The sequence below is a fragment of the Molothrus aeneus genome, chromosome 1 (assembly GCF_037042795.1).
Source record: "Molothrus aeneus isolate 106 chromosome 1, BPBGC_Maene_1.0, whole genome shotgun sequence".
Classification (NCBI taxonomy): Eukaryota; Metazoa; Chordata; class Aves; order Passeriformes; family Icteridae; genus Molothrus; species Molothrus aeneus.
In genome coordinates this window covers 50146766-50261169 of record NC_089646.1, presented here as the reverse complement: position 1 = coordinate 50261169, position 114404 = coordinate 50146766, and the positions used below count along the sequence as shown (strand labels likewise).

At 40.1% G+C, this 114404-nt stretch overlaps 2 protein-coding genes across 5 annotated transcripts; both read right to left on the bottom strand.

Annotated features, from left to right (window-relative positions):
* Positions 1-1806: 1806 nt before the first annotated feature.
* EZH2 (enhancer of zeste 2 polycomb repressive complex 2 subunit) lies at positions 1807-52317 on the bottom strand. 4 transcript variants are annotated; one of them, XM_066572272.1, is made up of 20 exons: positions 52241-52317; positions 31381-31504; positions 30764-30892; positions 27865-27981; positions 26334-26472; positions 23934-24077; positions 23282-23384; positions 22517-22680; positions 15885-15976; positions 14700-14940; positions 13440-13609; positions 12967-13061; positions 7298-7338; positions 6002-6127; positions 5471-5649; positions 4521-4616; positions 3810-3891; positions 3093-3173; positions 2896-2980; positions 1807-2135 (listed from the first exon to the last, which is right to left on the bottom strand). In XM_066572272.1, exons 2-20 carry the CDS (start codon positions 31495-31497, stop codon positions 2075-2077), a joined length of 2262 nt encoding a protein of 753 aa, XP_066428369.1. In that variant the 5' UTR covers positions 31498-31504; positions 52241-52317; the 3' UTR covers positions 1807-2074. The 4 variants fall into 4 exon arrangements, with proteins under 4 accessions (XP_066428369.1, XP_066428378.1, XP_066428385.1 ...); XM_066572281.1 differs by having other exon boundaries at positions 26352-26472; XM_066572288.1 differs by having other exon boundaries at positions 30791-30892.
* Positions 52318-99740: 47423 nt separating this feature from the next.
* Positions 99741-112723, bottom strand: PDIA4 (protein disulfide isomerase family A member 4). The gene is made up of 10 exons (XM_066557078.1): positions 112550-112723; positions 106922-107099; positions 105039-105244; positions 104267-104405; positions 103618-103823; positions 102786-102944; positions 101725-101876; positions 101186-101342; positions 100858-101091; positions 99741-100414 (listed from the first exon to the last, which is right to left on the bottom strand). The coding sequence occupies exons 1-10, from the start codon at positions 112650-112652 to the stop codon at positions 99999-100001; spliced, it is 1950 nt and encodes a 649-aa protein (XP_066413175.1). The 5' UTR covers positions 112653-112723; the 3' UTR covers positions 99741-99998.
* Between the last annotated feature and the right edge of the window lie 1681 nt (positions 112724-114404).

Below are 114404 nucleotides of genomic sequence, written 5' to 3'. Positions count from 1 at the left end.
GAGGAAATGTCTGCACTTTGAAAATAAAAGAAATTTGTGATGATTTCACAAGATATGCAGAACAGAAAAATGCTCAAAATATATGTGGCAATGCTTGGTCATCTGAACTTGGAGCTGGTTTTAATATTGCTCATTGTGCTATAAAGTGCATCACCCTTGCATAAATGCTGCCTAGAACAAAGGAGGTTTAGGCTGCCCATTTCTTTGACTGGAACAGAAAATTGAGTGTGTTCTTGAAGAACAAATCCCATTAAATGCAACCTTTGATGGGAATTAAAATACTTTAAAGTGTTACTAGACATACCTTGATTGACCAGGCCTCATTCCATTCTTCTCACAACATTTTATGAAATGAGTATTGGCGTTCATATGCTACAAGCACAATGCTGCCATCCTCACAGCTCTCACTATTGGTAATCTATATTTTCTAATCTTGATCATGAAAAGAACTTCTGTAGTCATTTTACCCTTTATGCAAACTGTGCTTTTGTTCAGTGTTTCTTCTCGCAGGAAAGGAGCCAGGCTTCGTGTTTGCTAATGTTTCTCTCTTGAGGGAAATGGTAACAGTTGAACTCTGGGTTAAAAAAAACCTGAGCAGTGCTAGAAGAGAGGGGTGTCATCATTTTGTACGCTTGCTATTTCTGTTCTGAAAGAGCTAAAGATTGCCATTAGGGGAAATAGAAGCATCTTGCTGCTCAAAGTTGCTTTTGGAAATTTAGAAGAATGGAACTAGTGATGCCTCTTAATTTTTTCTTTTCCTAAGATGCTGTTTTGTTTTTGTAAACCCCTTCTTGCAGAAAGTTCAGGGCTAATAAGATTTCTTTAGCAGGATGTGTGTGCTATGATGACAAAGAGGCAACCTGAACTCCTTTCTTAGTTGGAAGGCCAGAAATCACCTGCTCCGAGCTGCCTTTCAAAGCCCTCGGCCGGTTAAAGCAGTGCTTTGTGTACTGTGCATCCTTCAGACCAGGAGCTGTGCTCTTCCTTAGGAGGGAGAAAATCAGGCTTATACTTTTGGACTGTTCTTTTCCTCATGAACTCTTAGTTCTTACTTGGGCCACCACCAAGGTGGAGGGCATGTGATAGCTGCCTGCTGTACATGGAGTGTGAAAGCAGAAGAGATGAACTCAGCTTGGATCCCCCTCAGTGCAGCAGATAACTGGTCACCATGGACAGGATTTCATGGACTCAGTGTGATAATAATGCCACCCTGTGCCCTCCCACTCCAACTGGTTTGACCAGAGCATTGTGTTCTACTTCACAAAAGGCTGCAGAGTTCACATCCACTAGCAAGTAAGAAATAGATGTGGTAGCCCTGTACAATCTAACTGCAGTGTAAATGTTTCTGGATGAAAACTATGCATTTCTCTTCTGCATCTCTTAACTTTTTAACACAGGTGTAGTTACTGTTGTATTTATCATTCAGTTTGGTGCTTCAGAGAAGCCACAGTGAGGGCACCTTGTACCACAGCTTTGTCTTGAAAGTAGTGTTTGTCACAGAAATCACAGCTACTCTGGCACTTGCAGAAGTTTCTGGGCTGCAGCCCTTACTCCACAGAACTTGGATGTAGCTGCATCCAAGGGAAGCTGAGAAACTGCAAGACCACCCCTGTCTCACCTAGGCACTGCAGCACCAATCACCTGACTGCCATCTACACTGTTTCCATCTTCACACTGATCTTAAACCTGACCCAGAGTAACAGAAGGAGACAAATATGGAGCTGCCTTTGCACAGAAGTTACAGGTTAAATTCACATTGCTTTCTCAAGGGGCTGACACAAAATTCCAACTCAATGCCAGTAAAAATGAAGAAGTTCAAGTATCCTTTATTCAAGGTTGAAAAATGTACCACACCACATTATTGCAAAAGTTCCTAGGTACAAAACACTTTGCAGCTGGTGAGAAGGCAATAAAAAGTTGTTTTCTTTAAAATCATTACTATAAATTACTGTTACAGTACTTTGCAAATACAGAATTTCAAATTGCATCATTTGTATTTTTCTAAAATTGCCCACAGTACTAGAAATTCCTGAAGATAAGGCAGCTGTTTGTTTAAAAGAAGAGGTAGCTGGTGTCAAGGGATTTCCATTTCTCTTTCAATGCCCACATACTTAAGGGCATCAGCTTGGCTATATCTGAAATAAAGAAATAAAAAAATAAAAAAAAAAAATCACAAAAAGCCAGTATCATGGAACATTTCAGCTTCATTATTCTGACAGAAAGGCACCACAGCCTGGAATACTCTTATCCTTAGATTTCCCATTATCTCCTCACCAGCTGGGGTGTTTCCTCCTTGTGTGAATTTGCAGGTGCATAACGCTGCTGACCCACAAGAAACTACTTTCAGAGGTGTTTGATCAAGAGGAGACAAATCACTAAAATTCCATACTTTTTCACCTTGGCTCTCACAGTCCTGAAGTTCATTTTCAGTACTGGAAAGCAACCACATTTCTCCAGGTTGACCTACACAGTATTGCCAGTGGACAGCTTACTTTTTGCCAAGTAAGATGATTGTAGGGGACAGTAAGGACACATTCTTATGAAGCATTTGTCTGTAGGAATTCTGAAATTTCATTCTCTGAAATTCTTGCCTATTTCTGAATGATGGGGGAGTTAACTTGTACTGCTACCAAGGTAACCCAACCAGAGAAAGTCTGTCCCCATTTGTCACTACACTTTGCTCTATGAGAACTGCTTTTCCAAGTTTGCAGGCTCTTAACCAGCTGCATTGCTCAAATCAGTCTTGCTATGGCATCTGCCTTAACAAAAGCAGTGTGGGGAGTGCTGCTTCTCAGCTGCTGAAACCTGAGGCTGCAGGGGCCAGGCAGGCACAGGCATTAACTCTGAGCTGCACAGATACTGGAAGCTAATCCCACCTGAAATCCATCTACCCACCTGTAGTCAAAGAACAGTTCTTCACCAGTCTGAATGGCTCTTTTAGCAAATATTCCTATTCTGTGATCACCATTAACCATCATAACTGTTTTAAAAGAAATTAGCTATGTTAGTACAAATACTGATAAAATGCATGTTAAAGAAATATCTCACAGTATTTCATACGTTGATGAAAAGCAAGTAAATGTGAAACTTACCTTTTGCATAGCAGTTGGGATTTACTGAATGGTTTGCAAATCTAATTTTGTTGCCCTTGCGTGTTGCATCAACCACAAAATCTAGGGGGCAGAAAAAAACAACAAACCCCACAAATGTTGGAAGGGGTACCTACAAACACATTTTTGAGTTTATTACCTAGTGTGCTTGGATCTTAGCAGCTGGAGAAGATAACTGCACATCTTCCCCATGGAAGAGCAGGCCCACCACCTTACAACAGCTGAACTCTGCTGTTCCACACGGTGCTTTTCCTTTACCTCCTGCCACAGTGGCACCACCTGAGCTCCTCACTGAAGCTTCTCTACCTTTATTCCACAAGGACAAGCTCCACAAATATGCTAAGTCAACACTGACATAAAGCAGCAGGTTTTTTTCCCCATTTCAACTATTTTCCAGTATTTTATGCTTGACACAGTGCAGTCTGTATTTTTTAAGTGGCAGTAGTTACATCATACCACATGTGGCTTTTTTCCCCCAACACAATTACCATCATAAATTACTGATTATTGAATTCAGTAAAATTACTTCAGACAACACTTTTTACATTCAGCAGGATGAATCCACACACTGATAGAGAAAGATGTGTGGAAATAAGTTCTCATTGTTACCTGCTGTCTGCAGAAGAACAGGGCTGAACAAAATGCCAAGCATACATACTTTACTTATGCTGCCAAGGGTTGCAACTGATGCATACATACCATTATTCAAGTTAAACAGAAAGCTGCACATGTATTTGTCGTACACTTTTCCTCTTCTGTCTGCCTCATCCTGAGAGATAATCTGAAAGAAACACCACTTGTAAAAGAGAGAAGCACTCCTCCACTGTGTAACCACAGCAGCTTAATGTCAACCCCTCCCCAGCCTTCTGAAAGACAGGTGGCAGTGTTTTTTATTCTCTGGGATTCAAAGTATTTCCAAACAAAGTGTTGTTTTCAGGAAGCTTTTTGCACTTAGCAAACATCCATGCTTTGCTTTTAGCATACATAAACTCTTTCAGAGCAGAAGAAAAGCAAGAATTGCTTCTCCTCTCAAAATCAGGGCTGCATACCGGACTCGGGGTTTTATTGCTACAGAATACAGCTTAGCAAAAGCTCCTACTGACTTTCAGTACTATACTAAATAATTTGCCACCAAATTCCAAGCATGTCTGAACTGAAATTCCATCTGAGATAAAAAGGACATTCCAGCCTCTCCTTCTCACAAGAACCTGTTTCAAAATTTTTGTGACATTTCAATTGTGTAGCTCCTGGGGTCTGGGGAGTGACAGCAGTCACAGCCTGTGACACTGAGGCAGCCACATGGCTCTGTCTGAACGAGGTACCCGGTCACAGACAATGGCACCCATGCTCAGTCCCTGTCAGTGCATAACTTTACCAAGTAAGCTCATATCCAGTGTTCTCCATCCTTACCTCACCACAGTATTCAGAGATGAATTCATTCTTCTGTACAGGATCTTTGATAAAAATTCCCCAGCCTGCCACATCTGAAGGTGCCAATAGTAAGTGCTGTGGAATAGAAAAACCAAGAAGTTTTGATATGCCTGGCTTAGATTTGAGTTCAGGATTTTTTTTCCATTTTGTTTTGTATCACTTAGCGAAATGTATATGTTGGGACTCCACAAGTGCAGACAAATCCAGAGTCTTCTAATGATCAACACACACTAAAATTACAGCTTGTGCATCAGAAGATGTATGCAAAAGAAAAATGACCAAGTATTTGAAAACTACTAAAAATTTTAGTTTAACCACCCCAAGACATCTTGAAATGACGGGATTACATAAAAATTCATTTACTAAAGACTTCAACCTCAAAAGGTCTGCAGACAGGAGCCCACTACTCATTAGCTCAGTAATCAACTATTTTGTGAGAAAACATGCCAGAGTAGAAATAAACTTTGGCTTATTGATTTATTTGCCAGAACTGAATGGGCTTTCAGGACTTTAGTAGACTGTATACAAGTTTATACCTTTGAATCAACAACTGAAAAAAGAAATAGCTTCTAGACTCTGGGATAAACTTCTTTATGCTGATCTGGGAAAAGACTGCTGAGCTCTTTAAAACAGCAGCCTATTTGCAATTAAGAAGCAAAGCCTGAACAGGGAAAAAGAGATATTCTGCTGCTCTCCTGCACAGAACACACTAATTGGTACATGACAAAATGTAGATAGACTTAACAGCAGCACACGAGCAAGCTAACAAGTGACAACTCCTTTCCTTGCTGTTTGGTTTGTTGTTTTTTTTTTTTTTCTTTTCCAGTTTGACAGTATGAAGGCAAAGAAATTCCATTCTCTGGCTTGAAAATATAAGAAAACCTCTAGACCCAGGCAACAGGCCTGCAGTTGTATAACTCTGGACGTACTTTTTTGGATCCTCTCTGAATGCTGCAGTTCTTGCAAGAAACATTTTTGCTGTCCCAGTGGTCAGCTGCTCCACAGGTCAGGCAGAGGTCAGGGTCACACTCACGGACAGCCAGGTAACAGGGGCACTGCTTGGTGTTGCACTGTGCTTTACAACGACACCCAGGAAAACGATTTTGGCCTACAAAGGAATGTGTGGAAAAGAAAAACAGCAAATATGAAAATATACCGTGTAAAATTAAGACTGCGGAGATTATAGTGTATCAGAATATTGGTAACACAGCCACTGACATCTGCATTCAGGAGTACTGCAAATTCTTCCCTTCCCTGATTTTAATAACTCTTCCTTAATTTTAGGTCTGAAGGCTGCTTCTGACTTCATGCAATGGCCAATTACAAGGACCAAATTAAACTGAACGTGCTCACACTGTTGGACACAATTTGCTGCTCCTGCGGCACAGACAGACTGGTAGTACAGAGCTCGTGGTGGACAGTGAGAGAAGTTTATGGATAACTTTAAATGTTTTACTTACATTCTGAGCTGCACTGACAAAACTTCTCACAGAAGTTTTGAGCAATTACACATGGGCATGAGCTATCACAAGGCTGACGTGGGTGATCACATGGCTGATAGTTGTAAACGTGATTCGATGACCCATCTGAATAAAAATAGCAACATTTTGTAAAGTTGAAAGTTGCAGACAAACAACATACAGTTCCCCTCACTCTAAAGCAGAAATTCCCTTTTAGTCATTTAACTAAGAAAGCCCAAACATGAACAAAAAACCCAAACCCACAACAAGTGGGGTTGAAAACCCAAAAGACACAAAACCAGAACTGCAACATTAGTGAGGTGTTTTACACCATTAGCTCCCTTCCTAGTGCACCTCATTCTGCCACTGCTCAGCTGCTTTGAGTATTCAGAGCTGAAAGCTGTTTATGTGGAAAACTGAGAAACGAAACTACAATGGTATCATTTCCTGTCTGAACATGTTTTGGAATAGCACTGATATTATTCAGCAAAGTAAATTTGCTTAAATACTGAAAGCAATTTTTAATGTGGAATAACAGTCAACTTTCAAACAGGTAACACTGGTAATGTAATTCCATTATTATCATTATAATTATTATTATTATTATTACTATACCACTGTGCTTTCCCAAGTCAATTTTCCAGTACAGACAATGCTGAAGTCTTCTAGGCAAGAAAGGAACTACCAGGGACAAGTCTAGAGCTTTACCTATACAGAAGCTAGGAGAATTTGATGCTATATAAATTATTTTTTCTATTAATACTCTTGAGCTTGTTTTGGGTTTGCATGAATTTGTAAATTTATAAAAATGCTCAAGCTAGCAATCAGCAACAAAAAATGAGAGAGACAAACAGATCAATTATTTATGTTGCTACAAGTCCCAACTATTCTTAACAACTTTTCAGAGAACTATTTCTAAATTAAACTGACTTACAAAAAAAAAAAAAAGGCACTTTTTACTGCACCTCTTATCCTTAATACCAATTTTATCTGTGCTTCAATGAAGCCATACTGGAAAGACAGCAAACTCAGCCTCCTTTCCTTTTTATGTAATTATACAGAGCTCTTCCAGCTATGTAAACCAGAGAGTACCCTTTGTCCCTACAATACATGTAAGCGAGAGTTTACGTTTTTAATTTTCATTCCCCTAAAATCTCTAGCTCCCCACAGAACATACATAATGGCCTTACATTAAAAAAACAAATAACCAGGCCCCCCCACAAACAACCAAAACAAAAAAAAGCAATAGTAGAATCTTAAAAGTTCAGGACATAAATTGAATGGAAAGATGCTAACCCTTTTTCAGCTGTATCTTTCTGCAATGAGCAGCCCACAACCTGCAAAAACACAAAACAAACAAGAAGGTTGACAGGAACTCCTCCTGCAGTGGGCTGGGAAAGGCAGCTGAATCTTGCTTAGGATGGGAAAGTTTCTGGAGACATGAACACCTGCTAACTGCACACAAGTGAGAGGGGCTGCAGCAGAACCACCCTGTCCCAGTCTAGGGCTGGCCAAGACCAGAGCTCTGCAGGCTGCTCCCCCCGCTCCCCACACCATTCCTCCAGTCCCAGCATTGCACAGAGGAGCTGTCCCCACCCAGCCCAACCTAGAGATGCTTAAACTCAGATGCCCTTGAAGGAAGCCCTGCCAAGAGCAGCTGCTGGAGCTGCTTCTGGCAGGCAGGAGCAGCAGTGAGGGAAGGGAACGAAGGTGCAGATCTGGAGGGTCATGCCTGAACAGGGGCACAGAAATGGGGCAGCTGTTTGCTGCACAGGACTTGGCCCCAGCACCACTCTGGTTGTCCCCTACAGACCACAGCCAGGTCCTACCCTTCACCAGAGGAGCTCCAAGTACCTGACAGGAGACAGTGCCTGCCTGCCACAGCCACACTGATGGGACCTCAGTATTCCTTCTGGCTGGACATGTTTCCCCAGTTGTCCTGGCTGGTGGTGCTGCACTGAGCCTTTCCCCTTCTGCCTCACAGCCCACACTCCTTTCTCTTATGTCCTTACAGTTTTCCTTCAGTGTCCCTTTCTCAGGCAGCTCAGCCAAGCACACCCTTGGCCAGAAGTGGTGTTCTTGTTGTGTAGTGGATTTTATTGTTTGTGTTTGTTGCTTTGCTGTGTTTTTTTAAGAGTAACGTGCTTTTTGGTTAGCATTCACTATACTTCAAAGTTCTTGCATGTTACATTTACCCCTTTATTTTGTATCCATTTCAGATTACAAGCTCTTCGGCCAGGGAATGTCAGCTATTCCATAAACGGTGTGTCAGAAACAATCAAGCAAAAACACCTGTCTGGACCTTTAGTACCAAAAGGAAAACCAGACTTTTAATTTCAGTAGCCTTAAAATTAAAGGAGAAATCAGTTGTTTTATTTTTCCTTCAATTCTATGCATTTTAATTACTACTTGTATATAGTAAACACACATAACAAAAAAATTAGATTAAGAATTTTCAAAGTTTATACTTCTTGGACTTCCATAGTATATCATGTAACAACATGAAGACAATATGGGAGAAGCCTCACTCCCTGGCCAAATAATACATTGCCAGCTGCGTCAAGCAACCTCACTTTCTCTGCAGATTTACCAAGCTGCCCAAAACACTCATGAGCACAGGTACTAAAAGATCCCCAGCACAGAACACCTACAAAAGCTATTCTGCCTTTCAGTGAATGCAACACTCCTCAGAAGTCTGCACTCTGAAAAAATATCTCCCACTGTAACTTCTTAAATAGGACTTTTTAGCTGCTACTTCTTTCATAAAAGCATAGCAGCTTTTACTTCAACTAAATGGTGTGCAGTGCCCTCCAACAGCTTCAGATAAATAAGATTCTCTATAAAATTGCCCTTCTAAAGCATTACTATGAGATTTAACTCAATAACCAATTTTCTTACAAGCACTGAAGGAACCCATACAAGTTAGAAACCCACAAAGGCAGACTTGTCCAAGTAACTAAGGCTGAGAGGAAAGAAGAAGCCCAGAATTACAGAGTAGTGTAATAAATAGATGACATTCCTATTAAGAGTGATTCATGCTAGAAGAAAAGGCTACCAACATATATTTATGAATTATGAGACATTGACTCTGCAAGAGGACACTTCCCATATGCCTGAAAGGAGTGCAATTTTGACTTAAATTACTCTTATGCACACCAAACTACTTTCTTTCTTGTCTACCTGGTATTTGGAAAATGTAACACGCCATATTTTTGAACCAGTCTTTCACAGAAACTTGTCTGTCACTCCAAGATAATAAGAACCTACCAGCACAGCAAACTCTTAAAAGCATTCTGTGGCCAGACTTGTTAAAATACTCTTTCATTAGCAATTAGCAGCTTCACATTTTCTCCTAAGGTAAGCACTCTCCTAATACGTTAGAAGCACACAAATGTGCATACACATCAAGAAAGCATTAATAGTAACAAGGCAAAGCAGAAGGAAAACTACAGGTGGCAGTCACAATGGGAAAGGCATCCATGTGCTCTGCCCCTCTTTCTTTTGGAGAGATTTTTGTCACAGGAGAGAGAGGGGAGCTGGAGACACAGTGGCAGCAGGAACTGTGGGCAATGACAAGACAACAAGGAGCAGGCTGCCAACACTGACCAACAGGAGTTTTGACTGGCACAATCCAAGAGTATTCACTGCCTTGTAACTTCCAAAAAATTGCCACAAAGCGCTCAAGTTCCCCCAGTTAGTGCACAAAGCTGGAGCCTGAGCAAGCACTACACTAAAGGCAGAGTCATTTTTGTATCTGCTCTATATAAATCTGCCATCTCAAACAGAAGCAAAAGGCAAGACCTGGTCCCACACAGCAGGAAGCAAAGGCAAGGAAAAGACAAAGTTGAGAAAGCACTCACAACTTGAAGCTTCATTACAAAAAGCCAACTGGAAACTGCATAGCAAGTTTCCAAACAAGCCAGTGGATTTGTACATCTGGTTGCTGACATCTGCAGGAGAGCCAGCTTAGAAAACAAGTGTTTCCAGAAGCATCATGACAGCAGCTGTCAAAGATATCATTCTTCTCTCCTGACAACCTACTAGACCTCTAAACTTTTGCCAGTGGTTCTGGGCAGCAGCAGCGTCAGCCAAGACAGCACTAAAAGCACCCTTTGGAAGAAGCTGCTCCAGGATTTCTTGCTTTGCACAGGGATATTCTGCTATCAGAAAGAGCACTAAAAATTCAAAATACATGCCAATTATGTCAAATATGTAGTTGAGTCTTTGCAGTGTTTGATTTTCTGGCATCACTCAAAGACTTCAGTCTCCCAGATCATCTTACCCACAGCCTCCCCACCACTCCAAGACTCAGCCTTCCAACCAGGTAGCACATCAGAATATCTGTACCAATGCCTCAGCTGCACCTTTTGCCTGATAACAGTGAGACTTTAAATCCCTACAAAAAGGCATCCTGAACTCTTGGCAGAACTACAAAAGCTATTCAAACACATACAGTGAACAGCAGCCCAGCAGAAGGAGGAGGAAAATGAGAAAGTGGGGGGAAAATAAATTATTTTCAAATAAAATTACTAAGTGGCCTCTGAGTAGGGGATGAGGGAGAAGAGGAAAACCAAAATAATAAAGAAGCAGCTTTAAAATCAGTAGCAAAATAGAGGAAGGAATGCTGATTAGTTAAAGCAAATTCAACTCAGCTCCCAGCAATGGAAGAAAAATATACACATGAAAGAATGAACAGTACTGAAGTACACTCTCCCTCCAGCATACACCCATGCTTTTCAAAATTCTTTCTTCATTCAGGTTTTTTACTGGCTTCTATGCAAAGTACTCCCTTCTCATCAAGGCAGAGTTTTCTCAAAGTAACAGGTAAATCTGATACACAGGCCAGGCTCTGACACTTACTGGCTCTCCAAAAAGCAACTATATTAGAAGTCTTCTCCCACTGATCAGCCTTATTACAGCTATCTCAACAAAAATGTCACAGGAAGGAGGCAGACAAGACATTTCATTATCCAAGAGGGATGCAGCCTTGCCAGCTAGTTGCTCAGTATGCTCATAGGGCACCAAGATGATATGGGAAATAGGCAAAGTTGTGCAAGAAAAGACTTTATCTGCCCTCAAATTGGTTACAAGAGGCCAGCAAAAGCAGCTTTTTGCTGTTGCTTTTCTCTCTGGTGTTGCTGCTTTAGCTCAAAGCCACATGCACACATGGACAACCTGCAGACAGGTAAGAGCCCTGCAAGGGAAAAGGGAAAAGGGAAAAGCCTTCCTGGCTCTAGGACTGGATTTACTCTAAGAGTGAGTAAACTCAACTAAAAGAAAGGTAAGAAACAGAGAAAGTTTTCCAGATGGTTGTCCCAATTGCTGATTGTGGGAGAACTTCAACAGCAGGATGTAGGCAGGCTAAACTGCTTTCCTTTTTAAAAAGGCTACTGCCATAGAAGAATGGAGACAGCTTGATTGCCACATATTCTGGGACATTATATTTGTAAAATTATCTCCTTCCTTAAATATGAGTTTAAAGAATTAAAGGGCATTTCAAAACTAAATTGCTACCAATAAAGTTTTTAAATTGGCAACTAATAAAAAAGCAAATAAAGTCAAGAAACTCCATGCAATGGAGAGTGCTTTCATTTACTTGGGGGGAAAAAAAAACTCCTAAACTAAAAAAAGTCTGAGAATTCTTCCAAAACAATGTCAGCCTGGTAATCATACAATCCATTTCAGCTGCAAAAATACGTTTGAACCTTTTAGCTGTTCTTTTAAGTAGATGTAGTGCACCATTTTTATAGCAATTTGTGTAAATCTGACAGCAAGCTAATTCTCAGCTACATATTCCAAACTTGCACCATGGCTAATAACCTAAATTTAAACAGCCAAGCCCACCAAATGCCCAAACACTTGAAAACTGTGCCAAGAGCATTAAAATCAATAGCTTTTGCTGAGAACAAAATCTTTTCCAGATGCTCACTCAATCTTTTCCCAGCTCACGTTGCCTGCCTCTATGCTACTACAAAGCAGAAATATTCTACTCCACGTCAACAGGATCTTTGAACCAGTTCAGGAATTTCACTAGGCCTGGAAATAATAAATAGACAAGCTAAGACAGCAGCAAGAAGAATTGATGGGAGAAGAACTGGAAGGACAAACTTGTGGGAAAATAAAGCAAGTTAAAGGGAGAAATAGGAAATTACATGGGAAAAAGTGTACTTATTGCTTGCTAAAGAAATGTTTTTGCTAATTTTCAGTCAGCTTTTATTGCTCCTATGTTCTTATCTCTCAGAATAAAAATAATCAATGCAGAGCTGCATTCTCCAAACCTCAGAATTCTAAAAGAAAAATGCATTTCACTGACAGACAGCAGCCACAAAGTTTTGCAATTTCAACAGAAATTGTGTCAAATAATCGTTTGTTCTTCATTGCAGCTTCACTTCAAGTAACAACCTGTTAACCTAGTTCTTTAGTTGGTGTTCTAGGTGCTGATGAAACTGGGGTGCCACAAAGGAATAGTCTCTCCTAGAGAAAAAGAAGGCAATCCTACTAGCTTGCTATCTGAAGCTTGCTAGAACACATTTCATCATTAAAAAACATCAGTTTTAATTTTAAAATATCATATAATCATTACTCAATCCTATTGAAACACTCCTGAATTTAATGTTTATTGTTGTAAAAAATAATTATTCTACACTATCTTAAATGTTGCAACAAGCTGCATAGGTGATTTCTAATCTAAACAGAGTTTTGACAACTTGCATCAATACACCTACAAGAACCTGGCTGTTAAAGAACTTAAAAAGAAAGGAAAGGGAAAGAGAAGAGGAAGGTTATAGTTGCCAGTGCAGTAAAATTTTGTCAAAAACTAAAACATCATTTTGTTTTATTGCTGCAACTTTTGGTTTTGGAAGCAAAAGAAGAGTTGCACAACTTTTCTTTCAAAATACTTTCTGTTCTGATCCCCTATATCTCCAATTTATTGTTATGCTAAGGGTATTTAGTAACAGATTTACCTGTGTTTCCTTTTCTTCTTTCTGGGAGGAGTATCAACATCTTCAGCAGGGACTGGTGCAATAATACTAGATTCCTTTACTCTAAACTCATACACCTAACAAGAGATACCATAACACATCCACGATAAATCTCTCACTAGTACAAAGTTGCTCATATTCTAAGTTAGTATGATTTCCTCCAACCAACAACTTACAGATTATATCCAGTCATAGTCTCTTTTCAATACATTTAAAGTTGATTATTTTTGTCATTTAAGAATTGATACTCTAATTTAAACCTCCTGTAAATTTAATTTTAAAATAGTTTTAAAACTAACTTCTATGTATTTGTGGTATGAATTCTGGACCATAGCATTCTTGGGAAAACCAAGAAAATTAATTATTTTCCCTTTTAGTAATCAATACTAGTATTTGTATACTTTAGCTTTAAAAGTAAATCACTTTGACCCTTAGCAAGTATCTTCCCTGCTTACCTGTCTGCACGTTTTGGTCCCAATCAGTCTGGCAATTGCACAGAAGTTGTCATAGTAGGTGCCAATAAGAACTCTAAACATTGAAGCTTCTGCACCACTCCATTCCACGTTCTCTGGAGGCTCAATATTTGGCTTCATCTTTATTGGTGTTTGACACCTAGAATTTGCTTCTGTAACAAATAATTGAGAGTAAGGCTATGTATCAAAATTTACTTTGCCCTTCACATTATGATTAACTGCAGTTAAAAAATATCCCAGGGTTTTTGCTGTTTCCCAAGTGCCAGAAAAAACAAACATTTTCACATGCCTCTTACAGAAGCTAACAGCAGCTACTCAAATTAATGGCCTACATGTAAATTGAGACAATGCAGACATTCTCTTACAGTTTGACTAAACTCATTGTTCCAGATTGCAAGGCAAGATGTATTCTATTACCATCTGTATGGCAGTTGTCTTTTGTCAAGTGGACAGTTTGCCTTATCTCTCTCTCTCAGTGATCATAATCACCCCTCCTTCAGGAGGGGACATCTGCTGATAACAGGCTATTGAATGTCACTGCATGGCTGATAAGAACTATAGCATCCCATTGGGAGATGCTTCACCCAGAGGGAGGAGCCAAGCATTCCTACCTGGATATAATCTGGAGGTTCTGGAACACCAGCACAGCTTCTCCACTGGATTTCCCAGAGGAACAGCAGCTGACTCTTCTTCCACTGGATCTTCAGAGGAAAACTACACCCCTTCTACAGGATCGCTGCTCCAACAGAACCATACCTGACACTCCAGGAGGACTGCAGCCACAATTCCAATTGGACTGCTACCAACACCCTGACCAACAGGGTGTCAGGTGTTTCTGACTATATCAGTGTTGTTTTGGTTTTACTGCACTGTTTATTTTATTCTTTTATTTTCTTCCCTATTAAAGAAGTGTTATTTCCTGCTCCCATAATTTTTGTTGCCTGAGAGCCTCTTAATTTAAAATTTATAGCAATTTGGAGGAGGGGGGGTTCATTTTCTCCATTTCAGGGGAGGCTCCTGCCTTCCTTAGCAGGCACCTGTCTTTCCAAGCCAAGACACTCATATTATTATTCTGTCTTTTCACTCAGTTCCATACATTCCAAAAACACATTTTCTAGGATTGCACAGCTTGACTTGTTTTGGCTTTGTTATTTTTGTAGCATTGGTTTTTTTGTAGTTTTGGTTCTGTTCACCCTCCAAGCACCGCCGCTCTTTGAAGGAAGCAGCACTGACCATCCTTACCCGAGGAACTGGATGTTTCATCTTTCTTTTCTTCCTCCTCCTTGTCGTTGTTCTCCCCGCCGGTTTCGGTGCCGGCCTCGCGGTCGCTATCGGTGTCCTTGGACTCCAGGACGTTGATGGTGGGCGTGCTGGGCCTGCTGGTGTTGTTGGGCAGCCGGCCCCGCCGCCGCCCGCCAGGGCGCTTTGGCGGCGTCTTGATGCGCTCCGCCGTCAGGGCAGCCGCAAACTCCTTCGCACCCTCCTGGACACAAAACAGCACAGTTTACAGCACAGAAATCCAGAAGTGGTTCCACTTGTGGGTCAGCACCTTCTGCTTGCATCCTGAGGAACTTCCCACTGTTCTACAAAATAATCACGTGCACCAAAGTTCCAGTTAAAGGCACACCAACCATGAACACAAGTACTTTTGATGCTACCATGAAAAACATCTACACTTACAAAGTACTCATGTCAATATTTCAGTTCCCCTTTTAATTTGGCTGCCAAGAGAAAAATAATTCAGCAGTAAATTGCTATTTTCCCAGATGACAGAAATAAATAAGAATTTCCCCACAGGAAACACCCATAAAAATACGAGAACTCTTCTTGCACATGGCACTTAGACAATATGTGTTCTACATTTTTTAAAATACAAGCATTGGTAACTTGTTTTCTAGTGAAAAGGGGAATGATATAGTGTAGCAAGTTTTCAGATGGGGAAAATTGCATAGTTTCTCATAGTAAAACATTTAGGGGCATTATGAGAGAGATTTGAAATTATATTACTAAAGATTTCACTTTATTAATTTCCATCCTATTACTTCTTAAGAGCAGAAGTCCCAGATGGACTCAGCCTTTGGCAAATTAAAAAAAACCCTTATAAGTAAGTTTTAGTTGTAATATAATTTACAAGAGCAAAGTCTGCAGTTCCTTGACTAGATTGGACAGAATAGCAGCAACACCATTATTAGGGGATAGTAATATTTCTTCCCTACAAATATCTCAGGCTACATCTACAAGTATTCCTACTTAAGATGATTGAAAGTTACTTCTTCTCTTGCAGCAGCTGAAGGTAACATACTTGACTGCAAATGGCCCACAAGCAGATGCACTATCCTAGACACAGCATGCCCTTAGTTTAAGTATCCCCCTATACTGCAGCCAGCACTAACACTCAGCAAATTGTGACATATAAAATTATCTTACCAGATGCTGATAACAGTGAGGTCCACAAGGCTTATTATCTAATGCTGTTTCTGTATTCTTTCGCTTATAAGTATTGGGAGTTGCATGGAATGCTGTTGAATCAAAACATCACATTTTTTAGTTTTCATATAAAATACATTAAATATGTAACCTCAAACTCTACCCAAAGCACAAGGTTACCAAGACTTTACTAAAACCAGAATAAAATACTAATAAAGGGAATAAACAAATAAATAAATAATAAAAGAAACCCCATGTAGTGACATATGACTTACCACTTAAATACACAAAGACAGCACATAGGTAAGTTTCACATATCATGGAATGGTTTGGGTTGGAAGGGACCTTAAAAATCAACTCCTCTCTGCCATGGGCAGGGACACCTTCCACTAGACCAGGCTGACTAAACCCCATCTAGCCTAGCCTTGAACATTGTCAGGGATGAGGCAGCCACAGCTTCTCTGGGCAACCAGTTCCAGTGTCTCACTTCCCTCATGGTGAAGAATGTCTTCCTTACATCAAATGTAAATCTATCCTCTTCCACTTAAAAGCCATTCTGCCCTTTTACAACAACAAAGGCAATCACATTTGCTTCATGTATCAAGGAAGATTTGGTGTATCACCCTTTCCAACAAAAGAACAGATTTTACTTTGTTGTCATGTTAAACAGAATTATTCAGGGCTTCTCCTATTAACGATCATCACTTCAATGTGTAAAATTCAGTTGTTAAATTTCTATCTTGTCAAAAAATCCGACCTCATGCATGCTTTGCAAAGGTAATAGGACTCACTTTACATTTTCATCAGTGAGAAGGACACATAAGCATTTTTGCTCTATTAGTTTACCAGCACTCCAGCTAAGCTGGCAGGATATAAGAATTCAGTTCCTGTATCCCAGCTGCAGGGTAAAAACAAGTTAACATTGCACAGTCACTGGATAAGTGAGCCAAGTCTGCACCTTGCAGAGAAGTGTCTGCTCCTGTACCTGAGGGACTCTGTACAGCTCTGAAAAAGCTGCAGAACAGTGACTCAAAAAGGAGCAGAGCTGGGTATGTTACACATGCAACATGAGCACCTTGGTAACTGGAGGGCAGAGTTTCCTACCTACTGTCTTTGCCAGAGCCAGCTCTCCTCACAGACAACCCCTGTCTCCCAGCAGGGTGTTCTCAGGGAGACTGACTTCTCACAGCTTTCTGGAAGTCTCAGCAACTACTCTGTACCCTTTACAGAGCTTTTCTGAAGCCTGGAAAACCTGCCATTAGACTCTCACCAAAACTCATACATTCATCCACATTATATTCAGAGCTTTTTGAGATACTATCATTATTGTCTTTTTAAAAACAACTTGTCTGTGCTCAAGGAAAAAAATACTTTGTTTTTTAGAGACAGAGGGAGAGAGAGAGATAGATATCAATAAATACTTTTCCCTCTAAATGTGTAAACAGTGGCATACAGAACTGCAAGGAACAGAAATGAAGAATGGACTGAAATTTAAAAAAGAAGAACAGTGCTAGCTGTCTGTTTGCTAATGCTCCACAAAGGCCCAGAAAAGATGCTCAACTTAAAATGTGCAATTTCCAAACTATGCAGAAGCACTTATGCTGCAGTTTTACAGCAGCTGTAGTTGGGTAACTGTAACTTACAGTGAAGGTTATAAGAATTCAGTGAATAAAAAGCGCAAATATGTTCAAAATTAAAGAAGAAATCCCTCCCCTCCTCCCCATATTAATCTAAAAGGGCTGTTCCACACCACCACTTCACACATCTCCTTCATTAAGCCATTTGCTATTCATTTTATTTCCAGATGAGGCTCAAGGCTTCTCTCTCTGTGTCCACTAAGCCTTAAAGACTCAAATTTTAAATGCACTTCCATCCCTGTTAAAGCATGTGGGCAGAGCTCATGTCTTCCCAGACAAGGCTATCAAAAGCAAACTTCATTTCAGTGGTCTGGTGTGCAGCATAGCTCTGCAAACACCTGCTTTGGCAGCAGTTGGGAGGGTGACCAGTTCCATCTTGGAACTTTGGAAACACTTCATGTTTCCCTCCTATAAAGGGGGGTGAGTTGAAAAATCAAATAATAATTTCTATAATATTGTGCCTGTATTAATGATAGCAGCAGGTGGGAACCCCACAGGAAAGTGCACTCTTTCAAGGCTTTCTTAAAATGGTACAAATAAAATAAAAGTAACAATAAGTAAATATTGCATCCCATTCTCCAGACAAATATGTTATATTTTATAAATCTGGAAACACAAAAAAGCTTTAATTTGCTATATATGGGCATATAGATATGGGAAAATTATTTACAAGCAAGTTTGGGAATGTAATTTATGTATATTGTTGCCATTAGTGCTCTTTCTTCCCCCAGATTAGTTAAAAGCTTTCATTGCTATGCCACTTCTCATGTTTCACATATCCTTCAAGTGTTCATGTATTCGGTAGGTAAAATATGTTACACTTTGTTACAGTAACAAGAAACCATGCAATTTAATGCCAAGTTATTTCACTTTTTTCCATCTTTTAAGAAACAATGAGATGATGGGAGCCATTTACCCGAAAGTGAAGGGGAAAACTCCCATGTTTTTCAACACTGCATCTTTAAATTTGCACAGTATACCATTTCATTCAAGATTTTTTCCCACTTAACTGTTTTACCTTCTCTTCATACCACAAAGAAAATAATTTTCCAGCAATGCAAAAGAACACTTAGACATTTGCAAGCCATGATCTATACCAGACTGCTGCAATGTACAGAAATCAAAGCTATTCTTCTTACATGTCACTTGCAGATGCAATCATTTCTCTCACAAATTAATTTGTGCAAGGTCCTAAAATGAGTGTTTTTTTAAAAAGTGTTTTCCTTCAGAAAATGAAGAAATGCTTAACTTGTAATAGAATGAAACAAACCAACCTTTATTTTTATTTTTTATTTTTAAACTGATGAGACCTCAAAAATAGACTATATATGATACTTAAAATTAGAATCATATCTTTGTTCAACTATTTTAAAAACACCCAACATGGTACAGTAAAGACAACTACAGTCAAAATCTACCACCTCTATTGTGAGGTATTTTTTGGGGAGGGTTGTTATAACAAAATGACCCAGAACAAGAATAAAACTATTTGTATTGCTGTATTATGATTTTTTTAAATATCAGTAGTAATCTTTTTCAAAAGAAAAAATCACAGAAAACTTTGTAGAATTTCCTAACACCTAAAGTCTGTATTTCTTTAATGATTTCCTTAAGAGAAATCATTCTAAAATGGTGTCTCTGAGCATGTTTTCTGTCTTTGAGATTTATTATCTGCCTCATCCCCAATAGGCTCAACTCTCATTTTCAATAATGTGAAAGTACACAGGCAACAGTTTAGCCTGAAATGTACATTTGCTTCATAGTCAAGCTATTTGGGAAATTCTCCCTACCTGATATTTTTCCTTCTTCTAAATTCTTTGTTAGTCCAGACATTTAGGCATAATTCCTTGCTGTCAGCAAATGAAGTCCACAAGTACACAAGTTTTTTCAGTTATGTCATCACCTGCACATAAAGGGATTGCCAGGTCGTCAAGGGGACTTGACACGTTAAAAATCTAATGATAACTTTTCCTATATTTAACTCAAATGCTCTAGAACAAAGATTGGAAACTCCACAAAATAACTAATTGTTAACTAATCTTAACAAAAATGGAATCTAAGAGGGGGAAATATAAAAAGCAAAAACAGACCTAATAGAATTCCTGTTGTTTTTTTTTAGTTCTCTGTTCCTTCTCCAGAGATTTACACCTTTCAAAGTACCAATGTGATCACTGTAGCCCACCACATTACCAAAGTAATTCATCAAAAATGTCATCTGCAGAAGCCAGGACATCATCCCACAGCACTTGGCAAGTGCATGAAACAGAACATAGAGGCAACTGTAGAAATGTAATAAAAGTTAAATTGTTGCAGAGACACTGAAAATTGCTACTGCAGCGTTCCAATAACCAAAGCATTCTTTATAAATTTTTTTTTTTGATGAGTTACTTATTCCAAGCTATGAGCTGGGTGAATTTTGACCAACAGTCTAAAGATTTCACAGAAAACAAAGAGACCAAACAACTGACTCTCTCCGTTTTTAACAAAAAAATTCCGTGCTCTAGACAGACACGCAGACAGACAGACACGCAGACAGAAAACAATCCTCTTTCCTTGGTGTAACTACAAACAAAAGGAAAAGGAAGCAATGCATCCAAAGCAGCGAGCAGTCATTGTTGCAGTGGAATTTGGGTATGTTTTCAGGGAGTGGCAACTAAAGCATCAGTTTATGACATTCAGGGTCCAGCGTTGAGCCCACACAGCGAAGGTCAGAGATCTCTTTGCAGTGATTATGTATCAAACACATCATCATCAGTGACAACTGCTAAATTATCATCAGTGACAACTAATGAGCTGCACAGGCTGTCACAAAGAGCACTGTCATAGCCACTCATTGCACCCTCCACCTGACACAAAGTCCTAAATGCTACCACACTGAAAGTGCTACACATCCCTCTTTCTGTCATGGCTCTGAAATCCTGAAGGGATGATTTAAAGTTTGGGCACTTTTAAGCATGAGGGACAGTTTAAATAAAGCCTTGGACATACACTGCTTTGGAAAGAACTGCAGTTTGCTTAAGGGACATATCAAAAGTCACCAGTAACAAGAACTTAGGCAATCTTTTAGTATAAACACTTTGTCTTCTATCTCAAGATTATGAACACAGAGAAAGAAGGCACAGAGCTTCTGGCTTTAAGGATGCTGCTGGTATGAGAGCTGAGGTCCTTCAAGCAGTGACATGGCTCTAGACATTCTCACCCAAGAACATGAGAAAAAGTCCAAGACTGTGAACCCATTCTTCACAGCACTTTTATAAAAAAAGTCTCTCAGAATTGGCGTCTGAAAACTGTGGTCTGGTAATGTAGAAGGTACCCAACAGGTAGTCACAGCAAAACTTTTCAGGTGTCCTTCTATCAGTCTGCAAAAAGGACCATGAAAGGCAAATCTACATAGACTAACGAAATAGAGCAGTGAAATATATGTGTGTTTTTGAGGAGCAACCCTCTCGACTGACAACTAAAAATTTATAAAATCATTCAGAAAAATGCCTAAAATCACTGCAGCAGAAACATCTCAAGTCTTCAGAGGTGCTGCTAGAGAAAGCCTGTCCTCACTATGTCCAGACAATGCTTTTTGGTTGACTTAATCAAAATTGGCATTCAATATCTCTGCTAGATACTATTGAGAGTGTCAAGAACTCCTAAAACCCCTGCCAGACAAATGGATTGCCAACAATCAGCATACAGCTTCATTTACCTGTCCTACAAACTACACACAGCACTTCTGGAATGAGTGTCCAGGCAACTAAGACACCACAAGCCCTACAGCTTTGCAGAACACACTGTGTTGAAGCTGGCTGGTCAAGGCAGCAGCTTACTCCAGAAACTTACTGTTCTTGAATATTATGCAGAAGTAACAGCTTCCTTTTATTTTTTATTTTGCATTTTCTAGCAAGGCCTGCCAACAGAATATAAGGAGAAAGTGAAACTAACAGACCTAACTCCAAAATGCTCAAGTACTAAAGGAACCAGGAACATGAAAAGCTTCCCCCCTCCCCACCATCTGAGAACAACTCCAATTCCTCCTCAAACTGAAAGGCAACCAAGGGATATGAAAAAGCAGCAGCACTGTGCAAAGCCTTCAGTGTGGAGTACAAACACAGGCAGATTGCATGTGTGCTGGATGGGGAGCTGCTGACAAAGCACAAGGATTCCCAAATGAACATGCATGAGCACTTACAGTGGAACATGCAAATGAACAGCTAAGTCAAAAGCAAAAATTAATTTGGTATATCACAGTATACGGCTACAAGTTGAAACCACTTCATATTTGGCTGTTAGTTTTCCCTTTACATTTAACTCTCTGTCCAGAATAATTGTATCAAGTAGCACTTCAGAATCTCTTCACACTTTGCAAGTGAAAGCCAACATCACTGCTAAGTTCTTGTCAGCTTGTTGGCCCAAAAAAACGGGGCAACATGAAAGCAGTTATGGAGAATAGACATCACAATTTCTAAAACTCAACTCTGAAACAATTCTTCAAATAACCAAGTAGAACTAATGTGGCTAGAAAGTAACATGGCAGAAAAAAAAAGAAAACCGTTCATGAGTGCTCATTCTCCCTAGTGGAAAATGAAGCAAGTCTGATAAATAACCAGGATTTTTTTATAGAAAAATACATCCCATTCTCCATGCACAAACTGAGAAAGTGTAACACAAACAATAGTAGAAAACAAAGTCGTTTTCTTGCAGACTGTATAAAAAGAGAAGTGATGTTACAGATTTGGTCCAAGTCAGGAATTCTATACAAAGTCCTAAATGCAGAAAGGATAACAAACTACCCACACAGGTACATTCAGTTTTCTGAGGTAAATTTCCACTGCAAAATAATGTCAACATGTACGAGCTGTTTTCATAAACTTTAGGGATGTTCCTGGTTTTATTTTTCTTCTCTTTTCCTTCCTTCTGCATTGGATCCTATGGTACTTCTAAGTCTCCTGACTTACAAAAAAAAAAAAAGTAAGACATTTAGGAGCACACTTTAATGGTACTTACGATGTAAGAAGCAATCATATTTAAAACAGCGCCTACAGAAGAGTGTGTGAAAGGAGTGCAGGCTTTGCTCCCTCTGAACAGATTTAGCATTTGGTCCATCTATGTTCGGTGTGCACTCAGGAGGAAGAGCTCCAGGAAGCTGCTGCTCAGTGAGTTCTTTGTATCTTTACAGCAAAATAATAGAAATCATTTATTGAATATAATTTTTTTTAAATGAAAGTGGTTTTTATTCCAGTACTACTCTGCATTTTGAATGACAACTTTAAAAAATCCCTAAGAAATATGTGTCAGCTAAAAATGCCAATCTGTTAGTGAAATGACAAATTATTAATTCCATACTCATTAATACAAATTGACTAGGAAATAATGCATTTGTTTTCAAGACCATCACAACCCCGTACATAGTATCATTAAAAAGGAGTAGTATCATCATCATAGTATCATCCAAAATGGAGATAAGATTTTTTTTTTTAGCAGTAGCTTTTATTTTGCAACCTCAAAAAATAACAGATTATTAGAGATATATAAGCACCCACTTTTCAATATTTTAAAGGGAAGGCTAATAAACACTTCTGTATTGTTTGACCTGGGGGAAAGAGCCAAGTCCCTTTCAGTGTCACTTGCAGAAGTTACACAAATGCCACAGAACTAGCTGCAAGGGGAACCATTCCTAATCAACCAATATTTACTGAAGGATTTATTTTATAGAGAAATCTTTGTTTCATAAAGCAACACAGCAATATACTGTAAGAAATACATTCTTACTTCTCTTTCAATTCTTCTGCTGTACCCTTGTCTGGAAACATTGAGGAAATGGCTTCAAATATCTTGTCAGAAGGAAATCTCCGAGGTGGGTGAGTTTCTTTCTCTGTCAAGGAAGCAAAAACATTTGGAAAACAAAAAAAATATATTTCTGCTTCTTTGCTACCTCAAGAAGGTGTTCAGAGAAAGGAGGTGTTCACCAAAATTCTAATGTAAAAAAGAAGTAAAGATTTTTATTTACAAATCACTTACAATTTTAACTGTGTTAAGTGATCTTTCCTGATGAGAAAAATCTACTAGTAAAATTTGGAGAAACCATTATTTCACCAGCAGATGGAGATGGAAATTCAGAACTCTGCCTGCTTTAGAATAATGATACATCATTTTCTGAGGAGTACCAAATCATTTATTAGACAGATACCTGACTGATTTTGGGTGTATTTGACTGTCTCAGTATGCCAATGAACAAAAATTGGCAAAAGTGCCTTTCATGGTGTTCTCAATAGAAATCTTGAACTAAATGACAAAGGAAATTATGAAAATTATGCTACTCTAGACCTTAAAACTATCACATAGGAAGACGGGTTTACAAACTTATTGAGTGGTTAAACAAAATGTTTTGGGTTTCATTTCTAAAGTCTGCAGATAGACGTACCTATCCTGTTACCTTCCCGATCTTTTTGCTTGTCATCTCTTTCATCAGGATTGTCATCTCCATCATCATCATCTTCATCATCACTATATTGACCAAGGGCATTGACCAACTCAACAAATATTTCATCATTGATAAATCCACATTCTGAAATCCAGCAAAAGTGGGAATAAACAAAAAAACACAAGGTGTATATCAGGTATTTTTAATCCTCCCTACATTTTAATTAAACTAAGGCAAAGGCTGTCATTTATGAAAAGCAATTTCATAGTTTTCCCCTCTTAAATAGCAGTGTATAAACCAAGACCAGTTAAAAAAAGCTCATTATTCATTTCTTAGACTAAGAACAGGGAATGAAAGAAGAAAAATTACCACAATTTTTTTCCCAACTCCATGTGCTACATACATATATAAAGCTCTCTTCCTTGTAAGATAAATAAATACTACCAGCTATATTATTTAAGAGATTTTATGCCAGAATCCCAGTTCCAACATGGTTAGGGTCAAGCCAGTCTGGAAATGCATGCTAACAGTCTATAAACTAATCCTTAGCCAGCTAAGGAATCTCTAGAGAGATTTTTGGTTGATTGTTCCTTAGCATCTACTTCCCACAATAGACCCCCACCTGGCTGAGTGATAAAAAATGAATACATGTATATACAAAAAATTCAAGAGAAAACTGAATTTTATATAAATATATTTATATTTATTATATATAAATATATAATAAATCTATTTATTAGATTATATTCTGCATATATCTATTTATAAGATTATATTCTGTTTTGACATTCAGATTGCAAAACAGATTAAACAATAAGGCACTTCTGCACAAAGGAAAAATCATAGTTAGTGCTGACAAGAGACTATTTTTACAAAAAAAAAACCAAAACAAACAAACAAAAAAACAAACATGATGAACTGTGTGGGAACTGTAGTGCTTATTACCATCCTTTTGAACCTGGACTGGGTTTGCATGTCAAAATAACTTGACAGAAAATAAAGACTTTTATTACTATGAAGACAATGAAAATACCACTCGGATGTTTTAAATAGACTCTTAATATACAGACACAGGTTAGTATAAATTGTCTCCCAAAAGTGCAATTACAGAGCTAGTTTAGAATTCTGACTCTTACATGGGAATGCCTCTGGATTACAGATTCCCACAGTATTTACATTTAATTACAGTCACACAATAGTTTTTATTGGGAGACTTCTTTTAGTCTCTTTACCTCTAATATATTTTACATATTATGGAGAACCCATAGGAACAGTAATTGCCACCATAAACTTGCATCTCAGGATGCTCAAACAGGATTAATTTTAAAGCTAAACTCCTTTAATAATAAATTAAGTCAATAATAGAAGACATTTAGTAGTAACGTCATCATTTTGACATAACCAGTTTTCTGACAGGGAAATCAGCAATCAGGAAATGTTTAAAAATATCCAAAGGCCAAAGCCCATGAAACATTACATGTTTCTTATGAAACACAAAGGCACTAGCTATACTGAGGACATTAACAAGTCTCGTAGGGCTGAGTAGCATTTATTATTGAATCACAGGTTTAACTTCATGAATGGTACACGGTGAACTCAAAGTGTGGTTCTCTTTCTCAAATGCATCAGCATTAACAGGAATATGACTCATTTTAAGAAGCTATTCTCTGTTTCAGAGAAGGGTGGAGTGTGTGGGTAATATCTCTGAGAAGGGGGAATCACAGTAGTCAATAGAAGGCTCTACAAGGGAAGTTGAGGCTTGTGTAAGCCAGTTCTGAGGGAGCCCAGAGCAAGTGTAAAGTCACCACTTCACTGAGACTTTAGCAAAGTAAGGGACAGATATTACACTGCAGGTAGCCCAGCTCCCACACAGGAGAACAGACAAACTACACCTCAGAATAAATACATGTAATGCTTCTGTACCAATAGAAGGATACAACTTTGCTCTATAAGCTGATTTGCAGAGAGGGGGTTTTTAAATAGCTGGCAAGTTCCTTAAAGAAAAGAAGGAAATAAAACCCCACAAACCTACAAGAGGTTATTCTGTTGAATCACATTTGCAAATGTCATTATCAGAGTTTTGCATAATCATCCTGCCACTTTCTGCTAAGCAGGATACATACACACATCACAATATCATATTCCAATGCTCTGAGCACAAAATTGAATACAATCACTGTATGGCATAAGGAAAAAGTTAATGTGCTTAATTTCTCCACACTACTGCTTAAAACTTTTCAGCCTAATGAAAATGCAGAACAATACCTTTAAATAAGAAATCCTGTTATACCCAATGTTTACACAAAACAGTAGTATCTCTACAACTTCTGCAACAATCACACATCAGGCCTTAAGTAACATTACAACAATAATTTATATAGGAAAAAATGATTAGTATACCTGAGTGTTTGGGCTCACCTCTGTCTCCATGCACTTTCCCATCATAATTCTTGATTAGTTCTTCAATAAAAGTACCATCCTGGTCAAGCACTTCATCTCCCATATATGGAATGTTATGTAAAACAGTTTCATCCTCTACCTAGGAACAACAGTGATAATCAAATCACTTTAAATTGTGCTGCCAAGTGACCATTTCTGCATTATTTTTCACTATCTAGAGGAATCTGCCTACAACAGTAAATTAACTAGCTTCACTACTTTAGCACATTTACCATTAACTAGAAAAACAAAACAAAACCCTCAATGACTTTCAACAATTTTTTGCATTCTCGGTAGCTGGCTCAAAATATTAACACCAGCTCCTAATCTTAAGGTTAGCAGAGCATTTCCAAGAAGTTTCTAATATGGAAACTCATTAAGTTATCTGGCTTTGGGAAGCTTGCATTTGGAAAATTCATTTGTCCTCCCTCAGTTCTCTCTTACAGTATTGTAGGAAAGCACAATGGGAACCACCCTTTCATTGTTTGGCCAGAGATAAGAAAATATGCTACAAAAAGACTCTAAATTAAAGTTGTCTAAAGAGCAAACAGAGAAACATGCCTGAAAATTTAATCTGAACTCCACTGTTCTTTTTTTTTGACTGTATATAGACTAAATGCATTAATACTCCCATGTTTTATCAATAGAATTTACGGACTTTGATACTCAGCTCCATCTTCCAATACTACAAAAGAACCTTCTCTTGTTAAAAAATTAAACTTTCCTCCTGATCATGATTCTGTACCCACCCAGAATATCCAAACACTCTTGAATTGAAAGCAAGGAGAAAAAGGTGTGAAAAAACTGTGTATGTATACAGATAAAAAAACTGTTGTTTAAACCACTTCATAGTAATTATTACCAAAATAACTAGTCAGCAAAGGTGGTCATATACAAAATGATGTGATAAAGATTTGCAATAAGCTAAGATTTTCAGAAAGTCAAATACCTATATCAGAAATATAATGCTATGGCTTCTGCACACAGTGAAATTAATCTGAAAAAAAAAAGCATACTCAGATATGAGAATGACCAAGATGTGGGGGAACTATTTCAGGATTTAGTGCCCTTTATTCCACAAGAATTACTATTCTGTTACAAATATGTTGGTTGATTGTCTTATAGTAAAGCATTCATATCCCTCAGAAAACATTTCTCACTACACTAATTTGATACTTTCAAATAAAACTACATTTGTTAACGGCCACAAAAGACAATAGGTCACCTGAATTAAATAAACTTTACAGCAAAGATAATAAACTTTAAAGCAAGATTTTGAAGATACTTAGGTACATTGAGGACAGAGATTCAGTTTGCAAAGTTACCTTTCTATTTATTTTATTTGGAGGAGCTTATTTCTGATGATTACTGCCCTATTACCAACACCTAAAGTAGGGAGGGTAATTGGCAATAGATTTTGCTGGCATACATCTAAAATCAACACTTCCCTTTTCTCCAAACCTTTCTTCTCCCTACACTTGTTTAAACTTACCATAAAATTCTGTTGAAGGGGAGACCAAGAGTACATTATAGGCACAGAAGCAACAGCATTGAGAGTCTTCAGTGGGATGACTTGTTTTGGAAAATCAATATCACTGGTAACAGAGCACTGAAATAAGAAGTTGAAGTTACACTTACATAGCAACATCAGGAAAAAACCAAATAAAAATAAATCAGAGAACACTCTACAATGTACAAAATTCAAAGAGTTTCTCAAAATTAGCCATATCAACCTTTGAAAAATACATCCATTTTTCAAGGCATAATAGGAAAAAATAGTTTTAGCAAGAGAAAAGAACCTCAAGAATTATTTCTATGTCAATATATTCATTCATAGATCATGATGGCATTCTTCCACTTATTATTAAGTGGTTGTGATAGTATTTTACTCAGACTATTCAACCTACAATACAAATTAGGTTTGGTATCTCAAAACTGATTTAGTACCTGTTGCTGCTGCTACACTGATGTTAGTGTATTCACTCAGGCCATCTGAGGGGCAAGTGAATTCCCCTGGCTTCAGATCAATACACTGCAGAAATCATGTATTATTTATGTTATAAAAATAAATAAAATTTTACTTTAATGCTAGCTAGACACCTTATAGAAATAAAAACTCCATATGTCTTTTTAATTCCTGTCTTCTTTCCCAATTATTGTCTGTTTATCCTATCCTCAAGCCTTTCATTATGCTCACTGCTTGCAAAGGAAAAATGAAAATTAATTCTTAGTATGGATACATCAATGAATTTTTCAGCTACAGGACTTCTGTTTTGGATAGTCAGAGATTTATGTAGCCTTCAAAGGATAAACAATCCATAGAAATACAGACAACAATTAGGTTATTCTTGCATTTAATAATCAACGGTTAACAAACATAGATCAACTTTTCTCAAATACTTGGACTGCAGTATGAAGAACTCTGGGAAAAAAGTTACAAGTTAAAAGCAGACAGGAACAGAAAAAGCTTGGGGAAGTACAACAGAGAAGATTTGGAGGTAGGTAAAACAAAGTTTAGAACAGCTATCATAGCTACCTGAAAGGAAAAAAGGAAGTGGAGACAAAAGATCTTTCTCCTTTCCAGAAGGGAAAGATGAACAGAGCTTCACATTTCTAAAGAAATACACAAAGTAATGTAACAAACAATATACAGAAACAGTACCCCGGCAGAATGACACAAGCCAGATTTATTTCTTTTCTTTTTAATCTGCAGCAAATGAAATTAGATTTTTGCTGTGTATATTAATATTCTAGACACCATCCTATGCTACTGCTTCATTCCCATTTCAGGTTAATGTTTAATTTTCTAGCTAGCAGCCACCTAGCATATTTTTCATGTATTTTTAAAGCAAAATACAAAAGTAAAAGAATTAATTACTTTTATCTTTGGAACTAGAAGTCTCAGGCTGACAAGTGGGCTACGTCAAAGTGCCTCAGTTTGGTACTAAGCCTCAGTTACACTGCTCTGTTGTCCTGCTATGGAACTCAGGTTGATGTCTGGGGGGCCTGCACAGGGCATGCGATGGTCTCCACTTGATGCTGACTGTGACCAGCAATGCCCTGCACTCTTCACCAAACACAGGGAGGCTCTCACACAACCTTTATATTTCTAGCCAGTGTCTTATGGAACTCTGAAGAAATTCAGTATATTAAGAAAAGAAGATTTTAAAGTAATATTTTAAAGTCCCCAGCATTTTTTCATCTCACTTCTCTCACTATAAATTATGGCAACCTTAAATGAAGCACTAGAGTTCTGATTCATGAGACAGAGACTGGATTGAATGTAGTAATTAGTGTGCTCTATCAATACAGGCAGGAAATTAACATAAAGAATAGTGAACACCACGCTTGAAAGAAAAAAGAAAGAGGAACAATCTTCTACTAACAAAAAAAAGTGAAAATTGGATGTGTACCTGTGTCAATTATTATCAGTTCTGATCCCACACAATAGCTATAGAGCTGTACATGAGTAATTGCATATTCAAGCACATTTAAAAGGTAACACATGAAGGTCCTCTCCTCCTTGCATTTGAACATGCATGCACACAAATGCACCTCTGTGACACACTCCCACTCCCCAGTTCTCCACTGAAATTTTAAGGAAAAGAAACTCTGCAAATTTATTTGCAGATGAAGTTCTTTGGTTTGCTTTTTTTAACCTATTCACAGTAAAGTCTTTTCATTCTCACCCTACTGAAAAGAGTTCGCTTTTCAGATCATTACAAACATCTTTAAACTTCTTAAGTGTGAAGAAGTACCTAAAGAGCAACTTAAAAATAAGGTAAATTAAGCTGGGATGAATATAGAGAGCTGGAATGGGCTTAAATCACTGTTGAAGCTACCACAACACAGAACGCAAGCTCTAGGACGACCCTGCTTGACCAGGAAAGCTGCGCTAGATGACATCCAGTGGTCCCTTTCAACCTTACCGATTCTGTAGAAACCATTTTAGGTTTAGGCATTTAGCTCAAATTATGCCACAACTATGGAAATGTTTTTCCCAAATTTAGCATCCAGTCTGCTTGTGCAACACAAGAATTCATTAATGTAACTCCAACAGGAGCAGGAGTAAACTCCCAGTACCACAGAGACAGACCAGTTTTATTAAAGGATGCTGAGGTATGGTCCAGTCATTATCAGAAATAAAGAAGTTTCACTTTTTTGTGTCATTCAAAGCCAGGTAGCCTGCTACATATTTATTCCTTTGCAGAAGTCATATGATCAAAGTACACAATAAATAAATCCTTTAAGACACTCATACAAAACACATTGGGCTGCCAAGTCATATCATGCTGAAAAAAAAATATAAAGAACAGCCAACTTTACAGCAATAAAATGAAAACGTGCTAACAACCTTGTAAGTGGAATTACCACAACACATGTTAACCAACCTCCCTGGTCCCGCGCAATGAGCTCACAGAAGTCATGATGTGGACAGGCTGTATCCTACGTTGTTTCCATTCTTGATTTAAGATTTCAGTTCTTTCCAGTATCTTCTGACGATTAGAATTAAACATACTCTAAAAATTAACCACAACATTATAAATAAATGAAAGACTCTAAATTCATCTGCTAGCATCTTAAGGCATTCTAACATTTAACCAGACATGTTATAATGAAGAAAAGTGCTCAAAACATACAAATTTAGTTTAAACGTCAGCGAGGTACAATATAGTTCATTGTCTCTTTCTTCAATTCATACCATGTTCTCACATTTAGTCACACATTTAGCATGGAACTAAATTCTAAATTGAATTTGAAAAAATATGCAGCTAAAGTTGCCATATTAGCTCTCCACAACCTCTTCTGATACTTAACATTCTTGACCCAATCACATATAAATGTATCATACGTGTTTATAAGACCACAGAGTGAAGACAAGTTCTCAGTAGGTTGACAACTTATTCAATGAAATTGTTATAGCAAGTGTTAACTGTAGGACACATACTACAGAAAATAATCAATACTTGTAAAATTTAATAAGCAATAGAAGCAAAAGATAAAGTACCTTTACTTCATCAGCACGTCGGAACCTCTTGAGCTGCCTCAGTCTCATATATTCTGATTTTACACGTTTTCTCCAACAAATTGGTCCCTTCTCAGATTTTTTTCCGGTTTGACCCATGATTATCCTACAAGAGACAACAGCATGTTTGTATTACCAAATCTGACACCACTGCTTACAGAAATTAGATAGGAAAGCAACATTCCTTTAATATCTTTCATATCTAATTCCTTTCAATCACACACTTGCAATACCATCCCAATCCAAGAGAAAAAAAAGAAAAACATATTTAAGCGATAGGCACCAGAAAACAGTAATTTTATTTGCAAATTAGTGGACCCTTCACATTTGCACTTCTAATGCCTCGATACAAAAAGGTATCTGATGGATTTAAAAGGGTGAAGAGGAACGAATCCAGATTCCAAGAAGCCTTGTAAATTAACTTCTAGAGAACTATGTTCACAGCAGACAAACCTTTTCCTCCTTGCAGGCAGGGTCTTCTTCACTAAGACACCAACTCCTACAACAGACTTCTGCAGTTGACCTCAAGTACAGAGGTACCCCAAGGAGTACTCAGTCTCCCCCAGTCAGCCACTCAAGCATGAAAAAATTGTAGAAATTCAGGCAACAAGTTTTGAAACAGCCAAACACTTGAGAAAAGAGACTTTGCTCTTTTCTCAAGTATTCTATAAGACCACAAGCTGCCCACTGATTCCACTTTACTGATCACCCTCCTAGTGCCAAGTGGTTCATTTTTACATTACAGGACTGTTGGCAATGAAGTTGTATTTTTATGTTATAATCCAAATGCCTTGCTAGAATATGCCAATCTGCTCCGTATTTTTCAAAATCAAGGACCGTATGCTACAGCTATGCTGGCAATGACTATTTTGACAGCATCCTGAAACCAAACCACTACATCAAAGACTGGCTTCTTCTCAAGAGCTGCATTGTAAAACCTACAATATTTCACTGAATAGCTCAAAATATCATTCACATGGACTGAAAGGCTGAAACATCCAGTTACCCAGGGCTAAAACATTCTCATGCAAGCATAATCAGTTTGAGCAGAAACAATTCCAGCCCTTCTAATTATCAAGGCGGGTCAACATGAACACAGGTGTCATCTTTGGCCTCAAATGCAATGCCCAGTGCTACCTTCATGGCACACACTAGAGCTCCCCTAACAGTCATAAGCACAGCTTTATCCAAGTTACTGGAAACTTACTGCTCTATCTTCAGCAGTTCTGTAGAGGTCAGATTTGAGTTCTACCAGACTTCATGATGATGATGAGAGGTAGAAATCAATACAGAACCTGTTTATTCTCAAGACTATGCATTCATTTACAGTGAACAAAAAGGTAGTAAGTCTATAAAAGCCTGAACCCATTTTCATGCAAGACTTAGTAAGATTTAAAATAATATTTTGCAAGAAAAAATGCTGGGGTTTTAGATTTAGGATGAAAAAATAATTGACAAACAGATAGCAGAATTTCCAACCCAAATCATGGAAAACATCCTATGAGGAAAAAAGACGCAGGATACAAATAACTACATGATGCACCTGACTAGACAGAGGGTGAGGACATTTATCTCACCATGGGGAGATAAATCTAGAACAAAGCATCAAACACAGTTACCTTGCTTCCATGCACAAGACAGCAAGTAAAAACCACCTGTACCTCATTCACCACAACCCTAGCGGTTACAAAAGATAAAAAAATAAAATTATACTTAAAAAAATAATCCTAGGCCATTCATGTTTGAACACAGACAAGACAATCAGTGATTCAAAGTGCACTATGATACTGATTAAAGAGCAGCATAAAAGCATTATGAAGTATAGAAAAAACACTATCATATACTAAACTAGGCAAAGTAAAAATACTGAAAAACAACCCGTTAACTGGAAATAAATTAGACATAGAATAACTACCATTAAATAACAGACAACCTCAATTTGTAACAGTACAGAACATCAAAATTGCTTCAGTTACGATTTAGCCAAAAGACATGGAAAAAACATCAATGCACTCAAAAGATAAATGAAAGCTCAACTGATGATACTGAAATAATATAGCCCATAAAACTGAAACACAAATTACATTTACTTACTCTAATATTGCCCCAACCACAGCTCTTCTTATTCTAGTTTCCTGGATAATAACAAATGACTCCAGCTTTAAAAAAAAGCTTTCTTAACTGAAATTAAATTGCCAGATACGCCCTGCTCATCAGAAGTAGATCTATACAGAAGTCACATATAATTGGATTAAAAAGCAATAAACAGACAAACCCAACAGAATTTCCATCTTTCTTTCACACAACTTAAGTACAGTCCCAAGAAGACCTGAGAGAAATACAACCCCATTAAAAAAAAACAAAACCAATCTATTCAATTTCCCAGTAATGAACATCATTGCTACCTGTTGTATTAAAATGGTAACAAAATAATATTCTTAAGATTAGTAGTTCCTTTCAAAACAGCCTAACTTACACTTGGTTATTCATCTGAAAACAAACATAACTTTTAAGAATACTCTCCTCTTGCACTAGTTTCAAGTTGCTATCTGGGGTGCAGCAGAGACAACCTAATGGTCAAGGCACCAAAACATGTGATAGAATATGAAAAAATCTGTGCTGTTGCTTACGTCAAGTTACAGGAAGAAAAAGTTCTCCTACATAAAGCCAAAATGTTAATGTGCAACAGTCAGTGGGATATACATCATACATTCAGTCCAATGTGCATAAACTACAGAAACTACATCTTAAATGGTAAATCCATATTAAGAGACAAAGCACTTAGTGGAAAGGAAGTATATGCACAGAAAAAAATTATAGCTAGGGAAAAAAAAGTGTCTTGGATGCATGTTTGTAAAAAATTTTCAGAGATTGTCAAAATTAATATATTACTGGTCTCTGAGCAGAGCCAAGTGAACCGTGTTTGTATGTTTTTGGCAGTCTAACATAACCAAAGTAGAATTACTGTGTTGCTAACACATGTACTGTGGTAGGAGACAATTAATTGGTTTTGTGTCCCAAATCTCAGAAGAAAGTACAGAATAAAAATAAACCAAGGCAGGGGGCAGGGCAGGAAAAGCATATTCACAGAGTTAATACTCATACTGCTATTGATAATCTTCACATTAGGACTACAGATAAATGCCATCGATGATTTCTCATGTCAGTTCAAAGGTCATCCCCAAAACTTTAAATTTAAGAAGCTAGACCTGAGAAACAGGGATAAGAAGTTTCGCAGGCAAAGACAGCCAGTGTTGGGGAGCAAAAAACAACTATGAAAGCAGGGTGCTGTACTATACTTCCCATCCCTGAAAGCAAAAGAAATTTGGAGAATTAAAAGACTTCAGGGAAACATCAACATAATCTCTGGGGCAAGTTCAGGGTTGTAGAAGCTGTCTCAAGCCTACTAGTGGTCTACTTGCCTAGAGCCTGTGTGTAAGACAAACCTCTCCCAAATCACTTTCTTGTGCACGTAAACAGTAGAACTGGTGAAAGTACTCGGAACTGTAACAGACTATACTGTTCCCACTTTGCTAGGTAAGACAGAAAAATTGCACATTTTCCTTAAACTGTATTGTATGGGAGTCACAGCTAGGACTGCAGAGCAGAGAAGCTTGTCAATGTTAAGCTCAATTTGTCAGAACTAGCCAACTTTTCACATAAAGTTTCAGAATACTCCCTACAGGAGCCGAAGTGGCACAAGCTAAATCCCATCTGTCTGAGAATAGTTAAGTCGGTCTTAAGACAGCACAGTTTGAAACAGTTTCCATTTAATAAATAAAACATGATACTGATTATCTTAGTGCAATGGTCCGATTCCGAGAGCCCTTAGGCCTTGTCCCTCTTCTCCGTTCCCATTTCCCCTTCTGAATCCCATCAGTTGTTTGTATTGTTTTGAAATCTTATTCTTTCCCCATTTTTTTTAAATTCTTTTGATTAAAATGGTCCACAGAAACCATCTAACTGCCAAAAAGCCAAGTCCTGAGAAGTTCTATCCAAAAAACAGAAAAGAAAAAAGTATGTAGCAGCCAAGTAAGTTATTTATGGGCAGAGTATTGCCTCTCCAGAAGAGATACAAAGAAAGCAAGCATAACTCCACAGCAGTGATACTGTTTCTAGAGAAAGCTCTTCTCCCAAAGCGCACTATGACTTCCACGCACAACCTCAGCTAACCCGGACAGATCTCACCTGGCATCACAGTAAGGAGGGAAACCTTGCCATAACTCCCTGGACCCTCTTTGTAGAAGAGAGAATGCTGTGGGCTGTCTCATTCCAACTGGGCAATCACCCCAATGCCATGACAAAAAAGGAGATAATTATACTAACAAGAGGACCAACGCTATTCCAGACCCCCACCAAGTACAAAATATAACAATTGTTCTCTTAAGGAGAACAATAAGGGGGTACTAGGAATGTGACATACTAAAACCACTTAAACAGAAATTTAAAAGAAAAACCTACAGGAAAAAAGAAACAAAGACATAGGTGTTCTTTTCAGTTTCTACTCATTCTTGCATAGCTGGAAATGAAAAACAAAAAAATGTCAGTGTCCTAAAGCATATACATTTATTTCTTAAAGAAACCCTGCTGAGCATTTCATAATTCTGTACAAGACCCACATCTTTACAGTAAGTTTTCAAGAAAATTCATGCCTATAAGTTTAAATCAGGCAACTTTTACTTTCGGCAGACAAATTGTATACAATACATCTAGGATTCACAATGAGACAAAGAAGTGTAGAAAAATTTCAGCTCAATTTGCTCCTGTTTTGCCTACAAAACATAGAAATAGCCTTATGTAAAGACAACGTCCTATTTTTCTTTGATCATTTTGGCAATATCCATCAGTAACAGACAAGCACACAGATAATTCTCTAAATTAGGCAGTCTATTCAAACAGTCATACAGCTGTCAAAAACTATATTTAAGCTCCTCTGGCTACCATGCCAAATTTCAGGAAAAAAGATAAATTAATGAAAATTTTCAACTAAGAAGCATGGGAGAACAAATGAGAGGGTCTGCCCTTTTAATAGAACACTATTAGTTTGCAATTGTGCTTAATATTACACAATATTTTAAACTGTATTTGATATTACATTATCTTCCCACTACTTGTATATGATATTACATTATCTTCCCACTACTCACAGGATCCCTATTTGGAGATATTTATGAATCAAAACATATTTTGTACAGTACAGTATAATTTACAAGTTCTTTATTTGTGAATTAACCTACTCATAAGGTTATTCACATACTTTAAATATATGGTAATATAATACAGTACTTCAGAGCACTCTTAACTACCAGTTTCAGTGCAAGGGGTGAGGGGACAGTGAGGTTGGAGGAGAACATAAAACCCAGTGGAGAAACTGCATTTGAAATCTGATGCAAATAGAATAATGAAAGAAGTAATCATGGGGTTGTTTGATGCCTGGAGTAGTGGGAGAGTAACGAAGGTATAAAATAAATCAGATGGGGCACAGGCAGGCAGGGGAGAAGTACTGCTTCTATCTCCCACAAAGCCAAATGCTTTCACACTCAGAAGCTGAGGTCCAAAGGAATGTATTTAAGTGCAGGACCCAGCTCAATGGATGACAACACAGTGCTGCTTGATCTCCCTTCCAGCTCTCCATCAGCACTGCCCACTGGAGCCCCGTGTAGTGACCTACTGACACTGCTGGAAAAGCCTGCACTGGCTCCAGGAGCTGGCATTTCAAATACTACACCCTTACTAATCTAGAGTCAACACTACATCATGAAGGTCCTCACAAAGTAACTTCCTCAGCAGCAATGGCACCTTACCATCATCTCACCCTTCCCAACTCTTTATCTTCACCCCCGTACAGCTCATTAACCAGATACAACTGACTAAGGATAAACAAAAACTCGCGATTGCACTTGTTTTCAGAAACACAGATGAGTTTCACAATCCCATCCACAGCTGTGGCATCCTCTGCACAACTATAAAGCAGGAAGAATTTTATAGAAAATCAGGCCAACACTAGACAAAAACTAGAGCAGGCAGTGAAACCACAAACGGGCACTGGTTTCATACATCAGTGTGCTCTGGAGTGGCAGGCATGCTCTTTAGCTGTAAGCTGTTATCAGATCCAGACAGCATACAAGTCTTTCAGCCTGAGCTTATGCAATCTTACTAATGGACAAATTATTATATAATAAACCCTACCTGAAGCCAACACACAACTCTTTCAAGCATCTACAGAACGTAAAGAGAAAAAAGAAAAAAAAAAAGACCAAAGAAAACCAACCACACCCCATCACACCCTTCTATGCTTATTCACAAACCAAAAAAAACTTTTTACTTGGGCAGCAGAATTTAGGACAACTTTCACATTCAACCCAAAAATGCAGGATTTTAGCAACAGAAGGGATTAACAACATTTTTCCACAAGCCTGCAGAAAAATTCAGTACTTGCTAGAAAAGAGGAAAAAAACAAATATCCCCATTAAGAATGCATTTCAAGTGTCAAAATTCAATGAGTTAAGCTTAGACCTGAAGTTGTTAACTTTACCAAACTACCTCATAAAGAACTAATAAAATCTTTTTGTTACAGGATTTTACACAGCACAATACAATAAAATGATTGTTCAACTGCAGCTAACTATTTTTCAGATATGTTAAACTAAACTTTACCTCTTAGAAATTTCCTTTTAGTATTCTGTTTCAAGCACCCTAAATGCCAAAACAAGATAATACAGTCCATGAACCTATCCTAAATCTTTCCAGAGTAAACAGTTTCCAACTCTCTAACTACATCTACCAAGCAACTGAAAAAAAGAAAACAACAACAAATCAATAAAACATACACATATAGCCAGACTTCAAAAAAACTAACTTGAAAATAGATTATAAATTAATGTTTTAATCTACCAGATCTGTCTTCTACATTTATATCAAACTTTTTTAATAGCACAGCAAGATTCATAGAAAAAAAATATGTTCAAATCCCAATATTCCTTTTTTGGATTAAATAAGAAAAACTGTTCAGTTGTGATTTCAGAGCTGCTAAGTCTTTCACATTAAGTTATGCAAGCTGTAGGTGGGTGGGGGGGAAATGACACTCACAGAAACTCAAAGGGCTTTTTACCTGTGCTATTACAGCAAACAAAAAAAGATATGACCAGAAGTTTTATAGTTGCCACTCTGCTTTCTGGATTTCCTAAAGCAAAACAAACCATGGTTTTCTTTCAAACTTATCTATGTAAAATACCACGTTCTCATTTCCATGGGAAGAAAAATATTCCCAAGGCCACTGTCATCTTGGGTATTTCAGAGCCCAAACTAGACCAACTAACAAGAATCTCTGAAATACAACATAGGAAAGATTAATTCAGTTTATTAATAATATTTTATAAAAATAACTACAGCACATTTAATCTTTTACAGAAATAATCAGAGAAATAGATGGGAATAAACTGTAGTGTGTTTTTACTATTTTATATCACAGAAATGTGGTATTTAAAGTCTGTAGTACAGTTCAACCTATTTTTAAACAAGAAATACCTAAAAATATTTATATATTAAATTTATATCATGTTGTTATTCCATATGCTGAAGTAGTGTGTCATTAAAGGCTGTTTAAATTTCAAGAAATAACTTACATCAAATGCTACCATCAGTTCAACTACCTTCCTCAAATGCTATTTGGTGTCAGTTTGACCTGGAAAAGACATCATCTGTCCACTGTATCAATGGTCACTCATTTCTACTTCTACACAGCCTTCTCTACTGTGAGTGCTTAAGTGCTTATGATTCTGTAATCAAACTAGGTCAGGCAGGGGAAAAAAAATCTGTCTGAACAGCCCAGAAAATGAACATACTTGGTTTTTAAATACATTTTTTTCAACAAAACCAGCTCCACATGATGGTTTGTTCAGCAGCCACGGATTTGTTCAATGTGTTCAAGCCGTGAATTCTTGAATCCACGCAAGGGACAGAGGGGCGACATAGGGGCAAAAACAAGAGGCAAAGAACTAAAACAGGAGAGGGCAACAGCTCAGGCTTCAACACAAGTGTTTCTGAAACCATGTCATCCCTCTGATACTCAGTTTTCCTGGTACAGAAAAAATATTCTTAAAAAACAGAAACAGGAAGCATTTATTAAGGTATCCATGCCAGCTGTGCCACTCTTTGGGCAGATAAAGGCCAGCAGCTTGTATTTGCCTACAAAGGCTTAACCAGTACAGGTTCTCTTTGGGAGTATCTAAAAGAAAAGGATCAGTTAACTGATCTAAGCAGGTAACTCCAAACATGTCATCTCGTTTTCCTCACTCTGACAGGCTTCAGTGGTTGTGGATGATGTAGGTTAACAAAACATTCATGATCAGTTCTGACAAGATCACATGTTCTGCAAGAATGTTCTTGATCACTCAGGAGATGGAAACTTCTACAGGCTATTATCAAAGACAAAACTATTAACTAACTAATCTGATGGAAGGAGAAGAACCATCAACAGCCTCAGATGTACCAATGCCAACCCCAAACTAAGGAGCAATGACTGTGTGTGAAAATTCAGACTATTTCCTCTTTTTCCTCCTCAAGTTAGCAGAAAACTCCTGGCTTGCAAGCAGAATTAAAAACCTGTTCTGTAGCATGGGTAACAATCACATCCAAGACATTTCAGTGTCAGCCCTTACACCAACACAGACTGATACTGGCTATAGGCTTTCCAGGTAATATGGCAGCTCCAAAACCAAAGGTCTGCTGCTATAAATAGTCATGCTTTTATTATAAGCAGTCTCATTATAAGTAAGTGCCTATTATTGTGACAGCTATTTATTTGTAATTACTATTTGCAACACTAAAATACACTTCAATTAGTAGAATCCCTTTTACACTACCCCGTCACTACAATATTGTAGGGTTATGTACCACCAACCTGAAGATTTTGCTTCCACTGAAACTGCTGTTAAAACCAAGGCCAGTGTACTTTTTCCTTCCTGATATAAACAATGGTTACTAGCTTATTAGTAATTACCCAACAGAATTTCACTTTGAAGAACAACATTTCAACCAAAACTAAACAGCACATACACTTACCGGTTTGATTTTGGAAGCTGATAACAAATACATCCTAGTGTACTGCTCAACTAGAAGTAGGAAAGGAAGTGGGATCTTAAAATGGCATTTATTTCCTCTCTTCATTGTCTGTCTACACTACCTCAGCATCTCAGACAGACCTTACATAGCAAATATGGTAAGTTTGATTGTGCTGATCAGTTACTTCAAATTACATATCTTCTGCACTCAAAAGCATAGTTTTCTAACTGGACCAGAGCTGTTCATGCTGACATCATAAATATCCAAACTGGCAAGGAAGAAGCGGAGTCAAGGGAAAGCAGAAAAAAAACTCTCCTCTTCAATGCAAGCAAACCATTCCAGCATATCATCCACTTGTCTTAGACTAGAACATTTATCTTCCACATCATGTAAAACATATCGTTCACACTGTGTAGTTTTTTGTTCTTTACAGCACTTTGCACAATCAATGCAGTTAATGTGTTAACTACTTCTGCAAGAGTAGCTTTCAAGAAGCTGCTTCCTGCTATCTCTTGATCAACGAAAGATTGCCCTGAAAAGATGTAGTCAGTGGCAAACAATAGCAGCAAACTTGTCTACATCACTTGCCAGTGCAAGACAGATGAAAAGCTTGTGTAGGTTCCTTCAATTGCGTTCTGCCACATACATTCCACATCCCACTACAGCCATTCAACGAGTATTAGCACAAGGCAAAGGCTTCAAGGCACATTCTATTTATTCCCACAAATACTCTTTTACAATATCTCATGTAAGCTCCCCAAACTCCTGAGCACACTCTTAAGAATGTGTCATACTTCTGTCTGTTTCTGGGCCTTATCAAAATTGAACGAGTCACTCTGAGAATTTCAACCGCTACATAATGGAATTAACTCCCTGAATAACTTGCTTTCCTACACAAATCAGAGCTAAACAGAATTTGAGCACTGTTCTAGCTCTTCTACTGAAACATGCTAATCTATGCTAAAATGAAAATACAAGAGACAACAGACAAGACTCAGACAAGGGATTTCATTTTAATATAGCAAGAAAATTCTTCCCAGTGAGTGTGGTCCAGCATAGAAATGTATTAAACAGAGGTGTCAGAATCTCCATTCTTGAAAACATTTTAAAAGTGATCTGGAAAATATTATTTCAGTGTTGGCCTAACCCAAGTTGGAGACTAGATCAGAGGACTTCTAGATCTAAAACTATTCTACAAGTCAATATATCTCTCAGCTGGGCCCAACATCTCAAAACCAGGACCACACTATTTCTAAAGCTCATGCCAGGGAGTTTGTTTGCCTTTTAAATGTCAGTTAATATTCAAAAGATGAAAACAATGAGCACTAACACTCTCAGTACTTCAATCTGTTACAGACACAATGTGAAAAACACTATCCTTAAAGGAACAATAATTTGTGAATTAAAATGCTTAAGAGCTTAATTAGACTAAACTCTTGGGTTTGGTGTACAATCACTGATTCTTATAATCAGTAGAAACATTAGTCTCCTTTAAAAACTAGCTAGTTCACTCTTTTCCACTACTATTCCATGTGTTGGTTCATTTGAAAGATGCCTTGTCTGGTTAACAGTACAGTTAGAACTTTCAGCTCTCTCTCTTAGAAACTGTAATTAAAAGAGATTGGAAAACTCTTCACTAATTAAGAAAGCAGTCCAACTAGAATGCTTAAACTGAACATTATGTTTAAAATAAATAAAAGACCACATATAAGGGCTGTTATTTTCAAATTAGTTGTCTTCATATCCTAATGGGGTTCTGCTTCTCTTATAGCCCAATCTTTGTGCCTTTGAAGTATCACTTCTTTCAGACCTTTTACTTTCTGCCATTTAAATGACTACAGCCTTAGCTTGCACTTGACACACTTAAGATCAGAAGGCTGATCTCTACCCTGGTATAGTAAATGGCTGGTTGTCTTCTGGTTCAGGGTTTGTTTTGGCTTTTTTCCACTTTTTTTTTTTAACTTAAACATATTCTTGAAGAAATCATTAAGTGAGTCAAGTGGTAGACACATTCACAATAAGCAACTATTCTATGATTTGCTTCCCCAAAATATGTTGAAATATGTGCCACCTCAATTATTTCTTCCCAAACACAGTGTTTTGTTGGGCCTTGTTACTAACCCACTAGCTCTTTAAGTTAATAGCCACCAATTCATATTTCAGGATACTAATGAGATGATTTCCTGTATCTTTTGAGTAAGAATTTCAGCTAATTTTAAAACAGGCTTATAGAAAAAAAAATCCCCATTTTACAGCAATTTCACACCTGGTCATGATGTGCTACCTTCATCTATGATATACAAAATGACTATGCACAGCCTTTTCTCTTACAACTATGTACAAGTGGCTATCTCAGTGAACTAAGAGTACAGTTTCATGGCATATTTAATTCAATTAAACTACTTATTTGTAGTAGTACTACTATGAAGCTAACTTATTAACTATATTAATGACGATATTTTTACTTGCAGGATTATTTCCCAAACCATAACTATTTACCACTGGAGGGGTTATTAAAATATTGTAACATAGGTAATACCTTGAATCTGAGCTAAGCAGCGTGTCAGAATTTCCTCTAAATGGTTGACTTTTAGCCTTCTTGTGATAACAAGGCTGATGAACCCTTCTGCATACATACTCTACAAGAACTTCTGATGCAAATGGTAAACATAAATCAAATGTGACATGGTTTACTGTCCTGTAAGTTACATATATGTTCTGCAACAGTTTCATGAAGGACTACAAGTGCTCTGGCATAATGAAAAACTTCAGCATGAACATATATTCTATGAAAAATAAAAACCTTAAAGAGATTAGGGAAGTCATTAAAAAGCAAATTACTAGGGGGAAACACCACTTAGGGCTGCAGACACTGATGTGTCAACAGAGAGCAGTCCCTACCAAGCAATGCCACTGCAGCCAACCACCATTCCAAAGACTTGCTTGTCACTGCTCTCTACTCCAGTATGTAACATAATTACATACAGTATTTTACAGCAGCTACAATCCTGCACTGTACACCTAAATGTTGCTAGGGAATGCTCCTATCTTAGATATTAGTCCAGATTTGGCAGGAGCACCTGTTTGCCCTCCACGTATTCAACTCCTGACTTAGGCTTGCCTAGATCATAACACATACTTTCCTTCATCAATTACTGTTTCCAGTCTGTTTTTAACAGTTGAAGTAATCTCTCCAAACACAGCTCCTCATTACTGCCCAAACATATCAGACAAAAACTGCTAGCTTTGACTTTCAAGCATCACTCCTACTTTATGCTGGCATTGCTACAAAAAGAAGCTCTTTTACTAGCACCTGTGCTATCATTTCCCTCCTGACAGCAGGAGCATTTCTCCAGCCATTGACAGAAGCAAGGAAGTCCTCTGGCTGAAAATATCTTGCTGCTTTTGACTGAAGAAAGTGAGCATCCAGCCATTCTGGCCCCACCTAAGGACACTGAGCCATGGCCTTAGGCCTTCCAATTTTCAGCTCCTTGTGACAGTATTAAATGCCTATGTCTGCAGATCAGTTTCTGGATGTGCTCAGTTCATACCACTTATTTTTGTAAATGCTCTCCTCACTTAGTAAGGCAGAGTAGTTCAGTTTTACTGACACACAAGACAGGAGAGGAACATGTCAGCTCGAGGGTTCACAGAATTCACGTTTTCTTCAATGATGCTCCCCATCTGATTTTTTTTAAACTATAAATGTTAGTTTGCCTGCTACAGCATTTTGTTTCTTGCTTTCTCCCCTAACAGTTCACATACATAGTTTAACACTATGCTGCATTAAAATCTTCTCAGGAGTTTCTATCATTACTATATACTGACCAGGCAGATACTAAAAACTCCTTCAGACAAGGAAGAAAGAAAGGAAAGAATGAAGTGTCAATAAGCTCTTGGATATTAAATAGAAAGAAATGGTCCTTCACTCCCTTTTGCTTCCTGGAAAAACATGAGAAATCTTAATTTATCTTCTTGCTCTTTTTAAATGAGAATCTTCTATTTTTCTGCATTAGAAAACTAACAAAGCAAAGCAACTGCCAGTATTCAACACCCCTTACTCTATCTGCCAGCATGTTAAAAACTTTGCAGCTCAGAGTTTACAAGTAACTCTCGATCTTCCAGAAGCATTTCAGAAAATAATCAAATTCATGTTCCTTAACATCTAAAATAATCTTAAACAATCTGCTTCAGAAATTTAAGTAGCAATCATTAAGAAAACCCACAAGAACTCATCTGATCATGACAAAACCCCCCAACAATTTTAAAAGTTTTTGTAACTAATTATAGGTTGATTAAACATGAAGTGCCTGAGCAAGATCCCACAACAGCACTGGTCTAAGCTTCAGATTTTCTCTGATATAAGGAAGGAGAGCATCAATTTGATGACTTCTTTTTTCCTAATACCACACTGCCTTCAGATTTATTTTGACATTATCTCATTTTGTGGGAATTCTTCATTTAGAACATTTACTCTTTTAGAAACACCGGTATGGATTCTTCTCAGTTTCATTCTTTTCAGTAGAGAAAAACAAAAATGTTATGTCTGTTTATAAGAAAATAAGATTTCAATACAAATAATTAGTTTTTCAATACATTTCCCTAAACAAATAAAACAGTAGAATACAAAAAGTAACAGAACATAATTTGTTTTCAGACAGTCCTTAAAGAAAAAGATAAATCCATACTGGAGTGTTCTATCTGGATAAGCAAGCCTGCAAACTTCAAAGCTATTCTTCCCTTCAAAAAAATCTTTCTGTGTCCCCACTTCAGGATTTAGAGAAGTAAAAACAGACATTAAATCATTACTGAACACCACTTAAGGAGTAAGAGCAACCCATTTAAAAGAAAAAAACTTCTGAATTCCCTCCATTACCACTTTCTTCCAGCATATTTCAACATTTGATACTTTTAGAAAAATACTGGTTTGGAAATAAAAACAAGAAGTTCAAGTACTTGTCCACTTGGGTGGGGGGAGGGGAAAGGGAGAACAGGGAGACCATAACCAAATATTTTATATTAAAGACTGAACCAAATTGGCAGTAACTGAAACTGACTGACATCTCACTTCACTTTGGGCAATGTGAGCCTTACACCATGCACCAGGTAATGCAACTACTTGCTTTTCACTTGGATATCTGCTTCTATAAATATTTCTAACATTTGCATGGATGAGTAAGATTATTTGGCTCAAAAAACAAATAAAACATTTTAAAACTCCAAGTAGCACCACAGCAACAAAAAGTTTCAAGCCCAAATTTGATCATACTTTTTACAAGTCACAATTAAAACCATCCCACGTTCCTCACAGCAAACCAAGCCTGGCTAATTGTCAGGAGAAAGAGTTTTATGCATAAAGCTGGAGCTTCACCTTTGAGTTGCTCAAATGCATACCTCCAGAATTACTCTTTTCACACTCATTCACAGACACCCAGAGGAGTTAGATGACTCCCACACACATTCCAATTAACCTCTATTGCCTAACACCTCCAACTCTTAAAAATTTAGCTTTTTGATATCCTGGATAAATCTGGCAGAAAAAGTAACACTTGCTAGGAACACTTAAGACATGTCTCCACAGGCAAAATAATTTATGATGAGAATTTGAAGAGCATAGTCTATTCCACCTGAACTTGTTTTGTGGACACACCTTTTATACTCTAAAAACTAAAATAGCCATAGGTTCTTCTGTTCAACCCATACTTGCAAAAGCAACACACACTCCACACAGGAAAAATCCTGAAGCACAACAATTCAGGTTCAATAGTTATTCCATACTCCTTCCCTGCTTAGGCAAATAGCCTAAAAGCTTAACTTTGAAAGACATTACACTTCCATGTATGCAGAATTTACTGTAGAGCAGTGGGGCAAATTGAAGCTGAACTGGTATTTGCCATTTGCCTGAATAATTCCAAAATGAGTTTCAAATAATGAAAGTAACCACAAGAGTTATTTTAAAAACAATCATTTAAAAATTCGCAAAATAACTGGGTCTAACGTATGGCATCCTTATTCTGTAAGGTATACAGCAATAAATCCACCTGCACATTATATTAGATGTTGTTTAAAAAGGAAAAAAAACCACATATACAGATATTGCTTTTCCAGAAGCTTGACTTAATACAGAAAACTAATTAGAAACAGTTTATCTTGGAAAAAAAAACAGAAAAAAAGGTAAAAGAAAAAAAAAACCAAACATGCAACCCCCAAAAATTCTACCACCCTTCAGTGAAAAAGAAAACATCTCCCTTAGGCTGTGGAAGAGAACTGCAAATACTAAATAAGGTCTTGGGACCTTATATCTCCCCACTTCAAAGCAACCATGTACATACATTGTTTTATTCTTAACATAGTTTAACCACCATGAATGGTTAAACTAGGTTAAGAATAAAACAATGTATGTCGACCTCTTCCTCTAATACTTACTGGATTTAGCTTTGCACTAAACACATTGGCAATAAATACTCACTAGAAACGTGGCACAAACTAGTCATACAACAGGAAGAAGTTATCACAAAGGACACAATTTACACTGTCCTGGTTATATACTGTAACACTAAAAAAGAGACTACAATACCGACTTCAATCCCGTAATTTGCCATGGTACAGTTCCACGGGTAAATCAAGTATCTATAACACACATCCATACAACTTCTTACAGAAGCAGCAAAATTAATTCCAGCTCTGGAATTTTTTCTTATTAGTAAAAACGAAATCAGACTACACACCAAAAATATAAAGCTTGCCAGATCCACTCATGCTAAGAAACACGGAAAGGAAACCAGCACACACTAAAAAAAATTAAAATTACATATGGGTTATAAGATTTGAGTTTCCTTCCTTTCAAACGCTTTGTTTCTTTAAATTACATCTGATGGCTTTGGGATTTAAACCGAACATGCAGGCTGTGAATAGAGAATGCATGTCAGGAAAAACTGAACTAACCATGTAAAAGGCAGAATGGAAAGGAGCCAGATACAACAAATAACTGACAAGGGAAATAGGCCTGGTTCTAGATCAAAAAACAATTTAAAAATATAAAGAAATCATACCCTCCTGTACAGATTTATTTTCAGTTCACATCCAAAAAAGCTTAGGATGTGAACTGCAATTTGTACTACTTTGCTAGCATAATTACACATACAATGTTATTCAAGCAGGCACCATATGTATATACAAAAAAAGAAAACTAATAGCAAATTCTGCAGTATTCTGTAATTGTGTATCAAGGAAGTCTTTATTTGCACACAGTAAGACACCAGTTTTACCTCATTTGCTAATGAAACCATATATATATCCCAATTAGAAGCTTTGGAAGTACTACATCACATTTTCAAGCAAATGACAACACTATGCTGATCCCCTCACATCATTACACTGTTATTTTTATCCACAGCATTCAGATCACGCACAGTATGTATCTAAATGTCCAAATGGCCTTCTTACTTTAAGAATACTACTGATTTTACCACTAGATAGGAAGCAGAGAATGCATTATAAATCATTCCAAGTCAACAGCAGTTTTTACAAACAGAGCAGAGGCACAATAAATGAAAAATCATATGTCCAAGCTTCAGCCAGGTAGCCAAAAGCTTTCTTAAATAAGAGCATGATCCACACTAATTTGAGGGCGAGTGCTGTTTGGTTGGTTGGTGGTTTTTTTTGTGGACACAGCAAGGGCATTCATAGACATCCTCTTCTCTCCCAATATTTTTAAATTACAATCCATTTACAAACCTGTGGCTAAATATTTATTATATATTTAAAAATTCCTTTCTTTCGAAGTATTTTTAAGAAAGCTTAATTTGTCAATTTTGTATGCAAATTACACCTTTCACTCTTCTTCTTAATAGTTGCCTCTACTCAAGTTTAGTAATGTTACTTTACCTTTTAATTCAGAACCAAGTCCACAGCCTGACCCATCTTAGTGGAAATCTAGGTGTATAACCAAACTGCCTATTACTATCAGTTACAGAAAGCAGCATGTTTTAGAAAACTTCTGTGTTTCTTGCTTGGAGGGCAATAGAACCGTCCCTCAATAAATTTTATTTTTAGTTTCACCTCATCCATAAATAGACCTACACACTATCATCCCAAAGCCTTTAACTGATCTCTGTGAGAACAGATAGAATACCTGCTTAGTAATTCTGCACATTGTTTTCCTTTTAATCTTTAGCTCAACAAAACCCTTGGGCATATACTCAGCTAAAAAATAAGCCTGAGCGTTTGACTAACTTGTAACAAGTGTTGTCACCATTCCCCTGTGAAGCACCCCTCTCTCTTCTGCATACAATTTATTACAAGATTTTGCTGGTTTGGGTACATTTTATACAAGATTTTCGTTTGCCTCACTGTTCTCCTCTCAGACATAGTTTAAGGAATAATTTTAGTTAAAGTAGCTATGTCAGTGCAGGAGTAACTCATCCATTTAAAGACTGACTTAGCCACTCCAGAGCAGTTGTACAAGTCATACACTTAGGTGTTAAATGTGTAGATACATTTATAGATAGATACATTTACAGATGCTGTCTTCAATCAGACACCACTTCAACAGGCCCAGCACAGCTCTCCATGGACCCTGGTGACGGAAGGAACAGAAGGCTGGAAGCAGCTTCAACTTTAAAATAAACCTCCTGTTACTGTCCTACAGCTCCTGTTAACAGTGGTCTCGTTTGTTAATGTAAGTGTTACGCAAACACCTCCATCAAATCATTAAGAATTGTATTTACAGTATGCAGCCCATTTCCTTCACTTTAAAAAATCTGGTAAAGTGAATTTTGCTTGGATAAGTAATACTGCCAAAATTACTTTATCAATTCAGTGAACTTCCTTGCTTAGCAAAGGCCAGGTTCTGGTTCTGTTCCTGAGATTTTCAGCATCCCTGCTGGGGAAAATGTTATTCCTCCTAAAGCTTCACAGATACTTTTCCTCAAGTCACCTAAGATCCATCTGTAAGTATTAACAGTGGAATTACAGAACTTCCAAATTACAGCCAACACTAAAGTTCTTCCACAGCACTTGTCCTCAAACACAATGTAAAGCAGACATTTATTAAATGTGCCTTCTGTCAGTATTGCAGCCATTTTTAAAAACAACTCTCACTGTTCAATCACATGAATATAGAACTATCACCTAAAATTGTTATTCAGTTTTACCATTACAGCTGTGAACTTACTAAAATGCATCCATGATCTACACAGCTACAGAAGCTGAACTGTCTCGTGAATGGTGACAGAGCACTTCTTTTGACTAATTGCAAGAGGAATTTTAGAGTGCACCAACTTTCCTGGGAGCACTGTTGGCCTGCACTGGATTCTGGATGTAGTTTATTCTGACACAAGCTTTTTTACAGAAAGGGGCTTGCACTCTCTCCATATCTAATACAGCCCATGCATACAATTAATACACTAAAATTCCCTTCTCCCTAAGCCAAAGTTTCTTTGCAGGTAAGAAATAGCACAGGAACATTTACATCTCATCTATGAAGGTTGCAATGTTACAGAACAAACAAAAACCAATTTGAAAGCATGTCTTCAAAGAAATCACCATATTTCAGCTTGTTGGCAGTTTTAGGAAGAAAGGAAAAAAACACAGCAGGGGGGAAAAAAGTTGAGCTTGAATTTCAAGTCTCTGGCCTAAGCTTACACACCACCACTTCAGCTCATTTTAAACTGAGCAGTGACATTTTAAGACTATTTGAAGGTGCAGATTTCCAGCGTCTGCCACTTTTCAAGGTGAAATTACATATTAAAAAATCTATGAAAGAACCCAAAAGTTTTTCCCAATTTTCCTTCTAAATTTAAGTCTTGAATCCTTCCAAAGTTCCAGACAAAAATAGCAGTTGGCATCTCATGGAACATTATACTGTCACAGATTTCTGCACAGGTTGTTTAACTTTAATTGTTACTTTCATTTCTCATGGAGGCGGAGGAAGGAAAAAAATATTTTTCCTTTTTTTTTTTCTTGTAAAGGAAACTCCTGAACAAGAAATGTGACTTTTTTTATCCAGTACTTTGTAAAGTACTAGCTCTTAAAAACATTCAACGCATCACAGAAAACTTTTGAGTCACATCTCCTAAAATACTGGCAGTGTGTTTTCTGAAAGACTTAGTAGCTTTCAAATATTCACATTTTAATAATCACAAGTGAGACTAGTTATACTACTATGTACAAGTAATACTCACCCTTCTGCAGATGCTTTATTGTTACCACAAAAAAAACATTCCCCGGACTCTCAATTTGATATAGACACTGGGGACAAACAAAGAATGACCTTTAAATTTTTATTAATTGGTTAAAGAATCTGAATGTGCCAACCCTAAAAAAAATTAACCTATCTTTGAGAAAAATCCCCACTTAGATGTGAAGATTACACTAAACGTGCTGGTAAAAACTCTTCACTGAAATCTGTATTAGTAAGAACCAAACTCACGATAGCTGAAACTAGAGTTGCTAGACTTAAGCAAAGACAAACCTATCCTGCTAGAACTAAATTAGCTTCTCCAAACTGTTAAATGCTTCTCATCAGAGAGAACAAGAATCTGAACTTCCAGCTTTAAAAATGAAAAACTTTTCTCTTGCTCCAATACAATCAGTATGGTGCTTTGTAAGTTAGAAATAAGTATCTCGAGTAATGTACAAGTCTGTTGTCCCATTCCTGCCACACATTTGTGCACACACTGCCTTTCTTTCGTGTATGAATAACAATTTTGCAATCACCACGGAGTCCTGGTAATGTTAAATACACGTGCATGATGCCACAACACACCGATTTCTTTATCCAGCCACACATTTGTTGCTCATGGACGGCTCAGCCCGGTACTCTCTTTCGCACCACCCTAGACACCCTAGCTTTAAACAGCGCTCCGTATCGCCGTGCTTGGCGATATGGGACCCAAACCCCCACAATTTCCAGCTATCGATGAACTTTCTTGCGGCGCTCTGGAAGATCGGGATCGCACGGAGTTCTCCACGACTGGGAAGTTGGCAGGAGCGGCCGCCAGACTGAGCTCCCCCCCGGCCCCTCCCGAGCTCCCTCCCCGAGCCCGGGGCGCCCCAAAGCCGAGGCGGGAGCCCCCAGCCCAGCCCCGCCGTCCCGCCTGGGGCGCGCTCAGTCTCCCCGCCCGGCCGGCCCCGGCTTCCGGGAGCCGGGCGGACCTGTCCCAGCCTCCCTCCCGGGAGGAGAGGGACGAGCTGCGTGCCGCGCTGCCCACAGCGGGCACACGGATTTCCCCTCATTTCACACACACACACTCACACACACAGAGACACGGCCACACACACAGACACGCACACCTCCCTCTGCCCGCGCCGGAGCCGCCGCCGCGTGCCGCCGGCTGGAGCCGAGACGAAGGGAAGGGAATCGCCGCCCGGTCTGCCCCCCGTTCTGCCTCCCGCCCGCCGCCCCCCGCCCTTCGGAGGAGTGACGGCGAGCTCGCCCCCAGCCCGGGTGTGCGCCCCGCCGGGCGGGGATCGGAGCCGCCGGCCGGGCTGGACGGAGCCAACTTAGACAAAGGGCACTCCAGACTCCATGTCTCCCCCCTCCAGCTGTCACCGGCCGGGAGCCCGCGTGTCTGCCCGCCGGCGCCCCGCGGGAAGGGGACGCGGCTGCTCCCCGGGAGCCGCCGCCGCCGCCATCCTCCCCTCCCCTCCCTTCCTCCCTGCCGCCCCCTCCCCTCCTCCCCTCCCCCATGACAAAGGACCCGGGTATAAATAGCCGCTCCCGGCGCCGCCGCCGCCTCAAGCCCGCGAGGTGTCGCTCGCTCTCCCGCTCACTCACCCGCCCCCCCGCCGCCCCGGCTCCGAGCCGCCGCCGCTCCCGCCGGTGCCGCCGCCAGCTCCGCTCGGCGCTCCCGCTCTGCCTCCCTCCGCCTCCGGCTGCCGGATTCACCCTCCCGGACCGAGCGCCAAACACGCCGGCCCAATCGCCATCGCGCTCATTGGCGAGCGCCGAGCGCCGCCCCCATTGGCCGGACGGACGCGGCCGGGGCCCCGCCGGGCCAATCGAACGCGGCGGAGGGCGGGGCGAGGGGCGCGCCCTCGCTCCCCACGTGCGGGGGGGGCAGGGAGGGGTGGGGAGAACTCTTTGTTCTCGCGCTGCCCGCGCGGGGGGACGGGGGGCTCGCGCTCCCCCCGCGCCTGCCGCCCCCCGCGCGCCCGCCCCCCCCGCGCCGCGCGGCGGGGCAGGGCCCGGGGCCGCGCCGCGCCGCGGAGGCTCTGAAACCCTCCGGTCCCCTCACGTGGAGAGGGGCAGAGGGAGGGGACAGCGCAGGGAGGCAGGCGAGAGGATTGGCGGGCACCGGGAGGGGCCGCGCTCCCGCTCCCGCTCGGCGCCGCTGCCGAGTTTGAATCGGTCCGAGAGCGGGAGAGGCGTAACGGCCCTAACGGTCCCGAGGGGCGGGAATGTCCGGAGTGGGTCTTCCGTGCCCGCCGCCGCTCCGCTTGTTGCTGCCCCGGCGCGGGAGCTCAGCCGCCGGAGGTCACTCCAGCCTTTCTCCACCTTCCGCGGGGAAAAATGAAATTGCCAAGATAAGTTTTCCTGGCGGGTACTTAGCCCTTCCCGTGTGACCGCATCCCATGCCACTTCCGAGATACGCTGGAGCCGTACCCTTACTTCCACAAGTGCCGTCATCCAGCCTTCCTTACCAAATATCACCTCCCCTCTTCCTTGTGGCTACCTCAGCGCATCTTCAGGGGCAGAAATGAGCAGCGGCCACTGTAAGGGGGTTCTGACTAAGACAAGTCTCTCGCGGAGGAAATAAATCACAAACGCGCCCACGTTGCCAAATCATGCCGTGGGCTTGCGTGGCTCACAGATGTGACACGTCGGGAAAACGAGGATGTATCAGCCCTGGAGGCTGGGGACAGCCCACGCCCGCGGGGCAGCCCCGCCGCTCCCGGCGGATGTCTGGGCCGGCTGAGTCACTTCGCAGCGCTGCTGCCTCGCGTCCGCCCGCCTGACCTTTGCTCGCCCAAACTTTACCGCCGCCAGCCCTCCTTCAGGGCTTCGCACCGGCGGCTTCCTCTGCCTCGCTGCTTCGCATCCAGCGCGGCTTCCCCCTGGCATGGGGGGATGTCATAAATCCCAGCAGCAAAGTGCTCTCTCCGCATCAGGCTCGCATCCTGTTGCTCGCTACGTGCTGTCTCCAGCCTCTAAGGTTGCTGTCGTTTTCCCTCGTTTCTAATCCACGAGCCGTGCTCATCAATCTTGTTGCCGAGGCTGTATTTAAACCTTGAGGGTCCGTGCACCTTTACTCTGCTGTCGTCCTGCTCTCTGGTCGCTCCAGCCTTTAGTCGGCTTCAGCAGGGAAAAATAAAATTGCCAAGATAAGTTTTCTAATTATACTCTCCACCTCCCTTGTGACCAGGTCCCTTTCCCATTCGTCCCACATCGAGTGCCACTTCGATGTGCGCTGGAGCAATCGACACATCCTTGCCATCCTTCCTCACCAAATATCAGCTTCCCTCTTCCTTGTGCTTCCTAGCGCTACCTTAGCGCTTCTTCAGGGTCAAAGTCCAAAATATGAGCAGTGGCCACTGTAATGAGGTCCTAAGTGATAAAAATCTCTTGCGGGGAAACCACATATGCACCTTCATCCCCAAATAATGCAGTTGGCTTATGTGCCAAGTGAGGCTCAGTGTTCTCCTACTTAAAGGCAATGTACTTGTGTGTTTTTATAGTCTCTTTCTATGTGAAAGTGCTTAAAATTTCCGGACTTCATTGTGTATTAAACTTGGAGTGAGGTCTCAAGTGTGGACATTCCTGCACTATATGTTCTTGATTTACCTCATGGCCGTAAAATGGGGTTTCTAATAGTAGCTCTTCTTTTTTTTTTTTTTTTTCTTTTTTTTTAATCTCTGGGGTTTCATGAGTTGCAAGCAAAAAACATGCAGCAGAAATTATTTCCTGTTACAGTTACTTATCATATCGTGGTAGATAGCTATAACCTTCCTCTAATAGAGTGGCTGACAATTGACAAAAATATTACATTTGAAAAACATTAATATTTTCTGGAAATTCAGCTATTTTGAATCTATTCTGCCCCAAGATGGCTGCCACCACCAAAATGGCTACCCAGTCCCTTCACAATTTAGGTTTTATAATTTATTTTGATCCTTCAAGTTGCACTTCATAAGATCTGGTTTTGGTCAACAAGAAAAAAATACAATTGCTAGATGAGTGTTAAGTGACTTAATGTAACAGGTACGTTCAGCCACAAGGTAGAAAGATCTGCATCACAGAACCTACCCTGTGAACTAAACCTCAGCACAGATCACATCCTTTTCCTCTCTTGCACAGCACATTATTCACACCTGAAACTGATGCTCACTAGAAAACCGTACATGTTTTGAACTGAGTTACTCTTTCTCCTTTGCACTGTACAAAACAATCTCTCCACCATCGCTCTATTCTAGGCTCTTAAAGCGATGAACTCCTGTCAAGAAACTCCGTGAGGTGATGATTTCCTGATCCATAGTTCAGGCTGCCTCAAACATCCTGGAGAATTTTAGTAACAGTTTGATTCTCTACACAGGATAATGTTGCAACGAGCTCCTCACAGACTTTCTGTTTTCACAGAGTAAACCAGCCAAGTAGTTTTCTGTTTCTGCTGTATTTCTGTGATTAAAGAGCAACTATTTGAACAAGGATCTGTATTATGCAGAGACATTCAGATTGGATCTTTAGGCAAAAATAGTGCAACAATTTTTGAAAGAATTACAAAACCTGGTATTTTGAGGAGTCCTTCTCAAAGGAGTGAATTCTGGTGGCAGCATGGAACAGTGCTTTTGAGAAAAGTGGCTAACATTGAAGAAATATTCATGTGTTATAAGACAATGAAATAAAATCAGGGTCAAGAAAAAAGTATTAGTTTTAGACCCTTCTGGAACTGTTGAAAGCATTTGCCCTATTTTTATAGCTAACACACTGTATAAGAGCTTTTTCTATGTTCGCACACATGAATGTAACATGTATGTTCATATTGTATGTATGACTAAAATAGTAGAATAAAGATTTGTCAGGGCTAAATCACCAGCATCAATCAGACATTAAAAAAAAAAAAAAACCTGTTTGACAGCAACAGAGGATGCTCCTAACTATGATTGCTTCTGGGGGGAATACTCATGTGCCTCTTTTCCCCCTTTAAAGAGTGACATTTGAGACCAGGAAAAAAAGGTATAAACAAAATTTGGCTACAAAGCAAAATTAACAGTTAAGTGGTTTATTTTAGATATTTTTAATATCTCAAGTAGGGTGGTATTTCCAAAGCATAGATTATTCTTTATGCACTCCTAAGATTTCCTTGTAGTTGGAATCATATGGGGTTTTTTCATCAGGCTGGGGGAACCAAGCAAGACCTGTTTGGGAACTACCTTGGCCTGGAATAACCAGAGATGTTGGCCAGTTTTCCCCTTGCCCACCAATTTTTTTTTCAGGAGAGGCACAGCAAGGCTGCCTCCAGCACCGGCAGCTCGGAGCAGACACGCCGGTAGCTGCCTGTGTAATTCTTGTAGATAAGCTGGTGACTTGCTGATGGCAGCGTCGCTTTCCTTTGTGCTCCGGAATGGCAGCGTAACAAAGCTGCGAGCAGCTTTGGGCTGGCTCTCCTCCGTGGCGCGGGCTGGTGGCTCCACGGATCGGTCACACAGCCTCCAGAGCTTCAGCCTGCTCGTGTCTGAGCTCCCTTGCTCGCTGGAGGGGAGGGAAGGAGGATGCACACCCTGTCCTGGTTACACCTACCCCTACAATCAGAGCCGGTAGCGCTGCAAGTAGAATTTCATGCCGTAGAACGTTTAGGAGCGTGATCTTTGTTTCTTTGTGTTTTCCTAACCTTGTACTTTCCTAGAGACCCCAGCTTGTTGTGTGCCTGAAATTTTGCATTTTGGCCCATGTGAATTTGATGAGATTTTACAAAATGTTTACATACATGGAAATGTAAGTACAATCAAAGATCTAAAGTAAGTAGAGTCTAAATCTGTAATAGCATTTATCTCTTATGCACAGCAATGATTACACAGAAATCAGCATATAAAATGGCATATGATAAAATGGCATATCAGAGACCTTTTTAAAGTATTGGCCTCTTGTAACATTATAAAAAGCAGGGAGTTTATGTTAACTTTTAACAAGCAATTAACGACCATGTTTTGTAACTAGCCACTTTAAGATCAGCTATGTTTTTAAATGTTTTACATTAATATCTTACTGGTACTTATGGACCAATTTCCCTGAAAGAAATGTAACCTTATGAACAGTTTTGTGCATCCTTTCTGACCTCTTTTTTTTCCCCGTTTGCCATATGCTTCTCTGCAGAATTGGATTTAATAATCAGAAAATAGGCCAACATAACTGTGGGTATGGTGCTCATTAGGCTAAATGAGGAGAAGACGAGTCATTGCAAGATATGACATAAACAACTGTGTCTGTCAGAGCTGCCATGTCTCAGCAATGGTGCTTGAGGGTCCTGCACTGTCCTTCCTGGAAAAGTAGGGTGCTGTGGCCCGAAGGCACAGGGCCTGGGGCCTGGAAAGGACAGCAGCACAGACCCACTGCCAAAGGCATGCCCCTGAAAGAAGCACCACACCGTGCTCTAAGGGTCCCTGCTAGAAGAAGTTACTCCTGCTGTGGACTCTTTGCCTGCTGTGCAACTAAAGGAGTGGCTGCCAATTCACTTGATGCACTTTCCACAAGAGCCAGTACCTGGAAACTCACCCAACCAAAGGAGAGATTCTCAGTGTCAAACATGTTCAGTGGCAAGTGTGGACATATTGTCTAACAATGACAATTAAACAGACTGCATGCATGGAAAAAAAGGTAACCTTGCTAAACATAGCCAGGATTTGATGCAGCACTATTAGAGGAAAATGCACAGATTTCTGTGCCATTTACGGGCTGCCTGCATCTGATGCTGTGAATGGTAACGCATGCAGCTGGTTCCTAGCTCTGCAAATGCATCAATAGCACACACACACCCCTCACACACATCCCCAAGTAACAGAAAGCTACCTGTCCTTTCACTGAGTGTTTGCCTTGTGTGTCATGGTAAAGGTATGTAATACATTTTTTGCTGGGTATAAGTGTTTTCACTATGCTGCGCCACCTCAGCTCTGTCATACTGTGTTCAAGGTTTTACAGGGGATGCAAGACAAATAAAAGTGGGAGTAAGAGTGATACAAACAGCTGACACAAACTATGGTTCTATATTAAATGCAAGACAGTATCCTTTTGGCTAAAGAGAAATTTTGCTGAAAGGAAAGCTCCATTGTTTTTATGCAACAACTTGAGCAGCATAAGTGATTTCCCGTTAACTTTTCTAACACGCAGAGATGAAGCTTATTGCATGTGATCATCCATTTCAATTTGTGAAAGGGATTAATTGACTTCCCCTGCCTTCAACTGGAAATGTTTTTAAGACTTTCTGTAGGAAATTCTTTCACCTCAAATAATCTACTTCTGATTATTTTGTGGTCACAGGAGCTGATTAAGTTGTGTGAGGAAAATACATTCTCTTCCTTTCCTTTTCTGCTTGCATTTTCCTTTTCTTTTTTATTCCTTACTTCACCTGCATTTACTCTTATATTCAAACCACTTGAAGGCCTAAATGGTATAATATCACAAAATTGCCACAAAGACATATGCCTGAGAACTTAAATTGCAAAGTCCTGGCCCCATTTCCAGGTGGTTTTGGCAGCGTAGCCTGTATGATACTGCTGAGTGTGCCATTCACAGGGGAGAATTTTGCTGCAAATTTAAAGGTTCAAGTGGGTATTCAATAAGTGTTGATGGATGATGGTCTCCCATCAGGCCAAATCCGAGATTAAAAGCCTGAGCTCTATTTGAATATTGTGTTTCTGATATGTCAAAGTTCTCCAGAGGCAGTGGTTAAATTACCCTAGCAGATGGACTGAGTTCACTGACTAGAATGAAATCTTCATGTTTGGCTGCAGAATGTACTTCTTCCGACAGCCACGTGCAACATACATGTAGAGATAAGTCAGAGTGTTTGCAAAAGCGAATGCAGTTGTGAAATCATTTACCCCTCCTCGTTTTCTCTTTGATATTTATGTCACGTCTGCTTTCAGCTCCTTCTTTGTAAAGGTACTGTCCTGTCCTGTTCTGTCCTAGAATTGCATGATCCTGATATCTAAAATAGTAGGAGGCGTTTGCACTTAAGGCAAACCTACATGCCTGTTTTGAAATAATGTATATTATATTATGTATATACACATAAGATCTGACATATTCAAGGTTGGTAAATTCATAAATGTAAACTTGGAAATAATGTTTATCAATATAGACTTGATTAAACTGAATGAAAATCTGAATGCCTTTATGGTAGAAAACTAGGAATGCCTATAGTCTGAAAGTGGATTTGATAAACTGTTAAATCTAGCCAGGAATGGTAAGTTATATCATCAAAAATCAGTATAAGAAGATGTATCTTTTTATTTTCACTGTAAAGACTTTACAGTGAAAGTAAAAAGATAATGATACTCATCCACCCATTAAGTAAAATAATGCAATTCATAAAAATAAAATGTTCACAATAGTTTAGGGAGATGTACAAAGTACATAATATCTATCACATTTGTACCCCAGGCTTTTTCTTTTCCAGTCTTAGCCCTTGATAAAAACATCCACAAATCAATGCAAATTTAGAAAAGGGATTACCCAGACCCATTCACTATTGTGACATTGTGTCAGTGAGTTTACTTCCTAGATATAAGGATTTCCAATTATTTCTAAATAATTTTTTGCCAAATATGCAGTTTTTGTAATATAGACATCTCTGAAGATCAAAATGGTAAAAAAAAGTATACTCTGCTGCTGGTCTGAGAAAGCTGTTACTGGCAAAATAATCTATTTCTAGAATCAGAAGATGATAAGCTTTTCATGCTTTATGACCATGCTTTATGAAAGGATTGCCATTGCAGTGATTTATATGCATGTACAAATACAGACAGACCTGTACATTAAACTCCATCATGCAGTGATGCAAGACTTGGTCATGAGACTGACAGACAACATTACATTTTATGTGTCAGCTGAAAATGCTGGGCAGATATCTAATGGAAAGAATGACCAATTTGATTTTGTATCCATCTTGTATCATAGATCAAAAAAGGTCATTGGTTTAACAATTTAGAAATGTTACATATCACTTTCCTCTCTGAAGCCTTCATGTTGATTATGAAACATACAATTAAGAGAAATTAAGGGAACTGGACCTTAGCCAAGAAAATTATGAAATAGCTGAGTGTCTATGCTGACTGATGCTGGGAAATGTTTTTTGAAGGATAGATGGCTGACAACTACATAAGTGTTGAAACCTTGTCTATAATTTACATTTAAAAAGTCAGATTTTGCTCTCAATAGTGCTTAAATAATACTGAGGGCAGAAACCCATCTTTTGCTTTCAAAGCAAGAGAGTTAAAGATGAGAAAAGGAGAAGACTAAGCAAGGCCTGTGCTGCACTAAATTTCTGCCGAAGATCTTAAAATACTCCGAGTCACATTGAAGGATTGCTTCATGAAGTTTAGTATCTGTCAGACTGAGGGTGTAATTCTGATTTTCTCAATCTATGTGGGCCTTAAGTGAATTTTAATTGGCATTACTCACTGGGAAAGCGAGATGAGATTCTAAGGCTGTAAGTAAGAAGGACTGAGTCAACCAAGTGAGTGAAACAGTGACTAACTAATTAAGTGAATGAGTGAGCACGGCATTGTTTGCTTTTGTGATCCTTTCTATGCATGGGTGAATGGCAGGGCTATTACATGTGTGTGAATGAGCGGGTCAGGCGTGCTGAACAATCCATACATTTGTGTGGTCTTCCCATCCCTTGATTAGACTAATGAGCCAAGTGTTTGGAATATTAATGCATGTAGACAAGAGCTAAACTTGTTATGTAGTTGGGAGACAAATTAAAAAAAATATGATCCATAGCCTGTCAAAGTCTGTTTTCAGTTTCATACGTGTAACTCTGGATGGGGTAATCAGCTGCTCCCTGGCAGGTTGCTTCCAGCTCGTTGGTTGGTGTCAGGGAGCTGAATGCTACACTATTGCTTCTTCCAGGATTATTGTTGTAAGTGACATTAGCAAATCTGTTTGTAGTTTATTGCAAATCTAATTGTGTCGTATAAACTGAAGCATTATCTGACAATGAAATGATTTTCTGTCTTATTACACTTTCATAAAAGAACAGATTTGGCTATCCTTATGTCAACTATTTTGCTTCCAAAGTAGTTAACAAGGCTAGCAATAATTTTGGCACCCTAAAAGCTTATTCCTTCAAATAGCACAAACAGAAGCAGAATAAAACCTTGTTCTCTTATGTCATATATAAATCATTTTCTTTTGTCACTTTTCATTCAATAGCTGCATGCAATTAAGAGAATAGGAGTCAACACTAAGCTGAAATTCAATCAAATTATAGGTGTGATGTGGAGATATGAAAAAATGGTGTAGAATTTTGAAAAACTTAATAGTTTTTCCCCCAATGGTTTTTTTGTTCTTCCTGAAGACTTGCTTATCCTTCCATTTTTCTAAAAAAAAAATTTAAAAAAAGAAAAAATTTAAATTCCAGTAGCAGAAAAGGTCAAAGAAAATATATCAGGCACTAGTTAATACCAGTATTTCAACAACTCTGATGGCTTGACCTGAGTTGGAGAATGCTTTTAATTATTGTAAATTATTCTAAATTTGAAAGTCAAGTTTATAGGAAACATATGTATATTTCATCATTAATCCTACAGTTTTTGTAGGCTCTTTCTTGCATGTTGGCTGATTGTTCCAGTACAAGATATTTCCTGATCTTAAGCCAATTTCTGCCCTCTCATCTGCACTACACTCTCTCAGAATGTTTCAGTAAACTGAGCAGCTGGTAGTATTTTTTCATATATCTTATGATCTGACAACATTTTGCCATTCTTTAAAAAGCATGAATCCTTTGCTTTTTGCATCCTCCAGGTTTGGATGGCAGTCAACCAGAGAAGGACATGATTTGGCGAACAAAGTGATTTAGCAAAATGCTGATGTTCTGCATATGCTGCCATCTTTTCCAAGTGTATTTGGTCTTGAATTGAATGCCTTAGACTACATGGCTAGTTTTACAGAGAGTAACAGTTTTAGGATTCTTCTGGGTTTTCCTAGCTAAAAAGCTATCTGATTTTACAAGCAAAATTGTCACTGATGTGTGTTCAAGCCCAGTGCCAAAGGTAAAAATTTGTGACTTATGCTCTGATGGAAGTCCTGTAAGTTATGTCCTAGTTATCCAGGCAGTGGTAAAACTAGGGTAGAATTTCATTCAGGTCTCATGACAAAAGTGATCAAACTCAGGAACAAACAAAGGTTTAAATTATTGAAAAAGTTTTAAATGGCAAAACTGTTTTATAGAAAACAGTGAAGTATCACTCTATGCTTTAAACTGATGGTTAAAATGTTTTAAAATTCTTCAATCAAAACATGTATTCCTATCTAAGGCCACTGTTAGCAGCCACTTTATTAAGAACTGAAAATTGACTCTGAGTCTCCTTCTAACAATTCCAAACAGTGCTACTGAATAGAGAAGGCTGAACAACATTTCTATGAAATGAACTGTGTTTCAAAGAACAGGGTTTATAGGTTATTTCAGTCTAGTTCCTCAGTTTATGATTAACTGCTGGGGAACTTGAGGTGTGAGAAGTAGATGGTCCAGGGAACAGATGTGATTTACTCGTCCTTTAGTTTATTTTGTGGTTTTTTGCAACTACATTTGCATGTGCTAATTCTCACATTTTCAAAATAAGGATGGGATTAATGAATGTTAATAAAGTGCTTTTCATGCCAAGAGAAAAGGAGGCTTTAGATCTCAGGATATGATTGTTAGAGTGGAAACTTACTCGTGAAACATTTAAATTATTTTCAAAGTACATTCCATATTGGATTATCTGAATACAATATTGAAATACAGTATAGGAAGATAAGTAGGAGTTAAATCATTCCATATTTATTTTGGATGGCCAAATACATGGAGTCAGAAACCTTGCCCACAGCTGGATCAACTTTTCAGATAAGAAAGGACAATGTTACACCACAGAGCAAGCAAATGCTTTGTCTGAATGTAATTCTTGCAGATCTTCAAAAGGTTGCATTGGGGCCATGGCTTGACATCTACCACGGATCATGGGGGTTAACTGAAGAGCATTTGCTTCATGAAGTTATGTCATGGTTTAACCTCAGCCAGCAGCTAAATACCACACAGCCGCTCGCTCACTCTCCCCTGCCTCTCTGCTGGGATGGGGAGGAGAATTGGAAAGAAAAGATTAACCCCGTGGCTCAATAGCAATTAAAGAATTGAAATAAAGCTGATAATAATGGTGATGATGATGATGATGATGATGATGTAATAATAACATAGTAATGAAAAGGATAGAGAGAGAGAGTAGGGAATAAAACCGAAGAGAACCAAATGATGCTCAACATAGTTGCTCACCCCCTCTTGGTTGATATCCAGCACATCTCCCAGCAGTGATCAGTGGCTCCCAATATTTGAAGGCCCCACCACCCGTTGCCATGTTTCATCTTTAACAGTCCAGTGTATCAGTAGATTTTCTTGGAGGCTGGTGCATTATAGACAATGTGTACAGCCACTCCATGCCATGTTCTTTAGCCCAGGTGCCCATGAAGTTCTTTCAGAAATGAGTCCCATTGTCTCTTTTTTTCCCGAGTATCATGCTACCATAAGCCTTGCTTTTCAAGGCCCAGGACGGTGTTCTGGGCAGTGGCTTGGGGCACAGGATCTGTGTCTGCTTCCACCACTGTAAGCACGTGGCCCTGGCCCTGGAGGGTTGGTGGGAGTGTGTTACAGCCAACCTGCCAGGCCTCTCATGGTTACACTGCAGACACCATCCTCCACATGAGCTTGTCCTGCTTGATTGCAGCTCGTGTTTCACATTCATGGATAACCTTTGTGAGAGTGTCCATGGATAAGTTCCATCCCTCGGTCATGAGCCCATCTGTGAGTGACATCCCTTCCTTATGGCCCAAGGAGTCATGGGCCCGCTGAGCTAAAAATAGTTCACACTTATGTTGCCAATCCAGATGTACCTGAGGTGCTTTGATCTTAGCAGCCTGATCCATCTGCTGATTATTCTGATTTTCTTCAGTGACCCAACTCTTGGGTACTTGAGCCATCTGGATGATTTATTTTCAAACCCAGGGTCTCCACCCAGGCATCAGTAGCTTGCCACAGCAGTGTCAATGCCACCATGGCAGTGCTGCCAGTTGTTCTGCTTCCATCACTGCAGCCACTCCCACAGAGCATTTGCCAATATCCATGAGTCAGCATAGAGATAAAATGCTGCCCATTTCTCTCATTCAGCAATGTCTAAAGCCAGTGGGATAGCTTTTACATCTTCAAACCTTCTCCTTCAGCAGTTTCTGTGACTTGTCACAGGGAACTCCTTACAACTGCTTTCTGTCTCTGATGCTTCCCTACTATATGACAGGACCCATCAGTAAACAGGGCATTTTGCTTCTCTCTTTCTGATAATGTATTATGCAGTGGGGCCTCTTCAGCACATGTTACCTCCTCCTCCTCTGGTGACAAGCTATCAGATTGCACTCTGTTTCTTAAACTAGAGTAATAGACAAAAATAAATCAAAATCTGAATGATTAATTCTGTATTTTATATTTGGCCTTATAGTATTGCCTGCACAAAAGGAGAACCTTATGAATACTTCTGTGCATGAGGTCACTAAAGATTATGGACTACCATCTGGAAGTGCTGCACTTTTCCACCTTCCTAGCCCATACTTCATGTAGCCTATTCAGAATTCTCCTCGTGCTCCCTCAGAGCGTGGAAGTTGAATGTGTAGGCTTTGCACATCACATACTCTCTCGCAGTTCCTCTTTCACAAAGTGCCTCTCATAGGTCAAGAAGTTCACATCACTGTGAAGACAGAGAGGATCAATAATAAAGAACTGCTGTCATTTGACAGCTGCTCATTGACACATATTATGAGTATCCAAATTTATTTCACCAGCTTTTGCTGCCATTCTCTGTGCATAGACTCAAGGGACAAGGAAACTGCTACAGAAGCTGCATCATTAAAACCCGTTTGTACAATGCTGTGGGAATGTCCAGTGTGAACAGCTTCAGATTCATGCCTTTTTTGCATGTTCTCAGAGCTGCAGCTCAATTATTTATAGTATATACAGTGTTTTCCTGAGAAACTGAATGAAGGCAGGTAAAGAGAAACTTTATTAATCCTGGGATTCAAGCTGTATCCAAAGGACACTGGCAGTTCAGAGGACTTTTCTAAACTGCACAGCTGAGAAACACTTATCCCTGTGTGCCTTACCCAGCACACTGAATACCATATCAAAAGCACCAAATCAGCTTCATTAGACTGCACAAACAGAAGGCTTTGTGTTTTTATTTGCTTTCCTTCTTATTTAAAAAAACATCAAACTTAGGAAATTGCATGCAAAATTAAATAAATGAAGCCCTACATTCATACACACATACAGTTACCTAGTTAAAATGTAGGAAGTCAGGAAATGCAAAAGTTAATATTCTTATGTCAGCAATGCTGCACTGAATGGAGACAGTTTTCTCCTCTTGTTTTCCTTGTTATATTTATTGAAGATTGTGGCTCCTCTCAAACTGCAGAAACTTCACAATTTTCGAGAAAAAGACAGTTACATCTGGATCAAACCAAGTAGACTGCTCTCATTTGTTTGTAAAAATGTAATTAAGCCTTTGCTTAATAAAAAAATAAAACTCTAATAAAGTTAACTGAACACATTAATTGCTATACTTCTGCTGTTTAATGTATGCTGTAATATAAACCAGATGTACATTGTGACCAAATTAACATTATGGTAGAAGCTTGATATTCGCATTCTGTCGTTGCTAACATCCTACGTTAGTGAATTGGAAAACAATTCTGTGCTGTCAGATTTGAGTTTTTTAATTATCTTCTACTCATTAGTCCAAAGTGACCAACATCCAGCAAGTTACTAACAAAGAGAGGAATTCCAGCACCTCTGCTGAAGTAGCTTCAAAATATATATCCTTCTAAGGACTGCTGAAATATCTTTATTAATTAGCATGTTCTTCATTTTAAAATGTACAGTATTTGGCAATTTATTATCTGAAACAACTTTTCAAACGCAATAATGTATAAATAAATATTTGAGACCTGAATTAACTGGTTAACAATCTTTCTGAAGCATATTTATAATATGATTGATCACCAATATTTTACAATGCTAAATATACAAACAATTTCAGGTTTAGTCCAGTGTATATTGTAAATTTATAAGAAGTTATTGGGGGGAAGGTGCCCCCTGGGGGGAGTGTGGTCCCAGGTTTGGTTTAATTTTTTTAAGGAGGAAACATTTGAACATTTACTATTTACTGTTATTTTGAATTTGATAATAAATATTTCATTTGACTGAAAGGACCAATAGAAATAGCATGTAGAAAAAACCTCCAATTTTATTAGGATAAACATTGCTCTGCTGATCCCAAAACCTATTTACAGTTCTGTCTTCTAGTTGAAATCAAATCTGCCAAGAATTACAGATTTTTGATCTGTTTAGAAAAAGTCATACATTAGAGCTGGATTTGCAAATACGCCTACCCTGACATCAAATTAACATCTAGTCCCAAGCTTCTTGTGTAAGTCTGCTGTGAGTGCTGAGTAAAGAAAAATGCAGCTTGCAGAAGCAAGTGGAGACCTTGAGTAGCTGTTATTTGGCCATTCAGTATTCATTGCCCATAACCAATGGCAGTAAAAATGTTTATGAACCCCTATCATTTCCCATGGGATTAGTAATGTCAGAATTTGTACAAGAGCACTTTATCTTCCATTTATGCATCATGCTGTAGTTTCTAAAGTTATAATTACCTGTGTGTTTCAAAACATAATGTGTGTATAAAGGAGTCAATTCCTGTTTATAATGCATGTAAGCTATGGAATACACCAATTTACCAACAACAATAATTTTTTTCCTGTTTCATTTCAGAAATAGGATCTTTTTAATCTTCTAGAATTCACATCTAGAATTCACATTTATTGAAAGAAAACTAAAGGCTATACTCTTGCTATCCACAGAGTAGCAGATGGAGGAATCAGAAGAGGATTTAGTCCCAGTTATTAAGTAGCTGAAATTTAGATTGTATCATCAGCAGAGGCTGCTTTGGTGGGTTGAAAAATATTCAGATTTAGTCCCAGCACCAGACAAAATCAATAATATGTATGCAATATCAAATATGAGTGTAGAAGTGGATAGTTGGGTGTAATTGAAAAATTATAGAGGGCCCTGTTGTGGCTTCTTTATGAACCATCTGCCACATTAGACATATGTAATATATGCAATATAGAGATAGTGTAGGCCTGCATAAAGTAGTCTGCAGTTTTATAGGATATTTTTCCAGTTTTCAGTCATATTAAAAAGCTGTTTGTCATGAGGAAATCCAAGGAGGACAGAGAACATCTGCCCTGTAAAATTTACCTCAAGACAAATTCTGTTTGGTTGGCCTTATTTTTTTTCCTCTCTATATGTAAAAAATGCATAAACAGATTTCTTTTTCCTAGTGCCACAATCTTTTGACAGAGGCTGCAAAAAGGCTTGCAAACACTGGAGATTGTAATCTTATTTTCAGAAAAGCAACAGCTGAACTGAGTATATTTTTGGTGAAGCAGTGGTTCCCCAGCCATCACTTGGTCATCAGTTCACTGCTCTGTGTTGTTTAATGCCCTGCTCTGGCACTGGAGCCTTCCACTGGCCATCAACACACTTGAAACATTATATTGGGTTGGTGTTTCAAATTGCAATGGCCATTGTGGTTTTCATGCAGAGCTGGTCTAAGTGTTAAATTCAAGTTTATGCTGTCATGAAATCAGTCTGATTTTAAATTCATTTAGCATCACATGTGATCCTACCTCATAAGGTGCTAGTGTCCTAATTAAGGAAATAATGTCTGCCAGTGATCTAAAATGGATTAGACCAAAATGTTAACACTGGGAATAACCAAAAATAATGCATGTTTTCTATCCTTAGGGTCAATAACATTTTTTGGAAGCATGCATATCTTGTAATAAAAGGGGCAGCTTGTTTCTAATTACAGAACCTATTTTTAAAGAAAAGGAAAGCAATATATTTGTTAGTCAAAGATACCAAGATAAACTCTGAAAAGGACTGTGCACCTCCTTATTACTGGGAAAGAGTTATAGATGCAGTGGTTTAGTTCAGCATCTTTCAAACTTTAATTTAATTATTGGTATCTGCCTTATTTCAATTAAGCCATAGTGTTGTGTAAATTGAACAATCCTAATGATTTTCTGGATTGTTTCCAAATGCCTCAGTTTTTGAAGGAGATCAACCAGCTGAAATGTCACATTTTGCAAAATGACAGACATACTGTGTCCAATATAAATATTTGTCTTCTTTGATATTTCACAGGAATTTTTATAGCGTAAGAATATGATATTTCACTTCATCCAGGTGCTTTGTGGGTTTATTAGCTAAGTGGTTTGTGCTAATACCTACACCTGTTTTATAAGTATTAACTAATTTAAAACTTTTTGATAGCAAGCAGTAGTATCTTCCAAGTAATTAATAAAAGTATTTTTAGTAGGATTTACCATTTGACAATTTTGTTTTATGTATTATTCTCTTCAAGAGCTTTTCCACTGTTAGACCCATTTCCTGGCAGGCTTATCACACCTCTGAAAATCACACACACACACTGTTTTGTACTGGAGGAAGAGTCAAGAGGAACAGCATCTACCATTAAAAGTAAAATTTGAAAAACTAGTCTGGTCTGAAACTGAAAGCTGTGACTTTGTCAGATTGTGTGATGCTCTCATGAAGTATTTAATCCTACAGCTAAAAGAGGACGATAGACACAGTTTTAGAATTACTGATGCTTTTCACTGATTCTTATTGAATTATTGTCCTTTCTAATCATTGGTTTCCAGTTACTTCTCCCCAATTTTGTTTTCTGATGTGTTTTACTTAGGCTTACCTGAGTTTAGCTGAATCCATTCTCTCTTGCCCTGAGTATCCTCACAATCAGCTCTTGAGCACTGCAGGTCAGGCTTAGCAAGACCTTCTGGACCACAATGATGTGATTACACCATGGTCTGAAACAAGGGACCAACAGCTATTACTTGTTACCATATATTGCATACACATTCAAAATATGCAATGAAACCTAAAATAAACCAGAAAAGGTTGAAGATGTTTGTAGTACAGTTGGTCAACTTTGACATTATACAAAGTGTATAAACTGTAAAGATTATTTGCAGTATAAAGCACACATTTGTTGTGCAGCAGACTTAAAACAGTTGTAGACTGTCAGATATTGTTGGAAAATAAAAGAGGTATTTACCAATTGATTTGCTTTCTAAGGCACAGAATCAAAGTTGTTTGCCTTCACCCCTTTTTTTGGAGGAGCCAGCCAGTTCCTTACTCACATGCCCATACTTTTGGCTCCAGATGCTGAGAGCTGCCCAGATCTCTGCTAGTGTGGTGATCAGGAGAGGACAGGAAAGTTGCATACTTGTAGGGAATCAGAGAGCAATAGCAAAACTTGGGTCTTAATGTTAGAGAGAAGTTATTTTTAGCAGAAGCCATGCTTTTGTGTATCTCTATATATCAGTGAAGATATAACAGAAAAGGACATTTTTTATAGGCCTATTTTTAAAGTTTGTAGATAAACCAGAAGTCTAGTTTCTAATTTAGTATGAATGCAAATAAATTCTAAATAAAGTCTGTCTTTAACTGATGGAATAAAACTCTACTTAGCAGTAAATTAATTCATTTAATAAATCATAAGACTATTCTGAGGTAAATATGAAGTAACCCCTACTTTGGTGAGCCCATGGATATCTGAGATGTCACTTCAGCTGCAAGATGTGCAAGGAAAGCCACCTGAAGTAAGTTTTGTCTAGTACAAATACACATTCAAGAATTAATTATGTAGCTGGGCATTTCCAGGGTTTCAGTTTCAATGTGTCAGCATTTTTAAGTGACTTTGGTGTTCCTCAAATACATTGAAGTGTTAAATGTTATGCAAAGCTTTCCCTGAAATGGAGCTGCCCAGGTGCAACCAAAAAGGGGTAAGGACAAAAGAGAGAAGTAAGCAGCAGGAGGAAGGGAGGGTTTTCTCTGCACCTCTGTCAGGAAGTCAGTGTGGAAAAGAAGGAAATAAAAATATCTGAGTGTAAATCAGTGAAAACCTGAGAACAGGGGGTATGCACAAAGCAGGGAGGGGAAGGCATTGAGATGTCATGTGGCCTGTAAATAGGCAAAAGGAGAAAGAGTTATGGAGTCAGCTGGGGTTTAAATATCAATTGCAGGATGTAGTGCTTGTGGTAGCTACTGTTAGACCTGATGAGCTAGAAAATACCTTGAAGAGTTCTGTCCTAAAAACAGCATCTTGGGGATTACTTTGTGGGGTATAGCACTGCTGGATTTTTTTCTCTGCTTTTGGTCTCATTTTCTCCAGCTGCTAATACATCTGTGCTGATGGGCTTTAGGAAAACCACCAGCTTATCTACCAAGCATAAAGAAAATCAGTTCCAGCAAAATAAGTTTACTACTACCTCCTGTTCAAATTCACTCATAGAAATGTAAAGCCTACATATTCTTTTTGTCTCTCACTGGTGATGGTTTCATTGCTACACAACAGAGGAGATGGATCCAAATCAATGGGCTTTGGGTTTCTTCTTCACTTTCCTAGATATATTTGGGGTTTGGATCAATTCACAGTTTTAGCACCTCTTTCTTTATTTTTTTTACGAGAGAACTGATGAAATGCAGACTTTTATAAAACACCTCATAAGCCTTGGCTGGCACAACATCAGATATAATTAGCTTAAAAATTGGCTGAACTATTAGCTAAAAAATTATTTTCATTTTCCAACATGATTTTTAATGCCAAATATTCTCTGCAAAAATAGTAGTAGTAGTAGTAGTAGTAGTAGTAGTAGTAAAAGTAATAATAGCAATGATGATGATGAAAATTCACAGCTCATTTATTTTTTTTCCCATTGTTATTTTTATCTTTTTAAAATGAAAGTAAAATTTAGATTTATGTCAGAATGCAAACGTGCAGACTGGTTTCATGTAAATTTTGGTTACTGGTTTATGCAGGAAAATTAAGCAGAATAGTATAATTTATTCCTTCTATACTGAGTAAAATTTTTAACATATGCAGCGAATTACTGCAAGTTATGCAGTGGTTATAATGACAGGGGAATAAATTAATAATAGTGGGTTTTTTTCTGGTTTGAGTTCTGATTAGTGCAGGCAAAAACACAGTGTTAAAAAATTGATTGGGAAGCAGGCTTCTACTTAAAAAAAAAATACTTTCCAAAAAATGCAGTTAAAACGTTTGTATTTATAACTAAACTATTAGTTTTAGAATACCGTATTTATAAGACATATATTTATAATACATATATTTAGACAATATAAAAGATTTTAAGTATTTGTTTTCAACATGTTGGGGAAAAAAAAAGTTATTTTACTACATGAAATATCTCATCTCTCCCTGAATTTTGCATGCTTGTACTGCTGACATAGCTACACCCGTAACTACTTGTTAGCGCTTAGAGAGCTGCAGAGCTGATGGAGAGTCAGCTGGGCTTTACTGAGACCTAGGAATGAAATGACGATTTAAATTGCCTTTCCTTCCCTGGGGAAGCGGAGGAAGTGCCGGGGTCACAGCCGGGCCGGGCCGGGCCGGGCCGGGCCAGGGACGCTCCGCCCGGGCAGCCGCGCCGCGCACGCCCCGCCGGGGCGCTGCCAGCTGGGCGCTATTGGAACGTGCCGCTCCAATGCCGCCTGGCACGGGCACTGCTGCCTCTGTGAAAAGCACATCCAGCACCCCGGGGTCGAGGGAATCCCAGCCAGATCCTTTTTTGACCGAGGGAAAGCCCCGGTCGTTGTGTTGAAGAAAATCTGCTCGCTGCGGGTTCGGGGAAACTGAGAGCTGCGAGGATCCATGTTTATCCCAGGGTGTTGCATGGGAGAACGCAGTCGTGTAAAACCCAACCCCCTTCCTACTGAAAACTATGGATTTTTCTACGGTTCTTCGCTTGCAATGAATATCTACTTATACATTCAAATGCTAATTATAAATGTCCACTGAGACTACTCACTTAACATCTTGATTTATATTCAGGCATAATCGTCACTTCTAATTAATATTCTGTTTAAGCCTGTATAAATAATGCATGCCATGATTTAAAGTAAAATAGTTTAACGGTAATAAAATAAGCAGGTAAAATTCCATATGATGCTTACTTTTTACACCCACAGAACAAACTCTTGTAAGCCAACGCATTTCCTGTTTTTTGTTATCTTTCCCTGCTTCCTGCAGAGTAGGAATAAATAATTTTAAATACAAGAAGAATATATACTCTAGGATCCTAATTTTTTTCATTTGACATTTGTTGTTTCATGGTTTGGGAGTTTTTATTGTCCTTTTGGTATTTTGCTGTATTTAAGAGAATATATTCTTCCTCTTTGAGTCACCATGTCTTGTAATTATCCTTTCTAATATCTCTGCATTCATCTGCAGAGGAAATTGAGCACTGCCTTATTTTTTACACACTGAATGACCCAGAGAAGCTACTCTGCAGTATGGCTTATCACTGGCAGATCATTTCTGCTTTACCATATTCGAAAGAAAGCTTAAATTAAGAATTTTTTATTTTAAAAAATGGAGAGCCTTTAGACTATGAATTTGACTCAAATACCTCTTTGAATATAATTGTTTGGGGTTTTGAGAAAACATAGTGTAATACCCCTCATAAAAATAAAAAATAGGCCATAAAAGGACACTTAACTTAAGTGACATGCATAACTTGAAATTAAAATCCCAAAGATATGGGCAGAGCATTTTCTCTTAACACAGATATACCTCAGCATTCTACCCAGCAGCAGCAGATCACACTCTATATGCCTCGCTGGCTAGGAAAAATGGGAAGATTAAATTTTATGTTAAGGACATATCCAAGATAGCTGAGGTTATGTGAGTAATCTTCATATCTTCTCTGTGTTTGTTTGATACAAATGGTATAGTAACATCTTTCTTGTAAAGGCTAAAGAGCTGCTGTTTTAGTTACTGTGAAGCCTGTAGATGATTTTACATAAATGCTTAGATATTTGTTCTGAATACAGCTCCGAACAAGACAGGGTTGTACATAATTTCAATTAATTTATTTCACAGCCAGTAGTATTACTTTACACCCATCACAATAGTGGCAGAAATTAGAGTTTTGCTTCTCTCTAAGTGTGAATAACATTACAGTGAAATTCTTAAGCAAATAACCTCCTAAGAATAAAAGATGCTATATGAAGTAATTAGATGGGATGCCAACAGGCTGGCCTCCAGGTTATTGTTAGAGTCACAAAATAATTACTTTCATTTTCATTGACTAGTTTGTTCCAGAAATTGCTTTTCTGATGAGTTGCAACCAATATGTAGATACATGAGAAGTAGGACTCATTTTAAGAACACTTTTTTGATTTTATTGTGAAAAGGAAAATATCCACACTCCCCAGTGAGCTGAACTGTCAGTGAGTTGAGCTGATGCCAGCCAGACAGAAAAGACACATGGTTTTCTGTGTTGGAGTTTCTGGGACTGGGCTCTGCTTGGTTCCCTTCTGAAAGGCACTGAATTCTGCAGGACTATTCCAGATCAGATTCTCTTAATCAAAGTATTTTTGCTTAAACTTAATTGTGACTATTGCACCTATTAGCTTTGATGGACCCAACGAAAATGGGCTCTATACTCATAAGGTTTACCTGCAGAATATTCCTGTTAGCAAAACTTAGTCACCACTGCATTGCAGGAGATGAGTGTTATCATCTAGAGATTTTAATTAGTTCAACTATTTTGAAGTGGAGTTGGCTGCCTAAGCCAAAAATTTCTGGATGTCATTTTAAAAAGAAAAAGAAACTAAGTATTTATTTACTGTTCATTTTTTTTCTATTAATTTACTTTCCTGACCACTGGTAAAAGATAAAGATGAATCAGTGTTCCTTAAAAATTAAAATATCTTCTCAAGAAAGACAGTGATCAAAATTGGTTTGAGTTCCAGGTATTCAGGCACTTTACTCAAACTGTGGTAGCTGATGGCATTCCCAAGAGAGGAAAGTCAAAGCAAACCGTGCAGCTGGGCCACAGGAACACTGAAGAGAGGCAGGGAGAGAAAATTAACTACTCATGGGTGCTTTTTAATGAGAGCTGTGATTAACAGTGAATCTCATCTATTTTTTTAAAGCTCATTTCTTGACCTCTTGGTTAAAATCAAGGTCAGATGCATTGGGGAGATGCAAGGGAGCTTCAGTACTCTGCATTAGGTGCTGCCTGGGCTTTGCCAACTCACAACAGTTTGTTTCCACCCTTAACACAGATAAAATCATGCAGCCAAAGAGGTCAGAAAACTGCAGTATGTACAGTTAACCCCTTTCCTTGACTCCTGATTTCAAAGCCATGCTTGTGCTTTTTTTGGAGACAGATTGGTGATGAGGTGATTTCTGGGACTGGCCGCAGGGACACCTCCATGGGGAATTTTAGGCACCGCTGTGCTGAAGGCAAATGTCTCCCTGTGCAATGAGGTCATAGTGGTGCTGTGAGATTTGCCAGGGTGTAAATCACAGCCAGTTGGAAAGGCAGCTACAGAGTGGCTGAAATCTGAGCACACATAAGCCCATAATTCATGATTCCTGACAGCTCATGTCTAAGCCACCGTGCAGCTCATCACCTCTGGCAATGCTGGCTCTCTCCCCTCCACAGCCAAACCACCAGGGTGGCCACAGCCCCCTTGTCACAGCCCAGCATTTAAACACAGAGCATCACTGATCTCAGGTTGGATAAATATCTCAGCAGTGGCTGAAAAGCAGATGCAGCACCATTCAGCTAGTTCTTCTAAACCTGTCTGTAACATCAACCTGGGTCTTGTACTGCTCCAGCGCAAGCTGTGAGGTTGAGCCCAGAGCTCTTAATCTGACAGAATACAGAATGGGCAGGGACAGCATGGAAACTGGGAGCTGGAATGCCTTTCGACACCTCCCTGCTGAAGGTCTTCTGAGTGGCATCAAAAGGAGAATTTCTTTTTCTCCCTTCATTTTCAGTCAAATATTTCTAAAAAATATGTCAATACTTACTGGTTCGCTGTAAGACTTGCCCTATTTTGCTGAAAATTATTATAATTTTTTATGCAGGAAATATGTGATGAAATTCCATAACTAACAACATTGAAGAGAGTTGTACTTTTTCAAATAGGCAGGAACCCATGAAGTTCTGCTTTTTAAAAGCCATAAAATTGAATTTATCTGCTTCACCCTTTTAATTGCTGGCCCAGGTGCTTTAAAAATATTACTAAATGAAGTCAAGATGACATTCTTTTTCCAAGCAGGTGTGTCTTAATATCAGCAGCTTTTTTTTTCAGGTTATTTATTTATAATGACAACTTCTCCGTGATGTTCTTTAACTTGTAAAGGTATTCAGCTTTGAGGCTTCCTGTCTGATTCTTGATTTAGAACACTTGCTGACAAATAGACTGGAGCGAGCTGAAATCCAGAGCAGCGCAATGGAGACCTTTAGCAGCTCTAGGGCCAGGCAGTCGGTGTGAGGAGGGTGACATCTGCGTGCTCAGAGTAATCCTGAGATGAGCCGAAGGCCACGTTTCCTTTGTACATTGCTGCCATCTGCTGCATTTCACCAGCAGGCTCATGGGGTGCCTTTGTCCCTTAACCACACGCGGAAGAGCTCCGAAAGTAGAAGGAGCCCCGCAAAATCCGTCTCTCGGCAGCAGTTTCAAAGCAGCCTGGATTCTTTTTAGTTCGATAACTAAACCTCTCTCGGTACATGCCCAACCCTGCGATGTTCCCGCAGCACAGACAGGAGAGTTTACAACTCGGTCATTTGCTTATATTTCCCATCATGCACATTTGTTGCGAGCCAAGAACTGTTTCTGCTCTCTGAACTGCCCAAGAAATGTGGAGAGGGGACAGGGACACGGTTTAGCGGTGCCCAGGGCACAAAGTATGTGCTCTCCGTTAATCATTTTCTTTGCCCGCAGTAATTTGTAAGAATCATCCTAACCAGAGAGGATCAGGAGTTAGAGAGACTTATATAAACCCCTGTAGAGCTTCGCTGTTGGCTGGTCCGATGGTAGTGGGTACACAGAAATTATTACTGCTAGTAAAACTAACCTTTCTATGTTCCACCCCACTGCTAACCTTGACTAGCCTTTTCAAAGGGCAGGTTGGCAGCTGCTGCTCATGTTTATCAATCTGTACTTATACTGAGATTGTAGCTTCTTGGAGGTGACTTTTAGGTAAATTCTGTGCTGCCAGTGTCAATTTTCACTACCTACTGTGATACCTACAGAATTCAAAAACTCACTATGTGATATCACGTTTGCCTCTGCAACAAAAAATAAATAATAGTTCTAGTATGGTGAATGGAGCATTGAATTTTCAGGTGTTTGTAGGTTTTTTTGGCAGAAGTAAATACTCCATCATGCTAGGTACTTGGCCCATAATAGTCAATAAAGGAGACTACCTAAAAATAGAGATGATAAATCTGGCTTTGGGACCAAAGAAGCATCAGGGGTATGACACTGATCTGGCATTTGTGTGGATAATTATCTTGCGCAGAAGATAATTTTTTGAAAAAAATAAAACAACAAAAAGCTGAGGCTTGGAAAAAAAATCTTTATAATGATTAGAGATTCTTGCCTGCTTCTCTAGGAACTGGTCTCTAGATTGTTTGCTTGGTATGAGTTACCATACCAGATAAATGTTCTCTACAGATCTCTGAGAAAAACTTTGCTTGTTTCTCAATATCCTTGTTTTCTTAGACAGGTTTTGATTTTTTCCAGTAATTTTTAGCTGGAAAATTCCTCAAACTGTAAGAGTGTAAGAATTCCTGACATTGTTCTACAGAAGTTGGGAAGATTCTGGGACCACTATTAATGAAAACTTCCAACTGTCCCGAGAATGAGGTGGGTATATTTATTTAATTAACCTGGTTGTCCTCACAGCAGTCGAGTGTCAGGTAGCATTTTCTAGGTAGGGGGGAAATGAAATACAAACACATAAAGGAAAATTATTTGTGGTTAGTAATCTAAAACATATCCAATATCTCAAAGTTTTGGGGTCTTTTTTTCCCCTTTGCAGCAGTGGTGCAAGACAGCAGAAATCACAATCCTGAAACTCAGAAGGAACTTCAATTTCTCATTCTATTTAATGTAACTTATCTGGAAAAAAAATATTTACAATATAAGGAAAGAAACTCTGGAAGGAAAACCAGAATAAGAATCTCTGGCTCAACCTTGTATAACAGTCTACATTACTACAAAAGTAAACTGAATCCAAGTGAGGCCTCCTCAGGTCATTCCTGAGTGTTGTAGCATCACAAACATTACTTGTGCTTGAATATATGCAGTAATGTGTGTGTATGTGCTTGCCCAATGCCATTCAATGCTTTACTAAATTACATTCTCGAGGATCACAAAACTTTATCTTTCTCCAACAAATGTTAAATTTCCTCATTAGCCTTGACTGACCCCTTAGAATAAAAACTTTTTAAATGGAGCTGTTGTTTTGAGGGTAACATACCGGTTGTTATTTTTCCCCTGATACAAAAACACATTAGTATCTTTCCAAAATTTGAATCCTTCCTAGCAAGTGCAATCTGTCAAAATAAACTGCTTTCATATTCCATAGTACATTCTTGAAGTGTAGAAAGTAGCTGTTATTTAGGTTTCTAGAATAGAGGATGTCTTATTTTTAATGTCAACATTAAACTTAAGGGTTTAGATAAGAGGAAGGGGTGAGATAAGAGGAAAGGAGAAATGATAGTTATTTTTGTTTAGTTTACTTTACAGCCACTCAGAAAATCATTGGGACCCAATGATTTTGCAGAGACATTTAGCACACAAAATTTAGGAGGGACTCCACATCTGCCTCCTAAGGACTGAATTATCCTAATTTTCTTGTGTCTCTCAGCCTCAGCCTTTTCTAACTCCATGCTTCTGGGGAGGGATGCTGTGAAAACAGCAAGAGGAGGGCTAGTTCCCACTTGTGACACAAATATGCAACATGCCAAAGCCTTCTCAGGAAAACATCTGTAACCAGCACAGAGGAAACATTATGAGGCCTTGACTCGGGATTAGGCTCATGCACAATATTTTCAAAATCAAAAGGGAAGCTGCATGCTTACAGTACTGCCAGTATTTAAATCTATTTAAATCTATTTAAATCTTTTGCTGGCTTCAGTTGACACTGTTGCTAAATGAGATTTGATTAAGCAATGCTTTGCCATAAACCATTGAGTGGTTTTCATATGGTCATGAACTGCCTGTACAGTAAAAGGTGGCAACTTTAATAAGAACATATACTGTAAATAAAACAGCAAATAAATAAATAAATAAATAAATAAATAAATAAATAAATAAATAAATAATGCAAAGAGGTTTGGGTTTTTTTTACTTGAAAGTCAGCTGAGTGCCAAGTACTAATAGTGAAAATTATTTGAAACATTAAGTTAAAACCATTATATACTAAGCTCTTCTCAAGGACAGCCCAAAATCTTTATTATATGGAACAGAGATATTTTGAAACGTGATTTTATCAGCCTCCCTGACAGTCATCTATATTTTTCTATTTAAATTCCTATTCTCACCACAACAGTCTTATTCCCTGATCAGACCCACTCAAAGCAATTCAGCTGAGATGTTCCAAATGGCAAATGTAATTGATGTACCAGTTTATACAGGGCATAACATTAACACTGCATTAAGATTTCAGCATCTGTAGGTTCCTGAAAAAGATGACATGACATAATAAATTAGGAAATTGCAATATCAATTTAGCTTTGGAAGAACAAGTTGGATTAGAAAGATGAAGTATGGAGACTATCAAGAGACTTCTTGGTAGGCAGTTTAAACTGCAATAAAAATTTGTGAGTGGACTTGGATAGGGCTGTCAGAAAAAAAAAATAGAGCAAAATAATTTTCCTATTTGAAATTGGTAGAAATCAATTTTCAGGTGACATTTCCTAAAGTTGTCTGGACAGAAGCAAATAAAATTAGGTTTAATCCTTGAGAAGATAATTTTCAAGTAGCTATTAATCATGAACATCACAAGCCTTTAAATATTTTGCTTGTGATGTCTTGCCTGTAGAGGTGGAAAAACTTGTTGCTCCATTTAATTCTCTTAATAAATTGCAACATTTAGTTTACTCACCTTGCTAATTTATGCTGTACCTTTAAAATAGAAAGAGAGAAATTAGGAAATAATTTTTCCCTGTGTCTAAAAAAGCTTGAAAGGTAGTATTCAAATTTCTAATTATACAAATGCCAATTTATAGGTTTTTCCCTTAGGTGAAATAGCAAAGTCTCCCAGCCCGCATGACTCATCATGTCCCTTCAATCTCTGAAATATCCTGCCATTTACTACTGCATTTATAGACACAAAGCAAAAGCAGAAGAGCAGAGCAGTTGTTCTGCTGCTACAAATGGCTTCTGATGATTCTGTAGTGCTATGGTCTTACTAAATCTCCTGGGAAGGAGGGGGAAGCAGTACACACTAGCAAAAATTAAGTTATTCAGTAAATCTCTTTGTCTTCAGTGGACACATGCAAGTCTGCAGTGAATTAGACAGCTCATGTTACAGAGAAAAAAAAGAAGTTATTTTAAAGCAAATGAGTGCCATACTGTAAAATTGAGTTGATTTCAACCAGGAAGCTCAGCCATCAGTGGGAAATTTGTATCACCAAACACTTGTTTTGCTATTGCTTCTTGCCTACACTTATGATGCTTTTAAAAACTTTGTGAATCCAGGGACATTCAGGAAAAAACAAACAAAAACCAACCAACCAACCAACCAACCAAAAGAACACAGCCCACAAACCAAACCATGTTTCTCTTAGGAATTATAAGGTAATACTAATGGCAATAATGATTTTGGGACCTTATCTCCAGCCAGTGCAACCCTGTTGCCAGATTAGTTCACTTGGAAAAATCCAGAATAAGTCCCTCAGTGGGGTCATTTATTTTCTTAGAGGCGTATGGAAATCGAGGAAGTTTTACTTCTCAGTACTTTGAATGAGTATCCTGATTAACAAAATTCCTTTCTGAGACACCAGCTATACTATTGTTTGCTAAAATCAGCAATATTCATCAAGCATTTCTTCTCAAGCATCTACTTTCATTGAGGAAAAGTCTTTCACTAATGTAAGTTACTTCTCCCTTCCTACACAGTGGAATGAGACACCTCTCATTTTTCATATTGGCAGGTGTAAGGATGATGTGAAGATGCTCACAGATGGAATCATGTGTCTTGTATTCCTCAAACACTCCTAGGAATGTTGTTTGCAGTGTGTGCTGAAGAGTCAAATGAGGTTATTTTGGTGAATGCCTGTACCCCTGTCACTAACATTCGATTTTTTAGGTGCTGTGTAGCACACTGTATTTGAAGCACATTGTAGAATCTTTGTCACCTTCCTTTCAGTTTGTAAAACTTAATTAAAAGTAACTTTACAGAAGTACTCCCAAAGGTTCCTGTAGCAACATTAACCCTCTGACTTAACATGTCAAATATTTTGGCAGCGTGTTAAGTCTCCAAAGACACAGCTAAACACAGAGAGAGTGGGTCACAAGAGAGAAGTCAGCTTTCAACAGGGCCAGCCAGAAGAGCAGTTGTTCACAGCAAGCAAATTAACACAAGCTACGTAAAGAAATCCTCTTGAGCTCTTATCAAAAAAAAAAAAACCCTGTCTTATTACACTCCATTCTAGATTGCCTCTTCTGGAACATGTAGCAAGGCTCCAGCCCATATTTTTAAATGTGCATTTAAAAAGGCGATATAGAAGATAACACATACCCCAAAATTTATCCCTGAAGCCCAGCTCATACTGTTTGGTATCTAATTAGTGTGATAAAATAATACCAAACTTGAGGCCTGGGGAATGTGGCTGGAAGGAGGACAAAGATGAAACACTCAGAACAACCCTGTGGGCTGATTTAAGGTTCCCATTTTCTGCCAGGGTTTACAAATATTTTGGGGGTTTTCCATAATTATAAGATTCAAGAATTTCATCCCTTGTGAATCTCTGCAATAGGTAAAAGATGTGTCTGTGAAGATAAGTAGGGTCTTGTTGTAAAACAATACACATGAAAAAAGGGGTATGAAAACTCAGGGAAAATACACAATTCCTCTTAAGGGGAAAAAAGATAACTTCCCATTATATGCATTGGCTGGACCCACTGCAACAATGGCAAAAAAGCATTGAAAGGCAGGTGAGAGTGGCCCAATTTTGCAACTTTATGAAGAAAATGAATTCCACAAAAAACCTACACAGATTTTGAAGTAGCAGCAAGTGAAGTGGATTCCAACTGTGATAAAGTCCAAAAACTTGTTGTCAAATTAGGAACTTGTTTGAAGAAGCCTGGATACAATATTACTGATGTAAAACATGTGCAAACAGACTGAGTTGAGTAAACAAATCCTTAACCAAACATATTTGCAGCATTACCGAAGTATTTGAAAAAAATGAGAGGTAGCAAATAATCTCAGGAGTCATCCCAAATTTTGTGTACATCCTTTGCATTGCATTTTAACTAATATTCTACAGTGACATGCTCTTTTTTTTTCCTACCTCCCTTCATGCTCAGTAGGTCCATGCAGCCAAAAAGAACTCTGCAGGACTTTAAAAAAAAAAAAAAAAGAAACCAAAAAAAACAACCTCTTTCCCCCAAAAATACCAACCAAAACCAAACCAAAACAAACCAACTAACAAACCCCCCCCCAAAAAACAAAAAAGAAAACAAAAATAAACAAACAAACAAAGCCAAAAAAAAAAAAGCCAAAACCAAACCAACCAGGACCCCACCACTTTTGATTTTCTGATAAATCAGGAAAGGTAATAATGTCTTCAGTTTAAGAAGGAAGACCAAAGACAAGAGATTTGGTTGTTGTTGCTGGCTGTAAACTACATTCCCATGAAAGAGACACTGCTTTGGTGCCCCTAACTTGTTTGATATTAAGCTTTCTCAGACTCAGGTTGAACCTCCTGGGTCTCAAGCACAACAGAATGTTATGTCTTCAAAAAGAACAAATTGGATGAAGCTTTGACTCTGCACTTCCTGGTTTATCTGGCTTCAGAATATAAAAATTCCGGCATTCAATGGGTATTGGAATGAAATCGCAGCACTGTTCTGAAGAAATTCATCCATTAGTCATGATGCCATCAGGATACCAATATTCTACAAAAAAACAACCAACCTAAAACTTTTTCTTCTGGTTCCAAACTAATGCTATAAATACAGAAGCAGAATAGCCCAAATTTTGAAATTCAGAAATTATTCCAAATTTTTGAAAATAAATCCATTTTCTAGTCTCCTTTTGGAGCAATGAATGACTGCATTTTCACTTTTTATAGCCCAAAGAAACCTGATAGATGACAGACATCGAGCTGAATTGAGTCTCTGGAATATTTAAAGCCTGTCTCTCTGAAATCACTAGGAGTGACGTTTACTCTCTTTAGGATTATTAAACCTACTCCAGAGATGAGACAGTGAGCTACTGTGCAGACAGCAATTTGAAGACAATCTAAAATCAGGCTCCTGAAGATTTTCCGGGGCAATTCCTTCTTTCCTCACCCTGCCGGGTGCACTCTTGGGCTGAAAAGGTAACATTTGAACTGCTCTTTGCCACTGTATCGCTTTCCAAGATTAACTGTGGCAATACAAGGGAGAGGGTGGGACTGCCGGTGGGAACCAAAGGTGTGACCTCGGAGGTAGGACCTGAGGGGCAGGTCAGCAGAAGAGGCTGCAGAGCTGCTCGAAAGTTGAAATAAAGTTAATGATAAGGAAAATAAGAGAGACAGAGGAAAAAAAGCCCAGGAGAAAGAAGTTCACTGATTGATGTCCAGCCCATCCCCCAGCAGTGGTCAGTGGCTTCCTGTCAGCTGCCCCCAGTTTATGTGCTGGGCATGGCATTCTATCCTGTGGAATATCCCTTTGCCCAGCTCAGGTCAGTTATCCATTCCATGCTCCCTCCCAGCATCTTGTGCATCCGCTCCCTGGTGGAGCATGGGAAGCTGAAAAGTCCTTGAGTTAGGTGAGCACTGGACAGCCACGACTAAAACATCAGTGTGCTATCAGTGTTATTCTCACACTAAACCCTAAACACAGCATTGTACCAGCTGCTAGGAAGAAAATCAACCCTATCCCAGTCCAAACCTTTACACCCAGGGCTGGGGTGCATTGCCCTCATGGTTGTGCTCCTTTGGACTTTAAACTGTGTGGCTGAGCTGGTCTGCACTAACCAGGACCCTGCACATACTACATGGGGTTTTTGCTTTTCAAATCGAGACCGCTTTCTCCCAGGGCGTGAGGGTTTTCGGTAGAAGTAGTTGCTGAGGGGCAGGTGGATGTGGGGCAGGAGAAAGAGTCTTCTTCAGGTGATTTTGTTTGCAAGGAGAGCATTTCACTGAAACTCTACCTTTTGGGCTTGCTTTTCCACTGGTGCCCTTTGGCTCTAATATTGCCAGAAAAGAAAAAAACAAACTAACAAACCAAACCAACTTACTTTCTTTCTTTCTTTCTTTCTTTCTTTCTTTCTTTCTTTCTTTCTTTCTTTCTTTCTTTCTTTCTTTCTTTCTTTCTTTCTTTCTTTCTTTCTTTCTTTCTTTCTTTCTTTCTTTCTTTCTTTTTCTCTCCTTTTCTTTTCTTTCTTTTCTTTCTTTTCTTTTCTTTTCTTTTCTTTTCTTTTCTTTTCTTTTCTTTTCTTTTCTTTTCTTTCTCCTTCTTTCTTTCTTTTTCTTTCTCCTTTTCTTTCTCCCTTTCTTTCTCTCTTTTTCTCTTTTTTCCAGTGTTTATTTTACCCCTGATATAAAAGTTCCGTTTTGCAACAACAGTTTCTTAGTAGGTGTTGAGATCCGGAACCCGCCCATGCCCCCTCTCTCCTGGCCTCTCCACCTCCTCCTTTGGAGCACCGGTGTGGTGCGAAGCAGGGAGCCAAGGCTCCGGCATCCCCTCCCGAACAGAGAAAGCTGCGGGCTGTTTGTTACGGGCTGCAGCAGACACAGCTGAAACAATACAATAATTCAGATATATCTGCGAGACTGCTTGCTTGTGTCTGCCCACGCAGTAAACTCACACAGCAAACTCTGCACGCTTGGCTGGTTGGAGATTATCTGTGCGCAGCCTTTTTGCTGCCATCAGAGATGGCCGGGATGCCGGGAGGAAGAGCCGCAGCGCAGCCGCAGCCTCCACGCATTTCCATGGCTCATCTGCATAGCGCCTACCCAGCAGGCAGCGGTGCCCCGGGATGCGTCCAGGAGAGTTCCCACATGAAATGTAACACCTATGGGACTCTAGGGGAGATACGGCATGTCGTTTTCCAAAGAGAAACCCACAACCATTTGGTTTTGCTAGATCAGAATATTAACAATATCACCATAATATCAATAGTATGCCTTTCTCAGAGCTATAAATACTTATCATGCTGCCTACTGTTTCGGCTGGTCCGATGGCAGTGGTATTTATAATTGATCACAGTCAGTTACAGATTTCTTTGTTCTTTCTCCACACCCACTGCTGCACTTGACTAGTCTTTTCTTGCAGAATGTCCACAGTTTTTGGAAATTCCCTTTAATTTGCAAGCTGACAGTCTCTTTTGACTTTTTTTTAAACTTCTGATTTTCTGGAATAAATAAGGATCAAGTTAAGCGTTTGTATTTTAATCTTAATTCTTCATGGAACAGCCAGTACCTGCTACTTGATTTTTGCCATTGTTCACAACACAGGCACTGTGCTTCAAAGGCGTTTGTGCAACAGCAGCTGAAAGTGTTACTGTTGGGGGCAGAGGAGGAAAGAGGAGTCACTTACCTGAGATTCTGCTTTAATTATGTGGTTTTCATTTCTAATACACAGCATGCTTTTCACCAATTAATGAAATAGTCAAAGGGATAAATAGCAGAAGTACATGATGACTGCCTAAACCTTTCACCTATAAAACACAAGAATTTCTGCTCTAGGTGCTTCAGACCAACGTGCCATTTGACTTCCAGAGAATACAGCAACTGAACAAGGCAGAGGTCCTTGTTTTGTGCAGAAAGCTGCTTAATTTTTGGTAGTTGTGAGCCTGAAATATTTCCTTAATGATCACTCCCACAGTGTGTGGGAGTAATCATTAAGGCTCAAAGCTCATTTCCTTGAGCCATCTTAGGCCCCACTTTCTAGACTGGGGGAAATGTGCAAGGGATTTTTTTAAGTCTGCTGCAAGATATTAATTGCTGGGAGGAATATTTCCTCAGCCACCACAGATTCATTTTCCTGTAGGTTCTTTAATCAGAATTTATCATCGATTTGAAATCTGTATTTATTGTTTAATTATTAAATCCTTCTGGCTAAAATGCTATTGTTCCTGTTGACCTTTCTCTTCCATCCCTCTTTGGGTTTTTTCCACTGCCTTCCTTTCAGCTACAGCTACCTCATAAATGCCTTACAGCCCCACAAATGCATAGCCAGTGAACAAAAAGCTCCTTTTGTGGACTGAGCTGCAAAGTTGTACCATGTACTCCTATCACCACCTCCACAACCTGCCTCCAACCATGCCCACAGGCTGAACATGCAAAGGCACTGACAGCTCTCTTGGGCTCACACCGAAAGATCTTCAGGCACAGCTCTGGAAATGGAGAGCCATCTACCTCCCCATAAACCCAAATTGCATGATTGTGCCTGAATATACTAGAAACCTGCATGCTGTCATAGACTTAAATCCTTTTTTTTTAATTTTTTTTTCCCATTCCCCACCTTCAGGATTTTCTTTATCAATTCCAAGTTTCCCTGTTACAGGTATGCTACTACAACCCTTCTCCAAGGGTGTAGGAGCTTTATCCCAATGAGGGCTAAAGATAACCTTCCAATAACACTCCTTTGTCACGTATTAATATTTAACTTAACACTGTTAATCACGGTGGCAGTAAGTGTGCTCCCTGTCCCTTTCCTAATTGTGCTCCCTTTCCTTTCAGTGGGTGTGGTGGTTGCAAACACTCAGCTCTGTCTGAATCACACAATGAGCCCTTCCCATCCCCACCACAGGGACACAGCCTTCCCAAATCTCAAGGGACATGCCCACCAGGGATAATGCTGAGAGCTGTGTTAAATGATGGGAATTAGTATGGGAGGCATCCCTCCACCAAGCCATTCATCATGAATTCCTGTTCCTGCTGGGATCCCAGCACAGAGCCTGCCTGTTCCCTCAGCGTTGAGACATCCTCCTTTGCCTAGAAGGTGCCCTGGAAGGCGTTTTGCCAAGCAGGCACAATTATGAAGCTGGTTCTGAACTCAACACAGCACAGTTTTGGGGAGGAATGGCTGCAAATCCTGTGGAAAGGCCCTTTTTGCCCTCATGCCAGGCCCCACTCCTTTAGCTGGCACTGCCGGCAGCCATGGCCCAGTGGCCATGTGGGCAGCTGGGAGCTGAGGGCCTCTCTGGGAGGTGCGGGAAGCCTCCATTTCTTTTCTGGCATTGGCCTTTTTTTTGCCATCATGCCTCCTCCCTGCTTGTGTCACTGGCCCACCTGTCCCCCTGGCAGCCCCCTTTGCTCCCAGGCAGCCAGGCCTGGATGCCATTTTCTCTTCCCTGCCTCATCCCACATATTTGGCCCTGGCTGGAGCCTGTCCCAAGCTGAGGTGCTGCCTGCCTCCCCATGGTCCTGCAGTGTGAAAAACGCCAATCACTTGTTTTAAAATTTTAAAAGTTTAATAGTAATAAAATGGTGATAAAAATAGTAATACAATTAGAGTAATAATAATTTGGACAATTTGAATTAGGACAATATGAGACAACAGAGACAAAGAGTTACAGACATCCGGCTACCTTTTTCTGGGCAGCACAAGCCCAAAAAAGGACCCCCATTAACAAAGGATTAATTCTTAAAAACAATAGCCTGTTGCATATTCATACACTTCATACATGATGCATAAATTTTATTCAAATACAGGATTCTGTCTGTTCATTGTCAACTTCTTCCTCTGAATCCTAACAGTGCCTTCAAGGTGGGAAGAAGTTCATTTCTTCTGTTAAGAGGGCAATAAATTATTTTTCTCTGAAAGATTTAGGTGTCCTGTGGCTGCTATCTTGCTGCGAGTCTGTTCTTTAAAAAAAAGTATCCTACATAGCATAGTTTCTATTTTAATATTTTTTATAACTTAAAACTATATTTAACACACCACTTAAGAGAATTAATACAGCATTACTGTCTAACACAACACATATAATATTCATTTTAATATTTGCGAAAAGCCAATCATAAAGTACATGCATTTTTCACATGCAGGAAAGGTACCTCTATTGCTCATCACTGCATCCAGACACATTTCTATTTTTCTATTATTTTACATTATATGATCCTAGTGTGCTCTGCTTTCATGAGTTTTCTTTCAGTTTTCCTACTTTGGAAACCCAATCTTGATTCTCTTTTTTAAACACTTCTTCCTACCTCTTGCTGCATTCTCCAGGCAAGCACAGTAATTTTTAAAGAAATCTTTTAAACAAATAAGACTCAGCAGACTTTCTAACTTGAAGTATTTGGGAGCCCAATAAGAATGTGTCAGCCAGCTCTGCTCATTACGTCTCCTGGTTGGCTTTGCAGTCATTAGGTCAGTAGATAAATTCCTACTAAATACAAATCTATCTCAAGGCATTTTAAAACACTGTACCTAACATGAGGAAGTAAAAATGACACCAAGTGCTTTTGTATATATGTGATGACTTTTTTTCTAGAAAATTCCTTACCTAGTATCACCTTGAACCTACAAAGTTTGTGTCTGGGTGCTAGGTTTCAAATAAAATTTTATAGGCTGGTTTCATTAATCATCCAGGGTATCAATTAATAGAATATTAGCTACCAGAACATTGTAAAGCCAATTCTAGTGAGCTTTTTATTACTGTGATATAAACTGCAGCAGCCAAGTCTCACATAAAAGAATGTGATCGAAAGGTCAGTGACAGTGATAGCAATCATCTGCTCTTAGTTTGATCACCCAAGCAGAATTTTCATTAGGGATTTTTAACCACAGGCTCATGGTTCTTTTTATGATCAGAGCAGCTTATTTATGGAGCCACTGTTTTTTCTACATCTCAGACCCACTGAGTTCAGCAGACCAAGAAAGAAATGTTAAGGTAACTTAATTAAGACCAATGAAATTTCCACTGGAAGACAAAATCCAGTCAACAGCAATGTCTCAGTGGTGCAAGTTAGAGAGCTCCTTCCCTCTGGAGAAGAGGAGATATCCTGCCTCCTGCAGCACCAGAGAGTCTCACTGCACTGCAGCAGAGCCCCTCTGCCTGATGGGACAGTCACTCACTGGGGGAAGCCCTTGTGTAGGGTTTTGGGCTCCTCAGACCTACAGATGATGCTTTCCATGTCCCCCCATACAGGTGTGGCACCTGCTGCACCTGGCACAGTACCTTTACCTTCTGCTGGACACTCTGTGACAGAAACAGTGCTATGTTTCTGCCAAAAGTTTTGTTTACGCCTATGCAGGAGGGAAGAGGGTTGTCCCCAAGATAAGCTGCAAAAGGAAAACTGTTGCCTTCCCAGCTCCCACATCAGTCTTTAGACACCAAACACCACCATTTTGGCCACATCTATGCCATAAACCTGCAAGAGTCAAAAGTGATAAATGAAATTACAGAAAAATAATCTTCCTCGCAAAACTACCAAGTTTCTTGTGAAATTTGCTCAATTTATTTTAGCAGAGTTTTATAAAGGCAAGCAGATTTCAACATTCTCTCATTAAAACAAAACGAATATTTTGAAGAGAACACAGTTCAAAGGACAGTTAGAGAAAGTATCTTCTCTCTCGACAGAGTTATTCTTTCACTAGAAGTTTATTTTGTTGTTTAAACTGAATTCTGAAGGAATTAATTTAGATGCTTAGTGTAAGAAATAGTAATTGCAAATATGCAACATTGTTACCTCTGCTGAAAAAGCTGAGCTGCTTCTTTAGCAAGCGTTCCCTTGGGAGAGATGTTAGAAGGCTGAATATACAAATACCTATAGTCTGCAGAGATTAAATAAAGTCATTTTAATTAATTCCCAAGGGGGAGAGAGTCTTTCCAATCTCTAAATTGTATGGAAGTTCTGCAAGAAAAAAAAGAGACATGATGTGTAATTTCAGACACTTCACAGGTTTTTTTTCCACCCCAGAAAACACAAAACGCTTTCACAGTGATACAGGTTATCTTTCTTAGGACTGATACCCTAAGAAGGGGAAAACCATGTCTCACTTGGCCTCAGAAGGAAGTGCTGCTAACCGTGTCACATGAAATAATTTTCTCTGTTATCTTGAAAAACACAGATCTATAATTTAAGAAGTTGTTCCCCACAATTTAAAATAACGTCAGGTTACACACCCAAAAGAGATGTGCTTTCAGAATGTGCTGCAATAAATGTGTATCATTCCCTGTCACTATCCTAGCCCTGTGAATACTCCAAGGACTGGAGCTGCTGTAAATCAGAATGCATTAATTCTATGCCTTAAGGAGCTTGCAGGGAAATGTCTCTTGCCTGCTGTTGGTACTGTCATCTGTCAGAAGGGGAGCTGGTTTTGCTGAGGAATGTGGGTGCTCTTTCCATGCCAATAAGAGCTAACAGTAATTGATGTTAATAAAGCAATACTCTTTTACACTTACTAAAGGCATGGACCTAATTATCAGCAAGCATAAAAATAAAACTAAATGGAAACCCATCATACATGTTAGTTAGAATAGAACAGCTACAGTACATTAGAACATCCCCTTGAAAAAAATCCCCAAGTTTCAGAGAAGCCAAACTATGGATAAAATAAAGCATTTTGCAAACAATTCTTTTTTCATGGAAATTTCTATAGCCACAATGAATGGCACTGTGGCCTCCAAATAAATTTCAATACTTCCTGCTGTTCTAGAATTCTCACCCTAAGCATGAGGACTAGGCCAAGTCTCATTGTATTTGTGTTTCTTTAATTGGTTCCAAAAGAGAAAGCTGGTCAGGTAAAAATTTGAGTCCATGATCTTCTAATGGAAAAATAGAAAAAATAAAGAATAGAAAGAAGAAAAAAATAAATTGATGTCAACATGCAGGAACTTAACATCTCAGCGATCATCTGTGACCTTATGTAATTGCCACCCATGCTCTGAAAATACAAGGTAAAGATCAGTCAGATAAGAAAGTTTTAAGTTTTGGAAAACTAATAATGCTGCTGTTCCTGTGTCAAAAAAAAGTTCAAAACCTTGCTACCAGCAGTTCACCCAAACATTTAAACACCTATCCTTTGTTAATCCCCACCCTATCACTACTTCTCCTCTTTACAGATGGGTATCTTCAGCACTTAAAAAAATGAAAATTCAGGAGAAAATGCAGGGAACATCATATGATTCCATGCAAAATACAGCAAGTCCAGCCCTTGGAGGATTTCTGTCTGCTTTTACATATTCTGTATTTCAGGTTTTACTGCTGCTGAGATAGTTCATCTAGCTGATAATTCTTTATGTGACACAGAACCATTCTGAAAGATGTCTGTGTGACAGATCAATGAATTTCCTTCCCGTTACAGCCAGTTTTACCTATCTCAGGTTTCATAATCACGTCACTATAGATCCAAGGGAGCCACCAGTTTTTTTCACAGCCTATTTCACCACTCTCACTGGGGCTCCTCCCCATGGGTCATGCTGTAGCAATTTCAGTGGCAGTTTGCAAGGCCACAGAAGGAAAAGAGCACCTGATGCCATGTGTCTGGGAAGGGTTAAGGAGGAGACAAGATGGAAATACAGCAGTGGGTGAAAGACAGATAGCCCCCTCCTGCACATGTATTGGAAACTCAAGAACCAAATACTCCTGTCTTTTCTTGGTGACCATTAAAATCCCACTCAGCTTGGGCATGTTACATTTCACTATACACTCACCAGAGCAGAACTATGGGGATAAAACTCTTTGTTCTCCTGCTAGTTATTTGACCAGGACAGATTTTCCCCAGCATGTGTGTTGGCACCGAGGAAACTTTCAAGAGTTTGAAGAGAGACTGAGCTGCAAAACATTCCTTGAAGTCAGTTATGGAAACAGTTCCAATAAAGAATTACACCAACAGCCACGGAGACAAAGTGCTCACAGGCCTTGAGAGAAAACCCAGGAATTCCTCCAAGTCCAGGAAAACTTAGCTTCCTTCAGTAATGACAAGCCTTTGTGGAAGGAAAAATGTAGCAATCAGAGAGATTAACTACCAGTTCCTTCTGCTTACTACCTAAGGAGAGAATGCCACTGTGCCTGGGTCAGGGTTCCACTAGGCAGAAGAGTCTATGAATTCCATAACAAAAGCAGCCCTCTTGAGGAAGGAGAGAGAAGCCCAAAGGAAAATAAATCAGATTAATCAGTGCTTATTGATGTCTGCATTCATTACATGCAGGAGAAGCTGAAGAACAGGCTGAAGGGAAACTCTCAGACACGAAGTTCCTTTCCACAGCTGAGCTTGCTTCTGGCAGGTGGGGATGCTCTCATTTCCTAACTTATCCTAAACATGAGCTGCCACTGCTTCCCTTGGGCTGCCTCCAGTGCTCATCAAGCTTCTCAGTGAGCTGATACAAATGTTCAGCATTGGCCCAAAGCACAAACACATTGAACTACTGAAGCTTCTGCACAGGCCATTCTTTGAAACACCTTGGTTGGAAACCGCAGAGCTCATCTCCATCAGAGTGCCTAGGAGCTCTGCTCTCCTCTCCTCTCCTCTCCTCTCCTCTCCTCTCCTCTCCTCTCCTCTCCTCTCCTCTCCTCTCCTCTCCTCTCCTCTCCTCTCCTCTCCTCTCCTCCCCTCCCCTCCCCTCCCCTCCCCTTTTCCTCCCCTCCCCTTTTCCTCCCCTCCCCTTTTCCTCTCCTCCCCTTTTCCCTTAACTGTCGGAAATGGATTAGTTTTGCCATTCTATCGATTAAAGCCATGAAAACAATTTGAAGGAGGGAAATGCAAAGGAACTTCCCAGTGGAAGCTCAGTTATCTCCAGAAAACACGGTAGAGAGAGGTAGGGGGGGAAAGCCACCTCATAGGAGGCTCCCGGAGAAACTGCGGAGCTGCGCCGTTCCCAGGGAAGGGCGGTGGGAGGCGGCGCTAGGAGCAGGGGCGGGACTCGTGATTTCCATAGAGCGCTCCCAGAATGCGGCGGGGTCTCCCAGCGGGAAGGAAAGGATTTTTCCTGTCCCTAAAGGCGTGCCTTTGCAACTGTGGCTTTCACCGTGCTGTCGGGAATGCGGACCCGAATGCCTGGGCAGTGGAAAACGAGGAACGCCGTTCCAGGAGTAGCCATAACTTAGAAGCTGTGATTCCAAGAGAGGTATAAATACTCCTGGGATAGGGAGCTGTCTTCGGCTGGTCCGAAGGTAGTGGGGTATCTCAATTGATTGTTCACAGTCAGTTACAGATTGATCTCCTCGTTCTCTCTTTCCCCCCTTCCCACTACTGCACTTGACTAGTCTTTTGCACCCCCAGCATCTGAGCATCACTGCCCCCAGCCTCTCAGCTCCAGTGCAAGGGAAAGCACAGCCTCCCACCACGGCCAAAAAATCCCCTCTTATAAGGTATTTATGACAGTGCCTGCTATCGCAATATCCACATTTCCAGCCAAATTCTCGGTGGTTCAGCCTGCCAGGCATTGCCTGCAGCCTCCAAAGCACTGAACATAACCTGGCTAATTTAGATTAACCTGGTGACATGCCAGAAGCACAGCAGGGTGCTCTGAGCAGAGCAGAGCAGTGGTATTTATGTATTTATAAATACATACCACTGAGCACAGTTAAAAGTGTTGCCGAGCATTTTTGAGAAGTGGTACAGGAACCTCATTTTCCAAACTACACCTGGTCAGACAGGTGCAGCAGAACAGAGGTGGCAGAAGGGACAGCCTAGCTGTCTCTGATGGGTAGAGAGCTAAAGTATTGTCTGAAAAGATGCACATCTGAGCAGTTTCAGGAAGAGAGAGGCGTCTCCTTGGCCTTGGGCAGAAGGGCTAACCACTGTTGTAAAAGCATGGAGGGTCACACCTGCTGCTCAAAGATAAATTGTTTGATGGAGCATGCCAAGGCACCTGCTTTCCAAAAGGGAGTTCTATCCTGACAATCACCACAGAGTGCAAGCACAGCTCTGTGACCTTAAGAAATGTGTTTAGGTCTGAAAGTGGGGCAGCCTTCAGGCCCTTTTCTGCTGGCTGGAGCTTCATTGTTTGGGATTTTGTCTGATTCTCTCGCTCCAGAGAGATTTTTACCCCATGGGTGCATCCCAGATACCAAACTTCAGACTTTACATTCCAGTGCAGGTGCCAGTCACCTAATTTTTGATACTGAATCTTTTACTGGAATTAATAAATCATGGCTTGGTATGAGGAAAACTTTGTTGCATCCATAGTGTTGGATAGATCTTGCTTATTCTGAAAGATTAACACTGGATTCAATTTAGTAGAAGGAAGAAAAGTTGACCTAGGGAAAAGGAAATGTCATAGACAGCAGAGAACCACATAATAACCACTCCTTTCTTGTGGCAAACAAATGAGTATAGCAGGATACTTATGAATGCATTTGATAGATTCTCTGAAGTCAAAGTGTCTGAAGAAACTAAATTTTGCTGTTAGACTCTGTTGAGTCTAAAAATGTTCATTATTTAATCACTATTAAAGTGCATGGTCTAAATTAGTTATTGATTTCAGCCAGTCACCAGATGAAAGCAAGGAATGCTTCAAACCAAGAGTTTTGTGGCAATGTTATTTTTTTCCCCTATAAACAGTATCCCAAGATCTACAATTCTCACTAGAACTTTTTTGTATAGTTCTACTTATTTTATATCTGAGCTGATGCATGTCTCAGGCTAAATGTTTTCTCATGTTTTTTAGCTCTCATATATTATTGATCTGTAGTTACTAATGGCAAATACATGTAATTGGCTGTATTGCCTGGTACTGCCTGTGATCATTTACATATATGTAGTAATAATCACACACTGTCCTAATTTCCTCTTTCCTTTGCAAGCATTATGTTTTCCATCAGTGACTTAGGTCTGGCCCTTCAAAGTGCAGTCCTTCATGCACAAGAGGATGACTTGCCCCTTATATAGCCACAGTTCCTCTTCAGGCTGAAGTGTTCAAGTACTGGACATCTTGTGACACTGAAGTTTGACCATTCCTATAATTTTCAGCAAAACAAGCTGCATTGTTAAGAAAAGAACTCCGAACAAACACTGATTTTATCCTAACACTGAAACTGTTACCACAGCACTGTGATCAAAGGAGGACTTTTTGATCCTTACAAGTTCTTTTGGACATTTTCCTGCATGAGCAAGCACTACCCTTATACCCACTGCTGTGTAGCTACGGCAAACAGCATGCTTCAAGGAGATCATTAACAATTATGGTGCACTTTGGAAGTGAAAGAATGAAAAAAACCAAACACTGTGACCCTTTTTTTATTTAAAATGTGATTATTCTATTGAAAGAATGGCTGGTTTGTCCAAATTGAACATTAAGGGTGATCTCTGAGAAAAACAAAGAGGCAGGCAGATCATAGTAAGGCCACTGACATTTCCATGGACTCATTAATACACCAGTAAACAGCTCTCAATTTGCATCTGCTGAAGTCAGGTGCTCTCCTTCAGGCTCAGGGAAAGGAGCTTAAACAAAGCTCAACCCTCTTGTCACTAGGCCCTCTGTGACAATCTGCTGGCTAGGAAAAGCTACAGCTCAGTTAAGCTAGTAGGGTTTTACTTGCCATATGTTAGTAGGTTATCTTGAGGCTGAAAAAGACCAAAACCAACTCAAAATCACAGAAGAAGTGCCAACTCCCACATGAAAATGCATCACTAAAGTCCACTGTCCAAAGGCACCAGCAAAAGTTACATATGAAATATTTCACATTGCAAACTGAATGCAAAACTGAATGCAAACTTCCTTACCCAAAGCAGCAGTACCAATTTCTAGTGGCACATCCCATTTCCTGAATGCATTCTGTGGTTCAGAAATGAGTGTTAGTGCAGCAGGAGCACTCAGCAGAGCTGTGGAGCCTAGTTTGTGTTGCATACTTTGTTTGGAGTAGGCTCATTGGTTAAATGCAAGTTATTAGGCTGAATATGGAAAGCAAACAGCAGATAACTTGTGGTCTGATGTGTAAACCAATAAGATTAGCTGAGTAAATGGCCCTGTCTAGCATCAATTTCTCTAACTTCAGGGAAAATTTATAAATTACCTTTTTCTCCTCCCCTGAGATCACCTTCTGCTGGGGTATTTTTGGTCTTTTTATCATTCTGATAAGCATTTTACGGTATTGCAGAACAATTCTCTCCTAATGTAAGGCAAAAGATACCAGATTTCAGGAAGGCCACTATAACTTAGACAAAGGCAAGTAGAAGGATATTAATGCAGGCCAGGCTGCCAAGTGTCAGCTTTCACTATGAAGAAACAACTGGCTGTTCAAAACCCCAGCCTGTGAAAATCCTTCAGAGGATTGGGTTACTGATTGTGATAACGGTTTTATTTGCATGCTTGGATTAACATAGCTTATCCTCTTTGTGTTTCTGTTAACCAAGTCACACACAACTTGAGATGTGAACAGCATTTCTGAAACTGAAACTCCCCCCTTTCTAATGTAAGGATTTGGAGCAGTTCACAGACCAGATCCCTTTCTCTCTGAATGCAAAAATGAAACTGGAGACTGGTCATGTCCCCTCCAGACCCAAGCAGCCTCATCTAGCCTCTACAAAGACATGATCATTTATTTTTCATGGTACATATAGAGGTTGTTCAGACAGATTACAGCACAATGGCTTCACATAAAACCAGCTGCTCCTGACACAGAAAATCCAGCACTAACATTAACATGACATCAGTCTGGGGCCTGAGAGCAGGCAGAGCTCTGTCTAAAGGAACTGGCTTCAGGTGCAGAGCAACCTCCAAGGCTGTTGAATGAAAACAATTGATTTGTGAGTAGGATTCTGGGCAGATATGAAGACAGGTTGTGCATGGTAAGAGAACGTTTCTTCTGCCCATGGTTGCATGGCTTCACACAACCTACATGGGTCCAGGCAGGAAAAGAAGAGAAGCCCTCTGTAGTCAGCAACTGAGAGCTCCCCCCTGGCAAATGCACTGCAGTGATGTGCAGTGATTCCTGTGACTCTTCAAGCTGTGCTGAAGTCTTAGAACGCCTGGCAACTGATCCAAGATGCTGCTGCACTGAATTTTGCTAGGGTTACTCATAGATCCCTAATCCACATTGACAAAGGGAGTTCTGCAACTCAAGCACAGCAAACCAAAGCCAAATTGCACAACTACAAGGGTTTATACCAGTTTGACTAAGCAGATTACACAGTTTGCACAGGGCTTGACTTACTCACTACCCACATCAAGGGCTGAGCACACAGACTGCAACACTCAGCCCTCTGACCAGTGTCCATTACCAATGCAGGCTGTCAGCAAAAGGCCTTTTGGAGCACAGAGTTTGCACAGGCTTCTCTTGCCTACCAAAAAAAAAAAAAAGGACAGCAGTCTAATCACTGCAGTAAATGCTACTTTCTGAGAAGCCTTTAACCTGTATCATTTATTCATGTTTTGCTTTCCAGAAGGCTGTTTCCTCAGCACATAGCCTCACACACAAGAGGGCAGAGAAAACTTTGTGGCACCAGCTCTGCAGTGCCTTTCTTGCTTGCCACCAGCCAGATCCTGGGCCATACCCAGGCACTAGCATAATTAGCAGTTTGGACATATAAAATTGTGGAGAGTAGAAACCAGGTAACAACCTTGATTGCAAACCCTCTGCTGTTAACAAATCTCTCTCAGTACTAAAAAAATTTAACACAGTATCAAGATCACAGGCCAGTATTTACTGTCACAGACACAGTACAGACAAACTCATTCCTCAAGAAGCACCAGCTGTGCTACAGTTGCTGCCTACCTTAGCTCTTAACCCTTCAGGGAAAGGAGCTGACCCTGAGGAAGTCCCAAGTCTGACTACTTTAAGATGTACTACAGTTTACAGAAATAAGTTTGTTTCCAAGAGGATGCATGTGTGGGAGATACACCAGGCCAGGCTCCATGGACTTTTAATATTAAACAAATCAATCTGTGCTGAAGCATAAACTGCAGATCTCTTCCAACTGGAATAATCAGAAATTACGTCATAGGCTCATGCAGCTGTGGCAAAGTGAGGGGAGCTCCCTTATTTTCTTGCACTGCACTTTTTTCTTCTATAAGAAGGGAACACCAAGGTTAATCAGCAGCATTTAGGTAACTCTTTAATAAAAGAATTTATAATGTTTAGGGAAGCATCCTAATGCCTCAGGAAGGAAAAAGCAGGCACGCATAATGCATTAACAAATTCCAAAAGATGGTATGACCTGTTCTCCTTAGAATGCATCAATCACATTAGCATCACTTTCTGTACAGAGATGACAGATCTTATGGTGTATCCATCCCAGTGAGTTTCACAGAGGGTTCATGTGATGTTGACGGTGCACACAGCAAAGGACAGGATACTTGAACTAAGGAAAGCAATTTGCTTTCCACTGCGACTCTGCCCAACGCTTAGAGGCAACAGTATCCTCATCTTGCTGGGAAGTTATAAATGCATTTATTATGACAGGCAGATGCCAAGGTGAGTGGCACAGTGAGGACTCACAGGAAATGTGGCCAGGTGACACCAGTGAAACGATGGAACAAACAAAACTCGTTCCCTCCACTGCTCATAACCTAAATCCATAACCTGATAGGGGTAACACTGCCTGCTCTTGCAGCTCACTGTTGTCAAGAAACTGGAAGCAGTAGTAATTACTGTATTCCTCTTCAGCTCTGACTTAAGCACTACTGCTCCTGAACAAGAGTCAGGGTTTCAGCACCATACTCTGAAGGAACAGTTTGTGTACCAGGCTGCCTCCACCTGTGGAGGCAAGGAAGAAAGAGAGAGGTGGCAGGAGCATTGAGCCAGCACATCTAGGACACTCCCCTGGGCCTTGTGTCCTCTATTGCCAGAGGGGCTCCCTGGAGACTGCAGAGGTTTCACCCCAGACAGGAGTTGGCTCCTGCTGGGAGGAAGCAGTTTAAAGGAACAGTACAGCATTGGCAATGAAAATGTTAATGATTTAGCATCTGTCAGAAGAGAGGTGAGAAATGCTCATGCTCAACTTTAACCCTTACTGTCCCAAGAAGAATGGTGCCTCAGCCCTGACTGAAGTCCTTCACCACCAATAAGGGACTCTTCACCCTCCCTTCTATATTTATCCATATTCCGTATTTATCTGTATTCCCCTGGTTCCATATTTATCCATATTCCCCTGTTAGTTAGACAGCACTTGTTTTGGAATAAATCCCTTTAAGTCTGCAAACAACTAACAAGGAGCAACTTAGTTCCCCACAGCATTGTGTGAGATATTTGCTTAGGTATAGAACCTGAACTATGTTTTAAGAACTGATTTAAAAAGCCTGTGCCTAGTTCTTTGAAGAACTGAATTAATAACACTGGCAGGTAGGACTGAACTTGTTACTTGACTTGTATGTATATTTTCTAAAGCTGAAAAAAAAAATCACCTCTGGTGTTCAGCTAAGTCTCATCTCACTCCTGTTGCCTGCACAACACATTTAGAAAGATTATAGCTTTTGAAAGCCTACAGAAGAGCTGCAAAGAGAAATGACAGTAGATGGGAAGATAATGCACTTTATCTGGTAAGAGTCTTGTAGATGAAATACTGTCTAAGCTTAACAGCCATCTGTCCACTTAAGGACAGCAGAAAGAAAAAGCCTCTAATGCAAAGAGAGGAGATGGACAATGCAAGGGCCTGAGGTAAATGATGACACTGCTTCAACACTTACTTGCTTAGCATTTCCCAGCTTTTGCTGATAAAGAGTAGCAGCTGAATAGCATTCAGGCACACCCCAGCACTCCCAGGAGATTTGATACTGTCCCTCTCACTCAATATGCTGGTGAGCTTTGTTCACTATCTTTGGCTAAACCATTAATTAAGGGAAAGCCTTCCTGCAGTCCCCTACACCTTTACAAGAATAATTAGATAGTTATGCTTTGCTCTGTGGGTTGTTAACAGTGGGGGACAGTCCCCCTTAAGGCAGAAGGGAAGGACACCCCTTCAATAGGGATGCCAAGTGCAGTAGGAAAGTATAAGGACTATGTACCCCCCCTTGCAGTCCCTTTGGGTCCCCAGACTCTACCTGAACAGCTACCTCCTGGACATGGGTTTATCCTTGCTACACAGAAGAATGCATCTCCCCAGGAAAAAAAAAAAAAAAAAAATTGGGTAGTGGTTTTAGATTTACACACCCTCCAAAAATCTAAAAACTAATGCAACAAGCAATTACTGAAGGAAGACTGGTCATATTTTGCAAGACAGAAAACAGTGCTGCTAGGAGAACTACCTGTAAAACAAAATGTGAATCAAAACTGCCTCAGGGACACTCAAGTCACACACACCGCAGCATCCCAGCTCTGAGAAGAGGGAGACAGTGCTTCTAGAGAGCATAGGTCTGCAACCTCAACATGGCCCATAAATTTATGGACATATCCAAACTGGGTCATTCCAGATAAAAACCCACTTTTAAATGCATATACACCCAAGGGCAGCACAGAGAGGATGTGATTATTCTTTGTACCTGCAATACCTGCTACAGGAATAAAGGCTGTTAGAAGGTCTCAGTCTGCTTGCCCAAAGAATCACTACCAAACTTTCCTCTCTGCAAAAGGAAAGGAGACAGTAACACATAGATCTGACACCAGAAGCCCAGCATTTCCACCCACTACATGCTCTTTTTCTGCCATACTCTAATTACTCCAAAACATATTCAGGAAGACTGAGATGTAAATGGATCAATAAGGACTAGTAAAGAGAGGTCCATTAGGAAAACTTGCTATTTTAGCATCACCCTCTCTACAGAGAGGCACAAAGCTAAAACAGGTCTAGAGCATATTTAGTTAGTCCCTGCGTCTTATCTCAGTAGGACCATATAATTCATGCACACTTTAGAAAACCTCCATTCTTATCCTCAGCTATGAATACAGTGATAGAGTCACATGAATAGGTACAAAGAAACATAACAGAAAACACTAGCTGAAAAGACTGCTCCCCCCAGTAACCACAACAACAAATATGACAAATCTGTTTGTCTGAGGGATCTGCTTCTCTCTTTTTGGTAGTATCCTTTAACTTAAAAACAGCTGCATTGGAGTCAAAGAACAAAGCTCGAGATAGTCACAAAAAATAAAGGATGTATTTTTCTCCAAAGATCAAAACCGTAACTAACATAAGACATTCATATTAGAGTATTAAGTTCAGTGTCCAGAAAAAAACTCATCTGCCATATAAAAAAAAAAGATACTGAAATTGCTTTACTGCTCAAGAATCTCTTTGCTCAAAACTGCTTAATTCTTCTCTCACCAAGTTTTGTCAGTAACTTGATTTTAACTACATTGTACAAACAACTTTTCTTCTCCACCCTCATCTTATCTAAAGCTCTTCTTTTGTTCTGGAGAGTTTTGTTGCATGCTCCTCTATAAATTTGCTCAAATGCTCTAAATCTCTGTCCCCGCCTTCAAATTTAATCGGGTTGTTCTTCTTGTCCTTTGGAGCAAAGTAGATGGTGGGGAATCCCTCCACTTTGTAGTGGTCATTCGTCACGTCATTGGCAGTAGCATCCATCTTGGCTATAATCAGATTTTTCTCATTCTTGTATTTTTTGCCTAGCTCATTATACACTGGTTCTAGTTTCTTGCAGTGTCCACACCATGGGGCATAGAACTCTATGAGAACATCATTCTTTGGATCCATCACTATGGTATCAAAAGTTTTACCCACTACCACTTTCACAGGCCCTTTGTTATTTTTTGGCACTGGCTGGGACTTCACAATTGGCTTCAGTTTTCCTAGAAGGAAGCAAAACACACACAACACCATTAGAATGTGGTAAGAGCAGCCCTTACAACCTCTCCTAAGAAAGGACAGAAGAGTACATCCTCCTGCCAGGGAAAGATCACTGCACTGGCAATTGAACTTGCCTCCGCATGAAACACAGGCTACTTAAATGGTGAGCTTTTGGCCCAATAACCTCATGAAATACAGGCAACAGTTTTTTTTTTGCAATTCCCCCTAGAACCCTTCTCTTCTTTTTATGGCTGTCCATCCACAAAGTAATAACCCATAATTTAATACAGTAGTCCCAAATATGAATGACCAGCTCACACTTTAAAGCCACAGGAACATTTTAGGCACATAAAACAGACTCTGTTTACTGGAGCCATTGCCTCAGGAAACAACTCTTGGAAGTGTAAACAAAATAGCTTAGAGAACCCCATTTTAGAAACTGTACCTTTTTTGAATGCCACCACGAACTGCCTGAGTACATCAGAGTCAAACTCTTCTGGCTCCATGGCGTACTTCTTGCCACCTTCATCCAGAATGGCAGCGTTGACATCCTCTCCACTCTCGAGCAGGCCCAAATCCTTTATTTCAGAAGAATAATCTTCCTCATCAGAAACAGCAAACACATATTCAGGGAAGTCTTTAGCCACCTCCAGGACTTTGCTTCTCCAGTACTGAGTAGCTGAAAAACCAGAACAGGACAGAATTGGTAATTTCTAGTTATTCAGTGCCTGCTCCCTCTCAAAGTGAAGGAAGGGTAATTGTAGCAAACCCACCAACACGGTAGTCAAAACTGAAGTCCACAGAGTAGTAGACAACCACCAGAGGACGCTTGGAGTATCTCTTGGCATCGTTGGAAGGCTTGCGATGACCAACTAGAGGCAAAGCATGTTTCAGAACATGCTCTTTAATCTCAGATCCATCTGTAGAGTCCTGTAAAGAAATAGTGACAAAAATTCAAGCAAACAGATTTAAGCAGCACATCTGCTATGCACTACTAAGAAAACCAGTATTGGTACACACACGAGTGCGAAAGAGGGAAGGACATGTTATAAAAACAAGGCTGCCACCACATTTTCTTCAAACCTTTGAGCACTGAATATTGTATGGACAAATTATTATTTGAAAACATAACATCTGGACCAATTTCCTAAAGTCCTCTTGAAAAAGAGATACAGTTTCAGTGGACAAACAGGTTAACTCAAATATCTAGTAGGAGTACTTCCAACAGGAAGATGCCAACTGATTGTAATTACAGAGAAAGAGAACTTTCAATCCCACACACAAACATTTTAGCTCTGGACCATCTACTCACTTTAAGATTCAGAACGTGCATCTTGGACTCATGCTTCGACTGAAATTTTTCTGGCTGCATGACAACCAGTTTTCCTGGAGAAACTTTCAATAGTTTTGCAATCTCATTGCTGAAGGTGTGATGGAACTTATAATCTTCTCTCAAACCATTAGCTGAAAAATTAAGGTTAGGGTGAAGGAAAAGTCATTAGAAAGTGAACTTATAGACTGTAACTGAGATAACTGCAAGAAATGCTCTTCCTGTTCTCCAAGTGACACAGAACAACCCAGTCTTAGACAACAGCTCTTATTCAGGGGTGAGAAGCACGTGAATATACATACAACTCCAGCAGCACTATTTTAATGCTGTTCAACAACCCACCTACTTGGTGAGTTATTCTACACACTCAAACACCTTGAACAGCTTCCAAAACATATGCAGCAAAACAGTTTTTCTTTTGTCAATCTCTTACCTCTTGGCCTCTCCCCAAACAGGTCAGCTAGCCAAACTATTTGCTTTGGGACAGCCTGGGAAACAAGTTCTCTGTCTTGCCATGCTGAGGCAAACAAATGAGCTCCTAATCCAACTATGACAGCAGCCCCAGAATCAGACATAGACAGGTTGCCAGGAATGGTCTAACTAAACTGACCCAGAAGTGGATGAGGGTCCTTTCTCCAGACCTCTCATCCAAAATGAGTTTGGTGACAACTGACTCTGGGCTGCCAGATATGAAACTAGAGTAACAGACAGCAAACATATCCAGGCTTTAAGCCAAGAAATTGTGGTTTGTTCCTCAGGAAAGCATTTTTTCCTCCTCTCTAGTCCACGTGTTTTTAGTGACACAATTATCAAGCAGAGGTATATTCTGTGACCTGCTGACACCTTAGTTACAGCCTCAAAATCTGGTGTGAGTTTATTTTTTGAATACAAGTAGAAGATCACCCTTCCTCCTACTACTTCTTCTCCTCTCCAACCCTCCCTACTATACTAGGAGCAGAAATAAATGATCTCTCCATGCCCAAAGTCCTAGGCAGAATCCCAACAAAACATATATTCCATTAATATTTTAAAACATTCTTTACCTGCTTCCTGATAGAGCTGATAGGTTTTGTCATTCTCTCCACTAAAGACACCAATGATGATGACATCATCCCCATCCCTCAGAAATTCTTGTACCTGCTTGGTAGCCTGAATCTGTTTGGATGGAGGACCAGCCTGTTCAATCATGTAGTCGACAATACCTGTGAGAGAAACCCACCCCCAAAAAGTTGCTTAGAACATTTACTGAACTGAAAGATTTGGGCATTCCATCTAAAACATTTAATGTCACACTTCCCATGAACACCTCTCCTCCTGTGCAGTCCTCCCACAATAACCTAAAGACCAAATCAGCAAGATTTCAGTCCAAGTTTTTAAAGCTGCAGTTCTGAATATTCCCTTTCAGGTTGGTTTCAGAAGAGCTGACCAAGCACACAATCCATGAGTATCAGTTGATCTTGCAAGCAATGCTCCTTTCTGAAATTCCAGACCCTTCACTGTCTCCTGAATCTATTATAAGCCAAGGTGCTACTTAAATAGTCTTAAGTCTAATTAAAACTTAATATTGACTATTTTTGCCAGCCCTCAAGGCTCATTCCAGTATAATTAAAACCTGCCCATTTACCCATACTGCCACTGCTTCACCAAGTGTATTTAACTTACTTGATATTGAAAGAAGCTGACACTACCACCTAAAGATGTTATGAAGACTAAAGACAAATTTAAATATCCTGTGTATGTATGAGAACAGAATCTTTCAGTTTTCCCCAGCTACTGCTGCTATGACATTAACAAGCCTGCGAGTCCGACAGATACGTCAAAATATTTTTCAGAACACAAGAAAACACAGTTTTTCTTTGAGTAAAGTTACAATACCGTATTTTTCCCGTGGACCGCTGTAGTCATAAGGCTTGCCCTTGCGGAATATTTTGAGAGTTGGGTAGCCAGTGACATCAAACTTCTTTGCAAGCTCCGTTTCAGCCGTGGCATCGACTTTAGCCAGGGGGATGGGAGGCGTGCGCTTGCTGAGCTCCTGAGCAGCCTTCTCGTACTCTGGAGCAAGCCTCTTGCAGTGGCCACACCTAGGGAGGCAGAGCAGAGGGCACTTCTTACCAGCCACTAAGCCTGCCAGGTACCTCCTACCCCTGAAGTGGAAGAGTTAAGTCTTCCAGCATGCAGAAATGGGATCATTGAATCCCAGAGGACACTTCAGCCGTGTCTCTGCAACCTGAAGCTGACCTCTGTGCCTGGCCTCACATTACTATAGGTAGCTTCATATTTAGAGGCCATTTTTAAGCTAAGGACCAATTCCTTTTGGTTTTCAGTATCTCAGTGTGTTCCCAAATCAGTAAACATTGTGAACCTCCGGTGAAGATCTGGACACCACCCCTTGCTGACACACAGATTCAGTCTAGTCCGCCAGTGATCTGCAACGTGATCCCAGGTGCAGATTAGAACTGAGGTACACCAAGTGTGTTCAGGCCATCTGTGCTAGACAAATACAGGTGACTGCCTTCTTGCTTACCATGGAGCATAGAACTCCACCAGGATTATGTCAGCATCATTCACAACTTCGTCAAAATTATCCTGGGTCAATACCAGAGTAGCTTCGGGTGGAGGGGTCCAGTTGGGGTCAGAAACCTCCTTGACTTTGGCCACAATAGCTGAAATACAGTTCAATAACCCAATTAGCAAGCATGCATTTTATCATACCAGTAGCATGTCAAATGCAAGAATTTGAAATCAGAGGGCAAGCATGGTGCTGGACCAATGCTTACACATCAAGCTTACATGAGAACACTTTCTTAATCAAGTTCATTTATGCCTTATTTCCTTGTTGGCATTACTGAGAAGGTCTCTTCACCTCATAGAGTGTCTTATGCAGAGCACAGATCTGTACTTTGCAGCACTGAATTCCATCTCAAAACAGACAGAAAAGGTAGTTTTTCCCCCTCTGACTAGAGCTGGGCAAAATAAGTTAAGCAAAATACAGCCAATATATATATATATCAAATGTTTATTGGCTGATCCTTCAGCAAACATGAGACTGTCTTCTCTTCTAGTCAAGTCATATTTCTAGAAATCTTCTGTCAGTAACAGCACTACTCACTACCTGCAAAATTGTCCTCTAGCATGCAGCCTGTTGAGAAAACAGGGAAAATTTCAGCATTCATAATATTACTTGCTATAAGATAAATAACTTGAGATCAGAGTCCTTCAAAACAGCCACATATTAAGAAGAAAGATCATAGCATACTTTGTTTTCTTACAGAGAACTGCAAAGGACTGGTGCTTACCATCTTCTGTCCGAGACCCATCGTAGTCAACAGCTTGGCCTTTTTTCAGGATTTTGATGGTTGGGTAGCCACTGACATCAAAACGACTTGACAGTGAAGTGGCTGCAGTAGCATCGATTTTGGCTACAGGAATAGGAGGGTCATGTTCCTTCAGAGTTTTAGCTATCTTCTCATACTCAGGAGCAAACTGCTTGCAGTGCCCACACCTGTCAGAGGAAGACACAAGTAGGTATGTAAATGCACAACAGACATGCAGAGTTGCTCTGCAATTCTAGGATGCCTTCTGACAGATGTCCACATCATCAGCACAGAAATGTTTGTCTTGCTACATGTTTAGATCATGGAGAGCAACTGTAGCTAATGTACTGTATGCTCACATCAAAACCTTTATTTTTCTTAATTTTAATTCAATGTGGAATGTATTGCCATGTGCTTTATAAAACCACTGTAAAAAAATTCAACAACTGCTTTTACAATGAAGTTGTATTACGCTCGCTCCTTCCTTCTTTCCTTCCTCCTCAACCTCACTTCTCCCTAACCAAGGTTCATCTTCTCTCCCTAGCACCCTAAATTGAAGTAAAGAGAAAATGAACCAGCAGTCAAGTTGGCCAAATGAAATCTCCCACCCACTATGATAACACAGCATCTGCCCCCTCTCTGGCCACATCAGAACTCTCTAGGGAGAACAGAGGCTCCTGATGCAAAAACAGGCATGACAGAGGATACCAGCATAATAAATACTAAATACAGCCTGACAAGCTAAAGATGAAACCAGGAAAATGTAGGAAAACAGAAAGAAGTGTGTGCCAGATAACCTTTGCTCCTTAGCATCTCAGCTGGAAGGAGGGGGAGTAGAAAAATAGGAGAGATGTTTAGTCATACATCCTTTTCATGTAGGCAAACTACAGCTGCAGAATTAGTGCCTACAGCCAAGAAGGAATGGGATTCTCTGTTACAAGAATGGCACAAATTAAAATGCAGCTCCACCTCCAGCAAGATCATATTCCCCCTCTATTCAAAGGCTGGAGAAGGACTACTACAAAAATGAGTAAGTCATTTTTGTATCACTGAGCCACAATGGAAAGGTTCTGGCTGCAACACTAACTCAGCAACTCTACTGAAAGTATCTTCTATCTTGTTTTCACCCAGTAACCATCCTTAAAGTTTTTGTACATAAGAATGCAAGAGAGGACACACCCTGGCCTGAATCCTTTGTCTTGGTTACATGCATCTAAGTCCATTGTAGCTCCCTGGAGCAGACCAGTGTAAGTGCTGTACACCCTGGGATGCCAGCAGAACTGCCATCATTAGGCAGATGTATGAGGCACTGCTTAAACTGATAATACAAACAAGCTGTGTCCCTAACCACTCCACACCTTTCTGGCAAGGACAGAAATGTGAATTTGGAAAGGAAAACCTTCAGGGAATTCCCCTGCTAGGGAAGCTTTCGTTACTCCATCTAGGTGAGCAAGTACACACATTCTCAGTGGTCCAGCACTGGCACAGGACGATAGCAGGCTGCAGGACCATACTGCATGACTTTCCTGGGCCTCACTGGAACCATTTCTGTTCCCTGACAGGCATAAACCAGGGATAGAATCAGGCTTGTGCTCCCCTAGGCATGGGATCCCTCAGTATGACCCACATCTGTGGAACAGGAGCAGGCTGCTGGTTATTGCAGGTACAGAGGTGGGAAAAAAGGCTCTTGCCCACCACCAGAACCATCTCTTTTTCTGGACTATAGCAGAGTCCAGGGCATCTCCTGCAGCCAAGTTAATCCTTTGTCACCTTTAAAATGGCAACCCAAGGTCACTTTTTAGGAGCTTGTTCTGGCAGAGCAGCCCTGTGATGCTGCACCCGTGGGGGTGCCACTGTGAACCCACCATGGTGCGTAGAACTCCAGCAGCACGGTGTCCTTGTCTGCAGTGAAGGTGTCAAAGTTGGCATCATTCAAGACTAACACACCATTTTCTTCTTTAACTACAGAATCATCATCCTCTTCGTCATCTTCTTCATCGTCATCATCATCACCTTCATCGTCAGCTTCTTTTGTAACAGGTTCTGGGAAGGTAAGAATATGACACAGATTAGATTGTGTCAAGTTTTATATTAATGTGACAGTACCAGATTGAAGATGGATTAGCTACCTCCTGTGGTTAAGAAAAGTACCCACATGGATTAGTTTCTGCTCCACATACAGCTATCTCAGTTTGCAAAGAGCCTGGACTCAGATGCTTGACCATTTCAATTTTGTCCACACTACACCAGCTGACAATATTCATATTTCAGTAAAGTATCAACAGGTATTTCACATGTCAGGGAGAACTAACAAAATGGACACAAGACCAATTAAAGAACACAAATCTGTGCAATAGTTGCCACCAAGGTTTGATAAACATCTTGTTGAAATATGGGTATTGGGACATGTTTTGCTGGGCAAGAAGGGCACACAGATGAACTTCAAACAGAACCCTTCATCATGCAACAGAGTAGCCAACTTTAAGTTGGAAAAATTAGTGTCTTACACCAAAAAAGCAGGTGTTATCTGTTCCCAGTGCTCCCCTTGTATCCCAGCTCAGGAGACCTGTAACACCACAATAGCTATGTGCTGCCTGTCTGAAGGTCTAATAAACAGACACACTTGCTATAAAACCAAAATTTACCATTTCACTACAATCAAGGTGGTTTGGAGGCAGCACTTCTAAATTGTGCTTCTTGCCTGACTGCTCCATCCACCTCTGCCACTCTTGCTTTCAGTTTCAGAGATGTTCCAGGTCTGCTATTCACTGAGGAGCCTTTCCACTCACAGGGGCACCAATCACTCAGCTCTGGATCAGCACCAGGCTGCAGTGAGTGTAAAATCAAGTAACTAACTGCAGAAGTCCCACAGAAACTCATACCTATGCACCTGGCAAATGCCAGATACTCTTCTAAAAAAAAAACCAAAAACCAAAAAACCATGGAGTGAAAGCTTCTTCTTTCAAAGAACTTTTGGGGAGGCCTTTGAATTAAGACCAAAACCACTGGTCCACAACAGTCCTTTAAAGGAAAAAACAATTTGATAAATTACCAAAGCAAAATTAGCATGTGAAAGCTGAAGCCAGCACATTTCTACTGATTCATTCTTTGTTGGCATGGAATTTGAGATGGTTTTTTTCAATATCTGACCTTTCATATGTTCCTTTAAACTTAAAAAAACCAAAAACAAACAAACCAAAAAAAACCAAAAAAACCACCAAAACTGCCATCTTTCAAGGAAACCAGATCTTCCTGAAGGACTTTAAAAGAATTTCAGGGACAGAACAACTAATGAAAATATCTCGTTCCAAATGAAAACTGTAAAACAATGAAGTTAAGTCCCTTTCAACCAGTGGGAGTCCCAGGAATGGGATAAAAAAATAAAAAAGAAAAAAGGGATTAGGGTTTCTTGTTTAAAATTATTTTCTATTTAAATGGCTTTTGGCTAAGCTGAGGAGCTACTGCAGCAGTATTCTGAAAATATTCTGATTTAATCAGGAAGCTGAAAGTTAAGAACAATAAATATGTACTATCCAGATATGAAAAAGCTAACAAAACAAAATCCACTTTTGTCAGACCAATAGCAGACGTTAGGAACAACCTCACCATGGATAAAATTATGCCATTAAATTGCAATAGCTAGTTTTATTTTAAAAGAAAGTATACAAAAACAAGCCTATATGCTCTCAGGAAACAGTAGGGGCTCTTGGAGAAAGTATGTTGATTTTAATTAGAGGTCAAATTTATTTAGCACAAAAATAGAAAATACTAAAGCTTCTGATGAAGGGAGAGATCACAGGAGATCTTTTATCACACAACCCTAGTCAGCTGGATCAGGTTTCTCTAACAAGTGCTAGTGTTTCACCTGATCTTTGAGGCAGCTAAAAGCACTATTTGCAAGCAGACAATGCCTCCTGTGTTGCAGCTCTTGCTCACCCTTGAGTGAATCCATGCCTCACATACCTGCAGGACTGCCCTGGTGGAACAGCTGGATTTCAGGGGGCTTCAGCAGGCAAAGCCTGTGCCTTACACGGGTGCCCAGCAGTTCTGAGGGCTCAGTTTCATCACAGGCTGTTCCAGGCTGGCCTGTGCCTGAATTCCCGGCCACTGCACTCCTGGCAAATTGCTCCAGATAGGATTTTTCCTGACACAAAGGAACGCGAGCAAAACCAGCCGGCCAGTTCTGCTCCGGCACCTCGAACCACCCACCGGGTTGTGACCCCTGCTCCTGCTCACTCTGCTCACGACCCACCCCCAAGACAGACAAAGACCTCAGCAGCTACAGTGGCACCTGGTTTTTAGAAAGAACAAGGTATTCCCTGCAAAAACATCCAGCGCAGGTGGATAAATGTAACCATCAGATCCACCATCCCTCACTGAAATAATTTTGTATCTTTCCCTACAAGTGGCCGTACAGCCTGCCAAGGTGAAACTTCCCCGACAGCGACACATTGTCACGGGCATTGCACACACCGCCTTCCTCCTCCCTGGAGATGGAGGCAGGACAATAGCCCTGGAACAGCAGGACTCCACCTTCTCCCACGCTTAAGGAGGGCGCGCGTTAAAAAGGAAATTAACCACACTTAGATATCGGTCCTTAAGTGCGCAGAGTTACTTTCTGTAGCTTCCAGCTTCACCAACACCCGGGGCTATCACAGCTACCTCTACCATCCCTTTAAATTTGGGACTGAAAGACTTGTTTCAGGGACCCAACCACGGGAGAAACAAGCAGGACTTTTTTTTTTTTTTTCCCCATAGAGAGCAAGAAACTTTCCTCTGCATAAAGATTTACAATTTAAAGAGAACAGAATGAGTTTGTGACACCTGAAGTGGCAGAAGTAGCTAATAAATACTTGCATAAGTCAGCTCATGAAAATAAAACAGCTGCCCCCAAATTGAAGTATCTTTGTTTCTTAAAGAGACTTGCAAAGCCAGTGGACAAACTAACAGCTGTGACAGCTGTGGCTAAAACCTGTCCTCTGGTAAAATATGGATAACCCCCTTATACTAACAACAACAAAAAAAAACACATACAAAAAATTAAAAAAAAACCAAAACAAAACTCCCCAAAAACCCACAAAATCAATCCACAAATTCCAACACATTACTACAGGAGTCAAAAAACATGATCAGGAAGGTACTTTTTTTAAGACTTGACGTACACGGTGCTGGCTGGCAGGCCTTCTTTAGGATGACAGCTACTCTGAAATTAATTCTTACAGTAACTTCACTGAACACTCAGCATTTATCAGAAATATAGCCTAGTAACATTTTCTTAAACAAAGCAGATCCTGTACAGAAAAGCTGCATCCAGACACCAATGACTTTGGGATGCTGCCTGAAAGTTTCCTTTTGAGGAGCACACTGTTCCCTAATTGGATGAGCTCAGTTTTCAGAAGCCCAGAACTCATCATGTGTTGCTAGGACATTCGAAAGATTTTCAATTTAATTTAATATCAGCCCCCTTCAATCTTTTTCTGTGGTGGATCCTCTACATGATCCCTCCTTTCCCATCATCAGGATGCCAAGGGTGTAGTGGTCAGGATCCAGCCTAACCTCACTTCCAGCATATTTACCCCCCTGCCCTGCTCAAACCTCACTTCCCAAATCATGCAGTGCTACAAGATAGGTTTGCTTGGAACTTTTCATTTCCCCAACAACCAAGTGCATAAGATTACTTCCTTGTTGCAAAGTAAATTTATTCCACTTCACCCACGTCTGCATTCCAAGGGCAAAATTTAAAATCCCCAACTATGTGCATTTTTAAGGCAAAGGCTTTGTCAAGGCTAGTTCAGGATCTATATACAAATTCAAGATACACAATAGAACCTGGGAAATGATTGAAAGCTGAGCAGTGGATTAGTGTTCAGCTCCACACAGTAGGAGACACTTCCATCTCTGTGTACCTTTGATGCCCAGAACTCCTATAATGAGAAGAGCTGCAAGCATGGGAAATACTGATGAGAGCCAGGCCCACAAGGAGCTGAGCCACTGCTGCCAGCCACAGGTAACACTATAACATCACAGGTGCTACTTCACCCTTTGAAGGTGGCAGGGGAAATCAGTACTAGGCTTTGTCACATGTTACAAAGAAACCACAACCACGTTCTAGCTAAAAGCAGAGAAAGAAGCATAAAAATTGTATTCCAGTTTACAACAGAAAAAAAAGAAAAGAGCTCCACAGGAAGATTCTGTATCTCTGTATCCTTACTGCAGATGCCATATTTAAAACAAATCTCTTTACCCTCATCCTACAGACCATACAGTTACACAAATAGGGTAACTGATCTAAATGCACTTCTGCAAGTTTTAGTGCCTGTTAGGCCAGCAAGAAGTTGCAGGACATGAGTTCAGAAGGTCATCCATAATCCAGTCTCTCTAAAAGCCCTCTAATACTTAAAATGCAGCAGTGTTCATGCAGGAAATATGAACGATGCATAATTTACCAAAATCCACATGAAAGAAACTTAAAACCGAAAAAAGAAACACCTTCAAATGTCTGCCTCCTACTATACTCATTAAGCCTCAGCAGTTTTGTTTCAGCTAATTTTGGAAAGGAGTAGACACACGTCAGTGAAATCCAAAGACGGTAGGAAGAAACACCAAGAAGATAGTAACAATGGGCCTTCCTTCTGTGAGGGGGGAAAAAAAAATCAGTTTGAAATACGAAGAATGCACAGAGTCCCTGAAAAAAGGAGTAAGGAAAAGAGTGAGCAATCACAGAACCATAGAATTTTTACATTCTATTTTTGGACTTTAAGGTCCCGTCCAACCATAGAATGCTAAGGGTTGGACGGGACCTTAAAGATCTCATAGTCCCAACTCCCCGGCCAGGGAAGGGACACCTCCCTCTAGAGCACTGCTCGGTGGTCATGAACACTGCCGGCACGGGGGTATCCACAACCTCCCTGGGCAACCTGTTTCAGTGTCTCAGCACCCTCAGAGTAAAGCATTTCTTCCTCATATCGAACCCGAATTTCCCCGCTTTCAATCTGCACCCATTGTCTTATTACCACTACTACTTATTATTACTATTCCTTGTCTTATCACCACAGCTCCTGATGAAGAGTCCCTCTCCTACGTAATGAAATGGCAATCTGTCCGATAGGAGTCGGAATAAAGAAATCGCAAATTCCCAGGAGGTTCAGAAGCCGGGGATTGCCAACATGGCTAATTGTTAGCTTGCTGTTACCTCCGTGCTGGGAGCGGCGAGGCAGAGCCGCCCCACGGCGCACGACAGACGAGCAGCGCCGGGACGAGCGGCTCGCACGGACCTCAGCGCCTGCACGGGGCGGGCTCAGCGCCCCGCACAGAGGCCTGCGAGGAGCACCCCGGTCCCAGCGGCGCCTGCACAGAGGTCTGCGAGAGCACCCCGGTCCCAGCGGCGCCCCGCCAGCCCGGGCTCCCCGCAGCTCCCAGCGCCGGGGCCGCGCAGCCGCCTCCCGCGGGGGAACCCGGCATGCGGTGCCGGCCCGGCCCCTGCCCGCGCTCACCTCCGTCGCCATCCTCCTCCTGTGCGGCCGCGTCCTGCGCCAGGAGGGCAATCTGAGCCAGCCCCAGCAGCAGCACCAGCACCCACAGCCCGCGCATCCTCATCCCGCCGCCGCTCCCGGCCTGGCCCGTCCGCTCCTTGCGCTGCGCTCCCACCGCTCGCCCCACCCCCCGGCACGCCGCGCCCGCTCATTGGCTGCTGCCCCAACACGTGCTTGGCGCGGTCGCCAATCAATAATCGTCACGAGGGCCGCCGGCGCGGGGTGCGTGGGTTCCGCGGGGTCCGCGGCGCCCCCGGGGACCCCCGGCGGCAGCGGCCGCGGCGGGACACGGGCGCCATCGGCCGGAGCGGCGGCGGGAAAGCAACGGCGGCACCGCGCGCGGAAGCGCCCGGCCGCTCTGAGGTGCCGCCCCGCCATTGGCCGCCGCCGAGCTGCCAACCGCAGCCCGCCACGCGTGGAGCGCGCGGCTGCTCCAGGGGCGGGAGGCGGGAGGGATGGGGCGGGAGCGCCCCGACCGCGTGCAGCCACATCGCCCTTCGTGATTGGCGGGCCGGCGCCGGGGGGCGGGGCCAGCGGCCCGCGGCAGCCTGTGAGGGCGCGCCGCGTGCGGCGGGGCGGGGCGAGGCGAGGCGCGGGCGGGCTGAGGGCAGCGCTGGGGCCTCCTAAATTCCCTCGCCGGGAGAGGGGAATTCGGTACGGTGCTGCCGCGGATGGGAAGGGTGGTATGAAGATACCGCCCTTGGGTGCTTCCCGCGGAGACCGTGTGGCGTAGCGAGCCCACCGGTAGCGCCGTGATTGCACGGGAAGGTGTCGCGGTGCAATTTCTCTCCGTGGTTGTCCAGATGGTTAATATGGTGAACGCCTAAGATGCAACAAGACACCGCTAAAACCTGGGCTTTTGGTGCCAAAATTGCCAGTCTGTCCCCCTGCTTGGGTTAGTTACATAGGCTCATAGGACAATTATTTTAATTTTTATGAAACTTTTGACTCTTGAATTGGTAAGTTGTAAGCATACAGGGCTGCTAAGTTCAGCGTGTGGCAGTCACACTGTAAAAGAGTAGCAGTAGCTTATGATAAATGATTATCTTCAAGGTTTTGAAGTGCAAGCTTTAAATATAAACTCCACAATTTTAGAGGATTAAGACACTGCATTGCTATGAAAGGCTGCTGTTGCATCAGTTGCCATTTGGCATTTGTAAGTGGTCTGTAGGTTGGAAAATAATAAACACATTAAAAGTCCTGCTGTGTTCTACATTCATAAGTTATAGCCTAGAAGTCAGTGCCTTTCCTTAACTCAGCTGCCACACAAGTTATCTGGAAAATACAGCAGCTGATACAGGAGCAGTTTTTTAACTTGGCACATCACTAGAATGGAGTGGGACCTGATCTGAACCAAGTTAAAGCTGTCTGGATCCTGCCAAAACTGTGATCCTGATCCTGCCTGGTTTTGGTATCAATATAAATATTAGTTTGATTAACATTGATATTCAGTAATTTGAAGATAGCACATAATCAGATTGTACACTCCAGGTTCTCAGTGGGAAAAATGAAGAGTATGGAAAGTTTTTATTTAGAGTCTTGTTCACTGTTTAACACAACCCTTGATTTGAATATCATCTTGGTGTGTGAAATATTTACTGTCTTTGTCCTCTGAGTTTATGAGAGAGATAGTGGCTATAGTAATCCATTTTTTTCTGATTTATGTTGGAGGTTTTCCAACTGACAGTGACCTTTCAAGGTAGAGGAGTACTGTCAAGCCCAATACTTCATGACAGACCATTGCAAAACGGGTTAAAGTAGCTTGCAGAAAAAGTGAGCATGTAAAATGGGGAAGTGATGTTATTATTGCATTTGT

Bases quoted from the DNA above. Each gene is read 5' to 3' on its own strand.
- EZH2 (XM_066572272.1), bottom strand. From the start codon at position 31,497: ATGGGTCAAACCGGAAAAAAATCTGAGAAGGGACCAATTTGTTGGAGA. The intron at 24,078-26,333 runs GTATACTAATCA...GCTGGATTTCAG, and splicing joins AGGTGAGCCCAAACACTCAG to AATGTGGATTTATCAATGAT. The intron at 22,681-23,281 runs GTAAGAATGTAT...TTTGCTGTAAAG, and splicing joins GCAGAAGAATTGAAAGAGAA to ATACAAAGAACTCACTGAGC.
- PDIA4 (XM_066557078.1), bottom strand. From the start codon at position 112,652: ATGAGGATGCGCGGGCTGTGGGTGCTGGTGCTGCTGCTGGGGCTGGCT. The intron at 101,877-102,785 runs GTAAAGAATGTT...TTAATTTTTCAG, and splicing joins TCAGCTCTATCAGGAAGCAG to CTAATGGTTTGAGAGAAGAT. The intron at 100,415-100,857 runs GTACAGTTTCTA...GCTTCCTTCTAG, and splicing joins CGTGGTGGCATTCAAAAAAG to GAAAACTGAAGCCAATTGTG.